The following is a 123,361-nucleotide window of genomic DNA, read 5'->3' as shown; positions in this document are numbered from 1 at the left end:
CGTTACCAAAGCGCCTGTGAGGCTTAATGAGACTAGCATCCCACTGGCTAGACATTGTACAAACACAGAACAAAAACAAAGACTTCCCACAGAGTGGTTATAATCCAAGTTAAGACAAAAAAAAAAAAAAAGGATGGGAAAGTAAAATGAGAGTGTCAATATTTGTCTAGCTGATTAGCAATGGTTCCAGCATACCATCCATTTAAATACTGTAAGTTTTTTCCTCTGTATGTATTATGAGAAGGGGAAATCGGAGGGTGAGATTTGGAGGCTGGATAAGGAGAGAGCTAAGGATCTATTTTCCTGACGAGCCCTGTGTGCCATCTAAACTCTTTCTGTTTGACCTTCTTTATTAGTCCCTCATTCAGGAAGGTGTTCAAGTTAAATAGTATCAGTCACTTGAGTTCTCTGGAGTCCAGCTCATGCCCCCTGACAGTGTTTTTGCTACTGTTTTGCCTTTTCTGCAAAACATGAGAGAATGGATAAAGGTGTGTTTGAAAACTTCATATAGAAACAAAACTAATGTCATGGGCTCCAAGTGAATAGTGATTAAAAGGTCCTGGATGACCTCTAAAGTAAAGACAAGGTATGTACATCTCATGAAACAGTTAAAGGGCATCAGTGAAGAAACTAAAGAAAGAGATGGCATAGTCAAAATAACGTTTAAGGATTTACCTTTGCAGTAGTATTTTGAATGAGTAAGAGCAGTGAAATAGCTTTGTCAAAACCTGAGAAGATAATGTTGCAGTCAAAAGGTGATACTGACAGCCTACATGAGATAGTTATGTGAATGAATGGGTAAAGATGTTTGTATCCTACAAGAAATTTAGTGATATTTAGAGGAGAGGAGAGGACATGGAAATTAGAGTTTTAAGATAATGACCCTGGTTTTGCCTATGTTGAATGACATGTTATGAAATTGAAAAATAAGGATGTTTCACATGTATGGCTGTATTAAGTTTAAAATAGGCTAGACCTCCAAAAGGTGATGTCAATAGGCATAATTACATTTTTTGCTTAGAAAGGTAGTGTCTAGACTGAAGAAGCAGCTCTGCAGCTTTTTCACATATAGATGCTAGATAAGATAGTATTTGTGGAATAAATCACTGACAGACGTATTGCAGAGGGAAAAGAGGAGAAGGAAATGGAGCCCAAACACTGGGAACCCTGCAGGAAACTAAGGAAAGTGGAGGTTCTTCCAAATGATCTGCTCAAAAAGATAATTAGGGATGCAATGGAAAACAAAGATGGTGACAGGAGTCAAATGAGGATGACAGGATATAAGGAAAAATGCACCATTGGCTTCGTTGAAGATGGACCACAAGACAGATGAGTATAAAATAACAGTTTTGAGGCTGGTTAAGAACATGTTCTTAGGGACTGTGATCAAAATAATTGGCTTCCTCAGAAAGAAGGGCAAGCACATGCCAGTTTGGTAGAATATGACAGAATTGCAGGAAGGAAACTCAGCTTAACCAATAAGAGAGAGGCAACAGTTAGAAAAGTACATCAGTTAATTATATATTTTGTTTTGTTTTTTAAAGCCATGAAATTATACTATATTTATATAGCATAGGAAAAGAAATTAGGAGACTGAGAGCTAAAGTGAAGATCAGGAGAGATAACTATGCATGAAATGAGATCAGCAGGCAGTCTGGTCTGCTACCAAAAGTAATCAGGTAAAAGCATAAGAAAAGACAAATGTCTGCGTTTGTGGGAGGGGTAGTAGAAAGGTCACTCTGTATATTCACCACTCTTTCTCTTAGAAAACCTTGATGTAGAATCACAGAATTACAGAAAAATTACAGAAAAATCCTAGAACTACAGAAAAATGCATGCTTGAAGGGACTTCCAAAGGTCTCTAGTCCAATTGCCTGCTAAAAGCTGGGGCAACTTCAAATTTTAAAAAGTTGCTAGGGCCTTATCAAGGTCCATACCTTGTAAAATGTAGTAAAGTCAGCAGGCAAGAACACGGTGCTCACAGGAAATAGTTATTTGAGATAAAACTGTTCTCGTTATAATAAAACTACTTTGGGTATTGTTGCAAAAGATTAGTAATGAAGTAAAAGAAATATGGCTTGCAATATTTTTTAAGTTCTGGATCATATATGCATATTTAATAATCTTATGTACACATTTAATAATTTTATTCCCCATTTACTTCTTAAGGTTTTATGGTATTTCAAAATTATACTGCATTTTTGAGTTTGCAAATTTTGTTATTATTTTGGAGGAACTAGTGGAAGGAGAACGATTAATGTATCTGCTCTAGGTACAGACTGTAAGAGACTGCTTTAAAACTTTGAAGATATATTATTTCCATCTGGAAAATAATTAGTAGCATGTTCATTCTACTTTGCTCCAAAAAATTTAAGCCTTTGCATGAAGGAATTAAAAACTGCTATTATGTTGTTCATCTGTTGCTCAGAACTAAGACATTTAGAATTATTTTGCTTCCAGTAACATCAAAGGAGAAACTCCTGTTGACCTCATCTGAAGCAGGTTCAGGCCTTACCTATATTAAATGCATGTACTAGAAATGCAATTTTTCCAATATATCTATTTCATAATTTTCTAGTTTTACTCTACTAGTAACATTGTACAATTGTAGACGTGACAAATTGCAGCTAGAAAGACTTCAATTTAGGAGTCATAACTGTATGCATTCTGTTAATATTTCATGACTGGGGTGATTTAACATTTGTACATTGATAGATTACATTCTTGCCAGGACTACAGAGGAACTGAGGACAAAAGACAGAATGAGAAGTAGCAGCTTTGTTATAAGGGATGATTCCAGGGAAACGGGCTTTTAGATTTGAAATCCAGTATAATTAAGAAGCTTTCGTCTCTTGCAGAAAATCCATACTGGTTTTCAGCTCTACCTCTTGAACACAAGCTATATATGCTGGTTTTGAAAAATAAGCCTGAATGTGTTCAATTTTGGAAAAAATACAGCTAAAACTATTCTTTGGCTAATTTAAAACCAAGCTTCCCATCGACGGCTACTGTGTATGTGTATAATGGAAGTAAACCTCTAGCAGACAGAAGTGATTTATATAAGTGGCTATCAACTGGGAAAAAATACTGGGTTGGTTTGTTGGGGTTTAATTTAACCTTTGGTAACTAATAACTTAAAAAGCTATACAGTGCATGCACACACACACACACACCTGTTTATTTCTTGCATTTGACCTTCCTTTTGCTTTGCAATCCATACTGTATAGTCAATTAGGTCACAGTTCTGCAAACATGGGAGCGAATTCACTTAAACATTTGCAGATTGCCTTTCAGGTTAAAGTTCACTTTTCAGAAAACATAATGGAACTTGCACTGGGGGCAGGCACTGTGCATACTTGTGTTTTGATATGGTACTCAACGTAATGAGGTTCTAATCCTGGTGAACCATCTGGACGCAGTTAAACTATGAAATAATTAATAATGGAATTCCATTAAGTGGCTTCTCTGTTCTCCTCTATTTATTGTTGAAGTTCCCAGCTCAGAAGACTGTTTCGTTAAAATCAAAGTCCTAAGAAATCTAACTTTTTGCATTACATGCAACAAAAGATCTTTTGCTATTGCAGTAAAATATGAATACTGATCAGATCTTCAATAACTGAAGCCTCAATATTTGGGGGGGGGGGGCGGAGGGTGGGTGACTATAACTCAGTAACTAGCTATATTTACAAGGACATAGATGGCCAAAATAGCATTTGTATGTTAACAGAAGATGACTTAACTGGATTAGGGTGAGTGCGTATTCTAGTGAACCTGAACAGAGGCTTACATCTACAAATTTGGGGATTTGAGCCTGATTACCCTGGTAATCCATCAGGTTTTATATTTATGCACACAAGTAAAAGCAACTCTGACTTTTTCTTAGCTCCCTCTGAAATTATTGAGTGGTATCAGATAAACATTTATAAAGATCAGAATAGTTTTCACTGTCCGAACAGAAAGACTAGTAACCAGAGTAAAAATTTGGGCTCATGTAACTTACTTTCTAAATGTATAAGCCAGTTTTGAGACTGATCTCACCAAATTACGTAAATCTACAGCATCCTCATTTATGCATTCCTTATTTAGTCATTTGTGTGATTTTCTTACACTTGTGTTTAATGAAATAGTTTTAGTTCTTCACTTCTTTTAATACCCCTCTTTTGAGTGCAGCATGGCATCCTGCCTCTCAGTAGAATTATATCAATGTGGTTAAGAGCCATATACACAGGACAACCCATATGTACATGCCAGATTCAGTGTAGGCACTGTAAAAACTTTTTGTTATCTTCATAGACTGAGGTAATTTTCATGTACATGAACATGAGATCCCCCTGTAAGTCAAGGTGGATCTTACAAAGATCCAGAAGATCTCTGTAGATAACAAAGATAACAAAATGTCCTTTTTCTTACCTGTAACAAAACATCCTCCTCTATTGTGTGGTAGAGGAAACTTCAGTCTCCGTATTCTGGATTATCATGTTCTACTAATCAAGATTAACTCTATATATGTATAATGGGATGCATTTGGATAAAAGTTTGAGTAACTACCTGTAGTCCATGGCTTTATGGTCCTAGAATATCCTGACCACTCAGTCTTTGGAAGAGTGAGAGGAGGGTGTTAAACTCTCAGAAGTGAATGCTTGCATGTTTTTCGCCCGCTTGCTTTTCAAACCTAGAAAATTAGCTGGGGCCTCAGTTAACTATATTTCCAAATGACTCCTTGTGAACAGTTTCTATTTCCAGAATCTCTGTATGGTTGCATAGTCCCACAAGCTTTCTTCCCCATGCTACATACTAAAGATTCTTAGTTGATTTCTGTATGACAGAAAATAATAAATCCTACGTGTAACTTAAATGCTGAGTTGTTGTACTTCATTGAACTTGTGAACTGCTACCATCATTTTTTATCTGCTCTGTAAATTGCAAAAAAAAGTGTTCTTTCCTTTTCTGTCTGTTTAGTGGAACTTCACCTTTTTCTCCTTTAAAAGGAAAAAACTTTTTCTTGGATCATGTCATCAGAGAACAAGACAGGTGATGTGTGTGAAGATGAAAAAGCAGTTCTCATATAAAAATTTATACGGAAGGAAGATACCCTTGTAACTGCGCTACAAAAAAAATGGTGCTGACTTAGAACATGCAGGATGTGGCCTGAGAGCTCAGGAAAACACTAACTTGGTGAAAGATTTTGCCTTGTCATAAATTAGTTATTCATTCACGTACTTTAGCCATTATCTTTATCATATGGGCGTTCTAATCCCAAGATCTTTCTATTCCTGCCTAAATGGGGTTGTCTGCTCCGCTCCCAGGGGTTATTTAATATGCTCCCAGACACAGCCCTGTCCTTTCTCTCTCTTGCAGCTTCACCTATATGTGAAATGCACCATGTAGGTACGTGGAAAAGGAATGCTTTTGAGATTTAAAGCTAAGACTAGCAAAATGTCAGAAACTGTCACAGCAGACATAACTAAGTAGTAAATTTAGTTCATAATAGCGGATAGCACAGGATCCCTCAAAGTCACATGTTGGAAGCTAAACTGCTGGGGGTAAGAATGCTCTGAAGAATACACAATCCAGAAAAAACTATTTGCTTGAAATCCAAGCTCTATTTAATGGGCTGTCTGGCATTAGGCTCATAAAAAGAGAAAGCCAAGTCATGTAGTGCGCTTCAGACTCAAATAGCATTGCAAAACAAACTACTACCAGAATTGCCCCTTGAGCAGTTTGTAGTTCAAGGGCTTAGCATGTCCCACTGCATAAGCTTGGCTTGAGCCAGAGGAGTGTTAGGCTGGGGTGGCTCTTACACAGGAGGTGGTGGGGTGCATTCCCCTTAGAACTTTCAAACTTGGAAGGAGTCCTATGTTTATTTCAAATATGAACTATGTCAAATGTAATGACAGGCAGAAATACATTCAACTAAGTTTCCAGTATAACTTCTTGCCAACTGCAATTCAGCTGCACAGAATTTATGCAAGTTAAAATGTAACAGCTGGAGTCAAAATACTGACAGGATGCAGTTTCTGTTAAGGTTTTGGTTTTCCTCATTGTCCCACACTTACCCGTCATTTTACTTGGATGCATCTCAAGTGAGTATTTTGAGTTGTGGGGTACGGGGAGTGTCCAACTTCATGTATGACGGATGGCTATCAGGGAAAAAGGCATCTGCTGGTATCCAGGAGCCTGAATCCAGTATTTAAATTTCTGTGTAATTTTTTTTTCCAAATGTAATAATTTATCCTTTCTTTTATGTACCGTGCATTTCTAACTGTATTACACTGAAGGAGACAAAAATCTACTCACCTGTTAAAAATATTTACACTGTGAATCGTCTTTCTATTCCTTCCTATTATTTTTCTCCATCTGAATTGTTGTAATTCAATTAATGCATATACATATTAGACATATTCCAAAATATTAATTCAAATACAGTATAGTGTTATAAATGAAGTATAACCACTACAACAAAACGGTTCCTACTCTTTACCCTTGGGATTTCTCCAGTACTGAAACACAAATTCATTCATAGTGTGCATGAATTCAAACTTCATGTTGGCAGATGTCAGTGGAATCATCAATCCTCATCATAAACTGCCTTATTATTTTATAATTGCATTTTTAAATAATTCCTGATGCTCTTAAACCCCTGATTTTTGTATGCAGTCAGAGCATCTGGCTCCACTGTGTTACAGGAAACAGCTTCACAGTTTGTTGGTCCTGTCACAGGCCTCCAGAACACTGCAGCTGGGATACCTCATACATCTGTTATTTTCCTTGAATATCCTGACATTCACATTTACACTCCACAGAAATTTAAAAATTCAGTATTAGAAATATTTGACTTACTATCAAAAGTAACATGACATTTCCGCTCCCTTGCAGTGAGGCTTAACTGTAACTTGGGTGGGCTTGACACAAGTAGGAAACCAGATGTGAATCCACTTCTTGTCTGAAACAGAGAGTAATATTTTAATCATTAAGATTTCTAATTATTTCTAAGCACACCAGACAATTTGCTATTTCAATGTATTATTTTTAATACAGAAAGGAGATTTTTTTTTCTATTTTAAAATGCTCTAAGAGTTTTAAAAGGAAAAGCTTTTACTACAGTATCAGATTTTCAGTAAAAGTACTCGTTTCAGTAGATAGGGTTGAGTCTAGAGTCACATACTGGGTGAAGAGCAGAGCTATAAACCAATGCTCTTTTTCAGTACTTTTAATGATTCTGCACTCCAGCTCTTCTTTACCATGTAAAAGAAGAACTGTTTCCTTGTACGTGACAAAAAAAGAAGCTCCAACATTCTTAGTACTTTGCTTTCAGTAAAACTGGTGCTGTTTCTTGCTTTCACATTTTTGTACTGTGTAGCTTCTATATTTAGGGTATCACAGAACATAATTTGGAATATTCTTCCCCAGAAATAGCTGCAGAATTAGCTGTCCATTAAAAACATTCCCTCAAGATCTTTTCCTATGCAAAAGCAGACTTATTACCACCATTGTTCATAACACCCACTTGTTCTGGCAGATGTCCTTCCACATGTTTGTCCCTTCAATCATCTTAAAAATGTCACACAATCTATACTTCCGCAGCAGCAGCAGTCTCTCAGGCCAACACCAAGCTTCTGGAAGACTTTTATGGGGACGCTGAGGAGATGGCAGGGTTTTCAGCAGCAGAAGCCAGTCCCCACACGCTGCAGGGAAACGCAGAGCGGTGGACAGGAGTCAAGCAGGCCGGCAGAAAGGCAGCGGCCTCGGTGCTTCCTCACCTCCCACCGAAGCCTGAGTTGTTATATTTTACCTGTCCAATTAAATGACAGAGACTGGCCAATTAGAAAATTTGATTTATTAAAGCAAGCGACAAGTAAGCAAAACAGCGCTGGGTAGCTGGGGAGTCTCCTGCTCCACCAACGGCGTGCAAATTCAAGCAAGCTGAGCAGCTCTTTTTATCTTCACCAAGGTCGCTTCTGACATCTTCAGGACGCCCCTCTGCTGCTTCTGTTACTGTGGTTTCTTGTCAGACAGGACGTTCCCACGTTTGGTGTAGCAAGATAACATTGTGGACGTGTCTCTTCTTGTTAAATAGGAAGGTTTTAAGACCACCACAATGGGTTCGTTCCTCTTGCTTAACTTGGTTGATCAGCAAATTACCTTTAGTTACTTATTACATTGACTGACTTTCTTAGCAGTGAGGTATGCGCGCTTCGTTTGGCCGGTGGGAGCTTTTGCCTGCCATCTCTTCATTCTCAGACCTGTGAGGCGAAGCTGGTTTCAGCTGCTGCACGTCCCCGGTAAGGGGCAGCGGCGGCGGCCAGGGGACGGCCCCACCGTACGCGACCCGGTGCCCCCTGAGGGCTCCGCGCCCGGCGGCGGCGCTGAGGTGCCGCGGGGCCCGGAAGGCGGGAAACGCGGGGCGGGGAGTCCCCGCCCGCTGCCCAGCCTTACCAGGCGGCCTCGCAAGGATTTAATTTTCGTGCCTTACCAGGCTTTGAAAACGGGGAGAGGCCAGGTTAAAACTTACACTGGGAACCGACTGGCACAAAGGTTTTGTGGAAACGAGCCCGGCCGGCGTGGCACGCAGTGCCACCATTCCACAGGCAGGCGCCTCAGGGCTGGGCTGTGAGGTGAGGGGCTGTGAGGTGAGGTGCGTCTCAGCCCCTAGGCTGCCACAGGCTCTTGCCGCGCAGCTTCAGTGTCCCCAACTGCACCACAAGAGCCCTGCTGAAATAGCAACGCCTGCCAAGGCAGATAGATATCCAAGAGTATTTTCAAAAGAGTAAAATACAAACACACATGGAAAGAGCTAGTGCTCAGGCCCACAGCATGGCAGGCTGCTCCGGGCCTGGCAGAAGGCCCAGAGCAGCCTTCCCAAAATTATCTTAGTGTAAAACATACACGGTGGCAAACATACCCTTTCAAAACAGGGTAGATGCTCTTTACTCGTTTAAAGTGCTTTTAGCAATGTTTTTCTGAAGTAATTTATTCTTCATGCTGCTCTCCCTGTTCTCAGATGCAGATTCTTTAAAGCTGTTTAGGTACCTAACTGCTATCTTAAATTAGTTCAGTGTTAGTGGGCATCTGTGTAAATTCTGGGGAATTGGACAGTGCCCTGGTTTTTAATCAGATCTTTAATGGATCTGCGTGCCTTAAATATTTCACCTCCTTAATTAGCAGGTAATATATTTTTAATCTTTCTTTTTCCAGGCTTTTCAGAAGGTGGCACCTGAGAGTTCACTGCAGAACCACTAAACCCTTGAAAAAAATGGCAGAAAGTGGTGGGCAGGAACAGCCAAGATGGGTAACAACAGTTATTATGAGTACAGCTCTGCAGGTACACCACCACTTACTAAGAGCAGCATCTGACTCGCTAAGAAACACTGAAAGAAGCATTTCTTATATTCTATACATGGAAATTTTTTATTCAATACCAATTAATATAGTTTTTTGAGGATAAAACAGTGATATTACTCTGAAGTTACTTCCACTATAGCACTGGTTCCTACCAATTAATATAGTTTTTTGAGGATAAAACAGTGATATTACTCTGAAGTTACTTCCACTATAGCACTGGTTCCTTTTTTTTTTTTTTGTGTGTGTGTGTGTGTGTGTCTTTTTTCCTAGCTGCTTCCATACCTATTTAGTATTCCTGCCACTTGCTGTTCTGGGTTATGTTGCTTTAGGATTGTCCTCCTGACTCATCATTTTTGTACTGCACTGATGCTGCTTTCTATTAGCACTATAAATAATTCCATCAGATTTCTTTTTTAATTTTCTGGATTTCTCCCTAAGCGCTTGATTTTCTACTATACAGTATCAACACTGGGGTAGACTATTACTAGTAAGTGTGCTGGTCAGTTTAAAATAGTGATTCTTACAGATATGGATTTATATCTCTTAATATCAGCAGCCTAGGCTGTTCCCCAGTAAAGTGAAAGGGTATGTCAAGGAGCTGGTAATTAGTTTCTGCAGCTGAGGCAAATTTCATGCCAGCTGGAGAGAATTTAGAGGCAAGAGGGCTTTGATTCACAAGCAAAAATATCTTATACTAGCTTGGCTGACAAGGTTATCACCCCATCTCTGCTGTATAAATGGGTGAATGGTATTGAAATAATTCCTGCATCACCTCAGTTTAAAGCCTATTTTTATTTGCATGCTTGTCTTGGCATGATGGCCTGTAAGCTGTTCCAGTTTGGGAACTGCTTCAAGAGCAACTTAATCCATAATATGGTGAGAGGTATTGGAGGGCAGTGATCTCATCAGCTCTACCAGCATAATTCATTCTTACTAATATGAGCCCCAGCTCTACTCAAAACTGCTGCTGTTAGTAAGGACTCTCAGTGAGCAACACCATGGAAACAGCTGAATACAAATCTTAAGATGGCTTTTCTTACAAAGGTAGTGCTTTGTATCAGTTTTGGTTATGAGTTTCTCTTCCCTGTACGGCTATTCTTTTCTCATAGCTGTTATTTTATATTTGTGCATTAAATAATTCACTGTCAGTAGTGGCTTTGAAGAAGAGAGTTTTTCCAAAATTGTAATTATACCTCATAAGCAGCTGTCATTGAGTGTTCCCTCTCCAGACCAATAAAACATAACATTTCTGGTTACTGTCTCCTTCAGGATTCACTTGCTAGCCTGACTTTATTTTGTACTCTTCCCTGTATAGGCAGGTTGGCTACATTTTAAATGTCTAGGTTAAAGAACACGTTATTAGCTAAAAAGGATTCCATGATTTAACCTTTAAAATATATTTGAGCAGCTTCTGTAGAACATACTGCAGAAATGCTTTTTGCAGGCTGAGAAATATATCCAAACCCGCTCCATTCTGTAGATGATTATATTGCATAGTGCAATGTTCTAGTTTTCCTGAGTGGATTGCATTCTGTCAAAAAGCTTTAAAGAAAATCATGTCCCATACAGATGTTCTGAACTATCTTCTAAATGAAATGCTGACATCTGTGAAAATAATGCAGTCTAATTAACTGGAATCATAGAAACACACTACCGTATGTTCCTCACTTCTGTAAATCCTCCTTTAGCACATCTTACAAAAATAGACTGTAAAATGTTTGCGCTTCTTTATGTATTATGCAAGAGTTTCCTGAGGCAAACTGAAATGGCTGCATACAAAATTGCCATTGTTTGATAACTTCCAATGCAAGTATTTCAAAATCTCATTAACTGAAAAAGTTTAATTAACATTTCAGTTTTTTATTGCAAGTGGAATAAAAAATATTTTTCTAAACAATGATGCTAAAGTTCTATCTGTAATCATTCAGACAATGCTTTAAATATTTCTAACTTGTTGGCTGAGATCATGTTTTAAAAATAACCCTTTAAAATTTATTTAGAATCATGAAATTTCTACAGTTCTACAGAGGCAACAACACAGAGTTCGGTATTCAGAATCAGTAGAAATCGGATCCGTGATTTTTTCCCTTTCTGGTACAGTACTTTGAAGTTTATGCTTTTAAACTCATAAACTCCCATGGGGTACAAGATTAGGCCCTGTTGTAGGCTACACTGAACTGAATAAAATCTGCCTTGTCAGAATGTCATGCAACAGTGGAAGGAGCTGTGCTGTGATTGTATGTAAATCAGAGGATTCAACAGAGAACTCTGGGGATGAAATGCGTTCATTGGTATTTACTTTATTTGGACATACTGTAGAACAGCTATACTAGATGTGGTGATCATCAGCTGAACTTAGTAAATTCTCATTATAACCGAGCAAACACATTGAGCACCATTAACATGTAAGACAGCCATCAGGATCTTTAGTATTCATGGCTGTAAACACAAGAGTGACCCAAGGCCCTTGGCTTTCATCTTCCAAGTTGAGTTTGCAGACCTGGTGGTAGCAAAGGAGTTAGGGAGAGGGTTCCTTGAGCAGCTTTGATCAGGAAATCACTGAAACTGCAAACATGAAAAATCTATCCTTCCTTTTTAGAGCAGAAAATGACTTAGACAGGTAGACAAGATCCTTTATCTTAAGTTTTCCTGAACTATAAGGACTAGGCCAAATCTCATGATTGCAATTCATTGTCAAGATATGTAAATTCATTCATGTGTTTTGTTCATCGCCTTTTAAACTAATGGTGGAATAAGAATTCTACTTCCTGGTTTGTGGTGAGAACTTAAATCACATTACTGCCATGATGTGTACATTCACATCAATTTCTTCAATAGGTGTTGCATTTATACTGTCAGACATTCAAGACTTGCTTATGACAGGAGAAGAACAGTTTTCCAAAAGAATTCAGAATTTCATAAACATTCATCGGAACAGTTTTTTGGTTTTGTCAGCTGCTCTTCACGGCCCAGAAGAATGGAATGTCATGTTTAGGATTCAGAGAAGGTATGATTTCAACATCAACCCAAACTTTTTATTGCTAGGAAGAAATGAAGTAGCAGTCCTAGATCCAGGAATATTATTTTAGGAATTATTTTCAGGAATATGAATTTTATTTTACTAATGCACTGGAAAATTATTTAAAGCATATGTTTATTAATGGCAAAGAATACCAAGTGAATCAGTCTGATATGTCATAGGTAACAAAAGACGACTTTCTGCAAAAGAGAGCAAATAACATCCCTTTCAATCACTTTAGGGCTATGTAATGTAATTCTTTTTAAAGTTGTCTCTTGAACTGGAAAACCAGGCAATTTTCTTAGCTCTTGTCAGCACTTTTCAGCCATTTTCAAAACAAAACAAGCAAGTTTCCTTCATGAGAAAAGGCTATATTGTAAAGTACAGATTATTTATCAGCTTTTAAAATGTTTACTTGGAACAGTGTGTATTATACAGAACTACAACAATTGAAATAATATTATTTTATAGCAAAAGTGTAACACCGGACATCAAAGCTGTTTGTTTAAAACATTATCTGTGATTTCCAATGAAGCCTGAAAACTTGCATGTTTTAGTACATACCTGCTGACAACAGTTATCAGATTGTGCTCCAAACATGCAGTCAGAAGCATTTTCTGGTAGATACAGTAGTCCTAACTGCAGTTATTTTCACTCTTGACATCAAAGAAGTGACTATTCTATAGAAGTCTTTGATCTTTACCTCCTTGAAACTAGCACCAGTTCCGTTAAATCCTGGGCACACTGCCAAATGCTGATGACTACCAGAGTGTATGGGATGAAATGTAGGAAATCTATTACCCATTTGTGAAAATTCCATAAATTTTCATGAGAGGTCTTAAAAGCTCTGCCACCATTCAGCAAGAACATGTTATTCAGCTGATGGCAATGCCAATTCTCTATCTCCTTTGTGTTTATGTGCAATGGATGTTGTGCATGTGTTCATCACTAACAAATGTGATGGTTTAAAACTATATTCCATTTGGCAAGTCATCAACTTTATTAAAATAAAAATAATAGTTTTGTCATTGCAGGCCATACCAAATTCATGTTGATGAGGCACAATTATATTTTAGATGCACGTGCTTTTTTACTACCTTGCAGCTTGGAGTTCTGCTGTAGTATGGAAATTACTGACTGAGCTTTTGCATTGGTGGGGTTGAAATCTGTGCCATATGCTTTCAAACTACAAGTCACTTGTTAGATCTGTCAGAAAACCAAAGCCCCTTGGTATTTTCAGGTCTTCCTATATTACTGTTTCTTTCTGCTTATCTATGGTTTTGTTTCAGTTGGGGGAGGATTTTTATTATTATTAACAAGAACATTATCGGATTGTTGTTCAACAACATGAACGCTTTATGTAGGGTTGTATATATCATGGGGGAAGCAGAATAAAAGCAACCTTTATCATCAGTGCTCAAATGAGCATGACACTAATATCCTCAGTAAATCTGTATGTTAATTTTCAAAACACCTTGGAGCAAAGACCAGCCCTGTGTTCTAATGGCCACTATTCTGCCCATTGATCAAATTGATGAAACACAAACTAAATTTAGACCTGCTGTAATTGGAAGCAAAATTATTGATAGAAATGGGGTTTTCATGGATCTAGGTAAGTACATGTAATTATTTCTTTGTTGCACTTCATTCATTCATGCTTTGCTTAGCACATTGCTAGTATTAGCAAAGTCACAGCTATTTATTTCCCTAATCCCTAAATGTAAATCAAACCACAGTTTCTCCATCAGATTTTAGTAAAACTCAACAGTGACCTGAGTACCTACTCTTAGGGAAGGCCACAGCCTATAACACCTATTTTTGCTAATTAGAACGGGCAGCCAAGTTTAGATCAGGTATCTGACCAGCATGGGCCTTAATGCGAATGAGTCCAAGTCATCAAACAGATTGAGGGCAAGAACAGGTGGTAGTCACAAGGGGTGGTCACAGGGGAGTATACAGTTGAGCAGCTGGGCACTTCATTTGGATTAATCTTTTATTATTTAAAATTCCTCATTTGTTGTTGTTAATCCCCATCATGTTTTAGCTCTACAACAGAAAATGGCAGCAATGCTAACTGTTGTCATTGTTACAAACACTTAAGAGAGAAGTCTTAAGGAGAGGCTCTGTACTTGCCTAAGCTTTCATGTCTCTCTCTTCCATGACTGCCTTAAATGACAACTGATACTAATATGTCTTCACATTCCATTCTCGAGAATGAATGCAAATGAGTAACATTATTTATAGAAAAAGAATGAATTTTAGGTTAAATTATTTGAATTAACAAGTCTTTGCATGAAATCTGTAGCAGAATATCCTGCTATCTTAATCGCATCCGACCTACAGATTGCTATATTTAGATAGTACACTAAAAGATTTAGTTCAAATTCCAAAGTATTTTTAGCACAGTGTTTTTAGATACTTTCCTGTGTTCTTCCAAAGCCATTAAAAAAACCCAAACATTTTTTACTGGCACTGAGAACAGACAGTCTTCAACAATATAGCAGAAGAGAGTTTAATTATCCAAATGTACACATGCTTAAGAAGTGTTGATTGATTGGCAAATAGCCCTAGGAAAAGAAATGAGCCCCTTCCAAATCCCAACTAAACAACTGGTACAGAAACGGGACAGATGGCTATACAAACAGCATGAACTCTCCAGTTGCCTTTAAAGATAAAAGCAATCTTCTATGTACTTGTGCTGAGGCACAGTAGGAAGTTGTTTATATCATGTGGGAGTTTTATGGCATAACAAGTTAAATGTTCATTCTAAAAGTACTCTTACCCTTCATTTATTTTGATGTGCAGATTCCTGGGCAGTAATCTACGTATAATACCAGCTCATAATACTGCTGAAACTGTTAAGCTAATGTTAACTATAGCTAAGGTAAGTCTAGTTGCGTATACTTTAAAATATTAGCTCTTCAGAAGCATATTAGCCAGGAAAAGCCAGGAACTATAAAATATTTGGTTTTACTTAATGGAACTTTTTGGGTCCTATTGACCGCAATCCATGTAATGCATTGAAATAGGGCTGTTACTCTGATTCTTTAGCAGAGACTTCATTGTTAAACTTAACTTCAAAAGATCTTAATAGCATCTATGAAGACAAATTAGATATTTAGGAGCTACTTTGGCTCTAATTTACCACTGTTAAGTCAGGATGGCTTCACTTCATTTACTAGTGCAGAACCAGCACAAGATCTAAATATGAGAGAACTTCAATGTAAATTAAAAATGCCAATCTGAAAGCTCTACTTGTGGATTTTTTAATGATGTGCACACTAGTATATTTCTACAAGTTGAGTGTATTTTATCTGTGTATCTACAACACATCTGGTATGCATCAACAAATTATTAATTAAATCTATTTACTGAACCTCGTTAAAGAACATTTTTCCATTAAAATTCTAACTTAGATACTAGCAGCCTGCCATGTACCAAAAATAAAAAGAGCAAGTCGAATGACATGTTAGGAATCAAATACGGATTTACATTTTAGCCATTCCTGAAGTGAGAATCTCAAAATAATAAGCATTAACCTATTCAGAGTATTCATCATTTTAAGAGTGTGTAAGCTATCCCTCACTTATTATATGGCAAAAGTTGTCACTTACTCCAATGTTGAACATTGTACTTGAACTTTTTATGGAATCTACTGATGTCTGGCCCAGTCTCTTAATACCTCATTAACCTAAAAGCTTCTAAGATTATTGCTGATCCTATAAATTTGAATTTGCTTTTCTGCTTCTTCAGAATGACACCAAACATCAACAGGACAGGCCCATAAGAAGTAATAATAGTACATATCACAAATCTGTTGCTTGCCATTGCATTATTTCTTACCCTTTGCAGTGCAAAGCCAGTTTAATGAGCTCACCTTTTGCCAGAGAATTCCTAACTGGTATAGGGCTTACAAAATGAACTTTTTTGCCGCAGGTTAACAGGCATGGCCAAGGGAGAAATACTCTAATCCTGAGCTACCATACCCAAGTCCTGTTGAAATACTATCCAGATAATCAAATGCAGTGCTGATGGGACTGGTTATTTTAAGACTGGTCATGCACCTAAAGGCATACATCAAATGACATCTGTGTACATCATTCCTAAATATCTACTTCAGAAAACATGATTCAAATTTTACTGCTGAATAATCTTACATTTCTACTATTTGAAAAATAGATGTTCTATTACCTAGAGTTGCTGTGTCCTACTCATAATATTTTTCTTTCTTCTAAGGTAACTTCCAAGCCACGAGCAGATGATATTCGTTACAAAATGGCAATGACAAAAGCCCAAATAATAGAAAACAGTCCTGTTTGGAAGATGCTTCAGGAGTACCAGTTGCATTGTAATTAATTTAGTATTTGGGGGTTTTATTCATAAATAGAGTGGCTACATTTTATATAAAATATGGAATGTTCTTAAAAAGACAGTTACATTTCAAAAGATTATACATACAAATTATGCATTTGGAATGAAAATGTATATCAAAAACTATATAGGTAAAATAGAATACATTATACCAAATGTGCATTTGAAGGAAAATAAAAAGTGGTTTAACCGCACTATAGAAAAGGGATCCTTATTTTTAACTTGCTTCTGAATTTATGAGTTCATTTGTTTACAATAATTTCCCAATATCCCAAATATTTAATGTATCTTAAAACTTTATCAATAAAGATAATGAAGATCAAAATGATTCCAAAATACAGGTTTCCCATGCACGAACAGGTATATGTATGAAATCTTAATACAGCATGTGGGGCTTTATGTTAATAAGTTTTAACATCTTATTTGGTTCAAAGTTGATTTGTTTTTCTTTAAACCTGGCTTCCTTTGCCATAGTGTTTCTACTATTATCTATCTATACCTTACAGTCCTGTTTGTAAATACAGAAGCTTGTTTGTCAACATTTAAAAGTGCTAACAAAAATACCTTGTGCTTAAACAGTGCTTTTTAGTTAATGGTTCTCCAGTAACTTCATAAAAATCTTTGTAACTCACAACAGCAGTCAGCAACTATTATCTAACAAATTTTGAAAATTAACAGAAAAAATAACACACAGCCATACCTCCTTGCCACAGCATAAGAACGAAAAAAACACCCAAAAAACCAAAACCCCAAACAATCCACCCTTGGTTTTAGTTTATAAACTTAAGGAAAAGCATCAAATTCTGAAGAGGAGTACTTTAGTAAATAGGCCATCTCTGTGAATCCCATACAACAACAGCAAAACAAAATAAAAAAATACCAGCAACAATACTTATAAAGAGCAGCATTTGCAATTCCTCTAGAGGCTACTCTAAATTGCTCTTCTTTAAAGGTTGGCAGCCTCCTTTCCAACTGAAGACTTATAGTCAAAATGATCTCGTAAGAAGTACGTTAATTTAAATACTCCAGCTGACCTAACTATTTTCATCCATTACAGCTTTTATTTTCACTTCAATGAGTTCTTCTACTCGAGCTAGAACACTTTCTATTAAATCAAACGTGAAGAGAGCTGAGTGTAAAACCTGAAATGACAAAAGGAGATTGTTATTTTTATTAGAAGAAATCTTTTTTTGTTTACCCACTATACATATACATTTGTCTCCAGATTAAAAAGAAAATTTCAGTACTTCTGAATAACTCTGAAAGAAATGCAAACTCACCTGAAGCTGCATTTCAGTAGTCATGGCAGGCATCTTTTCCCCACTAACAGTTAGAGAACAAACTGTGTTAGAACTGTGTGTCTCTGTAGAAGAAAATAACCAACAGAGATCAGGCTGCTGTTTCATGTAACTTTTATGTTATATATTTTTTTCATGCTATTAGTATTTCTAGACAGTAATTTTTAAAACCCACAAACCTAGGGATTGACCAAACACAGGACAGAAGGTGCTGAACCTTAAGGGGAAGACAGTGTGAGCTGGATGCTCTCTCTACACTTCCTGTAACATATGACTACATTACTAAACAGGCAATATCAGCAACTCAAAACCATTCTATATAGCTGAAATGCTCCTTAAAAAGAAAAAAAATTACTAAAGCTGGAAATTTTTTGATAAATATTTAACATTTCCACATCCAGAGAGACAGCAGGAGGTCCTTTAGCTTAATGAATCCAGACATTAAGAAAAGGCTGCAGGCTTCTCTGTTTCAAGCAGGTTCTTGCAGCAGGCAAAACTACAAGGGCAAGTCTGAAAAACTCACATTCAGACCGCACATTTGAAATTTGACGTAATGCATACAATGTTTACGTTTGGGAGAAAGACTAAACCATTTAATGTTACAAGTTGGATGTTCTCTCCCAAATCTCTTTAAGCTTTGTCTAAGGCTAGTGAAATGTAAGAGACTTAAAGAAAAAAGCTTCCTGCTTTTAAAGGATTCCCTTTAGAATGATAGGGAATTTTTCTGAAAGCAACCTGTGGCTGTCTCTGCCTCATACTTACACAGTTTACAACAACAGAAGATAAGACTAGAGGCAAAAAGCTGTACTGGCATTTTTGGTACCAGAAGCAAGTTCCTTGGTCTGTCTTAATTATACTGAAGGCCACAAAGGAACAGAGGATCTGACATACACAGAGGTTGCCTAAAGCAGCTACAGCTCTTATACCCTGTGGAATGTGTCTGCTTAACCCAGAGCAGAATTTGATCCTGTGTGTAAGATTAAAAAAATTTAAAAAAAAAATCCAGAAGGTACTCCCCTCAGGCCTTAAGAGAGCACCTATTTGCCATGCAAATTATTTCTTCTCGTGTTAACCTCTCACACCTAGTATCAAACTTAAGGGCTATATATTCAGAGAGATTTAGACGCTGCAATCAACCTTAAAATCCAAAGTATAAATGCAGATCAAGGTTTGAAGGTCTTCATGTGACATTTCTATCAAGTTTCCGTAAGGTTTACAAATGTGTAAGATAAACATGTTCAGATTTTTCTGACCAATTATGAAAATTATTAATGTCAAATACAGCAACTACTGAATTACCATTTGGGACATCCATACAGCACTCACCGATTCCTTGTTTCCAAAGGATTTCTGATGTTTCTAAATATGAACAAAGCTAAGAAAAAAAGAAAACAACTGACCTCTTCTATTTTCTTTCTTATTCTTTATTTCTGCTTCATAGTGGGCTTTTGACATATTGAGTCCTACATGCAGTGGTTTTAAAAAATTTTGCTCAATCTTCGGAAGTGCGGTCCATACACCAGTCTATTCAAACAGAACAGAGAAGGTCACAGATTAGTTTTAATAAAGCATATTGCAATCCTAAATTTTTGAGCATAAGTTTTTGGACTATCTTTTATAACAAACTTCTGTACTGTGAAGAAAAAAATAATTCAGATTCATGTATTTAAGCATGAGTAGCATCACAATGGATATTCAAGCTCCTCTCTCTCACATTATTTGCTGAAAATTGGAGGATGAAGCAGTCAAAAAAAATAATAAAAGGGGGGGCCAAACTTAGTACATAGACTGATACAGCAACAGAAATGCACATTTTCAACTTGTTCTTGTAAGCAAAGCTGAAATTATCTCAATACGTTGCAGAGGGTATCAGCCACATTCTCAGGCTAGAATCTCTACAGTGAGTAAAAAGCAGTTGTAGATTATTCTAAGATAATTCAGTAGCAAACCGCAACAAATATTTAAATTCACGCTCCTGAATTAACCTGTATCGCAATGCCAAATGAAAGCTCTGATGAACATCATGCTCCCCAAATATATAAGGGTCTTGTCTGTACTGTATTCAGTTTAAAAAGCACTCTGGGAGTGTTGCTGGATATGCTACTACCCCGTCCTTGGGCACAGCAGCTGGAGTGACCATGAACTTCTCCCCAGTCTGGCATGTGTAAGAGAAGGTTTTCAATAACGGCGCTCAGGAAGCAAGAGATACAAGGGAAAGACACTCAAAAAGCAAGGCTGTTCGAGGCTACGCAGCACGACGAAAGCCTCTCTGCCTCGGCACCTTGTAAGGCTGTAGCTACAAACTACTGTGGAAGGAAACAAATACAAAGCAGTCTTTGTATCTTTAGATATAGGAGCCATTTATATGATTCCTTTCTTCAGGCAGTATCCTCAAAGAGTGAGGATGATAAAAAGAATTCTCAGTGTTAAATAGTATTGTTGATTACAGTGGAAAATTCACCAAATTTTAATGCTAAATGGCACAAAGTTAACTGGTCAAATAAAACTGGTAATTACTTCCACCAGAATGGAGCTAAAAATGAAGAAATAACTTTCCAGAAAAATACTGATTTTAAACTTGATTAATGGAAGTGCTTGTTACACAGCAATCGAAACATCTGAACTGACATGAAAGGAGGCATTTTCTTTTTGCCCCACTTACACTGTATGAAGGGAGACAGGGATGAAGTCAGGAAGAACTGGCAGGGCTTAAATTGAAGGGAAAACTTCAGAAGAGGTGATGCTATTTTCTTCTCAAACTGTAGGTTCTTTAAGTCAGGTACTAGACAGCATTGTCACAGCAATTCTGTGCTACTACATTTAAGCTTTAGAGCTTGTACAGCGAAATTCTCTTTTTTCTTACAAAGCTATGCATTTACGTGAAACTGAGCAGACCCTAATGAGCATTTAAATAGTAATCACTCAAATCTGAGAAATGGATATAGTCTATCAATACTAATTACATAAACAGCAAATCAGAAATGCACCAACTGAAAGCCACTTTTGCTATTACTTTTCATTACAGTTTCAGTAATCAAAGCAAGCTATATTATTATTAATCAGGCACTTAGAAAACTTGCATTCATAGATCTCAAAGTGCTCTAGAGGTAGATCAGAATTTTTTTCTGTATTTTAGAAAACAGAAAACGATATGCTGAAATCCATTACTCCAAATAATAAAGTCAAGGAACTGAGGGAGAACAACAAAATACCTTAGGATACTTATCTGCTGGTTAGAATATTCATCTGACCATGACATTGCTTATTCAAGACAAGAAAGATTTTACTGTACTTTAAAACTGAAAAGCAATTTTTCTTTAAACTGTCACTAATTTAAACACTAATTAAATATTTTAATGCAAAAATCAAAGCATTTAGTACTAAGGAGACAGGTGATACTTGTTTGCTACATGATAAAGTGGATAAGAAGCTTTTATTTATATTTTTGTATTTTATTTATATTTATGAATTGCATAAACTAGAGGAATGGTGGAACACAATGATTTGAGAGTCAACAAAGTTGCATTTACTGTTAGAATAAGTAGCCATCTGGTAGTAGAATGTAATCAGACAACTAAACCACAAATAATTCCATTGGCTCTTCAATGCTGTAGCAACATAATCCAAGTCAGAGCACTTATAAATCAGCTGCTAGAATATGGAATCCATACATTGACCCAGTTGTGAAATTCAACCAAGTTTCCCCTTGAGTATCCAGGAACACATTTCCATCAACTGCAGGTGGGCACAGCTGACTGTACACAAAACCAGCACATCCATCATAATATACCACATTGAATAGCCATACAGCAGTTGAATTACAAATACAGTCTGCACTGATCTACCAGTAAAAAATGTTGCTGACTGCTTCAGACAAAGAGCTAAACTAAACAGAGAACAAATAGGTGGGAATTACAACTAAAGGTACAAAATCCTGCTTTAAAATCAGGTAGCATAATATATGGGTAAAATACATAAGAGGAGTTTCAATTTTTTAAATGGACTGCAAAGCTTAAATATGCAGAGTGTTTCTGAAATATCTACATTCAAACATCCTCACACAGGAGACATGAAGGTAAAGAGCTATAACTATAATAAATACATAGGTGAACTGCAGTGGTGCGAGTTTAGGCTGGCATGTTACCTTTGTGCGTAACACATTCTAGGCTGTTTCTGGTAAAGGAATGTAGCAGAAAACTGGATGGGTCTGGGCATTCCCTTTGTTACCTTCAGCAGATGGATCTCACAGAAAAGTTTTTTGATGCTAATACCTAGAGAAGCTTCTAACTGTACCTACCATGTACCTTCTACATGTACCTACTGTGTACCTGCACAGCTGCTGTAAATATAGAATATTGTTTTGCACAGCTAAGAACTATTTAAATAATGATTATTACATACTTTCTGAGAAATCTTAATACTAACAACTTCCAGCATATTGCACAAAAAGTATTTTGTCTAAAGATAAATAAAATGGATCTCTTGGACCGCAAAGGTTTGTATTATTATTACAAAGAAATCCACTCACAGGCTTGAGGAATACCAGCAAATAAATAAAAAAGGGTAATAAATACTTTTTCTCATGGGAATACTTGCTAGAAATGTGATTTTATGGTGTTATACTCCAAAGTTATGGACATGGACCACAGTTCATCAGGCAGAGAAAAAGGATTAGCTTGTTTATAGTAACAGTTAAGTATGAATGCAATCAAATTTCACCAAAGGAACACATCACATATATCCTAATGTAGTTATTAAAAGCATCACTTCTGGATTACTGATCATTGCAAAGAAAACCGCAAAAACCAAGTTTTTTAATCAAGGATAACAGTATTCACATGAAACCAGCTCTCAGCCGTCAGCTAATCAATCATTTTCAAATAATTTTCAAAGAAGTACTTACTTGATTATCACTTTCACAATCCTTAATGACCAAGTATCTCAGTAGATTTAGTGACGCCATAATCCTGTGAATTAAAAACGTACTATTTATCATTTCGAGTACAGACTTACATTACATGGATAATAGTTTGTTGTCCATTAGCCAGACATCCTAAAAATATCCATTTGTACAAAATGCAGCCACTCATCTGTTGAGCAATATAGCATAGACTAGAGCACCAGTGTGCAGTAATGTCCATGTTGCAACAGCTGACACTTCGCAAGTACAATTAAAACTGTGAGGACATTGGAGAAGGCTGGTGACTGTGAGGGACAGTTCTCTGAAGAGATAGAACCATATTACAGAATTTGTAATACGCATCACTGGTGATGCATCCATAGTTGATTTGAAACTAGTGTGAGTTTTCTTTATTAGTGTATTGCATTTTTATTTTTGAGTGCTTTTTAAAATATACTTTTTGCTTTTGTTTTACCATACTTTTTAGCGGAAACTGTTTATTGCTTTTTCCAGATAAACAGTAACAATTACAGATCATACATCTGGGTTATTAAGTAGTTATGTGTCCATCTGGACACTACCACCCTCTGATTTAAAAGCCCAACATTTACTCATATAGAGAAAGTCTTGTCCTACACATGAGATTTTCAAAGACATTTCAGTTATTTTTATATTACTTAATGCAAGTATTTGCTGTTCAGGTGGCTCTGTATTTCCACTCATGAGGTACTGGATTCCCAGCAGCAGTCTGGGAAACAGCCTCAAAAAGACTGTGTGCTGGAAGCTGTATCTGATAATTGTTATTCCACTGTATCACATACGACGACATACCACACGTCTTCTGTTCCTCCAATAGCTTCTGCAGAAAGCTGACAAACCACACATTCCTGAAGAAACAATGCTTTACCAATTAGTTCTGTAACTTGACACCTGAGGCCTTATATTCTCAGAGAATGGAGGAGGAATTCCTTCCCTACCGTTAAAATCAATGTGATATTGATTGAGCATTATGACAGAGTTAGCTCAAAGGATGGTTGAAATAAGCAATCGTTTCCATTTCTAGTTCCAGAAATTTAAAATATGATGACGTGGTCACCTCATTAATTAAATGACAGCATACCTCCCATTGTAGCACGGTAGTTTGAAGTCTTTTTAAACGAATAACTCACCTGTCTGAGTTTTGCAGAAGATCTGTCTCGGCACCTTCTGGAAGCAAAAGCACTAAATCTAGAAGGGAGACCAGGTGGTGTCCTGTAAACCAAGTGTTGCCACATGACTTCTGAAAAAACAATATAAAAAGTTCAGCTGAGTGCGAAAGCTAAATCTTAAAAGGTATCTTAAATAATTTAACAATAATTTTGGGAAAACAGAAAAGGGAAATAATAATAATAATAAAAAAAATCAAACACTGGAAGTAGTATTTTCTAATTACTACATGTGAAGTATAGAAACTAGCTTTTTCATAATCCTCTGTACTCTGTCCATGCCAAGCTGTTCCTTCCGATTTCATCAGAGCAGTCTCCAATTCTCCACCTCTTTAACATACCACCATCAATATAGTTAATACTTGTTTACATGAACTTAGAAAATTGTAGTAGGCACACTTTTTTGTTTTTATATTGAGGTATGGAATAATAAGCTATCTTTATCAGAGACTCTATTCATTTCATAATAATAGTGTCACAATTTTTTTTGTTTTTTAAAGATGATCAGGTGGTTTATGTTTTCTTTGTGCATGTCTAAATGCAGAAATGGAATGGAAGGAAAACTGAGATTAGACAGGATGATGAGAAGGGTAACTGTCTAAAGTCAGATCAGATGAGGGACCTGGAAACATTAAGACTAGCTGGGCACAAAAACTAAGATGAAATAAATGGATAGCAATGTGAAATTGTTATCGTTGTATCTATGGCAGAATTCTTTGCAACAAACCTAGAACATTCAAATCCATATGATGAAATTTTAAAATTATTTATCTTTTTGACAGCCAGGGAACTACACAGAAGAAAAGTTTTTCAGAGAATTCTGAAGCTGCATAGTCAAAAATTAATTAGTAATGAAATTTCAGAATATACTTTTACCTATTCAATTTTAGTGCAAGCCCCTTTTGGAACAGTTTTCATATTATCATCTTCACCCCTGCTGATTCAATATACAGGACAGACTACGATCTCATAAGTAGTAATTCACTGTTTTTTAATATAATTATGCTAGCATAAAACATGCATAGATTTACTATATTGTCCTATTTGACAAAAGACAGTATCTTTGAGAATCAAATGTGGTTTAGAAAAAGCCCTACGCAATTTTTAGGGCGGGGGGGATAATTGTGTAATTAATTTTTAATTAATTTTTCCAACTTCCTGGTATAAATGATTATAAAATGTGGGATTTAAATGGCTTTGATCTAGCTCAATGCTTTCTGATGAATTTAATGTTTATGAAGCACTTTAATATAATGCTGTCATCATAAAAACCAAGAAAAATCAAGAACTCTCTCTGGATTGTAGCACTTGAATTATACTCAAGAAATGAGGAACTGTGAGGATGAAACAAAATACCAAGTAGTTCCTCTGTAAGAAAGCAGCACATATATTTTCAAGCACAGAAAAGGTAATAGTAACTTCTTAAATAAATAGAGTAAGATTGTGCAATTTAAAAATACAATTGTAGAATTATAATGTAAAAATACATATGCAGAAAAAAGCCAAAATAGTATTTTTAATTACATACTTTCCCAGTTTTATGTATCTTTTCAAAAAGTATTTTTTTAATGCATCACTGAAAGCTTAAGCTGTACATATTTTCTCAATATAATGCCGACAGAATTTTGAGACAGCAACTTCCCTTTTAGTGGTAAGTCTCACCGTTAACGCTAAGTGAATCTGATCTTTTATATTTTTAATAATGTATCCTTCCACACCAGCATGGTTACTTGTCTTCAGTAAACACCTTCAGACAAAAAAAAAATAAAAAATATTATCTCTTCAAAGCTGCCTATACAGTTAGCTTAAAACTTAGTGAATAAGACCATAATGTCATTTAAGTAGGACTTCACCACAGAAAAGTAAGATGACTATGTAACCTTAAACACTAACTTATATAAGGCAGCAGATTTTGTGAGGCAATTAAAATTCATTATTTATTGGAAAATTAACGTAGTAACATTAATGTGGTTTAGCAGATAGAAACTTTCAGAAATCATTGTATCTATGCAATTAAGTTGTAGTAAGGCTGACATTACACAATCTACAGTAATTTGAATGCACACCTGAATAATGTGTATTTTCCTTCTGCGTCAAACTTGTCTATGAACAACTGCAAAATATTTAAACTCTTCTTTCTCTAAATTAAAAAAAAAATGTTATCAGATTAATTCTTTTCTCTATTAATTCTGTGTTCTAATAATTCTCTATTAATTAAATAAATTCAGCACTTCACTGATTCTGTAGGTCAGATTACATACCAGATGCTCTATGGGACAAAGTGTCATAACTTTCACCAAATCCTGCAGTTGGACAAAGAAAACATAATTTCTAATTATATACAGATTATTACATTATACCATCTAACTAAAATCTACCCAAGACATTATAAAAAACAAACAACAAAATCCCAAACAACCAACAAAATCCCAAAACCACACCTATGAGAAGACTCTCATCAGTGAAATTCACGTTAGCTTCAGTGGTTGAAATCCCAGGGCTGCTATGTAAGAATACTGTTCTCATACTTTTGGGTCCAAGTAAGAATGTAGTCAAGTAGCAGATTTGCAAGAGACAAAATCAAGCAAGCACCAGCTTTCAGCTAAGTTCACTGCCCACCTGCCTCAGTGGCCTGTACATGTGCTAAATATATTTTAATTATCACTGAAACTTCATGCTGTAGCAGGTAGAAAAGACAATAAATTCCTTACAAAAAAAAGACACTGAGATTTTCAATTTAATGACAGAAGTGTATGAAGGTTCAGTAGTATGTCCTCTCAAACACCTGTAAGACAGCTAGATATCATTTATATCAAGCTTTACAGACTTCTATACATTGCTTCTTATTACCTGAGGTACGTCAATAAAATCTCTGAATTCTAAATACTTATGGAGAAGGCTATTATCTTCCATTCTCAATAAAGAGTTCTCAAACAGATCCTGTAGGTGGGGAAAAAAACAGCTGCCAACATTTTGTTCATATATAAGACATTAATCTACACGCTTAACATTTCATGGCTAAAACCGCCTTCACTATAAATGCTCATTCTGATATCCAAAGTTCCTAGGAACTACAAATGTAAATGATAATGGTAATTTAAACATTTATGCATGTGTGTAAAGCTCAAAAAATATAAGCATTTGTAAAACTGAAGAATACCTAATTAAGCCTCAAAATATTTCTAAAACTATTATTTGAACTATCGTTTGTACCTTTCTTAGAAGGGGAAACTGAAGTTTTACCATTACTTAGATTAGAAAAAATAAACATTCTAACACTGAAAATTGTATTAAACTTACAAGTCCTTTAGATAACATAGATTCTTCTGTTCTAGGAAAAAAAAAAGAAACATTATCAAATTTAAGTTAAATGAAAAGACACTGTTGATATTTCAGAAGAAATATTAGAACAGAGATCAGAAAAAACTTGTCCCTCAAAAACTTTCATTCTATTTTCTAAATATAGTATCTTCATTATTGTTCTCAAAGATTTTTAAAATAAACTGGCTGATGAAAATTAGACTCCTCTCTTCAGGGTCAAAAATTACTTTTCCCCTCAGTATTTATAAATGCTCAAAAGCAGCAACTCATATCTCACAGGTATCGAGACACTGATTAACAAAGAAAATGAAAATTTTCCCAGATGATTCCATTTGCATAGTTCTACAAGCCTAAGAAAAACGTAGCAGATCCTAAACTGAAGAGACCAGAAAGTTTTGCTTAAACTTTACCAGGAAATGGCAAGCAGTCATAAAGGGAAACTTCCCTTCTACAGCAGTGCTAGAAACTGATTGCATACCACACTAGAATACATTCAAATAAGTACTAAGTGTCACAGAAGTAAATACACGCTCCAATTATTCTGCATGTGTTTAAAAGACCTTAATTTTTAATTTTCAGACTTTCTAAGTTCCTAAAAACGGTATCATAATACAAGCTGAAAACAATAAATAAATGTTTTAGACCTCTTAGTGAAAGAATTCATCGTGTTGTGGAACTTGCCCTTTTAACTCTCAGGTTTAGAAACTTCCTCTGAATTTTTCTGGTACTTGCAAAATATGATTTTATGAAATACTATAAAAGGTCACATCTACTATCTAGAGCTCCAAATACCATAAACCCTACCTTTTCAGTAGCACTTCAACATGCATCATGTTACACTGCAGAAGGTATGATGGACTAAAACAGAAAAATCAGGTTTACATTAAACTACATAAGCCATATACATTTGAACATAATATATTTGACTGGATTAGTCTTTTTTGAAACATTGATTAAAATAAAAATTAATAGTTTTTAAATAGACACAAAATAGTAAGTCAAATTGCTGTTAGTAACTCTTACATGGAAACTGTCTGTAAATACACAATTGAAAATTTAATACATGGTAGATTTTCAGCATGTGACTAATCCTACCAGTTTCTTCAAAAGGACAGCTCACCTAGAATTAAACTGTAATAAAGCAGTCTGCAGGACTGGAGTATATTCTTATGTATATAATATAAGCTACATAAAATATAAATCCATAAAGATTAACACAAAATACATACTAGTGAAATACACAGTTTTCATTCATATCTATTCACAAAAAGTTTTCTTCTGCTCAGAATGAATATTCAACATACAGACTTACAGTAAGTGAGGAAATCTAGTTCTTACCTAAATACCATTGGAAAGCAATCAATACCAAAATGCTGAACAAACATCAGATATGACAGACATGCCAAAGAATCTGCAGAATTCTTTTGCTCTATGTCCGCAAACTCCTGATTCTCCCAGTGTGGACTTTTGCCTTTACGATGTAAAAACAGTAACGGTATCAATTCTCTTACATTCCACAAAATGTCCTAAAAAAGACAGACAGGTTGCTTACAGTTTCCTTTAAAAGAACTGTTTACCAATTAAGTTTCAAAGCTTTAACTGTTTTTACAGTAAATTCTCTTACATACCGTAAGTATAAATTACTATAAATATTTGTTGAGTATTTATGATATATACACATACACAAAAAAGACCCTGCAGGAAAAATAACTACTGTCAGAAGAACGTTACTAAGATAGCAAAGTCAAGCACTCAAAAGTTAGCAAGAGACAAATAAAATCACGCTGCAAACCCCTAATTCAGCTCCCCTTTCCACAATGCCATGAATAATGATGGCTTCATGATGACATTGTACTACAGGACCCCTGTGTTTTTCAGATCACAGAATACTCAGAATTTTGTTTTCTGCTTGCTAATCAATATGCAACGCAGTGTTTATCTGCTAATGGCAAGCCCTGCTTTGAAGTTAGAATCACCCTGTATGGCCTTTCTTTCCAGTGATGCACAGCACAGTGACAGCTGAGTACTCCACTAATACCAGCGTGCTTTCGCATCCACCCCTCCAACCTTCACGTGGATTAGGAGGTAGTGTAACTCCTATTGTATGTATTATGAAGAAGCAGCAAGATCAAGGTTAACTCATTATTCCAGGGTTGTCCAAACTGAATATCCGGGATTTCACATTTTGGAAAATTAGGATTACAGGAGATGTCATATAGTCAAAGCATGACCTTACTGACCTTAGCTGCAGCTCTCATTACCCAATTCCACAAACAGCAGAAGTGGATTTCTTGAGAAAATGAAGAAAAGTTAATTCATAATTAGCATAAAAACCCACAGGTTCAGACTCTTGCCAACAGGAGAGGCAGGATAAAAAGGCATTTTTTCAGAGCACCCTTCAACTATCTTAACCATGAGACCACCTTCTGGTAAACTCTGCCTCCTTCACTGCACACCCTGAAAGTCCTACACTAGATGAAGTAAAGGTCTCAAAGAAAAAATTCTCTTTCATTGCACAGTCCCTGGCTGATCCACACAGCAGTTCCATCCTATGCTGACACATGCTATGGAAAAAAATGGATGTGATCCTGATAGAAAACCTAATTATTGTTGAAAAACAACCAAAAGTTTTGCTAACTGCTTAATGTGCTTCACTTTGCAGTCTTAACATTTGGATACAGAATTTTGTGTGCAAAAATGCTTAGTTTTTAAACACAAATTTGAGAAGAAACAGTTGTATTGCATGGCAACTTCCAGACTTCCTCTGCATCCACGCACATTTGCACATATATTTATGTGTGCTTTCCGCATCCCAGCTGGCTCCCAGTCTTCCTTTTGAAACACCATTTTCATGTGCCATTCCCTACCCCAAAATGACAGCCAGGCCCAGTCTCTCTGTTCTTCTAGGACTAATTCCTCCACTATATCATATAAAAAGCTGTCTTTTAGTTCACAGTTCCCAGCCATTTCAGCCATGTTTCTCTGATAGCTGGATTTCCTTAGTCCCTCAGCCAGCTTCACCCGCTCCTCTACCTTCTCTGTAACCTCCATTTCCCTCTCACATAGCTCCATATATTCTTTGACTTCTGTATTTCTGTATTTGACTTGTGAATTTTTCTCCTCTAACCAGGGATAACAAGGTAGAACAAATTCCAAAGCTCAAACTTGACTCTATTCTTTCATACAGTTGACATTAACAGGAGAAAAAAGTGTATCTGTAGTTAAGAAAACAACTTGCAGAAAAGCATTGTAATAGCCAGTTATCAAAACCAGAACTGTATTTTTGTTAACAGTAAAAATATTAAGAATCATTTAATAATCATTTAATGCTCAGTTCTCCTACACTTCTAAAAAGGTCAGCTTGTTTTGTAAGAGTTGAAGTCAAATAGCTGCAATCTACATACAAATGAACTGTTACTGTGTGTTCAGCGTTACCCAACTAGTGGCGCATTGGCCATCCTGAGGGAAGACTCCATTTAGTACTGAGAATATTTTCCACTCTTACATCTCATTACAAGAACTACCAGCGTGCTTCTGAACAAACTGTTAAGAAATAACCCAAAAAATAATGGTTATCAAGAAGGTTCCTTGACTTTATCAGCCCAACAAAAATAACTGTGTAAGCACGCATTTGAAAATTAGAGATAATCGGTATTTGCAAATATTTTACATTTGGTGTACTGGGTCTGGCTGGCATGGAGTTTCTTCACAGCTGTCTGTATGGCACTGTGTTTTAGATTTGTGATCGAAAATGTTGACAACACCCAAGTGTTTCAGCTATTGCTGAACAGTGCTTGCACAGCATCAAGACCTTCTGCTTCTTACTCCGCCCCTCAGCAAGCAGGCAGAAGGTAGGTGAGAAGCTGGGAGGGGACACAGCTGGGACAGCTGACCCAGACTGAGGAAAGAGATATTCCATACCATATAACATCATGTTCAGCAACAAATGGAGGGGGGACAACACAGGCAGAGCTGGTATTTTTCAGATTAACTGCTGTTCAGAGACTGGCTGGGCATCAATCTGCTGACAGGAGGTGGTGAGTGACTGCTATTGCATCACTTGGGTTTTTTTGTCCTTCACTTTTTCAATTGCCTTTTTCTCAGCCCACGATGTTTTTCTTGTTTTTCCCTTTTCAGATTCTCTTCCTCATTCTGCTGGGAGGGGGCCTAAGTGAGTGACTAGGCTGGGGTTTAACTGCCAGCTGGGGTCATGCCACTACATTTGACTACGTGCAGGAGACGACAGACTCTTTACCACATTCAAAACATGAACAAAGCACAGCTCCACTTGCCCTAACTTTATCACATCTAGTCCTATTACTGAAAACATACACATTCTGTGTTCCAACATATGCTTGGACCGTACCTGACTATCTCCTTGTAAGACTTGATTTTGCTGCAAATTTAAATAAAATTATCTATACCCACAAGAATCTTGCTTTAATAAAACATAGCTGTGATGTAAAACATTCAAAACCAGAGTAACTGCATTGGTAGCAGAGAATGGACATGTTCCCAATGAACTTCCAGCTACAGCAGCAGCAACAGTCAAGCATCAATTTATATTCTTTAATAATCAGCTGGTACTGCACTAAGCATATTAGAGATTTGTCTCTGTGCAACATCTGGATTAAAGGTAACGTGGATTTTACCTTGACATTAACACTGCAGCAAAGCCTATCCTTCAAATATTCTAATAAATTCATATAACATGAAGAAAAAGAAGTAGTTACAGCCAAGTAGCAGCTGCTGGTTCAGAGAACAGTCCCAAGTGGTTTATCAAAGGAGCAACAATGTGTCTGCAAGATTTGTAATATCCAGAGATGGGACCTGAAACTGTTTCAGACCTTTATCTACCTGCATTATCTTACAAGTAAGCCCAGTAAGTCATCCCACTAACCAATAACGGAAGCAAAATGAGCTCTAGAACTAATTATAGGTAATTCTGAACTAGACCACTGGTTTTGCAAACACTGTAATTAATTTTGACCGCGCTTACTATAATTTCAGTTGCAAAATGCCGCAAGGGGTGTTCTTCAATGCCTTCAAGTTGTTCAAGCTGAGCTGTCAATAATGGGTATTTCAGGCTTTTCATACAGCTGAAATAAAGAGGTGAAACTAAATCACCAATACAGTCACAAATACAGACTATAATAGTGTCATTGATAACCAAGAATGAAGTCTATACTCATATTAGGTGCTACCATTCATGATATTCCAAGGATATAAAAAACCCAAAACCAAAACCCCAACATCTGCTGTAAAAGCATTCTTTAGACTTCACTTCCAGAATTTGGTTATCCTCACTGTTGTAAATGCGAGAAGCAGAGGAATACCAAATCAGCTTCACAGCACAGATTAATATTTGTTCAACATTTCCCTGTACTAAAAAAACAAAAAAAAACCCCACAACAACATTATTTTTACCTTTCTTCTCTTACTTCATAAATATGTAAAGCATATTTAGGGTTTTTTTCCTTTTTCAAAATATCACATTAGTTAATATAAGTTGGCAGCATTATAAAACACTAGTAAGATGATTTATTTACTGCCTACGTAATAAATGCCTACTGTTCATTTTGTTAAGTTATAGGAATACATTACACAGACATAAAATGCTCACAATTTTAATAATTCTTCTTTCAGCTCCATGTCATTGTATTCCGATGACTCTTCCATGTTTTTAACAACTTCATTCACGAAAGGTTTTGCAAAGTGCACCACTGCATTACAACATTGACAGAGACCAAGTTTATCTTCTTGTATTTGTTGTTTTGTGTAAGGTACAGGTAAGGGAGTAAGCTGATTCATAATCATGGCCAAAGATAAACCCACTGAGTAGGCCTTCTTGTTCTGAAGTTTCAAAAGCACTGGGGAAAGAAGGAGGAAAAAAAGTCACCAGAAAATAAAAAAAGAGAGAGACTATTGAGATGTTCAGTTATTACTAAGTAGATGAAAAGGTGAAGAAAAACAGTATGAATATGTAAGAAAGCCTTTAGTTTCAGGGAAGGAGAGGGACTGATACCTGAAATCACATGAGCAAATCCAGCAAAACTAAACATCAACTAGTTTAATATGCTGTAGTTAAGATGACCTTATATTTGAGAAAGACAGATATTAAAGCAGTCATGCATTTCAACACATTCTTCCTTTCTCTGTAGCACCATGATGAGCACTGAAAAAAATAAATACATCTTTCTAGAAATAGCCTGAGTGAAATAATACTCGTTTACCTGACCTGGAAAACTCATTTATTGTTTGACTCCTGTGCTTGGCAAAACCAGAGACAACAGCCCAACCTTTCTGCTGATATTTGACTCTGCTTGAAGCAGCTCAGGACTGTTCTATATTCCATGGCAAAATCAACAGAGGGGTTCCCAAACTGAGGAAGCAGCCCAAGTGGCTCTCCACTTAAGCTGCACTCGGTGCAGGCTAACTGCAGATTCACTATCCAAAAAACCCACATGCTTCTAACTACCAAAATGCTTCACTTGTTAAATTAAAACATAATTCAATATCAAATCTCAGTGATTGCTATAATCAGACTTAAACTTGAAACACAACACTTTATTTCATCTCCCATACCAAAACAGAAACTACTACTTGTTACCTACTTAATGGGTGTCCAAACCCAACATTTTTAGTTTTTACATGTAAGCCAGAAGAATGCTTCCCTCTCACCAATCAAATATTTCAACCTGCTTCAATCTGCAATAAAAGCTTTTACACTATGAAAATATGAAAGTATATTTTATAAGTTAAATAATGAATATTTTCACAAATCCATGTAATTCTCTGTTTCTGTTAACAGTGTGAATGGTTTACACCTTTAAATATAAATGTCACAGGACAATATTATTGTAAATGATGAAAAATAGCTGAATATTGCTATTTCAACTGATGCTATGAATCCTATCTAAAATCTTTCTCTAACAGGCCAATATAAGTATGAAAGTTATACCCCATGTTATTTTGCAGAATATAACAGATTGTAAAGCCTGTCAGGACAGACATATCCTGAAACTATCCCAGCAAAGGCTAAACAAAATTGATAAATAAATGAGAAAATAGTTTAATTTAGAGATCACATTAAAAACTATATCTTACCTGTCTGCAAAGGCTGAAGCAGTAACATGACAGTCTGGCACACTTGTTCTCCAGATGTCTGTTCAATCTGCTCAAGTAAACCCAAAAAAAGCTCCTTCGGATTGCATAGCTGCAAAAGAGAAACAATGTATATTTTTTAATAACCACGGTCATAAGCTACAAATTCATCACAAGCAAGCTACAATACAGAAGTTCTTGAATGTCAGGAAAGCAGGTCTGAACATCCTAGATAATCTTTAAGAAAACAAATATGAAACAGTAAGTACTTCCCTACAAGTAATGTCTTCTGTAGTGTATACATTTTCATATAAGCTGAAAACATACAATAACAAATAGTGACACTAAACCGGATTTCTGTGGTCTATAAAAAGCCTCAGAGTACCTTAGCAAACTAATCCTTAGATGTAGAGAGAAAAGAAAAACTTCAGTGTGAAATTAACTCAAGCTATAGAGTTTGCTTTTAAATACATGAATGAAAGGGAACTAGTTTTCTACAGATTAAAACTTTTTTCCCCTACTACTCCATCAGAATTATCAGGTAATCATACTGTATCTGCAGTAGCCAAGAGATGTTATTGCTGTGGCTGCTCTGATTACAGCAGCTGGCTCTCAAAAACATCATCAGTTCTCTCTGCCTTTTTCTTCTGGGTAATGCTATGTCTCTGTTTTGCCCAATTACTATTTTCACAAGATTTGTAATAGGTTAATTACCTCTGAGAACACTAAGCCTACGTCTGCTTCAGATGAAACTGGTCTGTGCATTTAAAAGTTACAGGAAATGGACAGAAAAACCCAGAAGCAGTCATGCCTTGTTTTCTTTGGAAATCAGGGGGAAAATTAGGACCTCTCCCCTCCCTACAATTATTGTATTATAACCATGTATTTAAAAAACATACCTGTGCCAACTGATCTAGTATCTTCAGGCAGTGTTCTCGCTTATCATCTTCCTGTTTATACATGAAAATACATCTAACAAGAGGAGAGATGAGATTCCAACCCATATTCTTGATGATAACCTAAAACCCAGATTTTCAGAGAATAAACCAAAACTGGACATCTTCAAAATCCACAGAGATTGTATATATGAAGGTCAAAAAAGACAACATATCAATGTCCTGCTTGTAACCAACACCATAATAATGTCACTGAAATTTTAACAACTATTACCATGAAGTTCTATATTTGACATACATTGTATTCTCTACCATACCTATAAACAGTAGCATATTTTGTATAGTTTTCATCAGTGTATTAACTCTAACATTTCAATATATATTTCTAAGAATTTATATGACAATACACTTAAAACAGGACCAAGTAGGGGAGTTTTGCTGAAAGAAAGAATGCTTAGACAAATTATTTTTAACTTGAGGGGATCGAGATCTTCAGTTGTTACTCCAAACTCAAAAAATTCAAAACCAGACTGTGAATCCCATGTAACATTGCCAAAACATTCCATCCTTCACTTTCTTTCTGAACTTCCTATTTATCTGTGTATAATTTAGTATATTCTCCCAGCTCCCCTAAATGCCCACAGACATTAGCATCTCTTACATCAGTATCAGCTTAGTTGGCTCCTACACTTCTGGCCAACATTATAATATCCATCTGTGGCGGATATAATAGCAAGTAACTAACATTATTACATCCACTGTGGTGGATAAGACAGCAGCACCCACCAATTACTTGCTTGTTCTCCTCTCCCAGTGGGGTGGGGGAGAGGATCAGAAGAGCAGAACAGAGAATGATTCATGGATTGAGGTAAGGACAATTCAGTAAGTGAAGGACAAAGGAGAGCAGAGGGGTGGAAGAGGAGGGAATAATGCAAATCAACTCCCACCCAGCCATCTCCAAGCAACAGCTACTTTCGAATAGGTCCCCATGCCCATGTGTTTTTATTGCTAAGCATGACGTTTTATGGTATGGAATATCTCTTTCATCAGTTCAGGTCAGCTATTCCAGCTGTGTCCCCTCCCAACTTCCCTGCTTACTGAGGGAGCAGAGCGAGAAACAGAGAAGGCCTTAACACTGTACAAGCACTGATCAGCAATAGCTGAAACACTGGCGTGTCATCAACACTGTTTTGGTCACAAATCTAAACCGCAGCACCATACAGGCAGCCACGAAGAAAATCAGCTCCATGCCAGTCAGACCCAGCACACCATCTGAAATCCCATTCTGTTAAAGAGGGACATTGTCACCTTCTCTTAATTATGCTTTTGTCCTCTCTTTTCCTTTTGCTTAACTCACTGGAAAACAGTTATTAATGATTTTGTTAAGATTACCATGACTTGGTTTCTGTGACCTACCTAAGTTACACAAGAATGTGCACTTAACACAGAGCAACTTAATAACTATCCTTATGTACAGCCTTGCTCCACAGTGAAGTAGCTTTCCCTTGTTAATAAGCAGTTTTATCTATTTAATGGTGTCAGTGAACAACTTGTGTAGTGCAAACTTAAACTCACCTTATTTTTTTCATTTTGAATTATTTCTAATAACTGAGCTGCGTACCCATCTTCTAAACATTTCTGACCTGCTACTTGAAACAGATTAAAATCTTCTCCTTTGAAATCAATTTCTTCCAGAATTTGCTAGAAAGAAAATATGCCTGTTTAACTCCATAGTTACAAAAGGCAAATAAAAAATAAGAAAATCCAAGCTTTCATTTCAAAATTAAATGTAGCATCACTGTAGCTCATCTTTTTTTATATAGCTCTTTCACATATTAAAAAAGCTACCAAGAGCTAACACAGAAAACAAAGCAGTATTTGAATAGCACCTTCTAACTACAATACGTTGTTTGAAAGAACTATTTTCTAAAATAACCTGCTAAGGTTTTGTTCCTTCAGACAGGCACTTTTAAGTACAAGAACATCTACTTCTCCAAGAAGCAGAAGTTATCAAGCATCTTGAGATACGCACCACAGACAGGTCAGTGAAACAAGCGGTCCAATGAGAAGTTCTGCTAACAACTGTCTGGTGTCTTGGCATCATTTTACTTTTAATTATAATATATGAAGCAAAATGCACACTGTCTACACTCATGACTTCTATGGAAAAAAACCAAAACTACTTACACATCTTTGTATTATGGCTTGAAGTTCATCGACTGCCATTATAGTTTGACTTTGTTCTTCTGGCATTGAAAACTATTATAAATTAAAGAGTGCAGTATTAAGTAAAAACAGAGACTGAAAAGTAATCACATTATCAAAAAAAAAATGTCCGTAAAGGAATGAGAACAACCTAAACAGACAGATATTATGAAGAGTACATGATAAAAAAAAAACAGGAAGAATGCATTTTTAAGGTGTACACTGTATTAGTCTATTTCCCATATTTGTAGAAAATGGTATTACTGGCAGAAAAAAAACCCTGTATTCTATGTACAGGGAAGCAATTTTTCAAGTAGTATCAGGTTGATCTTAAGAAGTCAGGAGGCCTCAGGTTATACATAGGCACATACATTGAAAACCGCAGCTAATACAGAGCAAGTGTGGGCTCACTGCATACCAAGTGCAGATGCCCATGATATAAATTTTCTGCGACTATTCCCAGCGGAGGAGGTCCTGCTCAGCCAAGACCAGAACACTCTTAACCTGACGCCTGGGATGTGCACAGCTGACCCAACCACCACACCAGTTTATACCAACAGTCCAGTCACAACTACACTGGCAGTACTATTTATTTCTTTCTAGTGTCTAGGCTGGGCTACTTCAGTGGCCTTTTACCTCTAGATAATATCATTTTACAACTTTGCTGCTAAACACAATTAAGTTAAACATTTGACTAATGTTAAGTACATAAAAAGTTTTACATAGTCAGGACCACGAATTACAAATGAAACCAAGCTTGGTTATCCCATGTGATATTTCAGAGCAGCAGTCACAATCTTTATAACCATGTACCTAAATCTAGTTATATGGCCACAATGAGCGTCAGTTACCTCTGCAAATGGATAATTAGCTAACTGTTCATCACAACACCCAAGTTCCATACTTAGACATCTCAGTGTAATTTCCTCTTACATTAGATCTCAGCTACATCACACACCCAGATAACTAGGCTACCTGGATGTTTACAAAAAACAGGTAACTCGCAAAAGTTTAAAAAAAAAATCTATGTGAGAATTTTATTATTCAAAGCACAAACAAATCACCTTCTGCTCTCAACGGCCTATTTTAACATTTTCATGTCCCTGCAACCTCTCAGCACATCTGACCTGTCCTTTTAATTTGATTATCACATACCTTATTACCACACGTTGTGCTATTTGAGCTCTTTATTTTACAGGACGTTAGCAATCCTCCCAGAACAATTTAAATATACTACTGAATTCTAATATTCTTGCATTTGCAGCAGGCATTGACTTTACGATGTACTTACAGCCCTGCAACAAGCCCTGAGCGCTCACCGTGCTGATCCAGGGATTTACCAGCCAAGCTCACAGACGGTCTCAGGCCTTGATACTTAACCTGGTTTCTAAATAAATCTTTTCAGACGCTTCAGCGGCAAGCAGATAGCACCTGAACCGTAAGAAACTTTCTACTACTAACAGTCACCGAGCTCCCGCCCCTCTCACGAACCGCACCTCAGCCCCTTCGCTCGGCAGGATACGACCAGGCCGGCACACAGGTGCCGCCAACGCGCGCCTCGACCACTCGGCTGCGTTACGACACCCCACGGCCGCCCCCCTCACCTCAGCGGCGGCCGGCGGAGCCGCGCTGCAGCCCCTCCAGCGCCGCTCGGCTGCGCCCCACCGCGCCACAGGGCCGCGCCGCCGCCGCCCCCCGCTCCTAGCCCGGGCCACGTCCCGCCGGCGGCGGCGGCTCTGGCTCCGCCTCCCGGGTGAGAGGTCAGAGGGCGGGAGCGGGCAGCCGCCGGCATGGCGGGCAGGAAGCCGCCGGGCGGCGCGCAGGGGAGGCTCGGCCGGCGGCACGCAGGTAGGCTTCAGCCTGTGCGTGCCGGCCCTCCCGCCCGGCGCGTTGGGCTCTCCCTGTGCCCGTAGGCCGGCGCGGCGGACTCGCCCAACTCGCGGTACCGGGGGGGGGGAGCGGCGGGACGGCCGCCGTCGGCGGCGCGGGCACGCAGCCGCGATCTCGGTGGGCCGCGGCCGGGCTGGCTGCGTAGTCGGGGCTGGCGAGCGGCGGCTGCCGGCGGTGGGTCTGCCCAGGCGGGGCCCGGGCAGCGAGTGCCCCCACTGTCCCCTCAAGCCGGCGGCGGCTGCGCCCCTGGTTTCTGCAGCGCCGGCAGCCTCAGGGTCCGTTACTTTCCCTCCCTGTTGCCCTTGTCTGCAGGGGCCAGCTGCCCGGCCCCCCCCGTCGGTGGGCGGTAGGAGCGCTGGGGCAGCCCGCGGGGGCGGCGGCGGCGGTGGCGGCGGCGGGGGTGGCGGCGGCGGGCTGGGCCCTGGCCGGGGCAGGCCCCAGCGGTGGAGCTGAGGGAAGGGGCAGCGTGTGCCCGCGCTGGGTGCGGGGGTGAAGCCGGTGCAAAGCCAGGGTGAGTGCGGCGCGGCGCAGAATTGTTGCCGGAGTTACTTTTCCTTTAGCTTTCTGACCGTACAGAGCATGGTGGAGGAGGACATGGAGGGAGCTGGGCCTGTCTGTCCTCACACTTACAAAACGTGTGTCTGACTAGCTGCTGAATGTTGACTAGCTTACTGAAGTTGCGCTCTGCCACCAAAAGCAAGTTTCTAAGCAGATCTCTTGATTATGCTTACAGTTTAGTGGTTTTCATATTTTTCAGGTTCCAATATTTTCCCCTATTGAAGGAAGAAAGTACACTAATGTCTATATTTCTGCATTTGTATATTTTTATTTTTAGGGAATAAACTTTCAGCTGCTCTGAAGAATGAAGATGCTGCTCAAAGGTACAATTTCTGACGTAACAATATGTGGCATTCCTGTTGTTTGGCCTCACGTTGAAATCACATTCTCTGCCTTGTGTGGTTTTTTGCCTTCTCTAGCAACATCATACAGACTTGTCCGGCGTGATGCTATGTAACTTCTAACAGCGTGCACATATGTGCATTGTTTAGTACGCGGACAGTTTACAAATCTAACCTCCATAGTTGTATTTCCTTAGCTGTAGTGCTTGCTTTTTGCCATCTTAACTTCTTTGCATACCTGCCATTTTTCTTTATTCGCTTGAAAAACCAAACTTGAGAGGAAAAAACACTTTCTGCCATGGATGATTACCTGAATATTCATTTGATTCTGTAGTAGAGCCAGACTTCCAGGTGTATAGCATAGATCTCGGTTGGTTAAGACAGCAGAATGACTGTGCATTGACAACCTGTGGGAAGCACTGCTAAATGGAGATCGGAGACATCTGGATGGTTGCTCTTTGGGTGTTTGCTGACCATAGAATAAGTGGCAAGACTCAGGAAAACTACTGTAGTGGGATGTGTTTGGTTTATTGCTTCCTTTGTACCCTCACACTCATCTTGTCCCAGTCCTTTTCTTCAGGCTCTTCGTGTCTCACCCAGCTCCCATTCTCCTGGCAACAATCCGTAAATTGTTTGTCGCAGGCCCTTTGTCCAGCCGCTTCTGGGTTTCCCGCTCTTGCAAGTGGAGTTGCATAACCTTGTGTAGAAGTATTGCAATGCAATAAAAGTCAATACTTTTCCTGACTGGAGTGGAAATAATGCAAACCAAAGTTGGCAACTAGCTGTAATAAGCAATAGCCAATAATTTGGTTATTACAGAATTACTAGTCCAATTACTTGTTGCCTGATTTGGCCAGCACGGTGCAATGCAGAAAAATGTAAGCTACTACATTTCAGAAAAAGAAATAAAGGTATTATTGGAGAATTGTTTATGGAAATCTGCATTCTGTGTCATTCAGTGTCTATGCTGTTACAGGAAGGCAGCTCTGGCAGCTGCTATGAGAAAGAAGATTGAATCTGAGAAAAAAGCATTGTATATTGTTGAACAACTCCTGGAAGAGAATATTACTGAAGAGTTTCTTCTGAATTCTGTAAGTGTTTCAAGTTTTATACTGTTTTATATGTTAGTGTTCAATTTTTTTTTAAATACTCGGAGCAATTTGCTGCAGTTTAAAGGAGACAAACCATTTATTCCCTCTCTCGTCAGCTCTGATGATGATTGTGTTATTTTCAAGGATTCTGCTGTGAAAACATGCCCTAGTTTTGCAGGACTATACATTTATGAATCCTTACTTTATTACCACAGCCTTTGTTTATGTCTCTGTGGTTCTGGACTGATTGATGAAGTATAAAAATTTAGGTCTATATCATGTCATCTGTGAATTTAGATGAAGTCTCTCTAATGCACCACAGTTTATCTGGCAGCATGGTTTTGCTGGAATGGTATGACAATTAGTCCTGTAAATAGCCTGGTAAATAGGCTTACAAAACATGTAATTAGAGGAAAATTATGAAAATAGGTGCCACACTAGAGGCAAAATTACAAAGCTTTTGTATATGTAAAAAGAAGTGCATATGTCTGTCTTCTTTCCCGGTTTACCCTTTTATCTTAAACATTTATTTTCTTGTGAGATATTTTTAGTACAAAAAATGACAGATTTTCCGGTATTGGTTGTTGAACTATTTTCTTGTAATTTTAGGGAAAATTCATTACTCCATCTCACTATAAAGACATTGTTGATGAACGGTCTATCATCAAGCTATGTGGATATCCTCTATGTCAAAATAAACTGGAAAATGTAAGTAGCTTTTTATTAATGCTCTTATAAGAATCTTTTCACAATGTTTATTGCCTTGCATTTGCTTTATAATTTTACACTTAAAATATTAAACATAGATCAAAATACTGTCAAGTAATGGGCCAGGCATCATATAATTCCGTTTCAGTGTAATCCTTCTGCAATAAAAGGTAAACTTTGATCAGTTGACAGCATTACTGTATGACAGAATCAGTTAGCATCTACTTTGACAGTAATAAAGATGAACGAAGTATGGCTTCATGGCCTTCCTTTGTGCATACAGAAACTTTCTAATCTTGTTCCTTCTTCAGTGTAATGGCATATCTCTGTAAGAAGGATTGACGTGAAAAAATAATGTAATGCAGGGATATTACTATGTGAATGCATATACATCTGCCCTAAAAATATACATTGCCTGTGTCAAAATCATAGTCACACTTACTTAGGTATGGTATGTCAGAGCGTAAGCAGAACTCACAGTTCAGTTACATAACCTGTGATGTAATACCAGTTGTGATACACCTGATTATGTGGAAAAAAAAGTACTCGAGTACAAAAAGTTTTACTGTTTTGGACTTCATATGTCCCCACAGAAGTTCACTTTGAAACTGTATTATATTTTATGTAATTTCCTCTCTAGGTTTGTCTGAGTAGTGGTGGGCTCTCTGACAGTATAGTGTCACGTGCATATAAGTAGATATGGATTAAAGAAGGACCTGTGTGTAACAGCCCAATATTTATACATAAGTAAAATTTCTGCCATGTCAGCTCTGTTGTTTTATGTTTAGCACTGACTTTCTTGTTGATCCAAAGTTGTGTTCTATTGAGTGTGAAACGTAAGTGATTAAAGATTAAATTGCCATTCTTAAATCTGAGAAGGTACAATGTCAAAAGAATTGAGAGAAAAGATGGTTGTGTAGTATGCAGTTTGGCTAAAACAGAGCATAGTACACATACTAAAATACATTAATTAAGAATTAATTTTCTCTAAAGTCATGATGGAAGTGACAGTCATGCTGACGAAAGCATATTGTTTTAGGTGCCAAAACAGAAGTACAGAATTTCAACAAAAACGAACAGAGTTTATGATATCACTGAAAGAAAGGTATGGTAACAAGTCTGTTTCTAAAATGTATCTAATACTGACTCAACCAGAAATACATTTTGTAGCAGCATTCATATAGTGGCTTGATTCAGAGCCAATATGTTTGATTCTTAGGAAATTTTTACAAACTGTTAGAATATAAAGGTTTTCATTCATTTCAGTTTCTAGATGCTTTCTTCAGAAAGACAAACCCCTACCTATTTTCTTTTGTGATTTTTAAACATAATATGGAAAGTTTTACTTGGGTAGCATTTGAATGTGGTACAGCTGATCTGTTAAAGACATTTGTGAAGGAGTGTTGTCTGTTTTGTTCCAGTATAGCAGTGAGCTTTAGTAGGGTCAAAGTGCACATCCTTTTCTTTAACTGAAGTTTGCCCTGGTGTAATACAAGTTACATATTATGTATTCCTTAGTGTGTCTGCCTCTAGGGTTCTTCTTTGAGGACTTCTCAAATCTCTTCACAAAGTCTTTCTTTCTTGAAGCATATTCATGTGTGTGGCTGCGTAAAAGTCTTGCTTGCCTGCTCACAGGATATGCAATCATCTACAGTTGATGCTAAATTGTAGGATGAATGTTTCTAGTTTTGGAACAAATTTCTTCAGTGTTGCTAGTATATATTCCTTGCCTTTGGTTTCAAGTCTGGGATACACAAAATTCTGAGAACTGCTTTCTCAAGCTACCAGGCAAGACTCCAAGAAGTAGGATGTTTTGTCTTGTTCCCTAATGCAAGTGTGCAAGTTAGTTTTTCAAAGATGCTGTAAAATCTTAGGTTTTGTTCTGTGTACTGCAAAACATGCAAGTTCTTTTGCTATCCAAAATTTTCATTATTAAACACCTGCATTTTATTGCATGTCTTTTAAACTATGTGACCATCTTGTTGGGTTAGGGATTGCTCTTTGAACAGTTTCATGGGGTTTTTTTTTTCAAATTATTATTATGTTATATAGAATCCAACAGTGGCTTGCTTCTCAGTATGTAATAAAAGCCCAAAAAGCATAGAAGTGGGGAAAAAAGAAACTAAAGTGGCTTGTGGGGAGTGGGATGACCTATTTAACAGGTTTGGTTTCTCAGATGAATTAAAAACCTGGTCATGGGCTTAAAAAGAAATGTGAATTAGTACTTAATTTTACAGGCATAAAGAACAATGACTTTTGTACCTTTCTTTGAGTGTTAAAGTTGTCTTTAGTCATATTTTCTTGCTTTCTCTCTTGTTCACAGTGCTTTTGCAGCAACTTCTGCTATAGAGCATCTAAATATTTTGAAGCTCAAATTTCCAAAAGTCCGGTATGGATGAGAGAAGAAGAAAAGTAAGTATAATCTAATACATTTGTTGCTCCTTTTGAGAGTATTATTTTCTCTGTGCGAGCTGCAATGCTAATTAATTAGCTGCAGTGCATCAAAATGATTCAGCTGAAGCAGAGGTAACTCATGTTAACATGTTAGCTTAGCATGGTGTTTGTTTTAAAAGTATTGTTGCCATATTGATCACAATAATTGACACGACAGTACTACTCATACTTAGTGGGCATGACCATATCAATTTAGAGGGCAGACTGATCATAAATAAGTCAACTTGTATTAACTTTAAAATGTACTTATTAGGATTGGATTTTTACAAACCATATAAAGTACAGGATATATTCCTCTTACTCTGTTACAAGAGATTTTCTAATTTGAGCACAGCAGTTGGCATTGCTCAAGGTTAGGCTGTGAGTGCTTGACCTGAAAGCAGGCTGTAACATGAAGAGGTTCTTTATCCTGTCTAAATTTCAGATTACCCATTTCCTGTTGTTACTGCAATACACATTCTGGAACACTGTGATGCAGCCCATGTTCCTACCTTAGGAAACATGGGCTTGCAAATAATTAATAGAGCCAATGGGTGTCACTGTTTAACAAAAAATACTTGCCTGGAGAACATTCAGCTGAATTTATTCAGCTTTCGTTCTCCAAGATGCTACTTTTCATGGTCTCCTGGTTTTCAGCAAAAGAAACTAGCTGAAATTATATGCGTGAGCTCATTTTCACAGTTCAGATCAGTCGTACAAAATACCTGATGAGTGAGAGAAGAGATTTAGAGCAGCCAGATCTGATCTGAGGGATTCTTAGCTGGTAAAACGTCTCTTCATAAAATGTTTAAGTAAGTTTACCAGTATTTCTGTGCTATTGTTTTGTCATCTTTAAAGTATTTCTAAAATTTCCCTTTATTCTTAATGTCAAAAGTCTGTAGTTCTGATACACTTGACATAGTTTATTATTTATGCTGTGTTGTGGGGAGGAGGCAGTATTTTCAAAAAACAAACAAAACCCCATAGTCCATGGTTAGGTGTATCTGTTTGCACAGTCACGTACATATGCACACACTGATAATCGTATATACATCTGAAATTCTTTTGACAAAAACCACTACAACCTCCAAGTAAAACTGAAGAAGAGTTATATGGTGTTAATAATGTTATTCATTGTATATTATCCCCCTTAGTTTCCAAACTCAGTTCATTCATATGAAAGGTGCAGCTTTCATCTTTTTAAATCTGGGGGGGGGGTTTATGTACTGTCTGAGAGGTGTTAGTGTATTGACTTGCATTCACTGCACGCCTAAAAGGTTTTCTTTCATTCATAGGACAGGTGGGTGAGGATTTCAGCATTTAGTGCTGGATAAAATGAATAGCATTGTGGTGATGCCTCGTAGCTGAATTGAAGCAGATTAACTGAAAATAGAGCTTTGGAAAGACACCTATCAGCACTTACTTAGTAATATTTCTCAGAGTTTCTGGAAACCTTTTGAACTCAGTTTTCTTAAAGCAGTATAACTTGATACCCTAATTTTTAACAAAGTAGTATTTTTAAAAAAGTAAAGATATCCTGAATATTCATATTTTTTGCATTAATACGGAGCATTTTCATATAAATGGTCCAGGTTTGTTACTGCAATAGGAACTTTATGAGCTATGAGGGTCTTGGTATGTTTACTTGGTTGAAGAGGAGACCAAAGACTGATCTGAAAGCAGCCTACAAGTATTTGAAAAAACGTTACAAAGATTACAGAGCCAAACTATTCTTGCTTGACAGCAGAAAACTTAATAAGGTATGGTGGCCATAAAGTATCACATGGATGGTTCCAGTTGGACATTGCGGGGGAAAAATTGCACTGAGGTTATGGCTGAATGAAACAGGATAGTCAGCAATGTTTTGAAATCTCCATTTTTGGAGGTTTTCAAGATTTAAACTTAATGAATTTGTGGCTGACCTAAACTAGTGCTAATGACAATTGCATTACAAGCAGGAAGGTCAGACTAGGGACTTCCAGAGGTCCTTTCTGACTAACATTTGTGTGACTTGCTGATTCTGTTAAATGTTGTTCAGTGTAACAGCATCATTCTGCAGGCAGATGATTCCTGTTCTGTCAACATGTATGTATAAACCTGTTCTTGCTAACCCTGCTTTGAACAGAGGGTGTTGGACTAGAAGATCCCCAGGTGTCCCTTCCAGCATCAACTATGTATTGTATGTATTAACGTGTATTTCAAGAGCATTGATTGAGCAGGAAAATCTTGATTCTGTGTCATCTTTTTGCAGACCACCAGACATAGAGCTGCTGAAGGAGGGACAGAGGTACACCGAACAATAATTTTTTTTGTTATATGCACTTACAGTTAGAAATATTAGTATCATATCAGGTGAAAGGGGAATCTTTGATTTCCTGTGTTACAGAAAAAACCTTATTAGAACCTACTCAAAGGTTTTTTTCCTTTGTGATCCTAAACCAGAATATTTGATCTGCACGATTTAGTGTACAGCTGCTGTTGGCCCATATATCTTAATTTGAGCCTGTTGAAATCTGAAACAAATACACTGTTTGTACATTGCATATTTTATAACAGCTATTCTTTATAAAGAAAATGGTACCAATTATGTGTGATGAAAGCTTCTGTATTTCTTAATCAAAAATCTGTATATCAACTGAAATGAAATCATGCTACTCTGTCATCTCTCTGCACCTTGCTGTGTATTGCAACTTTTTGTTTGTTTTCTTTTGCAACACCTGGCCATTAGGTGGCAAACTTAACATTTGCTGAAAACAGCTCTGCCATCCCCCTGATTTTTAGCATGCTATATTCCTTTTATGTTTTAGGATGACTATTTTCATTTTAAAATGGCACTATTTGTCATGCTAAGTCTTATATTATTCTGTTGTCTTTAATAAATACCTTGCTTACTATTCTTTTCTAATGGCCAATAAGCAACTGAGAACTCACTCCTTGGAATAGTGTCTGTACCTGTTATCTTGATTGCAGAACAGCTCTCTGAGTTCAAGAAGACTTGAAAGAGCAGCTATGATTCTTAAAGCAAAAAAAGTACACTTCTCCTACAAGGGAAAAATGCTTTCTTTATCTTCCTTACATGAGAATGAAAAGCTTATGTAATGTTTCAGGGAACACCCATTTTTTATTTCATAGATGGCTTGTGTTTTGTTATAGTGGACAGTCTGGAGAAGAGGTGACACTACGTGATGAAGTAATTAAAGCATCTGACATTGAAAATCCTAGGATATCTTCAAATCCATGTGAATCTGGTTCTCATGATGCAGCCAGTGACAGTAGTAGTGATACTGAACAAGAATTTGTTTCTTCTGTCGTACGAGGAAGTCAGTCAAGTTCAGCCAGTCTTGCACAGCAATTGCACAGAAACAGCATCCTCAAAAAGAAGCAGGCTCAGAAAGTCTGTTCCAGCCCTAAAACAGAAGAGTCAGATGTGGTAGAAGCCACTGAACTACTGTCTAATTGTAAATTAGATGCTCAAGAAGAAATAGGTGCTTGCTCTGTTCATGATAAAATAACTGCAATGCCTTCAAAAACTACTACTCTGGGGAAATCAAGTGCTTCAGAAAACTGTGAAGATATTTGTGGTTCACAGATAGTTTTTCTAGGTGTGAGCAAAAGAGGGGCAGAACATCTTAAAAGAACACTCGCTAACTCAGAAGACTGTAAAAAACCTGAGGTGAGGCATCCAGTTAATTCCAAAGGAAGTTTATTAGACGTGCTTAAGCAAACACTTAAGGAATGGAGAACTGAGGAAACTTTAAAATTTCTCTATGGCCCAAACTATACTTCTTTGTGTTCATCAGAGAGCATTTCAACTGCCAACCAGGAGAACGAAGAACTTGATGAGGATGACTTAGATACAGCTGATGATCTTAACACTGTTGCTGTAGGGGAGTCTGAAAACAGTTTGAACTGTTCTTTACCTTTCACAGGCCCAGGTGGAATAGTTAAGCCTGTGCCTAGTTACGAGAAGTTAAAAGAAGAAACAGAGTTTCTAGAACTCCGAGTAAAAGAGTTCTATAAAGGAAAGTACATCTTGGCTGAAGAGGCAGTAACACATGCACAGGCAGAGGAGCATCCAAGCAAAGAAAGAGTAAGTGTCCAGTGGAATAGTGTCAAGGCTGTATAAAGCCTGCCTTCAAACAACGATTGCAAGCTCTTTGTTTCTGTCATCCTAAGTAGATAAGTATCTAGCCCGGGGAAGGGGAAAAGTACGTTAGCTGTACACTGTATGTTGGGTCAGATTAAGCAAACTTTTCTGTCCGTTAAGAAATTACTGGTTGGGGTTTTTTTCTATTCAGAGATAAAGAGTTTTCTTATGTTTAAACATTTATTGGTAAGCTGTGACTATTTTGATGCGTTGACTTTAATTCAAGACTAGGTTACAGCTGTTAAAAGTTTTTTATCTAATGCAGGATGATCAACAGGAAGATTTCACCTTCCCACTTGTTGATTCAAATGCACAAATGCAGATTAGAAAGCGAATTGTCCTTGACAAACTGAGAAAAGTGTAAGTATCCTTTACTTTGGTATATGTCAGGTTGAGGTTGGTGCACAATCATCATCATTTTAAGTAACAAACACACTATGCAAGGACATTCTGGCTTTTTCTTGGTGGCTTTAGTCATCATTTAAACTCATTACTGCCCTAAAGAACTTATTTATTTCTGAGACAGTCATCTGTGATATAGTTGCAGGTGTCAGTTTGCAGAGCCTGGTGAGGTAGATGTTAGAATCTCACCACTAAGTTGTTGTCTAGAAGAAACCTGTCCCTTCTTAGGTGTCAATCTCACGTAGATTCCAAGGATGACTACTGTATGGTAAAGCAGTTTGCTTATTCAGATGTTTCTACAAGTTTATTAGTCATTTGCAGCTTCTAGCAAAATTTCTGTTGAACTTAAAAATCTGGTATTCCATGAGTAGAGGATAAGAAAGACAGAATGTTTTGGGGTTTTTTTCCTTAGTTTCTTCAAAGGCTTTATTTTTTACTATCCACTTCTTTAGTTGATCATTTCAAATGTCATGAGATGATTCAGTAGTCCTGTCCCACTCAAGTAAGAGAGACAGTTTTCATTTTGGTAAAGCCATGATTTCTTGGTGTGTTCAGATGAAGTGGGAATATGAATATGCCCAGCATCATAGGAGTCCTGTGTTCAGTTCCCTAAAATATGTAGAGATGTAAACGAGAACAAAAGTCTTGATTCTTCCAGCAATATTGATGCACCATGCGCATATGTGCATATAAATGTAAATAACTGGATATTCAAATGCAAGACATTATTAACTATTAAACAAGTAAATAGAGGCAAAATTTTCATCCTAAATGTGAAAAGCAATGCATATTATTTCCAGCATTTGGGGATACTGACTACTAGTTAAGCAGTGTGAGCGGTTTGTTGTGGGCTGTGTCAATTTTTACACACAGTCAAGTAGGGAGGCAGTAGCTCTTTTTCTTTCTTTCGAAATTTTCTCAGTAGCCTGCTATCATCGTGATTCCAACTATCAGGTGTACAGTGGAATGTTATTTCTGTTGCATCTATGTTGAGTCTGAGATTAGCAGATACATTCTCTTTGCAAACCTCATTTAGACATGTAGTTTCCTTTTGTATTGTTACTTTTGAACCAAGTAAATAGAAATATTCAAAACATTGATGGGGCCTGGAATTCTAATCCTCATAATGTTAAACACTTTAATTTTTTTGTAAGAATGTCTTGTCAGAACTGAAATTCTGTGAAGTTAATAAGAGTATGCATGTAAAACCATAATTTCTTCTCCACGTTCATAGTGAACTAGAGCTTATTTATAAGAAGAAGCTGTTTTAAAGTGAAGGTGTTGCCCAAACACCACTCAGAGGAACCTGAATTGTAAACTACTGGCCTGATCTGCTGCATAGAAGTTGATCTCTTTTTATTAATTTTCATGAGCTTTGGTGGAAGTACTACTTGAAGAAATGAGGAAGAGAGGAAAATGTATATTGACCATTGTCTTTTGCCTTCTAGATTACCTACAGTTTTGGGCCCTCTTCAGATTTCCCCAGCTGATGTTTACACAGAGCTAAAAAATCTTGTCAAAACTTTCCGGTGAGTATTGATCTTTATTTAGATAATCTTCTTGATTGATTAATTAAACATGTTGTTGAATGATTTGTGATTTGGGCACAGAGAGGGCCCCATTGCAGATTTGCCCTTTTCTAGCTGTGTGTTAAATGTAGGTAATGTCACATTCCCTGTGGACTAACAAGTCAACCCTTTCCCTGCTCCTGACAGTGGCTAGGTCACCAGGAGTATTTGTAGATTTTTAAAAACTAGGCCAGTGGTCTCTGGAGGATGATGGTGAGTCTTTTAAAGGTTCTGCTACCTCGTCACCTCCTATTAGGCATGAGTTTCTGAGATCTGTCACTTTCTTTTGCTCTGGCTCACTACAGCCAGGCTAAATGGGTTTAATGTGATTAATAATTGTTACCACTAACTTCTAGAGCCAGGAAGAAGGTCCAGCTTGACCTATCGTATTCCTGATTTCAAGGGGAAGTAGACCTACCAGACATGCTGTCACCACAGATGAAGCTTCTGCTTCAGTCAGAAGCCCTAAAGACGGTATTTGGAGACACTAGGATAAAGAAGGGAAAACAGAATGTTGGTAACTTCTCCAAACATTTTTAGGTTTTCTTTGGGACAGAACTCTCATAACTTGGACCTCGATCATGTTCTGCATCTTGAAGTATTGTCAGGAAAGATAGCAACAACAGTTGCTAACTCTGTGGATGTTGTCACTCTTGAAACTTCTCCCCACATCCCCAGCCTGCACGAAGTTACACGGAAATTTTCCAAAACTCATTCATGGGGTGTTTGCCACAGGGCATCTAGGCTTTGGTGAATAGAAACCCAGCTCTGCCTGCCTTATTCCTTATGATTTATCTGATGTCTGGAAGGATGCCACTAAAACACAGGTCTTTATATGCAGGATTTCTTACTATGGAAGATCCTCTTTTCTGTTTTGGTGACTCTGCCTGATCTCTTTTATTAGAAAGAATTGTTAATGTTTGAACTTGATTCTGCAATTGCAGTCTTTTAAGTTGTGAGGAACCTTTTATTTTAACACCACCACTGAAACCAGGGAAGATATTTTTGGTTGTGTTTAGGCAGCATGAATATACTGCATATATACACTTATTATTGGAATAAGATCTTTAAGAGACAAAACTTAAAACAGTTTTGTTGCTCTGCAGTCTAAATGCTTACTAGTAGCTTTGGCTTATGGATGTATAGAACTGGAAAAACTACATTTGGTCTCTTTCAATCTATTTCTATATGGTTGATTATGTAATAAATCCTAGAGGTTTTCAAAAGCAGAACTTCTATTTTAAATAATTTTTGCTATTAAAAACAATGTGGCCTGAATATGAAGTTCTAGAAAAGGAACCTTGAAGCCAAAATGGACTTCTGAAAACACATAGTATGTGTGTATACATATATGTATATAAAATCTGTGGATTTACAGAATGGAACCAAATTGATTAATTTGGAGTTTGATCCCAATACCTGGCTCATGTAGCAGTAATTCATCATATTTTAACAGTCTCCCCTGAACTGTTTCTGATCCCTGAGGTAACACTTCTGAGTTTGTTTTTAAGTCTCTTCTGTTAGGAAGTAAGGTGAAGGTAGTTGTAGCAGGTTCATGGGGCTGTCTTACTGTGAAGACTCTTGATAAATTCCTTAGAAATTCAGCATTTTGGGCAGGAAATGGTTGATTACATTTGTAGGCACTACACAGGAATTTGTAAGTGCCTTTGAGATATATATATATATATATATATATGTAGAAATCAACATAAGTGGAGTTTTATTGTCACTGATAGTAAAATAATACAAAAATACAGGAAATAGGGAAGTAATACAAACCTTTAGGCCCTTTCTTCCATATCAGAGATGAAAGAAGGAGGGTCTGTTGATACACAAAAGCTAGCTCATGGATGTTAAGATGAAAGCATAGGTTTGAACTTCCAGTTCTGTATGTAGGTTTAAATTTACTTAATATGAGTGGTCTGTCTGATTTTAGGTTGAATGCTTTGACAGGGGGACCTGGGATAAAGTTTAAACAGTATTTATGTTTGCAGGGTATAGAAATTTAAAAGTTACTTTCTTTTTAGTGTGATTAAAATGCTTAATGATTATGTAGGGAGCACCGACAAATGCTAGTGCTCTTTCCTGCTTTTTGTACTGGAAATATTTCAGGCTGAAGAACTTGCCAAAGAGGGTAGGAGATAAAAAACATGGCTGTAGCAGAGCTTAGCTGAAGAAGGGTAAAAGAGCATGTGGAGAACTAAGCAACAACGATTTTCAGCTCCATTGGTTTTTAAAGGAACACTTGCAGTTCAGCCTCCTTTGGGCAGCATTTTATTCAATCACCACTGCTGGGAAACACACTAGAGGGATCTCAAGAGACATTTTAGAATGGTTAGAGCTCTTCCCAAACAAAGTCCCTCAGTGCCTGTAAGCTTTTGTTACGAAAACTGAGATGTCAAATAATTCTCCAGAGTGTGTAAGAGCACTTTGTTAAAAGATCAAGAGAAAATTAGCTATTTATATATAAATTGAGGCTAAACGATTATGTTTGTGAAAGTCTGGTGGGGTTTTTTTAAGCACAATATTTCATATTGAAAATAGAATTTCATCTCTATCTTACGGTTGCAAGTATTTTAATTCCTTTTATGGAGCTCGTCATTGACATTGAGCTCTCTCAATGAGTATGATACAGTTGTTTCCTAAAGATGTGTTCAAGACTTTTTATTACAGCTTTGTCTTACCTTGTTTCCAAGACAATCTTCTAGCTTTTAAGTATGTATCATGAGTGTATGTGATCTAGTGTATATGCTCACTAATAGGCTTTTACCTATTACCCTTACTAAGTGGAATTTTAAGTTCTGGCTTTCAAGTCAATTAGCAATACTTTGTGATAGACAATGTTCTGTATGGAAATGTGAAAGTACCAGAACATTAATCATCTTTTCTCAAGTAAATGGGCTTCTCTTGAAGAGAGCCTGAAGTTAGAATAGTAGCTTATTTGGGCTGGTTGTCATCAAACTAAATTATACTACAGTATGTAAATATGTTGCTCTCTTTTGGGGCATAGTGGAGCTGTCTTTTATGGTTAAATTGGTCTAGTTGAAGCTTGAAGAAAAACAGTCTGTGCTTTAGTATTTGCCTGTGCTGACCTGGATTAGTTAAACTTCGCTCATCTTGGTGCAAATACTGGAAAAATCGTAGATAGCTGAGGTCCCCTAAAGTCACAACTTTGTCCTAATCACATGAAGTCAGCTTGCTGCCTTACAGAATAGGCAAACAGCCAAACTAACAGGTCAGATTCTTGAAGTCAAATAAGCCTACACCTGAGAATCCGGATGTGTGAACACAGAGGCTGCTTCATTTGCAAACATGCTGATGACTTCACTTTGCAGCAAAGATAAATTGTAAATTGGAAGAAAGACAATCTTGTCCATTTGGGGCACATTTTTTTTCTTTTTCTCCCAGTGTAAGAACATGGACATACTGGGTAAAACAAAGACAGCAAGTATGGACCTGTTCAGCCGAATGTTTTTTCACGAGATGTACATTTGGTACCAATAACTTGATGCTACTAGCTATTAGTCAAATTCATAGCAACATGTTAAAAATTGAGCTCATAGATTCACAGATGACAAGTATTTTCTCATTGTAAGGATAACCAAACTTTAGAAGGAAATAACACTCAAGACTATAATTTATAAATAGGTATAAAGAAAAATATACTTTAAAAAGATGGTTTTATGTTAAGCAGTTACATTTTCTTGCATTTTATTCATAATACGTGATGCTGGGGGCCTGTTAGGGGATAACAATTCACCATAATGAACCTGGTGTCCATCTGCCATGCCCCGTTGGACAGTGTTCCTGTTACCAAATTGTTTCCTAGAAATCCCGGGAAATGCAATCCTGCTGAGGAAAGGGTGGTGAGCTCCTGCATTGCTGAGTTTCTTTCCTATAATTTCAAGTTCATTGTGGCCCCTGTCCCACGTTCTTGTACAGACACTTAGGGTTGTGCTTAGATCTGCTGCCACAGCAGGTGCCGTTTAAAAATCAGGCCAGCATTTGCTAGTGGCGTTCTGGTAGCAAAACTTGCAGCTGATGGTAGTTAAATGGAAAGACATCTAAAAGAAAAGAAGTAGAATCAACTGTGTATGCTCTTTCTCTGTGGTTTTTGGGTTTACTTTTTTTATTTACTAGTTACCTTAACCTTGGACTCCCCTGTATTTCTACAACTCCTGTATCAGACTTCACTTTCTTTGCAGGCTGGGCACTGCAAATTGGGAGGTCATTTGGGATGGAATTTTTATGCATCTTACTCTTTACTCCTCTATCCTCTCAGCTTCTGCCACTTGGATCCCTTTGCTCAGTCTGAGCTCCTTCACAGAGTATTAAAACTACTGCATGGGTCCTGCTGCCTACTGGATGGTAGAAGCAGTCAAGTCCAGCTGCAGTGTGTCTTGTTGGGGTGAACCACAACACCCACAGACTAGCAGCTAAGCAACCCACACAACTGTTTGGGATCATCCCAACTTTCTTGGCTTACGTATCCTGCCCTGCAGAGGCCAAGAGGGTAGAGATATTCTGTTTTGAAAAGTTGTGTATTATTTGCTTTCTTTGGGTAGGTGAGGGAGCATTTAGCCAAGCTCCTTAACAGAAAAAAATTTAGTGCAAAACTGAACTAATGTACACAAAGTTTTGTACAGTTTTAACATTTCCACATTATGTGTTTCTGACAGAAATCCAGTGACCTCTGTTTCATGGATTTGGCTAGAGGCAAGACAAAGAATTAATGAACCATTTTTACAGAGGACTTGCACTTCCCTGTTTTCTGAAAGCTTGCTCTTCAGAGGCCTTGGTGTTGACACACAGCTTGTTCTGGAAAGTGATTGCCCTTCCACTGCTCCTTATTATTTAAGGCTTCACACCTGTAGGTTGCTAGCTTTAGTCTGATCTGCCTGAAATGTTTGGTTTTTTTCCAGCTGCACAAGTGTTTTAGGACAGGTGTTGTACTGAAAGGTTACTCATTGTGGAAGCCTGACTGTTCATCCAGTCCAGTGACAGTAGTACATCAGCAGATCCATATTGCCATATCCTGCTGGTTATCTGTGTCTTTTGACTACCTCCTTCATAACTAGCATATTGATGGCAATGACTAGTGTTCAGACCTTGCCAATCAATACTAACATTGAATAAGAGTTAATTGACACAAATAACTGCATCTCTCAGTTTGCGTACAAGAATGACACCTTCCTGTGCTCTAATCAATAGTAACTCCTTGTAGAGCATTGAAATAAAGCTGCTTTCTCTATTTGACAGAGTTTTCCCAGGTGGCTTGGAGCTGTCTCTTCCATTGTGTCTCATCATAGCCGATTAACTGGAATGTTACATATGAATTGCCTGTCAAGATGATTCCGTCAGGCATTTCTTGGTAGTGTTTATCACTGTCACCAGTATTGAGTCAGGATGTTCAGCCTTTGTTTTGTCTCTTTTTCTATAGCCAGAAAATGTAAGTTTACCAGGTACAAGCTTTGTTGCCAACTAACGCCATCAGCTATTTCAAATAGTAATTGGTGAACATGATTCTTTTAATAAGAAAAATAATGTGTTTCCGAGAACTATCGGTTCTAGTTTGATGTGACAATTCCTATACACGTAGTACAAAACACCGCACATGTAGTACAAAACATGGCTTTTCCTGTCATTACTTAACAAAACTCGGGCTGTTGAGAGACTACTTGAGTAATCATTGCTTCAAAATCTTACTTTTGTTCAAAGACTTGGAGATTTGAGGAGAAAAATAGAATAATACTGCTTTGATCATTACTATCCTTGATAAAAATTAATTTTATTAATATCTTCCTAAATTAGGGAAACACAGAATGATCCTATAAAACATGTTATTCATAGCTGCATTTTTAATGACCATTTTGAGTATAATTTGGGGGGATTAATTAACAGAATTTGAATTTTAACAATGACAAGTACAAATACTTTTATTTTTCCACCTTTTTAACACATTTATAGGGGGTAACTATATACTTGCCCAAAGAAACAAACAAACAAAAAATCTTACTGGGGAAGAAAACCCTGGGTTTGAATTTGTTGCCAGGTATTTAATTTTATGCAGCCACCCATCTTCACCAATGCTTGTAGAAGTGAGTATGAATGATAGGGTAGCTTCATTCTGGATCTGGATTTAAACAAGGCTGCATAGAAGGGAAGCTGAGAGCAAGGACACAAACATAAGGAGGTGCTTGACCCAGGATGGTGTGCTCTGTCTGAATAAAATTAACGCTGCTAGCCTTTTTGGGTACCCACAGAACCACAGCTTCAGTTGTAGCTGTGACTTTTCCATGAAACTGCTTGTCTTGAACACCATGGGCCATGCCTAAATTCAGCCATAGCAATTAACACATGAATTGTTTTAAGTCAGATTAACATTTAACTTAAAGCAGATCTGTCTTACGACAAATTTAAGCCAAACAGATCAGCAGGTATAAAAATGCAGCAGCACTTTTGTTGAGCACCCATGTGGTTCTTTATTTGCTCCTCATTTTCTTGCTCTTATATGCGCACTGGCTCCCATTGCGTAAGTTAGAATTCTGGGTTTCCCTTTTAAAAACAAGAATCATCAGAAGATTGTGTCTGGTACCTTATAAAATCCAGTCAGTTTCTGCAACATTAGCTTTTACAGCAAATCTGGATCTGAAGCCAACAGGGAGGAAACTAAGTGTAAGAAGGTCTGTCTTTTCAGAAACACATGTGCAATTCCTGAGAATTTCCCAGTGGTATGAGTGAGAGCAGAGCCCTCACAGTAGCCAGGACTATTTGTGACCTAATAATTAGCTTCTTCCCCATCCCACTTTGATGTAGAAAAAAAAGACACATTGGGAATTCTGGGACTCCTCAATTACAGGGTAAGATTAGAGAGAAGTCTGGAAGCTGGTGAATTACTCAGTACAGCTGTCATTGCTACATTGTAATTCAGTGTATTGAGTCTTTTATGGTAGCCTTAAATCAAAATTCAGCAGTTAAAATCTGTTTACTTTCACTCTGAGATGTTCTAATTATTTTTTTTAAACTATTTTTCAGGTTAACAAACAGAAATATTATTCACAAAATGCCTGAATGGACTCTAATTGCTATTGTCTTGTTATCTGTGTAAGTACCCTTTAATGTCAAATATTCTCATGCACAACTGTCTAAACTAGCCTATCAAGACAATATTTAAATCGGAGAGAAAAGGCGGGAAAGATTGCTTTAACTGGGGAATCAAACAGAAATATTATTTTCATGCAAATAAACTAAATTCTCTTGACAAAACAGGATTGTCCCACTTGCAACAACATGTTAATAATGGACAAACTTAATGTTATGTTAAAAAAAGTTAAGCTTTAGGGAGTTTTAAAGAGGGCTGCTGGGGTGAAGGAGGAGTATACTTCACTTTCTTCCATTTGCAGCTGACAGACACTCTTCCCCTTTCTGACAGCAAGACAAAATTATGTGCATTGTATTATTTGGATTTGGCATAACTGTTACAGTTCTCATTTCTCATTTGACTTCTAATTTCTTAAAAATTTCACTTTCACGATTAAAGTTTAATTATTTCCATAAAGATAGGGTGTGCTTCTAAACATGTTTGCTTGAATAGTCTAGCAAACTTCTTTGAGAGGGGAAAGCCTTTTTAGCAACTCCCAAATTTCTGAAAGGAATACTGCGACAGAGTATTTTATTTTTTACGAGGATTAGCTTTATTGCTTAAGATTATGATACCTACAGTCCTCCTTAGCTTTGTTCTACTTACTGTAGAATTACTTTCTTTCCAAGGGTTTTTCTAAAGGAAAGTCTGATTTTATTATAGTGTCTTGCAGTAAACCTCTACACAGAGGTGTAGTCATACGCATCAAGTAACTCCCTTAATTTATATTTTCCAAATTCATGTACATTTCTGAAGTTAAAGATGCAAACTTTGCAGTGTGTAAACCAGACAGTTCTCTCACAAATTCATATTAAACATTTAACATTAGTTCACCTTTTAAGAAATCACTGGTGGTTTCACACAGTGTCAGGCCCTGCCTTTCAGCAGGGTTAAACCATCAAGCAATCTTTGTACGTCTTTCAGCTTGAATTACAAGATTGCAAAAATCTTATTCCAGAGACTGTTTATTACCACACTGCTGCTGCTGCTTTTGGGTTTCCTGGGTCACTGGAGCCTGTAGGACAGAGAGGTACTTACAGACATTCACAGGTCAGGAAGTGTTGTGGGCCAGCCTCATAGCATCCCCAGTACTGCACTTACTTTTCTTGATATTACTTCAGTCTGACACATTGTTCTGGCTTTACTGTCCCAAGGAAGACTATACCAGCAGGCATTAGAGTAGGCTTCAGCGAGCCTTACATCTGTGTCACCCAGCCAGATACCGCTCAAATGATTCATTAAATCAGAACACAGAAAGTAACTTTACTTGAATGCCTTGGCATAAATTTTTTATAAACTATAAGAACAAATCTTTTGTCATTTTTACTATATATTCTTATGGTTGAATTGGTAATTTGTGAAACAGATCTTATGAATTTTTCAAGTAGTTTCTGTACATTTAAGGAAATGGTGACTCTTGTTCAGAAATTAAAATATGTTGCTGGTCTCTCTGCATATGATGAGCTCTAAGTGTTTACATAATGATTGATTGTTTTACAGTTGCTTTAAAATGTTATACAAGTAGCAGGCAGACTTGGTAGCAATTAGTATAAGCAGAACATAGTCCCTTTTTACTTTTGCTTTCTAAGGGTCCACCCGTAAACAAATGAATTATATTTGACCCTAAAATACAGTAGATTTTATTTCTAATATTATTCTAGTGAAATCATGAATAAAACTCCTGTTGACCTCAGCTTATTGTAAGGTTCTTGCAAGCTCATGATCTTCAGATTTTGAACAACTTCTCTTAGCTGCCTCTTAAGAGAGGATGTGGAAGAATGTAGATGGAGTAGAATGAGTATTAAGATTGCTCAAAGATGATGAGTGTTGCATCATTTCTGGAAAGATTAAACCAGAACATTTAATTATTTCGGAATTCTAATCAAACTTGAATGTTTAGTGGAAGCCAGAAGTGTGTAGGGAAAGGGTGCTGAGGCCCTGGGCAACCCCTTGCAGACAGGTTCTCAGATTGTGGCCCTTTCTCATCTCCAGCAGTCTGCTAAGTAACATGTCGTATCTTATTAATATTGCTTATTAAAAAAATTGCACTCTATTAAGTCTTCTCTGGCTTCCCCTTAGATATACTGAGAGATGATGCATGTTGCAGAATGTGTAATGTCATTTAGATTGCAGAGTTGTATGGGACCAGAGTCGGAGTGGCTGGTTCCTAGCTTCTGTCACTGAAGGAGGAGGACATTTCCAGAATACGTATTCACAGGCGTTGACCTGGTCTCAGACACAGGACAGCCATTTTACTCCTAACACTAAACATTGAAGTAGCCTAAAGCAACACTCTGGAAGAGGATAGTAATTCCTTCCTCTTTCCAGGAGGATGAAGGAGTGTATTACAGGTACCCTGGGGTGCAGGCAGTGTGAGAACAGAGAGTACAGAAGACAGGGTGAGCATGGGATTTCAGGGTGTATCTCAAAAGAAACTACTAAGACCACGAGTATATTTTGGTTTTTGCTTTGTTAGGAAGGGGACAGGGTTGTTTTGTTTAAAGTAGCAACTGTTGGACTTCGCTTGCACACCCATTTCATGCATTGATACTGTTGTGCGCTGCTTCCTTCTCATGTATGGCTAGCCTGTACTGAGGACTCAAACAGTGCACTTAACTTCACAGTGCACTTTCAGAGTGCCCCAGCCCTTTTTGTGTATGCTACTGGGCAGAACAACTATTACCATTACTGTTGTATTGAATTCAAGTGTCATCACTGCTTAATGCTTTGTGTTAAGTTACTATAAAGCTATCCTCTCTTCATTGGAGTGTGCATATTAACTCTTTGTGGGATGTAGCATGTTGCATAGTCATTAACATCTAAGTTTGGTGCTTAAATTAGACCTAGGCTCCCTTTATAGTCTAATGGTACTTGAAAAGCTATTAAAAGTACTTATGTGCCCTTAAGTCTACTGACTATTAAAGAAACTGAGCTTCTAATTACTTGCTCTGAAACAAAGCACCTGAAACTAGACAGTGTGACTGTATTTCTTGAAGTATAAAATGCTGGTGATTACAACAGTGGAGCATTTCCTGTTCCTAGTGAACAGCTGGATTTATTCAATCAAATTATCGTATAAAATATGAACAGCCAGTCTCAGCCTTTATTGAAAATCTAGCCTGAGGCACTCCTGTATGACCAGCACATTCAGCAATGGTGTATCAACCTTCTTAGAGTACACTTTGACAGCCAGAGAATTATGTTCAAATAATTGCATTCATGCCTATCATGGGGTGGGTGACTCTTTAAAGTGATCTGTAGATCAAATTTCTTATTTATTTGTCATTTGTAATAATTTTGGCAGTGCTACATTTCTGTCTTCCTGTTCCAATGTTTAGTATGTTAAGCAGACTTTTTTGTTACAGTAATAGCTACTTCATAATGTACTGTAAACTAGAATACAGAAGTTGTATCTTTTTACCCCAAAGAACTTTGCAAGATACCAAATGAAGCAGATAAATAGATACAAATACAGTAGTTCAAGAAAGGATGGAGAAAGCAGTGGGAAGATGGGTTGCTACACAAGCATGGGCACTTGCTGTTTTTAGTGTATACCCCTGGTACAGTCTAATGGAAAGCTTTCAAGATATTTTCAGGAAATGTCTGCTTTCATCTTACTTATCTGAGCTGGCTGGTTCCAGTGAACTGTGGTCAGCTTCATCTACAAAGCCTATGCAAGAGGTTCCCCTGCTAAAAGCTTTGAAGCATTTCAAAATGTTCTGGGATTAGTTTATAAGCATTTGGCTGCAGTATTTAAAAAAACTCAAAATGACCATGATCACTAAACAAAAGCCATCATTATATGTGTGCAGCCACTTTAGATAAATGTGTCATGTGGAGATGGACTCTAGAGGTTTACTCTCTTGGAGATAACGAACTGGAGAATCTTGGGTTCAAGTATGTGTTTTTACCTCTTTGCACACGAGAGCACATCTATTGCTCAACACTGACATCTCTAAAATACTTTTAAGAGGAATTGAGATGTTTGTGATATCACTGCTGTGTTCTTGTCTGAAAGTGTCTGAATGAAATGTACAAATAAAAATTGGACAGTCAGCTGGGTGATCTTTTATTTAGCAAATCTGATGATAGAAGATTGGTTCCAGGGTTCAGCTGGATCATCTATCATTAAGCTAAAAATATAACTATTTCCCATTTTGAAACAGTTTGCAGGACCAAAAATCAAAAAATTCTTTCTTTTATAGAAGTGTTTGAATGTGGTCATAGTGTTGTCTCTAACTCTACAGATAGAGGCCAAGTGTAGATTATTTTGTGAAATAGAGAAAAGGCAAGTTTTTCTTAACACGTTAAAAAATGAAGAAGTATATTCTTCCCTTTTTCTCTCTTAATTTTAGGTTGTCATTTGGTGAGTGTGAGCTCAAATAGGTTTTCTGTTAAGCAGTTCTTACTTATCAGCACTTTCTAAGCAAACTCAAATCTGCTTATTTTGCATATGGTGGCGGAGATCAGTATAACTTTACTTCCTCTTAGCATGTTCCAGTATTACTTAAGAAACATATAGAATGGTGTTTTGAGGGATTTGCAGTGCTCTTAATTGGGACATTAATCAGTGCCAACTTTAAAATTCATTAAATATCTTCATAATTCATAAGGGAGAAAATAAAAGGAGAAACCTTAGCAGTTTCAAAGAAGGCGTTTCTCCTTATACAAAAAAGCCCCACTGTTGCTGTCGTGCTGTTAGGCAGGAAAGTGACACCATGGATTGCATTGCAGCATACACAGCTGCAGCCTTTTTCCATTCTAGTATTTCTCATGGGTAGCCTTCTGAATGGGAGATTTGGATGCGCTGTGTAACTTTCATGCGTGCCCAGCACAAACTCTATGAGGTGAGTCCAGGATAATTAGTTCTCCTTTGCAGTTTTGGTCCTTGACATCATCGGCAGGAGTGGAGCCTTAGCACACATGGTCTCCTGGGCTTCTGTTGTATGGAGTCAGGGGGGTTGGCTCAGAAAGCTGTCTTCTCTGCATCTGCCAGTTTTGCTGTCCAGTGCAAGGGAAGAGCAAGGTCATGGCTTTCTGCCAAGTGTCTTGGAAATCCCTCTAAGAGATAGAAATCTGCATGCTCCCAGCAGCTGTATGTGTGGGCATTCAGACTGAAGTCATGCCCAACTGTGCAGAGCTGATGTGCAAAGCGCATCACCAGTTACAAATTGTCCTTCATGGTGGTGTTCTTCTGACTAATCTTTTGTTAGAATCTAGAAATACTTTAATGCTGAACAACGTTTTGGATCTTCTGCTTTAGCTGCCTTTGGGAACTTTATATTCCAAATGTACTTGTGAGTTAAGAATCTGGTAGTAGGGAAAAGTACTTTGCCACTTCATTTTTGCCTTTTGTGTGAGTAAGCAGGAGATTTTTGTTGCATCTTCTGTTTCAGCCCTCTGAAACATAGCATACTAGATTTTGGAAGACAGTTTTGTCATGTTGACTCTTTGGGGAGCTAACTCAGTCAGTGGAGTTCACGTCCTATTGAACTCTATGCCACAACTACGATCAAGCTGATGGAAAAACTGCCCAGCCCTATTAGAGAGAGAACTGTTTAAAATTTATGGCTCTGGAAAAGGTGTATATATTTAGAAGATTTATTTTGTAATGTCATGTTATTCTTCCTTCAGTAATTGCTGCATACAGCTTTGCTTATTGGAAGTCATGTCATAGTTCAGAGTAAGTTACACAGTAATATAGACAGTTCTGAACTAATGCTGCAAGACCTGCTTAGTCCATGCTGTTAACAGCTGCCCTAACTTAGTTTTAAACTAAATGTATTTTAACTTCATCTGCTGAGCAAACGGAACTGTGAATTTTGCAACTGAATCCTGACACTGTGGCCCTATGAAAATATACTTGCTTCCTTATTAATAATTAATCTTAATACATTCAATGCAAACATTTTTTTTTATCGTGAAACGTTGCCCATCTGTTAAAAGAAAAACATGACTTTGACATACATTTGCATCTTTTATTTTCAGAGTTTTAACTTTATCTTAGTAAACTTTCTGAAGAACGGCCTGTGTTCATAGGGACATGACACATAGGCAGTGGGAAACTACACTGTAAGATGAAAATCAGTGTTGATTTGGCTTGTAGTTTCTGAACTAAAAAAAAAAAAGTAGACACACACACCACTGGAAAGGTTACTACAGCTTCCTAGCACGTGATCCCCAGGTATTTTGTACCAGCAGAATTGTTAGCATGGGTTCTGGATTAATTTGTTTGGTTCTATGCAGAGTCGTAACAGTACCTCTGCCAGGGTAAGTGGTGTGTCCTGGTCGTCTTTGGCACTGAAGTAAATGGTGCACAAAGCAGAAGTGTAGTATTCCTCAACTCTTCTGGAACCACTATAACAGAAAAACTTGGATTGTAGAAAATCCCTGAAAGAGCAGTATCTTTTGAAGATGTAGTCATTCCTCTCCTTATGGTGCTTGATGCAGATTACAGAATGTAAAGCCTTGTAATGCTAAACAGTAAGACAGGCAGTCTAGAGAGACAATACTTCATTTTGGAGATTCTATTTCCCTTTGTCATATTGCTGTTGAAAGTTGTCAGACCTAACGCGGCAGATAGTATTTTTGCTGTGAAGTGTATAATTATTTTTTTTAAGGAGGAAGAATCCCAAAAGTGACTAAAAACATGAAGATCTTAAAAATCTTGCTTTATGAATGAATTATGTATTAAAAACCAAAGTCAATTGAATAACTGAGCTAAGTTATAATTTGCTTGGATCGTAACAGTGGTCCACAGACCTGCTGAAAGACCCATGCATCAAAGATCTATGTCGGTTAGGGGGGAAATAGACATGCATTTTAGTAGCTTTCATATTGATAATGTTATGTTGGAGAATGTTGTTTTTTCTGGAATATTCTACAGGGACCAGGGATAAACTACAAATTACTCAGAGGCATGAAAAATTTGGACAGGAGAGGATTACAACTGATTAATTCAGAAAGGAGGTAAATTATCTATTATGTGATAATTGATAGTGGGCAGTACACTGATGAAGTGGAGACTTTTTTGTGTTCTAATACCATAGGAATTGTTGGACTACATCTTAGTTTGTTACTTCTTGAGATATAAAAAAACTTTGACACCCAGTGGTCTCATCCAGTCTGGCAATTAACTTCTGATCGTGATGTAAGGTGTTAACAGTGAAGGCAAAAAATGTACAGTATTTTCTGAATCCTTTTTTATTTATGAAAACAAAAAATACAGGCTCTTTGGGTATTTGGGTATAAGAAAGGAAGGAAGCACATGTCACTGATAAGAAGATGATGTATAAAGTGTGTCGCTAGGCAGTGGGCTACGATGAAGCATCAGAATTTACAGACAATCTGAGCTAGTGGATTTAGCATCAGGGTGCAGGTGGCTGTTCTAACATGAAGTGTATAATTAAAATAAATACTTGGGGTAAGATGGCAAACATCAGTTAACCAGAATGTTGTATAAATAAACATGAAATAACCATGTATTCATAAAGTTTTGCATGGCATAGTACAAAGAAAGTAAAACAATCATGTCCATAAAAGTGCATGTTCTTCTTTTCCCATTCCTTTCCAAAAATTAAAGCGTGCTTTAATTGGCTGGTAGCAAACATAGTTCACCAGTATATGGGAGCTCAGTCCAGAACCTGCGAAGTGTATATGTATAATTACATGCTATTAGGTGTAAAACCAGCATCAGTGCAAAAACTGTACAGATGCTTGATTGTTTAGAGGCTTGGGGTCTCACTAAGTTTAATTTCATTTTGATGTATACCACATTTACACCCTCTATTCCACAGAAGTGTATATATCGCTATCTACTCTACCCTCTCTGTCCATCTCTCTTTACCCATCTGATCGTTTTAAGAAGACACGGAATAGATCTAACACATTTATCATAAAACTCAGTACTTCTGAGATTAGGTATTCAGTTTTTTAAAAGGTTAAAGAAGAGATGAGAATCATATGGCGCTTCATATTTGTTTCAAACCTCATCACACTCTGCTTCTTTTAGGTATACCTTAATGTCAGTGTACTTTCACAAATCAGTGTTAATAGTGTTCTTCTGTTACAGAGATGGTAAAATTGAGATTAAGGGTAGGAAAGTGATTTACTGGAGATCATCAAGTTAGTAATAGATCTGGAAATAAAAGAGTTAAGCAGGAAAAGTGTTTGGGGGTTTGTTTTGTGTTTTGGTTGGTGGTTTTTTTTTTTTAAACCTACTGTGAGCTACATATGTCTGGGAAAAGGTGCTTAAGAATTCTTAGCTTTTGAGGACTTCTAAGAACCTCATTTTGAGAGGTCCAAAACTGCACTGGCATTTTTTTTCAAAACTGGGAAAGGCAAGCAGAAAAATATTGAGGTCCTTATATTTAACCTCAGAAATAAAAAATTTGGACACAGAGGAAGCAAGTCTCTTTACTCAGCTGCATTATTCCAGGTGTTTGATCTGTGTATTGGACTGAAAGGCACATAATCAAGTTACAGTGTTAGAAGGTTGTGAAACTAAACTATGATCAAATTTATGATCATTGTTTCCATAGTGACTGAGTACAGGTGAGTACATTTTGTAAAGTCAAGTATTGACAAATTATTTACCTAAGCATATTGCATTGTAGCTGTTTTAACTGTAAGACAGTATATTTTATTCAATCCTTATTGAAATTGTTGGTTTTGCATATCGCTGAGATAATGAATTGATAGGAATAGATTACCAGTATATGGCAGCAAAAAAGTCCAGCAATTGCGAAAATTATGTATATGAAGCAACATTTAATTCATAAAATGTACCAGGTTTGCATATAAAGGCATCTTTTAGATATTAAATTGCCCCACTTTAGGTGCACAATAATTTATACAACAGTGTATATTTTACTAAGTATTTAAAAGGTTCAGGCTTTCAAAAGCTTACATCCTAGCTTTTTTTAACCTTATAGAGACTTACACCTGTGCTTAATTTCATGTAGCTAAGTAGCCCAAAGATTTCAATGGTGTAGATTCCCGAATTTGAGAGGTGTCACAGGAAGACCTTGTGGAACATAAAAAATAATGAGTAGAAGATGAGAAGGATTTAAAGATCAATGTAAAAATAAATTTTAATTTTTTAAAATTTTGACTAAGTTGAGAAAGAGGGGGAAATAGGAACAAATGGTAGGACTGAGCAGTACCTTTGATTTGTCAGCTGGTTAGCAGGAAACAGACTTCAAATAAATTGAGGCTCTTTAAACAAGGCCTGTCCTTTAGATGTGTACCTAAGAAACTTAGATGTTTTAGAGAGAAACAGCTGATAGCAATTTCTTCTGGGTTTATATTGTGAACTTTTTTTTGCCTTGGCTTTATGCAGATAAGTAAGCTAAATTGAAGCCTTTTGGAGCAAATGTAAGTGCTTTAAATGGCACACACATACAATTTCTGATGCTTCATGTCTGTGAACTAATGTTGTAGTAACAACTTGGAATATGGTAATATAGAGGTGGGTACCATACTCCATTTGTTTCTTAAAAAATCATCCTGCAGCCATATCTATTTATACAAAAAGGTGAAATACAGTCTCTGATCCAGCTAAACTTTGTATGAAGAGTACTCCCGATAAGAAACTGTAGATGTTGAGCTATTCTTGGTGCTTCCTTAGCCTTCTTGTCTGACTAAAGGTTTTTCTAATCCACTGTTAAAGAAATCTGGAAACTGTTTTGCATATGATTGCCCAAGTAATTATTTTTTGCCAGACCTGTATGATATTTGCGTTGATGGCAGTCATGGTAGTAATTTTTAAATAACCAAGCATTTGAAAATAGAGTTCTTAAATATCATTTTAAGAGGGGGCAAATAGGACCATTACGTATCATTACTGTAATGTTAAAGTAGTCACAGGTCCCTGAATTTGTTGCTGCATTGTAACATCAGGGTTTTTCCAGAGTGTTGGCTGACTTCTTTCTCATTAGACAGACCAAGCCTATGTTAAAAACAGTGATCCCCAAGTACTTCATGAAGCCAACTGCTTAGCATTACAGGATCAGCATAACACAAGCAAACGCTTGCAGGGAATGTGCTGTCATTTTCCACCTGCTGAATGTTCTGAAATATGTAGTTCCTTTCCTGGACAGTTCCCTGAAGGGAACTGACTTTATTTTATAGAATCATTGAACTATTTAGGTTGGAAAAGACCTCTGAGGTCATCAGATCCGACCATTAGAACCTAGCACTGCCAAGTCCTGCTAAACCATGTCCCAAAGTGCCACATCTATGTGTATTTTAAATACCTCCAGGGGGTGTGTGGGGGTGTGTATATATATATATATATTTATATCAACCACTTCCCTGGGCAGCCTGTTCCAATGCTTGACCAGCCTTTCAGTGAAGAATTTTTCCAATATCCAATCTAAACCTTCCCAGGTGCAACTTGAGGCCATTTCCTCTTATCCTATCACCTGTTACTTAGGAGACAGACACCCACTTCACTGCAGCCTCCTCTCAGGTAGTTGTAGAGAGCAGCAATAAGGTCTCCCCTGAGCCTCCTTTTCTCCAGGCTTAACAACCCCATTTCCCTCAGACGTTCCTTGCAAGACTTGCTCTCTAGACCCTTCACCAGCTTTATTGCCCTTCCTTGGATGTTCTCCAGCACCTCAATATCTGTCTCATAGTCAGGGACCCAAAACTGAACACAGGACTCGAGGTGCAGCCTCACCAGTTCCAAGTACAGGGGGACAATCGCTGCCCTAGTCCCACTGGCCACACTGTATCTAATACAAGCCAGGATGCTGTTGGCCTTCTTGGCCACCTGAACACACTGCTGGCTGTCAACCTGCACACCCACACACATATGTGTGCATATATAAGGTCAGGAAACTTGCTGAGAAGGAGCATTACAGGAGCAATACTGTATGAGAAGAAACAGTGTTACTTGCATTGCAAGGGTTAAAATAATTGCACAAAGCAATAGACTTGTAAATTTTCTCTCAGCTGAATAAAAATTGTTGCTATCATGTTTATGTGCTACTGGTTGCTCACAGGGAACTGAAATATGGGAATAACGAGAAATGCAATTTTCTAGTTACTTGCTGAGAAGAATTGTATTCTGTATCATTTTACCACAACATAATTATGAGTTACAGAAATTGAGTTTCAGATGTTTGTCTAATTTTTGAGGCATTATTAATTTAATTTTTTCAGTTATTTGTATATACAGTGTACATTCTAAGGTATGTTTTCTTCAAGTACAGTGTACAGCACTGACACAGGTAACACTAAATGGCTATACTGAATTGTTACACCATTTGATGAAATGTCTCACGATAGTTTCTTTGAAGACATGTATTTTAACACGTATTTTGGGTGTGCCTTTGCATTCCACTTTTACTTTGCCTGTAAAATTAATTGCTGACCTAAACAGAATTTTTTATATGTAAGAAAGTGTTTTATTTGTCCTTCATTAAAAGTCAAAGGTCATCTATCTTAAGAGAAGTTAATATTTTGAGGACAGTCTGAATTTACTCAAGTTTTTTCCTTTTCTGTGTCTTGTATCAGTGCAACATAATTATAAAATCTTTTCATTGCAGGGTCTTTGAAGTTATTCACCTGGCTGTTATAAATAACAGCTGGCAGCTGATGGAGTGATCTTTAACTTTCAGGGGGGAGGAAAAAATGGCATAAACAATAGTTTGTTCGTTAGGTTAAAAAAAATAAAAAGACCCAGTATATTTGTATTTTATTAAATCCATTTTAAACAGTTTCAGTACCTGATAAGGCAGCTATAAGCCTGTTGCCTCAATACATCTCCCCTGCATAGTACAGTTAAAACACAGGGAGCACCTTGCAAAAAATTTCCTTCTACAGCCTAACAGAAAAACAGAAACTGAACTCTTTTATATGGTATGTTAGAGTAGAACCAGCAAAGTACTTTGCAAATGTTCAATCAGCGTCCAAAGCCTGTGTGAGGAGAGCATGATATGACACGAGGGAACTCTGCTGTGCAGCCTGGTCCCAAGGGCATGACCCAACTCTCTAACCAGTTGTATAAAGAGTAGTGTTTGGGCTGGTACAGCTTTAGATGTGCCTTGGATTGTTTTCTGAATTGCCAGTTGCCTGTTTGACTACAAATAACTGATTGGTTAATAGTAAGAACTTTTACCAAATGGTTCGATAAACCTTTGTTATTGTAGGTATGCTTTCCTCTTACTGCTAGTTGTATCCACATGGCTGCACCATAAGTGAAATTTTGGCCCTTTTAAAAGGGAGCGGAAGTTCACTTAGGTTTGGACACAAACTATATGAAAAGTGTGTGAGGAAGGTGAACTTTAAAAGAAGAAAAATATGTTTTCTGTAAGTATATACATAAACATCTATCAAAGAGAAAAATTGTTTGACCAGATTTGTGGAAGCTGCGTAGGAAAAAATTAAGATAGTAGAAATGAGTAACAGAGTTAACTTTTGAATGAACCTTAAGTTTTGCCCTATACTGGATTATGTAGGAATTCCAGTTGTTGATTTTACATCGGTGTTTGTAGCATTGATTGAAATGTAGTGGACAAAAATTTTAAACTATGAATAATTTAGTTTCTGTTGCCATCAGAGGATTAAAGTGTCTGTGCTGGATTCTGTGGACAAGTCAGTACACAATAATGAAAGGAAGTTAAATAATAAATAAAACATAAGTTGCACTTTAGCTACAAAATTCTTGTCTTTGTGATGAGAATAGGATCTTCAGGCTATATTTAAAACTAGACCAGAAGTAGCTTTTTTTTTTCCTTAGTAAGAAAATTGCCTCTTTATTTCTGTCAGTTGTTATCATTCAACGCTGTGGCCTTTAGGGTGGTTTATCTTGCATTAAGAAAATAGAATATAGGAATATATTTGGGGAGATCAAAGAAAACTGCCCCTGAATACCGACTTCCCTCTTTGACTGATAGGATATGCTAACAAAGGGCCCCAAATTACAGGTTGCTTTAACTTCAGAGTTGCAAATGATACTGATCACAATTACTTTTTTTTCAACACTAGTATTGTTTAATTTAAAAGACTTAATTCCAGAGATATATTTAAATATTTCTGCATCTTGTAAGTTAGATGCTTCTAGTTCAAGATTGTCTGTCAAATATTAATGTGTTCTAATGGAAAATGTTCACTCTAGAGACAGTCTTTCACTTTTAGGGTATTGGTATTTTTTTTAAGTGTTGAGCTTTTTAAATCATGCTCAGACTAAAGTTATAAGAAACAAGTGGGGTATTTTTAACCAAAGCTGTGAGCATAACAGCTAAATTGCATAAGTTGCAGCTGTAATGTTTTCTAATTTCTGAGTGTATGTTAAAACAGCGTGATTTTGTAACCACTTAATTATACCAAAGGTTATAATTTTTTTTTAAGTTCCCTGGTGTTGCATCTTTAACTTACAGCTACTCTCACATTGGGCTTCAGATCAGCTTTCTGTCTGATACTAACTTTTGCCTGATGAATGTGTTATACTTCAAGGTCTGTGGAAATCCCTGATGTGATTTAAGATCCTTTACTAACAAAATTGCTGTCCCTAGTGTACTGTATCCAGTGATACACTGGTAAGTGAGGGACTTTACCTCAAATTATGCAAGCAGTAAATATACTGTGAAGAATGTTCAGAATTACAGAGATGCTTTGACTTGTTCTGTTAAAATGAGCACCTTTCAGCAGGGGTTCATGAAACAGATAAACGCAGCACGTGTTTCAGTTCACCCCATGAACTGAATGAAGCACTATTATTAAGTGATTGATAGGCTGGCAACACTTCAGTTATACGTACAGACAGATGGTCTATGGGCTGTAATGCACACCTATTTCAATGAGTTTTATTGCTGATCTGTAACACTTGTTGAACTGACTCAATCTAGCCATTTGTCTTAAACAAAACAATTACTTCTGTTTAATCAGTTGTGTTGGAGACTTGATAGGAACATAAAATGGAATCTAAGACTGTATTCTATAAAACTGCTATATTAAAAGAATGGTATTTCTGACTAATCAGCATTTTTATTGCATTGCTAAGCCCATCAAATCTGTAACATAAAAGTAGTGCAAATATATTAGAAGTTTAAAAAAAAACAAAAACCAGCAAACAAAACCAACACAGAACCACAACACCCCAGTCCTTGTGTGTTGATGCAGTAGAACACATTATAATGGCATGGTTGTCCCCATCCATTCATTTAACATGACTTTGTGTATTTCTAGAGGATTTCTAACACTAAATGAGATGAACTGTTACTGAGAGTGATCTGCAGTACCATACTGATAATTACTTTTTATGAATCTGCTCAAAAGTGTCTTTAAATCTCTGGATGAGGTTTTGTGCTCTCCTACTTACAATGCAAGGAGTAGGAAATTTACTGTGGACAGCTGCCAAAGGAGTCTTGGGCAGCTGGTGAAATTGAAGTACCTTGTATTACTGAAACAACTTTAGGGGCTTCTGTCTTAAGTAATGACATCCTCTTTGGTACCGTCCTATAACCTGCCTTTGGTCCAAGAAGTGGTACAACATGCTCAGCTTGGCTGTCAACCACTCTAGTGCAGAAGGGTTTGTTCTGGGCTTCCCAGGAGAGCACCTTTTCACCAGTCTTCCACAGGGTCAGTTTGAAAAACAATACTTTTCCTACCACTTGCCAGCAGACATTGCTGCATACAGCTTGTTTCGATCCATGCAGTACCATTCCAATCCTTTATACCTTGCAGAAGCAATCAGAGATTATTTCCCTCATGATTCCAACTCAAAATTGTAGGCACAGAGCTGGAAAGAAGAGTATGTTAGTAGTCTTTCTAAATCTCAAAAGCAGTTGATATTTTGTAATACTGTCCCAGATGTTCACCAAAAAACATATGAAGTATGTGGAGGGGGGAAAGCTGGAAATCTTGTGGTTTTATGGCCTTGTAACTTAATTCTTCTAAGTACCAATTCATTATTCATAAAGATGGGCTGTCCTACATTCATGACTTTGTTTTTCCCAATCTGGAATTGACTTGTTAGTAGTCTTGCAAGTGTGCATTTTGAAGGGAAATTTGACAGACTTCCAAATTAATTTCCATTATCTGTGACCCACGCAATGGTGGTATTCCCTGCTTTTGAATTAACGGCTTAGACTTCGGTAAGCTGCTCTGTTTTCAGAGCCATTTGATCACACACACAAAAAGAGCACTGGATCACTAACCAGTCCTTGCCAAATCCCAGCAACACGCTTCAGTGTAGAGTTTCCTTTAAAATATTTTTCATTTGTGGCTGAATATTGACAATGCCCTGGAAGATTGCTAGTGTAAAGGATTTTTCTATTCAGATAGGGTTCTGTTTAATACTTTATTGTAGTAGTTGACAGGTAATGATGAAAAACTCCAGAGTGTGTCTCCTGCATGCTTATGTTGCTTTATGTTTTTTAGCATTGTTTCTCCTAAACTAGTCCTTGTTAACAATGTGACATGACTTTATGTCATATCAATGGAGCAAATAAGCTTGAGCATAGTGCTAGCGGCACATTGCTGGAATGACTGCTTGATCTCAGGGAACCTTTAATAGCTATGTTAAATCACCCCAAACTGGTGTTAGAGGCTTGTAAGCGCTCTTACTCTTTTAAGTGTACCTAGTGCATGTTACCAAGACCTTCAGGTAAAGTGCTTGGTGGGATGAGAGGACTAGATTGCTCATAACCATGGTCCAATTTTTGACTGTCCACAGACAGTAAAAAATGCATTGGAATTCCTTGCAGGTAGAGACCCTTGGCAAGAGTCTATTGATGGCGCCTTGATCAGAGGCTTGTTGGCACGCTCCCTGTAGCACACATGCAGTAGTCTGTGGTTTTGGAGTCATAGAATCATTTAGGTTGGAAAAGACCTTTGAGATCATCACATCCAACTGTTAACCCAGGACTGTGCTTTTTAAACATCTCCAGGGATGGTGATTCCACCACCTCCCTGGGCAACCTGATCCAATGCTTGATCACCCTTTCAGCGAAGAAATCTTTCCTAATATTCAATCTGAACCTCCCCTGGTGTAACTTTGGGGCCATTGCAGAGAGAAATAAGGTCCCCCAAGTCCCTTTTGGGGAAGGAAAAAAAATTAAGAAGTACTGCCAGCTCTTGCTTCATTTCCATGTTCTGAAATTAGTGTTCAAGAAACTTTTGTCATCATTAGTGTAACTTTGTCACTCTGATAGAAAAATAGTTATCAATCGTGTTGGTTATAATGAACTTTGAAAATTAAGTCTTAAATGCCGAAAACAAAAGGTAGAAAGAAACTGAGAGACTTAAAAAGAAAGAAACTTTTATGTTGTAATGATTATGTTAAGAGACTTACTCACAGTGCTCAAATGCCTATAACTGGCAAAAATGTTTATTTCCTATTTTCCAAAGCTTTGTATGGAAGGACAGGTGGTGCTTGCCTGTTTGGTCATTCTGCTTTATAATTCTGTTCTTGCTCAGGTTCCAAATAAGGTAAGGGACTGAAATAATTGTGTTCAGATCCATGGCTTCTGCCACAATCACTTGGTTTTACTTTTTTAAGCTTCTGCCATTAGGAAAAGTTAGGAAGACAGGCTATACTTACCTTTTTCTAGGAGGAGCTTATTATTATTTTTATTGAGAACAAGCATATAGCTTTTCTTCATAAGTATACAAGTGCTTTGCATGATACTTTGTAAATTTATGTGCACTCATTCTCAACACTTTCTGAGTAATTTTAAGTGAGCAATTTTGTGTAACGGAAAGGAACAATCTTTTAAGTGGCTATGTTCTTAACCCTATTTTCAGACATCTGTCTCTGCCTGGCTGATATCACAGTGGTGGCTTTGAAAATTTAACTTTTTTCAAAGGGGATCACCTTAACTAAAAATCCAGAAGGGTATTCCTGAGGTCCAGTGTCTGAGGGGAGGATGGTGCTGTACAATGAGGGCTTTTTTTAGAAGGGATTATTCACACCTTTGGTAGGAAGTGCCAGTCAGTGCTTTAAACTACATAAAGATATCACTCCACCATCATATTTTCTGAATGTATTCAGCTGTCTTGATTAAGGTCTGCATAGATCTAAGAAAGAGTTGTGCGCATTACCATATCAATTAATTAAATTTACTCTATATAATGTGACTGACTTCTAAAAATATTTTAATTTAGATTAAACTCCTAAGTATACTTGTGAAATGTTTTTGTAAGGCAAGTAGCTCATAGAAAGCAAGGGTCTTGAGATGAAGCACTGAAACTATGTAAATGTTTTGCGGTAGCCAGATGTCATTTAATAGCTTAATAATAATAGCTTTGTCTTCACATGAATTTCTTTTTTTTTTTTTTTCTTGAACATGTAACATATGTGGAATAGCCAGCAAATACAAATTTTATCAATCAGATATGGTTTGACATTTTTAACACTTTTTAAACTTTACAAAGACCTGTTTACCATATGGTATAAGTGGGTGTGCAGGAAACGACACTGCTTCATGAAGTCTGATACATACTGTACTACTTTTCCATGAACTGAGCGTGAATGTTTCCTTTTAACGGGTGTGCTGAAGGCAAGCCTTTGAAGCATGGGTGTGTAACTTAGGCAGTAACATTTATGTTTGTGTACTTCTGGAGGTGATTGTTTTAAAATCACTTAATCCTTTAGCTTGTTTTATTTTTATTTGGCGTCATTCACAAAAAGTTCATTCCACATCCATGTGGCAGCATGTGAAAGAAGTAACAGAAAAGCATTATATTTTTCTTTCTTTTTCTTTTCTATTGCATTGTTGCAGTAGCCAGTTATTGTGGTCCCAAGTATCCTATTTCCTGTTTATATTCTACATCTTTTGAAGATGCTGCAGTTTCGAGGCAGTTCCATCATCCTTAAACTGAAATCCTGTATATTGTTAAATTGAATTAGTCATGATAGTTTCCTCAGAGAGAGGGTCATGGCAGCTTTCAGTGTCTTGAAATTGATTTCAAATACTGCTCTGGCTTATTTGCATACAATTATGGTTTTATTCAGTTAGCATTTCATGCAAGGATGAGAGCACTGCCCTTAATGCTCTGTTGGGCAGTATGTTGACTATACATTGGACCAGTACATAGAGCATGGAACTTAGCACTCGGTGCAAACTAGCAGCTTGTGCTTGCTCCTTTTGTAGACAGAAGCTTCTGCTTCTGTTCCAACAGCCACTTAAAAGTAGAAAAGTATTTGACGATAACTGCTTTTCAAATGACAAGTTAAAGCATTATTTAAATGCCAAAACGACAGAGTTTTCCAAGATCAAAATGTTTGCACATACATTCGTGTTTAACATGTTGTTTCATCTAGATGCGACTTTTAACTAATTACTAGAAACTTACATATGCCTCTCTGAAGTTACTTTTTTATTTAGTCTCCGTCTTATCAGATAATTAGTAGCTTAATCAGCTTTTAAACAATGGTCAGGTAAGGGAAAAAAAATTATCCACAGTTAAAATGTCTGGTTTTTTTAACTTTGTTTCTCGGTATTTAATGCCTGGCAGTTTCTCTGGCAGTAGCAATACCTTTTTCTTTCTGAGTGTGGGCTATAACAGCCACTCTTTAAACAGAGTGTGTTAAACAGGGTCTGATAGTTAGGACATGTTTGTAATTCATGGAACTTTCTAATATCACAGACTGCAGTTCAAAAAAAATCTATATAAATAAATATATTATTATATATATACACAAATATATAAAATATGCATATATTAAAAAAATAGACTGCTTAGTATGTGAGCCTCATGGTATAAAGGTTTCCGTTTTAGAATATTACTTAAAACTGCACAGGTTTTCTGCTCTTTTTGAAAAATAACATCCTTATTAACATCCTCTTAAGCCCAAGGCAGGGTGAAGAAAATTCAGCTAAAAATGCATGTAAATCTACAAAATTGCCAAGAATGTTTTGCAATGTTACAGCCACCTCGCAGCAGAGAAAGTCATGGCTGTTTATGCCACCAGTCTTTCTTCATACATAACCTACTTAATCCTGAGAAGGGCGAATGGAAGACTAGTAATACGACATCTCCAGGTCTTTCTCCCGCTGTCCTTGTCACCAGACTAACATTCTGAAATGGTCACTCAGGCACTTCCTCTGCTCCCCTGCTGATAAAGCATCATAAGACAAAAACCATCCTGCAGATTGCCAACCCTTGGCAGGGGCACTCTTTTACTAGTTTAAACAGTAACTGCTGTACTTCTCCCCAGGAAAGAAATAACTCAGTCCTGTCTGTCATGAAGGACATTACAAACCTAACGGCTTCAGTCCAGAAATCACAAATCCAACTGTGAATACTTTTCTTTTGTGGGAGAGTTTATGTAGCAGAGTTTGTGTATACATCTGTTTCTTTCCACACTGTGGCCTTACTTTGAGCATCTCTTAAAAGTCCTTCTTGCCAGGTGTTAGTGTTTGGTTGTTGAAATACTTAGTTAAATGTGTATGTACTGAAATGGAATCCAAAAAGAAATGGGAAATCATTCAACACATTAAAAGTCTATTTATTAATCAAAATCAAAAAAATTTATTTACTCTATTTACTATGTCTTGTAAGTTCCTTTGCGTTGTCACTGTTTTTGCTTAATTAAAAACAATCCTCTTTTATATGCAGCTTTCTTCAAGCAGAGATGGTTTTAATGCCAATGACTGCAGGGATATCGATCTCAGTTGTTACTCACATAAAGGCTTTCTGAGCTGGAAAGTTTTTAAGAAGCTGTAGACTACCTTAAGTTCCTTATTAAAGAACATAATTTCACAAATACACTCTAAAATAACTCTTTCCTATATAGTGTCAATGGCATTATTTTATCTAAATACAGTATTCAAGATGAATTAGCTATTGCTGGGATATGAGCTCTTGTTAAATGATCTTGTCAGTAACATTTGGTGTTGAAGTTACTTAACATTCGGCATAAGCTTTAATACTTGTTTTTGTTCTTTTTTTGTTGTTCTTTTTTTTTTTCTCCTTAATATTTGTCCTTAGGAAGTAGATCCAGCTATTACTACCTTTGCCATACTTTGCAGAGAACAGGAAAGGACTTTAGGATAAAGATAGATTTGGATAAAATTAAAGCACAAATGAAAATGGACAGCTCACCTTTTCACCTCATCTCCATACAGATATATGTATGTAGATGATCTGCTTGGTGATGGCTCCTTCCAAACTGATGAATAAGTTTTAGCAGCAGCAATATGCATGTTTGGTTGTGGATCCTTTGAAGATTATGCCTTCCCTTGCTGTTCTTGTTGATTCTGGAACTAAATGTGTGCTTTACGGTTTCCGTGATCTGAGATGACGAATAACACTCTCTTTAGGGATGCGCACCAATGCCGTCTTAATTTCCATTGTCTGTTCTTATGTATGTACTTTACTCTCCTAGCTGGCAACTACTTTCAACTTCCATTCATTGTAACTTTTAAATCAGTGGAAACTTGATGAACTCCATCTGCTTAGCAGTTCAGAAAATCAGGCCCAAATGGAAGATTTTCTTTAAAGTGTTTTTGCTGAATAGCAAATTTTGAAAGGCCAAATATTGTTTGAATTTTAAAGCTAAACTTCATGAGCTGAATTCAGAAATAGTTTCCTCCATCTCACACCTCCTGCTTGGATTCTGTTACTTTTCTTAAGGACTGTAAGACTGCAGGCACTTTAAGACTTTAAGCACTTAATTTTGTTACCAAAACAGAAGGTAGTTTCACTATAGCAAATCTTTGCTGTAGTATTAGCTTTAAAACTGAAGTTTAGCATCCCATATGAAAACTTCTCAAGATTAAGTTAGCTTTGTTTTAGTTTTGTCCAGCTTTCTTAAAGCTTATTTTTTAAATGGTTCAGGATGTAAGAAATGTAATTTAAACTGCTTTAAGGTAGACTGTCAAAACTAAGAAATGAAACTGCTCCGATTACTCACACAATTCCTCCTCAGATTCAGAATTTAATTGAGGTCACGTGCATCAAGTAAAATTAATAATAATCCATAATGCCTCTATAAGAGCCTTCTAAGCGTTTAGAGAAGTCTTGGCTTAAAGCAAAATGCATTTGCTATTTTGACATACTCTGTGTTTTGTGGCGTATGGAGCAGGGAGACAACTGCCCGAGTAAGTGACCTTCTTGAATGTCTTTATGAAGTTTGACAGTGTGTGACTTACCAGTTCAGTACAACTTCTGTCAAAGAGCCCTGTTAATAATTTGTAGTTAAAACATTCTTGGTTACTTTAGGGTAAAAAGCTCTTTTATATTTTACTTATACAAAGAACTATACAGCTTTTACAGTATGAATGTTTAGGAAGTTTTTGGTAAAGAAGAAAATAATGACTGATATATTTCCCTTTTTTATGTGTAATTATATAACACTTTGCACTTTGTTTTGAATTTTGTTTGTCTACATTATATAGCATCAATATACAACTGATTGGAGGCATACAAACTACTAGCTCATTTTTTTCTAATTAGATTTTTTTGTTTGTTTCACTACATATTAATAAAAATTTGTATTTTGGTACAGTTATTTGGTATTATATATAGTACATACAGTCTTACATACTGTAATGATACAAATGTGATGTTATAAACTGCCTTTCTTCAATCTCACAAGCTTTGCTTTTTTACATCTGACACTGCAAAGTCACTTTTCTGTATTAAATGTTTGTTTTTGGGGTGGTTTTTTTGCCAGATTGTCACAAATTACTCCACTTGTCAAGAATACTAAGACAAGCCCGATGTACACACAGTTCCTAACTACATTGCTGGAAGAACTGCATTTCACAAATGAAGATCTGGAAAGTTTAACAAGAATATTTAGGAAGGACTGCCTACTTGAACAGTCAGTCAATTTTAAGCTATTTTGCATGTCATAAAACTAATCCAGTTAGCAACGGTTTTAATTTTCAACATTTTGTAAGTAGGCATAGTAACTACAGATCATATCAGCCAGAGTAGAAAATGTGTAAAGTACATCTTAAAGAAATACATATATTATGGAAATGAGTGTCATCATTTTGTCACTTACAGTAAATGCCAGCTGCTTACTTATCACTTTAATCTTTTGAGATTATATAGTTGGTTTATGTATAGTAGGTTTACTGCAATTTTGGGAGGAATTTTTACTCAAGTTCTACTATGATTTATATTAAAAAAAAAAATCCCGTGTGGGTACAATGGCTAATTCTCAATGGGGTTTTTTTATTATTAAAATGAAATCGTTATGTCCAGTTTTTCTGACACAAAATTGAGCTAAAAGTCATGTATTTTTTGCATAATACTAAGATTGCATTTTGCATTCCTGGGTAGGCTGAAAAATTTAAGAGCAAATACCTTATTTATGCTGATCATATTCAACCAATTTGATTAATATAGTATTATGGTAGTTAAGTAATTGGTGTATTAATATTACTGATCTCAATCCTTTGTTCCCTACAGAATAAGGTGATCATCTTAACACCTGCTATCTGCAATAGTGGCACATAGAACAAAAGAACACCTTCAATCACTGGAACCTTTTTTAAATGAAAAATGAAATTTAGTATTAGTTGTACTCGCACTTCTGCTTTTTCCTTTTCTTCCTACGAATAAGAATTTTGAAGTCTTGTGGAGAAGATAATTATAACAGCAGTTGTTCAAGGTATGCATGAAGATGAGTTAAAATATGAATAATCTGAAAACCATCTAAAAGCTGTAGAAATGAATTTGGATTGGTTTGTTTTTTTCTTGCTTTGGAAATGTTCAGCCAAAATTTGTCTACAGGAACTGGGTGAAGAATGGGGGGGCAAAAAGCGTATTAGCCTGTAGTGTTAAGAACACTGCTGCTGACATTTTTCTAGTTGACCCTATGCATGGAGCGATAGTCTTTTAAGAATGATGGTGACAGTAGACAAAAATTTCTGATATATAGCCTGTTTATCTTGTGGGGTGGTCTTTGAATTTGTGTAAAAGTTATTTGTAGACAGCCTCTAACTGTTAGTAATTTGGACTTTAAAATATATTTTGATAACTAAAACCAATTTTTGACTCTCAGTAGTCATTTAAGAGTTGTGTGTGTTAGACTGTTTAGACTTGCTTCTGTCACTAATTGACTATAAAATGCAATTTAAAACTAATTTACTAGTAATTCTTAATGATTCCATAAAATGGTTTATTGCATAGTTCTCAGTTCATAGGACACTGTCCTTGAGAAGAAAGTTGTAACTGACAGTGCTTAGTCTGCAGCAAATGTCAGCCCTAGTTAAGGCTGAAGCAAGAGTTTATGCCTCTGTTTTATTTCTATAATTGGACAGCAAAAGGAAACTCTGCACTTAATTAGTTCATTGCTGTGTAGTTCCTTCATGATAATCAGGATAAGCATGTTGATTGCCCCTGACACACAGAGGCCCATGCAGCTTTTCCCTGGAAAACTCATTGTGCAGTCGGGTTTCTTTAGGTGAAGCTTGACTTTTCCTAACTTACCTTGTAATAGGAAGTTATGTTCAGTATAACTTGTAAAAGCAACAATTTAGAATGAGGAAAACCTTTAATGCAGAGTTAAAGCTATGCATTTTTCTAAGTATGCAATAGGAAAAAAATACTGGTTGTGATCAGAGCATGTCTGATGTCAAATTCATAAGAATGTGTGATGTAATCTGGATAGAAGGTAGATTGGTTTTGTACCATGATGGAAAACTTTATACTTGATACATATGCAAAGAAGGTCAAGACCTCGCCAAAAGATAAGCTTATAGAAGACTGAGTAATAGGTATGATACTCTAAGCAAAACTTAAACCTTGAATTTATATCTATCTGCTTCTGATTTTGGAAGTTACATATATTTCTATTTTTAGTTAGTACTTTACTGTAGATTCTGAGCAAGTCATCGTTCTGTTCCATGTGCGCTTACCTTGGGACATAAAGATTACAACTACCCCATGACAATGCTGCTGTGCTGAGTACACCTAGAAGGCATTAAAATGTACATCATACCAGGAATATGACTGTTTAATCAGGTTTGATGGCTCTCATTTGGAAACTTTTTACACTTCCTGTCAGTTTAGTGGTGTGATTTTTTTTGTTATTTATTTTTAGGCTTGGTCTTCAGAACTTACTGTGTAGGAAATGTGTGATCTGGTAATAAGAGTGAATAGATCACAGGCCCAAGGGCCTCTTTATCAGGGTTCACTGTGGCAGTTTTGACTGTCTGCCATAGCAGCTAAAAAAAGTAAGCTTCCAGGATTTTTGCATCTCCTCCTTGGCTGCTGTGTAGTGAGCTCACTCATTCTTTTTCTTGCCCTAAAATAACAGAATAACCTTTCTCCTTCCATGTCCTTCTGCACCGCTCCAGAAGAAAGACTTCTGTAGCATGCTGGAAATGCCCTGAAAGGATGTTTTTCACTTGCCTTTAATGATTTCATCACCCTTAGACTTGAGTAAAACGTGTAAATAAATGCAGAAAGTATACATATACTTGTTATTTTCAAGTAGGATAAAGGCTGTAGACTCATCTGAAGAGGATCCATGAGCCTTGATTAGCTGTACAAAGAGCACAACTCAAGCACCAAAAATTTAGTTCATTTATGTAGTTTCTTTACAAGCATGTTTTGTCACAGCTTAACTGCTTAGAAGTGTTCAAATCTAGACCTCCTTTATGAGCTTAACGCTCATTTCTGCCACAGCTATCTGTCCTTTAACAGACTACTCTTTTTCAGCTCAGTTCCACCCCCACTTCTCATTTTGGTTGTGTTTGCAGGCAGATTGTTTCCTTGTGGCCGCCTGCTGTGCTTACTGTTTTTCCTCCCTGTGTTAGCTGAGCAGATGAGAACAGCTGACACTTCAGTGTCGGGTTTGAGCCTTATCTTGGATGTGCTAAATTTTAGTGACTGACTTGTGAGCTGCAGGCGTGTAGGGACATGGCGGATCTGAGGCTTAGGGTAGATGGGATGTTAGCCTCTGTTTCTAAACAACTCTAGGAACGGGGCGTGAGTTTGGTAAAGCCATCAGCTGCTTATATCATAAGGACCATAAAGTCATAGAAGTCCATTGCTGTTACATTGTAAAGCATCCAAGCCTGTCTGGCAGTGGACCTCTAGCAGGGCAAGTATGGTATGATGTGTTTCTTACAATAGCAGGGGGGCAGCCAGACTTCTGTGGTGATTATTTTTTTTTCTCCTGATTTGTATAATGGACATAGTAAAGAATAGAAGAACAGTTCAGTTTAAAGCTTAAAGCAAAGTTTGCTTCATGCTGTTGCAGCTTCTTAGCCTCAAAGGAGGAATGTGTGACATACCTGCATAGTGCAGATAGGGATTTCTTACAGAGTTTTCTATAGATGTAATGAGGTAATCTCAGGAAGAGAACAGTGTTAGTAAGACCACATAGAGAACGTCAGATTGTTCAGTTATTCAGGGCAGCCTTTGTGCTGACCAAAGAGCATGGATAAAAAGCTTTTGTGCCTTATTTTAACATCAAAGTTCAATTCACGGTCCTGTAAATACTGTCAGTGTAAGTACTGCACTCTGTAATCCTGAATTTCCTAACGCAGAGTCCTTCACTGTTGCTGCTCGATTCCTTGTGACCATTGACAAAGGTTGCTGATTTTTCTTTTGGAGGACAGAACAGTATTCAGAGTGGTTCACTTTATAGTCAGTCACTATTTCAGGAGAGTAGGCAAGTCACAATGTAACCTGTAAATTATCAGGTATTCAAAGAGATTATCGTGCATCTTAGTAAAGTTTGCAAATCATGTTATGCTTACAAATAGTAATGCAAAATTCTATGTTAAAAGAAACAGAAAATGGCTGATCTACTTCATTGAAGACCATCAAAACAAAAAGTGCCTTAATACATCTAGAGCAGCATAACTGATATGGCTGTGCTGCTGTCTAATGCAGGACTGGAAAGTTACATCTGCCCCATCTTTCAAGACCGATGCAGGGAGCAACTAAGAGCATGGTACATACATGAGATACATCTGGGGCCTCAGAGGCAGTATTCACACAACACATAGAAGATTCACCTGTATTTTCACTCTTCAGTCTCAGTGAGTAGTTGAAAAGTGAGGCATCTGTTGTGGTTTTATGGTGCAGACTAACAGTTCTGTGAATCTTTTTGTTGAATCTGCATGTCCTACCCTTCTCTCCATAGTCTGAGAGAGTCTGGACTGTACAAAATGCAAGAGGGGATGAGCAGCTCAGCTGGATGTTAAGTCTCAGCTAACCTTTAACTGGTGGAGAGAAAAGGGCTAACGCATCAGAGAGAAGAAAAAGGAAGAAAGAAGGGGAAAGCGGTATTCACACCTTCTAAATTTAGGCATCCAACCTTAGGTACTAGCCTGTCTCCATTTGCTTCACAGAGAAATGATGCTATTAAATTTTGGTTCCCCATATCATACCTTTGTGCAGTGTATGAAGTGGGGGGTGTTAATGCCTCTGCCCCTATTCCCTGGTGGCAGAAAGAAAGCAGAAAAAGTCAGCTGAGAACTTTGACCATAGTAGACTGGCTCTCCCTGGAGTAATTTAGTAATAGTGTGGCACAAATCTGAATGGGGACTAGCTCCTGCAAGCAATCTGATCGTATTGTTCAGTTATTTTCATGGCTACTACTTCCCACAGATTTTTTTTCTTAACCTGTAAGAGTTAAACCCGAAAGATTTAAAGTGAGTGGCAGTCTTTAGGAAAAAAAAATGCTAGTGTGTTGAAAGTATGTCCAGGAGGTTACGCTCTAGTTGTACAATTTGCCTCTCAGCTTTTCATACTTACTGTTTATTTCTGCAAACACTTACAAACACCCAGTACTGGGGGTGGGGTTTAGCTTGATCTCAGTGGAGTAGCAGGTAATGCTGAACTGTCATTTCCAATGAGCATTAAATATTGAAAACACGGAATCAGCCTCTCTTTGGCAAGTCTTAAGTTTCCATAAGCAGCAGGTGGTATACAAGGCAGGGCTAGGCACCTATAAAGACCTCTGTTTCTCAGCTGCGTATCTGTACCACCTGACAGCTAGTTGTCCTCTAGAGTCAGAGGAAGTAGGCGTGCCTTCCATTAGCAAAGACAGAAAGTAATATTGCTTAGAGACTTTTCCTCTTGTGAGCTTTCCTTTTTGTGACTCTTCATCTTAGAACGTTTTCTCTGCAGACAGTGCTTTGAGAGGTGGGCTGCCTGAAAGACACAGTAGAACATGAACTGTGGCATTTGTGGTGCTAAACAGGATTTGGTGAGGTGGGGGGAGAGAGCTGGAAACTTACGTCTTCAAGTAGCTCTCATTTGAGCACTCTCATTTCAAAAAGCAAGTGAAAGCATATGTTGCCTCAGTGGCTGATCTGGACAGGTATGAGAAACGTTAGTCAGTCCCCCTTGGTTTCTTGCAGCTCTAGAGCAAGGAGCAAGGCAACCTGGAGTTTTAAAAAAAACAGCCAGGACTAGCCAAAAAGAGTAATAATTAGCAAGAAGAAAGATGAGAAACAAGCACAACCCTTTTATTAAACTGTTCATGCCCTGGGAAATGGGCGATTCTGTGAGATACGTTTGGGCATCCTCCTCAAAATAGTCTTGTCAGTACAGCATCACATTTGAGGCAGCATTAAAAGTAGTGGCAGGGCTGGAAAGACCAGGAACAAAGGCCACCAACTTTCTGACCAGTGTTTTGGGGATCTGTGAGCCAGGTTTATCTTCCCAGTGACTTTGCTACCATAGTTGAATGTGCAGACTGAAGTCCTAGACTTAAGAAGGTGTGTCAATCAGAATAACGCAGTAAGTGTGGCCCAGATGTCTACCTGTTTGTTGGTTTTACTGTGCTAGCCTGCAGTTACCCCAAGACAACAGCTCCCTACAGAGTCCCTTCTCCCAGAACAGACTAGAGCTGACACATCGGTGATCATAAGGCAGTCACATCTCGCCACTATGAAAGCTTCCCCCTTAGAAGTCAGTCCCCAGAATGCTTTGGTAGCCTACACATAAAGGCAGTCTTTAGTACATTTTTGCGTGCTATGGTTGCCTGCAGGAGCTGCATGCAAAGATCAGAGAACAAAGCCAGTGGGGTTATTGGCTGGTACATCATTGCAAGCCACATTGAATCAATGCCATTTCTGGCACTTTTTTAGCCTCTTAAATTTCATGGGATATGTAACTGAATGGAACACATTGTGGGGCAGCAGCAGCTTCCTGGACAGCCCTACAATTTGGTTAGAAGTAGTCATCACTACAGGGAGTTTGAAGGACTTTGGGTACAGCTTTATTAAGCTGTAAACACTCAGATCAGGATTTACATCATAAATCTTGCCTTTTGGTTCTACTAAAATGGGAGTGTCTACAAATCAGGTTAATATAATTTAACAGTGCAGTAAACTAACAAAAAAGATCATAATTGGTAGTGTTATCTAAGAAGCCAGAACAACCCTGCATACAGCTGCCAGCTAAGATCTGACTCATCTAAGGTATTTTATAGCAACCATATGTTAGGCATGTCTATCTTGCCTATTATGCAAAAAAAAAAAAAAAAAAAAAACAACCAAAAACATTTCAAAAACACTTCCTAATCAGGATTTGTCACTGAGCAGGATTTTCCCTAAACATCCCAGTAGTGCAAGTGCTACCTACAGTCAGGAGGAAGCTTTTTGTAGACAATTCCAACTTTTTAATGTAACAAATAGAAGAAATGGCTATAAATCTGGCTAGTACCAATTCAGCAAGGCTGGCTGTAGTTCAAAGTATAGGAATGTTACTTTAGCATTTGATGGGCATCACTCTGGATTCCTAACATCACTTAGAAGTTCTGTGTTAGACGGTAACTTCAGAATACCTGTGCTTGTTGTGATAAAAAACTTGGGTGTTTCAAATTAGGTAGAATAATCATTACATTTTAATAAAGGCAGGCACTGTTGTAAACCCCACTGGCTATTGATTTTTTGAGCAAGTTTTACATCCAGTTCACTTTCACACAGAAGCCTGCCAAAGCCTACAGCCCTCTGCAGTCTGACTTTAGTCCTTCTTGCACAAAGACTGGTTAAATGTTCATCAGCCTTAACTGTCCCTAGGCTTTTGCTGCAGTATCCCAGTAAGAAGTAAGAAAGATGGGGGATGAAGCCGCAGCCCTGACACTGCCTTCTATTCCCCAAAGGGCAGTATTTTTACTGCTTAAAGCTCTGATGACAAAGCTCCTGTTGATGCAAATGAGAGCAAATGGTTGTCCTGGTAATTACATACCTTGTTTAGGAGTCACAATCTCATTTTTTTGAAGAGAAGCCCTTCACTTAAAAGCTTTTTTGAATACATTCTTTTTTTCTGAACAGTGGGCTCTCAAAAAAAAAAAAAAGGAGATTTTTTGCTGCTTAAGATCCTTGGCTTACTGTAAAATTTCACAACTAGAAATGTAGTTAAAAGTATTTCTTCCTTATTAAGATAATTTCTTTGGAAGGCCTTTGAAAACTTGGAAAATGAGTGATTTTAGAGATACTACATTAGCCCTCAACAGCTCTGGGTCAAACACGTGTCATCTCTGCTAACTATTCATTTCTAAGATCCTCCCAAGCTCTACCTTTTTGTACACTGAACATCTGATGCTTCTTGTTTTTCTTCTATAACCACAGATGTGCCCTCTTCAAAAAACTCACGATCTCAAAATACTAAACTGACAAGCTGAGTGTCAAACCACACACCCCAAGCAGCAAGCAGTGCTGAAGAAAAACAGAATCACACTTGAAAAAAACCCAGAAGAAATCACACAAATTGTTTCCTATGAATTAATCTGAAATGTTTTCAACTCATTGCAGGCATTGTTTCTTAAGAATGCAAATGCCATTTGATGCTTTTAGGTTTTACGTTTACTGTATAAATGGAGTCTGCTCTTGGAAAGATTACTTTGAACAACACTTTACGTTTTCTTGTTGAGTTTTATCTCTCTTTGAGCTAAACCGGAGCCTTGCTGTGGGACCAAGATGGGTCTCCTTGTTTGCCACAAAGCAGCACGGGTGCTCCTGTGCTAGTTGAGTTACAAGCTAAGGTAAGTGAGTGAGGCCTCTTCACTAGGAACGTGTGGTTCTGAGCCTCCCTGGTTCAGAGCCCCCATGTGTTGCTCACCGAGAGTGCACCGGAGAGCTGGCCAGGAGCAGAGCAAAGCTCCCATCAGCAGCAGGCAGATCCACAGCTACCGGTTTGCTGTAGCAGGTCCCCATGTCACAGAGGGCTGTTTGGGCATAGGGGAGTCAAGTGATTTGTCCAGGTCTTCGTGGACGGGCTACAGCAGAACCCATGGCTCTTTCCGCTGTAGTGCCTATGTGCAAGCCATCGCTCCTCCCATCGCAGGGACTGATGTGGGACAAGATCTGGTTGACAACACTCTCTCTAGTACTAAGGTGCCAAATATTTATAACTTGCCTTAGCAGTAATGCCATGACTTACCTAAAAGGCTTCATGATACTGTCCCGCAAAGAATGGCACGTAGAAGTAGTAGAAGGGTCATTTTCATGCTGAAAAAATATGTAAGACCAGCTAGCTTGTTTCTTAATCAAACTGTCAAGCACAGAATCATCAGGGTTGGAAGGCACTTCTGGAGATCATCTAGTCCAGCCTGCTTCTAAAGCAGGTTCTTCTAGAGCAGGTTGCATAGAATTGCATCCAGGCAGGTTTTAAATGTCACCTTATCTCTGCAGTTCAAAATTTGTCATAGCATTAAAAGAAAAAAAAAAAAAAAGGTTAAAATTTAAAAGCATAGCTACAAATATGTATTTAGCTGCCTTGAAGGCTCTCTGGCAATATGCATCTGTAAGATAACACTGTTGTACAGGTTTCACTGAAGAAACATCCTTTTTTTAATCTGGTGATTCAAAGGCAAAACATTGACCTCTGGTTTTGGTACTAGACTGCTGGCTGATCTTCTGTAAAGATCTGTGTAAGAGTAATGCTGGGTTCTGGGTTATGTTGTTTATATTTTAAGGGTTTGAGTCAAAAACTGGATTTATTTTTCCCTAGTTCATCTCTACCTCGCAACCTTGAATACAAGGGAGATGATACCTGAAGCAAAGCTGATAAAGTTACCAGTACTAAGAAGCATGTGTGCTGAGGGTGGGGAGAGGGAGGCACAGCAGCGTAGATATGTATCTTCACATCCTTATTTCCTTTACAAACGGAGGAAGGAAGTTCCCTGCAGGTTAGCCTAAGAGTATCCGCTCTTACAGTCTGAGAGCTAGCTAAGTACAATTTCCAAGAGCCACAGGCTTTTAAAAATAATGAACTTAATATTTCACATGTTTTCCTATACCTAGTGGTACTGAAAACCTTTTACTAAAAATTCGTAACTGGGTATTACAGCCATAAGAATTATAGACACCTCAGCTTGTTTCATATCTCTGCTCTGTTCCTGTCTCTTCCCTCTTCCAAATCTTTCCTATACTTCCTGTCCTAGGGCCTGGCCATTCCTTTCTACTTTACCTCTTCACTAATTCCACCAGCTGGCACTCATCATCCTGCCTGCTCTGTGTCTACCCCTGTAAAGATCCTACCGAACAGTCAGTTTCCATAGCAGGAGACCCCTGGGCTTCTCGCCCCTCATGCCAGCTCCCTGCACCCTGCATGGAGAAGAGGAAGGGATGGCACTGCCTGGCGAGGGCCACCTCACGCCTCCCATCCACACACCAAGCTCCTGCAGGGCTTATTTTTTCAGCACAGGATGGGAAATGGGCCATCTCTCCCCTCCCTTCTTGAAAGGGGCTCGCTCACACATGTTGGTTTGGTGCCCATTTACACAGGCGGCCTCTCCAAGGCTGGAGGGACACTAGCCCGAGGCCATACAACTGTTACCAGACAGACAGATACTCATATAATGATTCTTACAACAGCATCTATAGATTATTATGAAACTTGTCTCTAAAACAGATATGAATCACCCAACAGCTACAGCAGTGCTCCTGTGCAGAGATGATTAAGAATTTTTATGCAACTTCTTTAATCAGAAGAGGCCTACTTGGTTGAAAATGAAACCTCTGCAGGAAAAGGTTGGTTTTGATTAATTTCTCAACTTGAAAAAGTGTCTAAATTGTCAGTGTGTTTCACTTCAACATTTCTAAACACACAGAAAAGGGAGAGGGGGGGGAAAGGCAAGTTTAAAAGTCACTTTTTATTTTAAGAAATTTAAAATTTTTCATTGTAAGAAATCTAAATTATATCGAATGGTATCCAGCCATTTTAACACATTTTACAACATTATTTTTTTGTTTGCAAAAATTTACATTTTCATGTCTTCCCAAATTGTTTGTTGTAGATTGGACTGTGTGAACACTTTAATGTATTTTTCTTTAGTAGAAGTACAGTATTTTTAAAACTAATTGGATGAGGAGCTGTAACAGCTTTGTTCAAAATTTCTTGCTATACAGGAATCCCTGAATCATAGCCCTTGTATCTCTATAGGCTGTTACCTATCAAAAGCCATTATCTTTCATAATGCAACCTCAGGGAAGATTTTATTGCTGAAAGAGATATTCCTACTTTTAACTAATTGTTGTAAGAAATTGTCTAGTTTCAGAGCCTTCACCAAGATCACAAATTCAGCACTGAAGATGGATCAAACTGATCAGTCACAGATCACAGAAGCAGAACACAGGTTCATGCTTATTTTTAGTTGCTGATTTTTTGGACTGAGCTAATGATCTTCTCAACACACATTTATATGTATTGAGGTGGGATCTTTACCATTTGAGGACTCTTTCAAGAGGATTATTAATTAGCAGTTTCATCATCAATTTCAAAGTGTTTTCCAAAGATAGGTAATTCCTTTTCAGAGAAAAGGAAAGTGAAAGGGGAGTGAGAGTGACTCAACTAGGCACGTGGACCATGTCAGATGCAGAGCCAGAAATACACTCTGAGCTCCTGGTACCCACACTCATAGCCTGGGGACTAACATGGCTTTCACCAAAAGTGATAGCAGGCACCTTCACCATTTTGCAAAGGAACATCATTTTTTTGGTAGAAGATGTGTTTGAAATTAAAAACGTATTTGCTTTCTTCTTTGTGATACATGCTATAATACCTTCCTTACTCTTTTGCCTAACTCTACCCAAAGCTGAAAGAAAAATAAAAGTTCATTGGGCATATTTTTCTCCATCAGTTGCTTTGCCTTGATGCTGATACTATAACTTGGCTCCACACCAAACAAACATTACAGCTGAATTGGGTCAGATTTTCTTAAGTATTTACCACTAGATTTGGGTCATATCTGTGGATATACCCACTGCAACCTTTAGACTCAATTTTGAACATGGTTAAGTATGTTAAGGCCTGGCACTTTAAAAAGAGACTAAAAGCAGGCCATTTGCTCTGGCCTCAGTTGTGAATGCTGAGGTCTTTGAGGAATCTGGGCCACTTTGTCTGTCTTCTTGTCTATTTATAACCTTCCTGCCCATTGAAGAAGACAAGATGAGGCTACAGATGTAAGGGAGAGCCAAGGGTTGGGACAGAGCTACACAGGAGATGTTTGGAGAGTACAGGACAGGAGCACTGTGGGGACAGAGAGTTTGAGATCCTGTGGCTCTCCACTGCTTATTGCATCCACCTGACTAAACTCACTGGCTTAGCCCAGGGGCTTTAAACGGACCTCAGGAAGAAGATAACATGGCCACTTTGGTACAGTGGACTATTCTAGTCTATGTGAGAAAGAAACGAGGAGGATGTTGTCCTTTCCTACAACACTGTGGATGAACTAGACCAACTAACATTATTTTTTAGGAATCTTGCAAAACTGGAGTACATTTGAAAGCAGCAATGACCTTCAGTACGTTTCCAGTAGGTAAAAGATGAAAAAGGGTATGAGAGACAGTCCAAGGAAGCCTAAGCCCAGTGGTCCAACAGTTGTTCTGGGTTAATTTGGGGCCAAGAAGGAAGAAATAGATGCATGGGAGTTAGCCGTGGGTGGAAACTGTGCTTACAAACCAGTAAGATTGCAAGTCTTGAGTTTCTTCTACCAGGCGTACTTATTAAAAATAAACCTTTCTATTAGAAAAAAACCAGGAGGGACACACATTAAGTATATTGAAAACCAGCTTGCTAATGGATCTCAGAGCAGAATCCGGTAGTAAATGGGGCTGACTATAAGCAAAGATTGTAAGTATTGGTTCTTGGTGAAAATGCTTCTCGGGGGGGGTTGTCTTGGGGGGGGGTCATTGGGGTTTTATTTTTTTTAAATCCAGACCATCGGTGTGGAGGCATTTTTCATTTGGTGCGTTGCATCAGCACAACAGGCAAGGTACATGTAGTGTGTGACAGCAGACCAATAGCTTTTGCTGAACTTGTCAGCTTAGAGCCCCTGACTAGCACTTGTCTACTCGAGAGAGGGATAAGGAAGTGCCAGCACCAGGTGCTGTATGGAAACTTCAGCAGCATGAGCACAAGAGGAGAGAAACAGCAGCAGAGGTTTAGGGAAGAGGAGGAAGATGACAGAGGTTTGGTAGATAAGGAGGAAGCTGCAAAGTGAGGAGAAACGGGTGCAGGGAAGAAGCCATGATGTTAGGAATCTGTAACACTAGAATTGTCAGACAACGTTAGAGCATGTGGAGCTGCAGGGTCATAGGGAGGGTAGGTCTGTGCTACAGCATGATCTGAATCGCGCAGTCACAAAATGTGCTTTAACACAACCAGATGCAAGAAGACCCACCTGGGAGAAAAGAAGGCAAGCTGCTGTGGGAGGATGAGAATCTGCCTCTGAAAGCAACAACAGATACTAGGGTATGAAACCAGCCTGCAAAACTAAATGCTCAGCACAAAAGCATAATTGCATTTTTAGCATCTGCATCTATGTATCAATGTTACGTACTACTTAGTACAGATGTTTCTTTAAGTACAGTTGTAATTATAAATAGGAGAACCACCACAAAATCAGCACAAGCGTCACAGATCTGTGAAACCATTGCAGAGCCAAATCATGTTGCAGATGGTGAAACACGGTGTTGTGTGGGAGTTAACTATTTCCACATTAACGTTATTCAATCACAGTGGCCCATTTTCACATAGCTTGCTGAACTTCAGAAACTTTGCACAAAGGTTAAGGTTTGACATTTTGAGACAGAATAGCTTAGTCCTCGATCCTCTGTGAGAGCTACAATAAATAATCAATAATAGAAGAGAAACACAGATCCTTACTTCATCCCTTTCCAGGATGGAAGCACTGAAAACATGCTTTTTTGACACAAATGCTTATTCTGAGGTCTTCATTACCAGGATTTCCAGTAAAATAGCCATAGGCAAGAAAGCACTTAATCTGACTGTTAGATTAGGCTTCCTGAAACCACATGTAGGTGCAATTGTGAGCACAGGCATAAGAAAATGATCTCGTACTTGTAATGGACTAACAGAATGATATTTCTGTCAATATGTGAGGTTGTGATGAGGTCCTACATAAACAGCAGTCATTTAGTGTGTTAGGATTTATTTTTTAAATGGTATGACTTCTGTGTTAGTTTATGCAAAACATGCCTCTAAGAATGAAACGGATGAAGACAGAGCATAAAGCTTTGTTCACCAAAGCATAATTCATGACTGCACTCAGAAATCACGTCTCTCTTTAGATTTAGGTACTAGTTCAGAGATGCTTGCCTTAGAAAGCAGTATTCTTTCTGAAATACTCAGTTCTACAGATCTCTTATTATGTGTTTAGCTAATGTATTGATACTGCACATCTCTTCTTTCTGCAGTACATGGCAGATAACAGCACATCTTCAGTGTTACTGCCATCACAGTAATACCGTATCTGTAGGTGTTTGCACCAATTCTTTATTACAACTTTCCAGTTCTAACAGGACTGGTGCAGTAATTCGCTCCTAACACCTAAAATAGACATGCTTCAACTGGACAATTTTCCCACCAACAGATAGGCATCATCCATCATAATATCCTTAGGGGTGAGCTGTTGTCTTCTGAAATGGCTTACACCCCATTTCACTGTAAGTTTTTTTGTCCTTGCTTAATGCTCACAAATGGGTGTCATGTGTTTGGCTGTTAGGAACATTCTCAGTTTTCACAGCTGGGGTCACAGAGCACACGTTGCCTGTGGTGGTGACACAGTCACTCTGACAGAGCAGAAGTCCAACCTAAGCATAACAAACCATGCAGCCCCTCCGACCCCAGAGTCAGACCAGGCTCTGCATCACACCAGCCGCTACGAAGCCTCTATGGTTTGGTGCTGCTCATTTGCAGCAGGACTGCTAGTGAAGCTTTCCACTGCATGCATGAAGGAAGCGGTACCCTGCAGTTTCCTGCCTTTCCTATTTACATACCTGTCAACTTTTGCAGCCAACAAGACAGGGATCATACAGAAACCCACCTTCTTCATTACCCAATCTTGAGTCCTCCAAAGCAGGGCAGCCCAGACTGTATCCTCTGGACAAAGAGCAGCCTGTTGGTCCTGTAGTCAGAGTTCATACAGTGACGGGTCTGTGCAAGCTGCACTGAGAATGCTGACATTGCCACAGCACCTGCCTTTGCGTTTATTAAAGTGTTGGCTAATTTTTGATGGGGGGGAAAAACCCCAAAAGCCATTAGTAGAAAAACTGTTGTGAGGCAGCAAGGCTCCTTTTACAGCCTTGATCCCGATGTCCCGGAGCAACGAACGAGCAGCAGAGGTACTCTTACCCATCACCAATATTGCAGCAGTCAAAAGACCTCTGGTCTGTGTGCCGGTGTCAAGTCAGTAGCTGTAACGAGTGGCACAGTGACTCCTGGGTACATAGCTGAGAGCGTTGCATTAGGAGAGGACTGCAGCAAACCCAGCAGTGTCATCCAGACACCACTCACAGGCATGCAGGCACAAGCTTGAACTAGAGGCAGTTGGCAGGGTCATTAAGAAAAGTCCATACTTCCTAGTCTCCCCAGGTATAGGTCCCATTTCCCTGTCACACATCTTGGGGTAAAGGAACAAAGTGCCCATCACAGAACAGCGGCTTCAGACGGATGAACTCTTTCAGGTGCATTTCCCCACCTCAGGACAAAGCAGTTCTGCAGGGACCCTCCAAACAGGAGTATGGAGAGAAGGGAAGACATCCCACCCAACATGCCACGAGAGGGAACTGCAGCTTCATAAAGAGAAGGGCACAGAGCCAGAGTGACATTTCCCCAAGACCTCGTTCTCAGAGATTGCTGAACCACAGTGACTGCCTGTAACCCAAGCAAACAGCAAGATAAAAGTTCAAGCACTGACCTAAGAGAGTTCAACCTATTTTGTAAGTCTCACAGTTACAGGCAAATGAGAACAGAGACCATAACACCATTAGGCAACTTTTAAAACACACAGTGTTTCCTATAGTCCTAACGCACAGCAATCACCAGGAATAACTTTTCTTAGCATGTGATGACTGCTAAGTCACTCGCAAGAAAAAGAACCACAGCACTGAACAAATGAATGCAACAAAGAGATCAAAAAAAGGCATCTGAAATAAATACCTGCTACAAAAGAGGAGAGGACTTGTCAAACCCTGCTGTGTACGTTCTGCTAATTGGACTGACCTGCACCCCAAACCACAGAGCATTTAGGCGGTGTAGTCCCACTGCAGGGGGGCTTCTGTCAAACAGTAACGGTCAGTTACTGGCCAGGAATGGGTTCATCCTTCACCCTGGTTTCAGAGGATTAAGCTGTTCTGTGATAGCATTGGATATACCACTTCCAGTTTAATGCAGTGGATTTCAGGCTGACCACAATCTGGCGTGCAGCAACTGAGCGTCAGTTCTTTCTCCAGGAAGGTTTAAGAGTAGCCTTTAGTGTTATGTTAGTTCCCAGCCCTGAGGAAGAGTAGAGTGAAAAACAGATGCCACAATAAGCACAAACCCAAAATGTGCTGAGCCATGCAGAATTGCAGCAGAAGTACTGGAGAAAACAGTAACGCCCACTGACCTGGCATATACAATAATCAGCAGTGACCAGGAAACAACTGTTTTGCTGAGTTTAACCTGCAGAAACACCCCACCAGCACCAGTAAGACTCTTGCTATATGAGTTAGATGCAGTCCATGTATTATTGACAGGGTTATGGAGCTACAAACAGGTTCAGTTTAGAGCACAGACCACTCTGATTTACCCTAAACAGGACAGATTAGATGTAGGTCATCCTTCAGTCAGGTTCTTGCTCTTTGATTTCAGTTAAAGTAAGACAAATCTGTCACATGTGAGTCAGCTCCTAAATGCTCTTGGGGCAATGGGAGTTTGGCTATATACACAGCTATGTAAACACCGATAAAGAAACTAAAGATCTGACCTTTGTTTACTTAAGCGAGTCTCAGTTGACCAAAAGGCAAGTCAGATTTTAATACCATTTCTAGGATTGATTGAGCTCTGAATTAGACCAACTTCCACAACTCAACTGCAAGTACAGAACGTCTGTCAGCAGGAAGCCTATACAGAGACTGCAGCAGCACCAGAAACCCACAAGTCACACAAAATAAAGTTTGGTGCAAAAATCTGGAACAGGAACACAACCAGCAGGGCAGAAAGCACTGATTTATTCACCACCTTTGCTCCAGCAAGGAGCCCTCTGCTGCAAACATCTCCGCCACATCTAGCTGCTCCAGGGGGAATGCCCAGTGGGTCAGAGAAGGTGCAAGAGCAGTGCCAGAGCACAAGCAGTGCTAGTCCCCCAGTAGCACCAGTGATGAGTCAGGCCCTGTCTGCACGAGCACACAGGGCCAGTCATCCAGGGGATCATCTGAAACTATCGCTAGCACCAGCACTGCGGGACCAGTGGTGTCACGGATGCCCTGTCACAAAGCTCTGTGTCCCTTTGCTCACACGTAAGTCTGAGACCAGTCCTCAACGAGCGCACTTTTCCTTTTAGCCAGAACTTCATGACCGTCTGTAATACCTTAGGCAAATATTGACTCTGATCCAACAGACTGAAAGTAGTTGGTTTGCACCAGATGTGGTATATATACATGTATCTTTGAAACATTAGCTAAAGGAGTGATTTGGGAAAATAAAAATTCTAGGTGGATGTGTTTACTTTGCGAGGTTGTTCGCATTGTGCTCAGATCCCAGAAGTGGGCACGAAGGTTTTAACCACAGGAAGAAAGCCAGCTGTAAGTGCCGCGATGCACAGTAAAACGGTGTGCACACACGTGCATTCCTGCATCTGCAGCTCACCCACATGATAGTCGAAGGGCTGAAGATCACTGGTGAGTACGTTAACGAGTCCATACATTCCTGCCCTGAAGAGACTCAAAAAGGTCTGTCAGGTGAAGAAGAAATGACTGAGCTTATCGCTTCAGGACGCATCCTCCAAAGTACTTGGCATCTAATGCTGGGCCTGCTTTTTGCAAGAACCTGAGCACCGTTTCCCTGGCTCCCAGCTGAGGGCAGCTTTTGGAAATGCTGACCTTGTTCCAAGGGAAGGGAAGGTGACTGCCCCCACCTCTCCGATTTCTCTGGCCCCAGCTAATTAGAAAGACTTCTAGTAAAAAGCACATGTCTAAGCAGAGAAACAGCTTTTGTCATAAGGTTGAAAGCAACAGAGAGGTAGTTTGAGCAGTTCAAGTTGCTTCAGTTTTCAATTCTTAGGTCCCAACCCAAGTGTCAATTCCCTGCGTGTGTCTGCTCTCTCCTACTACAAATCATGAGTCGGGTGTGGCTTTGGCAGTTGCAGAGCTTGCATTATGGGAACTGGGGGAGGGAGGGAAAGCAACATGGGAAGCAGAGCAGAAACACTTCAGCACCACTCGAGTCACCTATGGGTGTTCCCTCTGTCCAATCATTTCATTTTGGGAGTTGATAAGCATTCCTATTAGGGGCCTTTCAGAAGGAACAGAAGTGTGAAAAGAGATTCTTTTTGATATTTACCAAATAAGCACAGAGAAAAAAAACATAGAATTATGTTCAGTATATTCACAGGAAGAATCCTAGTGAAATACTTGTTTTCTGGATAACTCGGGACCAAACTCGATGGGTAGAAGTTTGTACAGAACAGAATTTTATTCTTCATTGGGACTGTTGGACTGTAAATTCATAGCAATGCTCTTCGACTACCTCTCCCAAAAAAATCCTCTTTTAGTCTGCAACACATCCCAGGCAGCACTTGAGAAATGTATACAAGAGTAACAGTTCGCTGAGTCTTTTTCCACAAGTGAATCTCTTCATCAGATACACAACAACACCTGACACCTGGGGCTCTCGTGCCTTCTGAACAGTCAACAGATATTGCTCAGAGCAACAAAAATGAGCAAGCCACATGCTGATCCACACATATCTCCCTCTAATGGATTGCCTCACAACCCCACTGGAAATTCAGGGGTGTCGGAGCTTTCCTGATCATGGAGGACCACCACAGCAGCCAACCCATCCCTCCAAACAGCTTACCTAGAGGCTCACTCTGAACCCCTGCAGGAAACTAACGCTGAAAACTTTACTCGGACACTAAGCTTGCATTGAAATAATCTGGTAACACTGGGGAGCTGCAGGAACATCACACCCCCCAAAAAGGGAGTTACAGATTGGTTTCAACATGATCCATTAAACCAGCACTAGAAAAGAGATTGAAACTTTGGCCATATGTTTCCTTGAAAATATTCCCTTGTGCCATAAGTTCACTACCAGAGGCCAAGACACTTCACAGTAACATACCGTGAGTTCAGGAACTAAGGTTATTTTAGAGAACCCCCTAGAAGCACATTTTTCTGTACTCATGGTACAGTAGTTAAGTTCAGGCCACAGTGTCACAGCAGCACGCAGAGCCTCCTAACGCAGCTGTAAATCCACAAAGGCCACTTTGAGGTTTCCCCCTGCCAAGGAAACTCTAGATACGTTGCAGCCAATATGCCTCATACCTGGAGGTTTCTGATCCCCACCAGCAATGCTATGCACATCACCCTCCCCAGCTAATTACTGATGGCCCAGCATGCTCTTAGCTCTGTGTGTGTGAATGAGTTGAGCCTGAGGTTTTCCTTCCTCAGGACTGTGGTGTGTATTTGAGTACTCCATCCTCCAAGCCATATTCAGGTCATATTCCCCCTTCAAGGTGTTTGAGGCATTCCTGTGGAGTGATCGTATTGCTTCAGCACCACCTGACAGATCCTTAGCCTGACCTTTCTGGCTACAGCTGCCCCGGATGTGCCAGAGGCACTTGCGGCACACACATTTTCTCTCAAGTATTGTGGTGGAGTTTCCCCTACTTCTTTGTCAACCACTGTTACAACATACAACCAAGCACCACCATTAGCAAGATGTGCAATTAACGCTATTTGAAATTTCTCTCTCAAGTTTATAGGACTCTGAGTCGCTATAGCAGTCTGGGTATGTGTGGACAGGTGGAGTTAACACGGCTTTCTCACACTCATGGCATCTTCCCTACTCCCCCTGTTCCTCTCCCTGGCCCAGCCTTTAAACAAAGGGGCATTTTAGTTTGGTTTTGTCCTACAGAAGTGAATTTCAGTCCTCAGGGCATCATATAAATCTGTTAAGTCAGATTCTCAGTCACATGAAAACAGTTTTGTTTGGAGCTAACAGTAAAAAATATCTTTGAAAAGCACTTTTACTGCCGACTGAGGAATTAGGCCCATTTCCCACTTGTTTAAGTTGACGAAATACTTTGTTATGCTGTGAAGAACATGAAACCTCCCAGAAGCATAGTTGGAGCAGCTGTGATCTCAATGCCATCAGAGATTATGCCATGTCCCCTGGCTACTGTGAGCGATGCTGGAGGGGTACTGCAGCTCCTTTAGTCCATATCCCTGATTTCAGTCACCACCCTTTATTCTCAATAAACATAAGAGCACCCCTTTGGAGTAAGGGACTGAAATAACAGGAAACAGAGCACCCAAAACACAAGGCCAGATGTGTGGCAGGCCAGGAGCAGGGCTGTGCGGTTGCAGGCCTGTCCCTGCTACACACTGGCCTGGCTGGGAGCCCACATGTGGGAGCCAGCTTTTAGCAAGGGCATCTGCCACCAGCTCTCACATAGACATGACCCCCCTCTCTCTCCCAGCGGAGGGCGAGGGGGTCAGGGAAAACACACGGCACTGAATCACCCCACAGCAGCAACAAACAGGCACAGCAATATTTGCAGCCCAGCTAGGAGGAAGAAGCTGCTTTTTGGGTAGGAAGCAAGGCCTGATATTGGTTGGCTTCTACAGCATTCAGGGGGTAAAAAAGTGCCAGGAAACGAGATGGGGTTTGTTGTTGGAGGTTTTTTTATCTTTTATCCCCCTCTGCAAAACAAAGCCCACCAGACCTCCAGCACTACCAGGCCACTCTGGCCAAGAGGCAGTAGTACCACATTGGAGACCTGATTCACCCACCAGTACTTGTGTCCTCAGGGAGCTTTGCTGATTATTGGCTGAACTCCCACCACGCAGCTAACCAGGCGAGGGACTGGGCAGGGAGCAGTAACATTTACTGAGAAGACACTCACTGCCATCAGCCACAGGCATCCTTGCTGTAACACAAGCTACACATCTAGTCATGCTGCTTAATTGCAGCATTTCCCCTGATTTGGATGAACAGTGGCGGAACCCAACCCAGCTAGTGCAGTTGTCCTTTTGTGTTACTATTTACTGTATGGGATCTTTAGGATCCAATACACTTGCTGGTTTGAGAACCATGTCTCCCTATGCCTGCATTTTGCAGAAAGCTCTTTGGTTCTCCAGCCACTACTGAGATCTAAAACAGCAGCAAAGAGGATGAGGTCCTTAATCTTGCCAGAGCATCAGTACAAAGGCTGTGGCAGCCCTCTCCATCATACAGAGGCCCGCAGAAAAAATTGCTCAAACATGAGATTTCAGCAACTGAACATGCAGAGGAACAAAACGGACATCCAAATGGCAAGTGGAAAGAGCCACAGTTAAAACCAAACCACAGCAGTCTCAAAAGAGAGAAGTAACAGTCAAACATCTCCCCTCTGAAATTATTTCATGCCTAGCAGATTGAGGCACTTCACACTTTGGCAAGCATGTGCTCCTCCATGGCTCCACGTCTGACTGGAGTCCCACTATGAGCAGTGTGAAAGGTTTCAGACAGAGGCATTTAGAATTTAGGGAACAGTAAGAGGACAGAACTCACTCCACTTGCATAAAACCCCTTCCTCCCATAAATGCAACCGTTCTTTTCCATTCCTGCAAGGGTCTGTGACGCAACCTGAGCTGGGGAAACTGGGACGGAAGCGCCTGCTGGAGCATCGCCCCCCTCACTCGGGATGAACGAAGAGGTGGCAAACGGCTTCACCACCTCAACTGGCCACAGAAATCAGTCCAGAGATTGCCAAATCCGTGTAGGAAACAATGGCAGCAAGCCCCACTGGAGCCAGGCCTGGCTTGACAAGCGGGCAGGAAGGGAGTGAGGCTACCCAGCTCCCAGGGCAGCAGAGCTCACAAACAAAACACCTCAGCCACGGTGGAAACATCACACAGGAAGGAGACTCTTCTCGATTGCCATTAATGTTAATTTAAGCTACTGAAAACAGAAATAATTCCAAAACTGACTGACAGCAGATACAGAGAATACACAGCAGGGCTCAGCAAAGGTCAGGCCCCTGCAGCACAAAGCCTGGCACAAGCACACAGGAAGAGCCAGCTCTTTGCTCTCAGAGCTCGAGGTGCCAGCGCCCTGACTAACACCCGCTATTACTCAGTGTGAGCAAGAGCATCCTGGTCCAGCAGGGCCAAGCTACCTGACTGCCAGGTTTGCAATAGAAGGCATGTCTACACACGCAACCATCGGTCCTGCAGCAGCCCAAAGAGTTACACAGCTGTGTAAAAAAGAACAAGACCATTTTTCACCTAGTCCCTTTGTGGGAGCTGGTCTCACCCTCCCACCTGCCTATCCATGTTGCTGTGTTTCAGAGAGGCAAAAGGCAACAGCAGAGACAAAGCTGACTGTGAAACTGGGGATGTAGCAGGTTTAACAGGTAACATAAGATCCCTTGGCTTAAATCAGGGTAAATTAATCGCTAGAAGTGGCCACTGCAAGCAATTTAGACCAAATAAATGTCTAATCTCTTCTGGCTGATCACTTAACACAATACAATTAGTTTGTTGTGGCTCTTCACTGCAATATTTAAACTTTCCTATACGAAACACTGAAAACATTTACTTTGCCTCTCATCAGATGAGTGCACTCTTTCAAACTCTGGGAGTTCGGCTTCCTGCCTCTTGCACTGATATCTCTTTTTCCCCTTTGAACTCACCCTCTGAGTCTATCGGTGGGTTTTGGGCATGTATTATGCATAGGAAAAAGGAAGAAAAAATGTAAAACATAAATAGTATATCATACCGAACTGTCACCTCAAAGGATTAGAATTTCCCTTTAATGCCAGCTGGCTACGTTACAGTAACTAAATCAATGAAATATATTGGCCATTTTAAACACATGCTGTGCCTTGATCCTGCCAGTGCCCTTAGCTGACCAGCCACCACCGTCCTGCACACCAAGGAGAGAGCTGGCAGCCAGCAGCTGAGGTGACTTCTGGGCTGCTGGAGTGGAGAAGTCCCGCATTGCCGCAGCAACTGCTGCCAGTACCTTGGCAAGCTGGGCCTGGGTGAGCTGGGGGTGGATGTGCACATGCACAGTAGTATCCAGCTGGCTGGGAGATCACATGCGTCAGAAAGTTGGCTGGATGGTATCAAAAGAAAGAAATAATTTCATTATCTGTCACATTATTTTGTTTCTAGATTTGTCTTATTCAGTATTCTTTTGTCATGTCATCTCTACTACAAAAAAAAAAAACACAAAAAAACCCAAAAAAAACCCCACACACCAGACGAGAACAAGTACACGGAACAAGCACACAAAAGCACAAAAGTAGTTTGCTTGCATCTTATTTAAAAGATTTATCACATGCTCCAAGTTAATCCATTAGGCAATATTACTATAACAAGGTGTGGCCAGCATTTTTATAATGTATGAAACATTTTATTCCAGATTTATGCGTTCCCTCTATTTATAGTCCATATATTTGTAAATTACAGACTCGTGCGATAAAGACTTGGGAAAGTCTTTGAGTCTTGTGTGTTGGGTTGTTGGGTTTTTTTCTTCCCCCAGTAGGAAGTCAAAGACACAACTAGATACCCATACCCAATACATACTCAGACATGGCTGCCACTTGAGATGTGCAAATATTTTTTCAAATCTGCTTCCATCACTTTACATGCATTATAATGTATTAGAGATGTTTACATGCCTTAAATCTATCTAGACTGCTTTATTACTCAGAGGAAAAATACTAGAAACTACCACTACCCCACTGACAATTAAAAAAAAAACCAAACCAAACAACAAACAGATTACCCTTGGCATTCTCAGAAGCCACCTCCACTGCAGGTGAAAACAGACAGACAGGATGTGGCTTGGCAATGGAATGAGGTCTAGGATTCAGCAGGGAAAATCTCTGGAATTTTAACTCTGAGCAGGCATCTTATAAAGTCCTTGCTAGGGAAGCACTTCATTGACTTACATGCATATTTCAGTGCTTTTCTGAATCAGAATCCCCTCAAAGGGCTGTATGCTGAGCTGTATTTCACTATTAAGTTTAGAGTAAGACATGATGAAGGCAAAATCCTTTCCTGATGTGAACTGGGGTTACGCTGGAGATGAATTCGACACAACTGACCTGTTTGGGTTTTTTCTCTTAAGGAAGGAAAACACAGAGACTTGAGGAGCACTCCCTTGCCAACATGCAACAGCAGCACAGCTTGCAAATACAGTTGCACGAGTCTCGCAATCTTTCACCCAAAGCTTATTCTAGAAACCTCTTCCTCCCTCCTCCCCATCAACTGCAACAAGTTTTGCTTGAGGAAGGAGCAAGACCCAGAAGAGCTGCTCTCTCCCTTGTGTTGCAATATCCAATCTGAGTGTTACTATCAGCTTTTGGAAACTGACTGTATAGAAAGCACAGATGATGTTTGCATATTTTAATTTTAAATATCTCTGCTTGGCATAAGGATGGAACCTAATAAGTTGCTTTGTTTTTGCCTCATGAATTAATTCAGCCTGCTAACTGATTTGGATAAAGCATTTTGATTCCGACTAATAAATTTGGGGTTTGGGCAGGCAAGACAACTTTTGGAAGCAAAGTTACAAGTTTGTTAGCTTGCCAGGAAAAGTACTTTTCTAATATCTATAAGAAAGACTTTTTCTTTTTATAACCCACTTGTTCCACCCATGTCTTTTAAATCAATCAGATAAATTCACCTTGTTTTTCAAAGCCCTGAATCCTGATAGCTCTGCACACTTGATAGGTAATCTAATCATCGTTGGTGTGGATGAACACAAGCTCAAATTAGCTTCTGAAAGGCTTAGTCGTCCTGTAGATAGCTCTGCCTTTCCACTTTCATGCAGGAACTGAGCTTCACCAACTGGTTAGCTAGAGGTGTCATTAAAAATTTACAGAATGAAACAAAGGTGTGCTCCAGTGTCTCTCCTTACCCTTTCTACTGTTACTCTGGCAGACAAAAGGTATGGAACCTGCTTCATGAATAATGAGTCATGTAATATGCATAATGCATTTTTAATGGTATGCAATAATAACATTGAGAGAGATATTTCCAATCTTCAGACTTGCACCACAGCCTCTCAGTAGCCTGTTCTGATTCTCCCTAGATAGATGCTCTTTTCCTCCTCTTCAGTTCGATTTCCCCACCTTAAAGCCACGACTTTTTCCCCAGAGGTAGCCATGTTTATCCCAAACCACCAGCTGAGCTGGCACTGGATGCAAGCAGGGCTGGCAAGGTGGGGAGCACCCTCCCCTGCAGCCACGCACAGCCCTTGCAAAGGGGTTCAGGTCCTCAGCAACAGTTCACCAGTACCCTGAGGCGTACCAGTAAGCTGTAAGATACTCCAGTGGAAAACGCAACTTAGACCAGTAAAAACAACCTTCCTAGTTTCTTGCCTTGGAGAACAGCCTTGCCACCACAGCGTGTGGGTGCTGCAGAGCCCTCTGCCCCCACCGGTAGCTGCCAGCCCCAATCAGCGGGTCACACTGGGCCCAAACCACACCAGTGTCCTGTGGGGAAGTGAGACGCTCTGGGGTGCAGGCACGGGTAACTGAGCCGGCTGGAGTAAGGCCAGCTGGCCTGCCAGGAGGGAGGGAGGCTGTGCTGGCAGGGACAGGCCCTCCTGATGGCCGAAGGGCTGGGGTCAGCTGCTGTGCCCCGGTCACCCCACACCTGGTACCCCGGGGTGGCCTGGTACCCCCTGCCAGCACTTGCTCCGGCCACAACTGCAGTTCCCTGTAAAATAAATACCGCGCGTGGCCCCGGGGCCGCCCCGAGCCTACCTGTGCCACAGGCCGAGCTGATCCTCAGAGCTTCCCCTGCTCTGGGCAGGGCCCAGGGCACCACCAGGCCTTCCCCGTTACCTCTTAGTCCCCTACACTCACTTGTGCATTGATTAATCCGGCATAATGGGCCTAACGAGGCCTTTAGAGCACCTGGCACCTCCTGTGGTGCCTGTGCTGCAGCCTCTGTCCCTAACAACTGTGATTGTTTCTGTTCAACAAAAGCCAGGACCGTAGAGCTGTGGCATGGGCCCTGCCTGAATGGGGGCACGGCACAGCCTGCCAGGGCAGCCTGGTGAGGATGGAGCTGTGTCTGACCTTCTCAGAGGTGGCAGACAGCAGCGTGGAGGGACCTGGGTGGCACCATGGCAGGTTGCCATGGTCCTGGGGTGGGCAGGGTGCCCCAAGGGCTGGGCCAGCCCAGCAGGGCACAGGGAGCCCCTGCTTGCTGGTTTTATCCATAATGAAACCACAAAGCTGGAAATGAGTATATACCCACGTAGGCACACCAGGTTATGCATACATCTAAAAGCCCAGGCTGCCATGCTGTGTTCCACTGGGGAAAGAACAAGGGACCCCTCCGTCATCCTCCTGCTTCTCTTTTGTATGGGCTGCAACTGCCAGCTGGAGCAAGCCCTGCTGGAAAGGCAGGCAGGCAATGCTGTGAGTCCCAACAGGCTTAAGTATAAATGATGCACCTGCTGCTCAGGTGTCCCTGCAAACTCACAGGCACAGACATTTAATCTCGTAGGAGGACGTTCAAGTTCCTCCCCAGCTAAGCAGGGACTTCTGGCAGTCTACAGTTCCAAAGCAGACACTTAAAACTGCTGTCTCCCTTCCAAACCCTTTTACAGCAATAGTCTTAAGCACAGCACACCCCAGCCTTCAAAAGTGTGAAAACAGTGGGAGTTAGACAAATAAATATGGCAGTGGTGTTCTTCAATCACCTTCGTGCACCCTTGTGCAAATTCTGCTGTGCCTGCATTCCCTCCTCACATGCCATATCCCCAACCATTACTGTGGTGTAGCATTGTTATGGCTGACATTCACAAATGTGCTGAAGTTATGTATTAAATGAAAAGCACTCTGGACCATCCTCAATACTTTATTAACTTAAAACATTATTCCAATAAATATGTACCAATAAACATAAGACACTCCATAAAATCTAAATAAGGACATTTACAAATCTGTCAACAAAGTAAAAACAGCATTTTTTTAACTGAGGTACATGCAGGGTCATTTAAGGCAAATTCAGTCAATTATAATCTTTCATGATTCCTGCCCACCTCAGCTGAGTTTCCCTTTAAAAATTAAAAAAAAACCAACAAAAAAACAACAAAAACAAATATACAAATTATGCTATTGAGTAGCTATTTTCCAGTTACTACAACAAGCCCAGAGTGCCAGTAATGGTCTGGACAGGAAGGCCATGCCTCCCTGGTGCTCCTGCCCTCTGCAGCCAGGACCACTTGTTGGATGGGTTTCTAGGTATAAGGCATAAATCTGTGCTTTGGCTTTTCCACTTTTCACAAGCTTCCTTCTCCCTGGTTGATATAGCAAGAAGTAACCCCCCCATGCCTCAAACACCCACGCACACAGCCAGGCCTTGTGCAGAGATGGCTCCGGGAGGATAACAAGGGCCTCTCTATAACTGTTAATGCAGCTCCCTATGTGCACCAGAACAAGCGAGAGCAGGATCAGGCCCAAGCTGGTACTTTTGTCTAAAAACCAGCAAGATGTCAAACTGCACAGTTCAGTCCTGACCCTCCAGGTTTTCCCAAGAGGAAACCAAAAGTGAAGCCATTCAGCACCGACACTCAACCAAGGCGAGCACTCCCTACACCACATGCTGACAGCTGTCTGCCATTGCCATGTAAACACTGTTATGCCCATGTTTCCCTGCAAGGTGATTCAAGCGACTGACAACTTCAGGGGGTTCATCTTGGCCAAGGGAGAAATATTTTCCAGCTTACAGATTATTAGGTAGCTTATCTGTCTTTGGAGTATCAGGCTTCATATCTAAAAGGCTTACTGTCCAGTGTTATTTCAGAAACAGAGAGGGAAAGAGAAAGAGAGAAACCCCAGCCTTCGATTTCCTCTTTCACAGTCATTCAATGCATGGCCCTGTCCTCTTCTTTCCTCCTTGAGCTCCTGGTCAGAAAGGTAATGCCAGGGTCTGCGGTCAGGACAGGGCTTGGGTCCAGTGGGGAAGCCAAGGGAATCTGTTCTCCTAGTGTTGTAGGTATGTTCCGTATTGCAGCTGGGACTCATTTCAGGCCATGCTGTGTCTCCCGGTGTCTCCGTAAATCCACCTTTCGCTGGAAGCCTTTGCCACAGAGGTCACAGCCAAAGGGCTTGAAGCCTGTGTGCTTCCGACTGTGGGTGATGAGGTTGGAGCTCTGACTAAAGGCTTTTCCACACACCTGGCACTTGTGAGGCTTCTCACCTGCAAGCAGAAGGCAGGAGAGAGGGTGTGAAAGAGGCAACACGCTGCTTACGCAGGACCAGAGCAAACAGAAAAGGCACACTGGCCCTTAGAGCTGATCCAAGGGATCCCTGTGCCACTACCGAAGAAGTCATTCTTATAAAAAACACACAACTGGGGGCCCCAAAGCACTGACAGAGCCTGCACGGCAGCTGAGCGGGCCTGAACTTGGCTGCACCTCCATCGGCCCAGTATAGTCCTGGGAGCAGCCCGAAGCACTGAGTGCTCTCAGGACACTGTAACTGGTAAATCACTTGGCTGCATGGGCTCTGTGCATTTTAAAACTGACTTTGTGTCCTAGAAACAAGAGGAACTCTTGGAAAGACCCGCAAGTCGTGCTGAATGCCTGACACCTATTATAGCATCAGCATGGGGGCAGGTGGAATAGATAGGTGGAGGTTGTTAAGCCAGACCCAGCGAGCCGGGGTGTCTCCCCAGGGAGGTATGAAGGCCCTTAAGTGAACCCTAAAAGGCAGGGTTCATCCAGAGATCTGCCCTTCTCCCCATTCCCCACACAGAAATGCTAGCAGTCACCTCAAGCCAGCCTGCAAGTTCTCCTGCAGGCAAATAACATAAATGGGAATAAATCCAGCCTCCAGAACTTCTCCTACAGAGGGGTCAGTGGCAAAACTCCACTGGCCTCCATGGGAGCAGGATCTCAGTGCATTTTCATAGTGTTTATTATCAAGTAACAGACAAAAGGGAACCCAACCACAAAACCAAGCTTGATTTTCAGAGTGGCTTCGCACCTGCAGAGCCCACTGACTTCAGCTGGAGCAACAAACTCTTTGCATGTTTGAAGATCAGATTCTTAGAAACATAAAATAATACAAAATGTGTTGGAGTCTCAGTTCACAAATGTATGCTGCATATGAAAGGGATCTCTGATTCAGTTAAGGACCTGTTTTTTTATTAGCAATTTAAAAGCTCAGGAACAGTTTCTGTTCTCACAACAAAATAATGGTTTTGACTGATTCAGAATTTGGCTGAAATTCTACTTAATCAAGCCTCATTTGAAAAAGTGACTATGGAAATACTTTCTGTGTTTCTTCCTAAATAGTTCACTTTCATCCAGCAAACATCTGGTGGAAAAATCTTTACAAGTAACATTTATTGTTCGCTGCTTGTCATCTACAAAAGTCCCAACCAAGCAGCGCTACATATAAGGCCATCTTTCTATATATTTGCCATTTTTAGGCTTCACCCTTGATATCTGCTAGTGGTCACTATCAGGAAACAGGATTTTGGTCATCTGAATCTCAGGCTTGCAGCTGTTATTTCATGTCTCCAAATGCTTCTGTATCTCACACGTCGTCATTTCCCTCTACTTGAAGTGAATGGTGCAAGACTGAAAGGCAAGATTTTCTTTTAAAGGTTTCTGACAAACCTGCCTTCTCACTGAATGATATTTCCTTTGGTGATTCACCTGCACTTTATTAGTCTCCACGTTTATTACTAACAGTGAAACTTGAGAACTCTGCACCTCTCCTTCCATTCTCTATCAAACTGCAGACATTTCTCTGAAAGTCCGGGTGGAAGTGCAGGCAATCTCTAAACAAATATTTAGACTAAGAGTTGGACCCTAGGCCCTTCAGTTTAGTGTTTGATCTAGAGGAGGAGACTCCTGTTGTTTCTACTGTAAATTGATAGATCCTGAAAAAAAAAAAAAAAGCTGCAATCAAATTCACCTGTCATTTTCCAGGGACCTCCACTGTAAATCAAGGCTCCATGAATATAATACTCTACAAATCATCTTATACAAAAGCCCTTTGAATAAACATTGGTGGATGCTATTAAGGGAGCACCGATTGGATTGTGAGGATTTGGGTTATTTTGCAGCTGCTGTTCATGAAACCACATTCAAATCACTTTCCTTTGCACAAGTAGAGCTCAGACAGCATGAGGAACAGCAGCAAGGCAGTGAGAGGCATGGGAGATGCCTGTAGTGTCCCAGCTGAGAAGGAATGGACTGCTGCAGAGGGACCTCTTCTGAGACCTGCCCTCACAGTTGGGGCTGCACAACAGCAGCTGCAGGGCTGACCTGTGTGAATGAAGGTGTGTTTCTTCATATCAGATTTCTGGTGGAACCGCTTCCCACAGTACTGGCACGGATAAGGCCGGGTGTCCGAGTGGATGAGCAGGTGGGTGGACAGAGTAGAAGATCTCTTAAAACTCTTGCCACAAATCTTACAATCAAAGCTGCGTTCCTGCAGAGAAGAGCCCAAACACACACACGTTACACCACACCAATGATCCCACCAGAACATCAGTGTTGCCCCTTCTGCCTTAGCAAACACTTCCACTTCTCCAGAGGGCTGGCTGGCCTGCAGAGACACTAACACTGGCATGATAGCACTACATGGTAAAAAAATAATGCATCCTCTCCCAGTGCTGTGCACCACTCCTCACAAAAATTCAATTGATCAGCTGTTCCTGCTATCAGGAATGGCTAAGTGGGAGGCAGCCCTGACCAACCAGCCAGAGTCCGCCTGCACATTTCAGCAGGGGCCCAGGACACGATCACTCCACTGGGAAGCCCAACAGCTGCAGCACTGTTCAGAGGCCAGCTCTCCACTGTACACAGGAAAGTGGGTGCTGAAATCTGCTTGGCTGTCCTGGGAAATCTCTGTGGCAGGCTGACTTCTGCTGGCAAGGTAACAACTAACTGCTTATGTGTAGTTCCATTAAAATTCAAATGAAAGGTACCTAGAGCACCAGGCGAAAACAGCTTTTTGGCTTACTACTTTAACATATCAAAAAAATGTATTAATACCTTGCTATCTCTCCTCTCCACCACTTTCTTCCACCATAAATCATCTCTTCTTTCCATCCCTTAACTACCATCACACCTTCGTCTTCCTCTATGCTTTCATACAATCACCTTTGTTTATTTGGCTTTTAATGTGCCCTCCCTGAAATGTCCCCTCCATGGACACCATATGCAGTGCTGCTCTTTTCACCATTATTTAATGGGTGATGAGCTATTTGCCCTCATTGTGTGCTCTGTCTGCTGTTGCACACTTCATGAAATTGTAAATAAAACAGCAAAAAAACATTGCTGTAATTCTATCCTCCAAAAGCCAATCTGAAGAAGGAAGATTTGCCAAGTCAAGTGGGTGGGTGAAGGGGAAATATGGCACAATATCAGCAGGTGGAAAATGTTACAAGTCCTCCTACCAAAATTAACTACCATATTCTTTTGGTGTGTGACTCAGAGTGTGTCGAGACGGGTGAAGTCTGTGCTCTATACCTGACTGGTCGTTGAGATGTTCCTGCACAGACACAATGACTACAAACAAGGGAAGATTCACTTCTCGGGGGGAGGGGAGGAGAAAGAATGAGGAGAGCTGCATCGAAAGAAAGCACAGTGGGTTGCTTTAGCTGTTAAAAAAAGTCCACAGGCACATTACAATTTCCAGCTCCAGGAGTGAAAATTTATTATCCGTTACTTCTGGAGTGCCAAAAGTGCCCATTGCTTAATACAGACGCACACAAGGTCTGGGGAATGGAAACAAAGCCTGTGCTTTTTAATTTGTTCATTTGCTCCTTTGCTCACTAGCTGCTCACCCTTTCCTCTACCTGCCACTGTAATCCTCACCCACAGCTGCCCACTGCAGCCCTACCACATTCTCTTCCTCTGCTCCGTTTAGGTGCCCACCTACTGCCCTGTGACTGCCTTCATGGGCTCCCCAGCGCCAGCTGAAGCAAGCAGCTGGCCCTGGCCCTCATCAGACCTTCATCCTGGCAGCCCGCCCCGCTCTCACCTGCGAGTGCACAGCCTTGTGCTGCTCCAGGCTGACTGCATGGCCGAAGGTCTTGCCACACATGTCACAGGCAAAGGGCCTCGTGCCACTGTGTGAGCGGCGCACATGTACCTCAAGGCCATGAGGCGTGGAGAAGACCTGAGTGGAGAGAGCACACTGGGTCAGGCTTGCCCGGGAGAAGGGGCTGGAGAAGAGTCATAACCAGTGTGGGAGAAAGGGATCCTTACCTTGCTGCACTTGACACACTTGTAAGAGCCAGTGCTGATGAGCAATGGGCGACACAAGAGGTCCGACTCCACTTTGATGCCACCTGGCCCCTTCTCTTGCTGCAGCCCAGGCTGCGTCTCAGCAAAGAGTCCAGGCACTGCTGCTGGCGGCCGCTCAAACAGCCCTGGGCCCGGGGAGCCGAAGTCACCATAAAGTCCGAGGGAAGAGCTACACTCGGCACCGTAGAGGGCAGGCTCAGATCCTCGCTCGCAGAAGAGCCCCAGGGCTGAGGTTCGCTCCAGCGTCGGGCAGGGCCTGTAGCTTTGCACAAGGTGCCTCAGTTCGGAGCCACCCAGGCTGTTCCACGTGTACGGTTTGAAGGGCACCGAGAAGGGGGATGCTTCATCTAGGGATGGACACACAGATCGCTCCGAGGCTGTGGAAACACAAGGGCATCAGAATTAGTGTGCTTCAGAATCCAGCTGCTATCGTGGGGCAGAATCATCGCAGCACTCGGACTTGTGCCCAGAGCCAGACCCCTACGCTGCACATTAAGGCTGCCCTTTCATCTCCAATGGGAGGACATTTTGTATTGCACTGGAGTCTGTGCGTCCAGTACTACCTACTCACCTGCTGTCCCCACCAAAATACTTAAAGCATCCACCAATTTTATCTGTCTCCATCTCTGGGAGCCCAGGTGTGCACACGTTGATCTGACTGTTGAGATACTAAACAACTCAATCTGCAACTTCCTTTGGTTTTATCTGCAGCTCCTCAGAAAAGTATATCTATGGTGTCCCAAGATGGGCATCAAAGCTGACAGTCCACATGTTTAAGATCTGATGTAGATCCCACACACACATATAGCAAATACAACATTACAGAGGTGCCAGAAGGAGCAAGCGTGCTGAGATTTACCTGTTCAACAAAACTGAAAACTACTTGTTTCACAATTAAATGACCAAATCTAGGCTCTCAACTTCATGCCACAGCTGTTCATAACTATACTACAGCATAATTAAAATAAAAACCAGCTTCTGAGAGGCTTGAATGTCATGCATTGCTTTTTCAGAAAAAAATAAACTAAAATTTGTCCTCATCTGAAATAAAATCGTGATTGTTTCAGATTTCTCTGAGTTTCTCAAAGTATAGAAACTGTGTCCACCCAAAATAAAGAGCTTCACAAAACCATCGGTATAGACAGCATTAAAAACTGAAGACACAAAAAGATTTTCTTAGCAGTCATAATCAAAGCAATCTTCCACCAGAACAAGCTCAGATGGCTTCAGATGCCTCTAATAGGCTCACCTTTGGCAATGGCATCTGACCAAGGCAGTGAGCACCACAGGATGAATCACACTTGGGGGCCATAGCAGAGCCTGACGCAATGGCAGGAACACAGCCTTTGAGATCAGTGCCTAAAGGCACCAATGCTCAGGGAGCCTCGCATAGAGGAAAGCAAAGTTAGGCAGGGAACATGAGGTACCAGACCCCAACTGTGTCTGCCAGAGATGCTGATTAATGCCCAAGGTGCTCTGCTTTCACTCATCACAATAGGCAGCAGCACTGGGAGAGTCAAACATCTCCACTGGATAATTGTTTTAGTGAACCAAGGAAAAGATAAATCAATTAATTGCTGAATTCACAAAGATACAGGCAACTCTTACCACTTGGGCTTCCATAACAACCTCCCTTACCCAAAAACTTGTTCATCCACAATTTCTATCTTGCCTTTTTTCATTCCTGTCAACTTCACAGCTCCCATGGCTTTCTCAACCATTGGCAAACCAGGATAACTAGGGGTGAGCTAGGGAAGATGTGTTAGGCCGTCTATTTGGATAGGCAGGTGGTCACTGAGGGTTACAGAAGGGAAATGAAGACGAGGTGAAAACTGAGCTATGAATGACTTGACTGTATCTTATCTTTTACAAAAATCCAGATGTTAATAGTCTCAAATTCTTCCATTGAAATCAGCGTCTTTTGGTTGGAAGTATATGTGCACATACCAACTGGGACGTTTGAACAGAGCTATGAAATCACATTAGCTGACATGATGATGAGCATGATTTTTCCTGTTCTGCACTGACTGCAAAAGTTGTGGTCAGCGTCACATCATCTATCTTGTGTCTTTGCAACCAGTTTCAGCATTGCCATCTCTCACGATTTTATCACAAGATTCAAAACTATCTTAAAGCCCCAGCTTTTGAAACTGCATGATTTCATCAGGCTCTCAGCTTTCCTTTTGTTTGCTTGTTCTTGTTTTAACTTTATTTCACTCTTAAAGACAACTTGCAGCCCAGACTGTAAAGAAAAGCATCAAAATGTAAACCCTCAATATTTCAACACTAGAACTGAATATCCATAAGGTATTACTTACAATCTTGATTTCCAAGCCAGTCTGTTGAGTGAGAGCAGAGGGAAGGCTGACCTGATTTTTGAGCCCTTGGAATTGGCAACATGGGACACAGTAAACATTGCACCACGGATCAGTTTGCGTGCAATGTTCCTTCCATCACCTCACATGCTTTGGAGACCTCTCAAGCACAAGCACAGGGGAGCCACTCACGCTATACTTTTCAGGGGCAAGCTCAAGCCATCCAAGCCCTGTACCCAGTGTCAAGGCAACCTGCAAACCCTGCTCTGCCACACTGCTGGACACTTCTGTGTCTGCCTCTCCTCTGCTACACAGCACCTAGGCCCCCAAGGGGTGCACAGGGAGGGAGAGACAGATTCTCCCTACTCTTCCTAGCAATTCTGTGCATTCTTTGTATAGACCACTTCTGTGAGAAAAGACATCAATGCCCTTTTTTGAAGGCAAGGTAAACTCAGCCTGAAATCGCTGGGAACAAATTGATATGCATAGCAAAGAAAGATTCAGGTGTCCTCCTCCGCAGACCACAGAACACCATGCTCTCTGCACAACACCATTATACCCAGTAAAAGCCTCCCCCAAGACCGCAGCATGATCAGGCTCATCAGGAGATACTAATATACTGTTGCACTGAGCTACCAGGCACCTTCTGTATATGCAAACGCATGTGATTACAGACACACGTAGAAAGTGAGGTTAAATAACAGTGATTTGCACTGATGGAGTCAACAACGTATTAGAGTGTTAACAGGTATTGTGTCTGTGCGCACCCGCCTAGATCAGCAGCACAGCACTCAAAGACAAATCTGAAATCTGGCTTTCACTGTGTATTGAAGTGCAACCTGCACCTACGTTCACTTCTAGGGATAAGGGGGTGACAGTACTACTCACTGCACCTGCCCTGAGCATGATTTAGAACCATCATTTCTTATCTGACCTGCCTGTCAAAGAATAGAAACTGTGCCCCACCCAGACAAAGACAATCATAAAAATCCAGTCTCTCACCAGTGCATCTTGCAGAGGTGATCTAGGCACGAATTCCAGCTTCACACTGAATCTGAAGCAGCTTCAAGGCAGAGGGGTTGGGGGGCAGCTGTGGGAGGAAGCCCGACTATCTAAGCCTGCTGCCACTGCCTTCATCATTAACGTTAACAGCATCTCTCTCAGTGCACTGAGGTTCATTTAATAAAGCTCTTTCCTTACAGTACTTGTTACCTTCCCTTACCAGAGGAGTCCCTTACCTTCCTGTTCTTCCTGTGAATGGAATCAGAAAGTCCCAGGACTGCCCTCCCCTACCTCCACCAAAAAAATCTTGATCTGGGGATGTCACCCTCATTTTGCAAAGACACCTTCCCTGGGTAGCTGGGTGGTTGGCTGGGAGCTAATGAACCCCACAGTGGGGGAAGAAACGAGTGGGGAGAGGGAAAAAGCAGAGCAACCCTGGTAAATACCTGCTCCATTTTACATCTGTCTAATTTTAGACACCTCATGAAAACGGCCTGTTTCCAATGCACAAATTGTAATTGTTTGGGGAAGGAAGAGGAGGACAAATTTGTTAGATCAAAAATTATGCACTTGGTACACTTTGTGCAGAAATATTAGGAAAAGAAAGACTGCTGCATTTGGTCAGGTCTGTCATTTGTAGACTGAAACTGTCCCGTGGCCGGCTTTGATGATACTGGGCAGCATTTTGAATATCCCCTCAAAGGGCTTTAGGGCTCTTAAAATAGAGGGAGGCTTTCAAAATGCAAACCCTGTTCATCACAATCAGCCGTTGATATGCAAGGACGTTGTAAAAGACGAAGTGGGAAAGTGGTGGGGAAACCGGACTAAGCATTCGTTTGCTGGCGTCTGCTGTCGGTAAAGCTGAGACAATTTTTCCTTCGCTAAGACAGAAATTGTTCTTTTTTCCAGCTGTCACTTTTTAACCGAGGCAATAAAAAGTGGGGGTTATATAAAAATAATTTTGTTATAAAATAACACCATTGTTTTTTTAAACGAGATAAGTATTCGCGCCAGGCTGGGGACAGCATCTCCCACTGCTCCAACCACATCAAAGGCAGGACGAGGGAGCTAGAGACAGGCGCTGCAGCCATAAGTGTGAGTTTCCTGGATTTGGGGTATTTAAATCTGACCGTCATTATTTTCTGCTGTTTTTTCACGAATGCGTTTTTAGAAAAGAAAAAAAAAACAAACAACAACAAAAAAAAACAGATAGAGAGAAGAGGGGGAGGGAGGGAGGGAGGGATCTTTTTTATAGGCAAGAAGCAAGAAATAACCTGAAAAGGAGTTAGGGAAAACGTCTAGCATATAGTACGAAATACAAAGTGAACGCTGTTTACTACGGGTATACAGATCGCCTAGTAGAAATTTTTACTGTCTTAAAACACATCTGACTCGGGGTAGCAGGACCCAGTGTAGGAAAATGCCGGGACCTTTAAAACATAACCGGCTTGCGTCTAGAAATTAATCAGAAACCAAAAAATCAACGCCCGACGGCACCACAGCTTTCCTACAGCCTGTCAGCCGCCGCTTCCCCACCACCGGCAGACAGGCTGGAAAAGCAACCCGAGAAAGATAACCCGAAAACGAGTGGAAGTGCGTGGGAAAAGGCAAATCTGTCCCTTCCACTTGTTTCGGCCTGCGGCACGCAGCCGTGAGCCGCTGCCCCGCCGCACCGACCCGGGCCCGGCGCCGCTCGCCCCGGTCCTACCTGGCGAGACGGAGGGCGAGGGAGGTCTCCAGAAATCCTCGAACTCGGACACCCTGTCACAGACGCTGCCCTCGCAGCTGGGCGCTGACTCGGAGGTGCCATCGGCAGCCTCGGTCAGGTGGGATTCCGGGGAGAAGCGCCCCTGGGAAGGCTCCGGATCGGGCAGGACGGTGCGGCACAGCCCCGCGTCCTCGGGGATCTTGCTGTCTGCGGGACAAAGGGGGCGAGGGGGCTCCTCAGTGCGGGCCCGGCCACCTCCCGCGGCGGCCCCGCTCCCGCCGAGGTTTGCCGCCGGGGTCCCTCCAGCCCTGCATCAGCCCCGCCAGCCTCCCGCGGCGGCTGCGGTGCCGGGGGCTGCAGGGCCACCGGCCGGTGCTGGCGCCGCCGGTAGCGGGCTGACGCGGGGCGGGCGGGCGAGGCTGCGGCCGGGGGGCTCCTACCTGCACAGATCTGGGCTAGCACCGTCTCCAGCCGCAGGCTGTAGTCCTCGTCGGCGGAGCGGGGCTGGTGGTAGCTGTGCGCTTTCTTGCTCTTTACTAGGAAGGACCTCGGCATGGTGGGGTGCTGCCACGGCCGGCGCGGCCGCGCTCCCTCTCCAAGCGCCGGGCACGGCGGCGGCTGCGAGCGTCACCCCCGAGTCTCCCGCGGGGCGGCGGCGGAGAGGCGACCTGCGGGGAGGCGCCGAGCCCGCCGGTGAGGGCCGGGGGCGCCGGCCGGGAGGGGCCGCTCGCCGGGGGCGGCGCGCCAGGTGGCGGCGTGCAGGTGGCTCAGGCCACCGCCCCCGGCCCCGCTCGCCTCGCCCCCCCCTTCCCAGAGCGCAGCTACTGAGCCTCCCGCCGGCCCCGGCCAGCGCTGTCGTCCCCCCCCCCCCCGGTGCCGCCCCGGCCACGCTCGACGGCCGCTGCCGGATTGCGGGGAACAGGCAACAGCAGCGACCGGGCACCGTCCGTCGGACGAGGGGGGCTGAGCGAGCTGCGGAGGCGGGGGCGGGAGGGGAGGGGACCGGTCATGTGCAGCCCCGTCCCTCCGGGGCAGCGTGGCCGCGCTCGGCGGGGTGGGCGCACCGCGCCTCCATGTTTGCGTCCGCGCCGGCAGCCGCCGCAAAAGCGGCGCCAGCAAAAGGCACCCCCGAAGCGGCTTATCAGTGCCCGCCACCCAGAGCGGGCCGGAGGGCGCAGGGCTGCTGCCGGGACGGGTGGGAGAGTCGTTACAAACCCGGCAGCCTAACCCGACGCCTGAGAGGCTGTTGCTGTCGGAGGGACTGATTCACCCCTCCAGCGCGAACAACGATAACGCGAAAACGAACAAAACGGAATCTGCTGCGGTCCGCAGCTGCAAGGTGCCGCGGCGCCAACAGCTGCGGGCACCGAAAGCCGGGGCGGGGAGAGAAACGAGGTGGGAAACCTTCAGGGGGCCCTGGGGGACAGGGACCGGGCTAACCAGAGCTGCCCCCCGCCTGCTCCTTGAGGAAGGCGGGAGACGTTCACTGGGACCCGTCTAGCACCGGCCCGCCCCTGCGGTTACGCTGCACACTTTGCAGAAAGCGAGCTTAAGCTGCGTTTGGTTCTTTTGGGGGACTTCGGGAGGCTGCTGATGCTTTTCTTTCTTTCTTCCCCTTCCACCCGCACACACCCCCCCGTCAGTGGCCTCAGGTTTGCGGACGGGAGAAGGAGGTAAGGGGCGCGGGAGCTGCCCCGCAGGTGGCGACCCGGGCTGCGCGGCGAAGCACCGGCCCGTCCGCGCCCGGCGGGGGGCAGGGCCGCGAGGCGCCGCCCCCGGGCACAGCGCCGGGCGAGCGGGTGGGAGCGTTGCTGCCCGGGCCCACCTGCGCCTCGGTTCATCCTTGAGCGGGGCCCGGCAGCGAGTGGGGCACCGAGTGGGGGGCGAGAATCAAAGCGGCCCGGTACCGCGCCGCCCTCCCCGACAGCAACCGCCGCCGCAGCCGTTGGGGAGCTCCGGGCGCCGGCGCCGCTTCTGCCGCGTGTTTTCGCCCCGGCGCGGTGCTTTTCCCTCCAAAAGCCACGCCGCGGAGGCGCCGCCGGCCTCCGCCGCCCAAGGCCGCCTGCGAGGCCGGGGCCGTGCCCGTGGGAAGGCGAGTCCCGCAGCCCACCTGGCCGCAGCCGGCACCCGCCCCCTCCCACCCCCCCCACCCCCCGCTGGCACGCGGGCCGCGCGCGAGGCCGGCGTCTCCCCGAGCCGCCACCACTGAGGCAGAGCCGGAGCGGCGCGGGGGGCGGCGGGGAGGGGAGGAGGGGGGAGGGGAGGGGAGGGGAGGTGAGGAGGGCTGAGGAGAGGAGAAGGGTCGCTGCCACCCCGGCCCGCCCGCAGCTGCCCACGCGAGGCGAGCAAGGCAAAAGCGCTTACCCATTTGGAGGGGTGAAGGAAGCTGGGCTGCAGCCGGGGTTTGCGCCGCAGCCTGCTAGTTTGGGTGATTTTAAATTTAGCCTCCCTTTAAGGAGCAATGGTGCTTGAGTTGGCTGCTTTTTTTTTTTCTTTTTTTTTTTTTTCTGTCTCTCTCAACTCCTTCAGAGCTCGGCCCCCTAAACCACAAATTCCACTTCCTGAGCGTTAGGAGCTTCTGCAAAAAAAAAAAAAAAAAAAAAAAAAAAGTGCCTCACAAATCAGCACTGTTCCCCCTCCTTTCTTTCTCGTTTTTCCTTAAATGAAAATGTCTTACCGTATTCCACCTCACAGGGCTCGCTGAAGTGACATCAAAGTGTCATTCTGGACTCAGGCGTTTCATTTCTCTCGGGGTTCTGCTCTAGAAATTACACGCATCTATCTGAACTATTCTTGGATCCCCTTCAACTTCCGCAACGAGAACAAGTCACAGATTCAAAACACAGATTGACTCAAGGCGGGCAGCGGCTGAGGGCAGGGGACGGAGGAGCCGGCGCCCGCCCTGCGCCCGGCCCGGCAGCGGGGGGACGCGCCTCCGCCGCCATCCAGCCCTGCGGGCCGGTACAATCGGGGCTAAGGCAGGGCCCTGGGCGTCGGAGACCTCCCCTAGACTAGAAATAACTTGTTGTGGAAAACTTTTGGGATAAATACGCCCAACGGCGCTGAAAATACCTTAAGACCCAAGCCTAGAGGTTTGCTCATTTCCCTTCGGATTTAGGTAATGGTTAAATATGGAAAGGGTAGGCGAGATCCCCCACCGCCACCCCTCCCCGGCGCACGGTGGGTACTGTAGCTTAAGGGCGATTCAAACACGAAGGCGAAAGAGGAGCGGAGCCAGGCGAGAGGGGAGCGATTGCCTCCTCCGCCTGCGTGCCGGTGCTCGGGCCGCTGGCTCGGGAAGGGTCCGTGGGGCAGGCACCGGCGGCGGGCACGGTGGCGGGGGTCCACGGCAGGCAGCGCCTCACACCGCCCGCGCCTGCGGAGACCCCCGAAGAAAAAAAGGCTCGCCTTGCTTTACACAGACACCCCGACCCCAAAACACAGTTTTCTGGGTCTAGCTTCGGATTCCCAGGATGCAGCCAGGAAATCCGACACAGTTCTTCCGTGTCTTTCTGAGGTGATTGTGGGCTTCGCTCTCAGACATCTCGGGCCATCAGCAACGTCGTTTCGGTGACTATAGGGCCGCCCGAAGTACGGCTCCGCAGTGGGCGAATCGAGGTTTAACACCATCTCCCGTTCAGAAATGACCGAGACTGAAGTCGGACAAGGCAGGAGCAAACTTCAGCCTCTCTCACGCCCGGGGAGCATGCTGGCTTTGCCAACAGGTGCTTTTCTTCACCACTACCCCACCCCCGAAGTATTCACAGAAAAATTAGTCACTGTGTGCCTGTGAGCCCGTGTGGAACGTAGGATTAACCTGACTTCCCAAAATCTAACTAAGCAAGCAAACACCACCACGAGAAAAACCGTCCAACCTTTTGCGTGATGCTTTAGTAGTGACACAAAAGGAAGCTGAAGAACACGACTGACACATCGACCTTAACACCTTCATTACTGCCGGAAAGTTCCTGGTGCTGGGCACAGCAGTTTTACTTACGGCATCCGTGTACCGCGGTCTCCTTGCTGCGCCTTTGGTTGATTACTCTGAAAATCATTCGCTCCGTCAGCTTCAAAAATAAATGCTGGATTCAGTAGAAATAACCAGATTGGAACAACTCGGTGTAATTTCGTGTATGCGTCTTCGTTGACTCACTGTTTATGACTTTTTGCAAAACAGCCTTTCTCGTTTGCCTCTGAAATGGGATGAGAAACTAATAGCCTTTCGATTACCTTGCCAAACAGCGCTTTGACTGTAATGAAAGCAGCAGAAAACATGACTGTAAATCACTATTAGCTCTCGTAAGCCATCCTGACCCGGTTGTAATAAAATACATATCCATCTTTATGCATCTATGGTCAAAATGTATGCGCAGGTGCTTCGGCGTGGTTTGAAGCCCGGCGGTGCCGTGCGGCAGGTGCTCGCTGCCTGCCGGGAGCCGAGTGCGCTGCCGGGCCCCAGCGGCCCCGCTCGGGGCTCTCCGGCTGGAGCCACCGCGCCAAGCCCCCCGTACTGAGCCCACCTGCACCTCCTCACCTACTGCTTCCCAAACTGCTTAAAAGCCTTCCGCAAGGATAAGGAAATCAAACGAGTGGATCGGGTTAATGCTTAATTCAGCATGTAAGGGTGGATGCTGCACGGGCAGCGGCAACAGACCCCCGGCCCCTGGGGCGTCAGCTTTCTCAGATAACTAGAAGAGAAAGCGCACGAGAACGGGTTTGTTTTGCGATTTGCAAAACCTATTCGTGCCTGGAACGCGCCCCCGCCTTCCCGGGATTTCCTCGGGACGGACCGTTAGCATTACGCCGCCGGTGAGGACGGAAGGAAGCGGAACACGGGCGCTGTCCACCGTGCCGTGCCGAGGACGAGCCGAGGCTCCCGCAGGAGCCGTGTACCGGCTCGGCCCTGTCCCCCGTAGGTGGGCGGCAGGCTCCGCGCTGGCGCAGCCGGGTCCGGAGCTCCCCCCCACGCCGCTCCGCCAGAGCCGGGCGCGGGACCCCGCCGGGCGCGAGCGGGCGCTGCGGCGCCACGTGCCCGCGGGCGGCAGCGCGAGGCCGGGCGAGGCGGGAAGCGGCTCCTCCTCCCGCAGCCCCGCTGAGGAGAGCCGCCCGGGGAGGCCCAGCCGCGCACCCCGCCGGGAGCGGCCGGCCGACCGGAGCCTTTCTCATCTCGTGGGCTTCCAGCCCTTTTTGCCTGGAACTCGCCCCTCACGCGTTTTATCTTGCAACCCAGCAGCTGGGTTGCTATCTCTATGGAACAACGGACTGAAAGAACAGTGCTGCAGCTGCTGCTATCGGTAGGCAGGGCCTGAAGGCAATTTCCACTCCTTAGCCTCCAACCGTCGTTGTCCCAGGGCTCTTTCCACCCCCGAGAGGAGCTTGCTATCTTTAATAACAGCACGCTGAACAAAAGTGTTGGGGCTAAGCTCTTATTCTTGGTTTATGATGTGACCTATGTGCCACAGTTCAGTAACCTTAAAGATGATCTTGTGTATGCAGTGGTCATCATGTGACACTGCAAGAGCTGTGTGACAATACCAAATATTATGTATACCAGTATGAAAAAGCCAAAACCCAGTGGTTCATGAGTTGGTGGAGAGATGTAATTCACGTGAAGTGTAGATGATAGGGACTGGGGCTGGGTTTTAACAGAGCTCCTCTAATGCCTCCCCCAAAGGGAGTGTGATATTCAAAGTTAAATACAAAAACTTGGCAAAATACAGTTTAATGCAATGGTAAATACATGATCATTACCCCTTAGAGACAAAAGAGCAGAAGAAATAAATAAAAGAAGGGGTTTACACTCAGGTGGGATTACATTATAGTGGTGCTTAAGACTGAAGAGGTACTCAGTGTAATTTACTGCACTGTTCACAGCAGCTGCCTGATGTCACCATTAGAGCTTAAGAAGACATCAGATAAGGCACCAAAGGTGATGGAATGCAGATGAGATCTTCATCTTCAGAAGCGATGAGACGCATTGTAACAGGAGGAAGGATTTGAAGAACAGGATTTGACAGGTTAGCTGCTTGGTATATAGGGGAGGAGAAGCAATTTCTTGTCTGTCAAAGTCAGGACTGGGAGAAGGCAGCGAAGAGGGTGATTCTGTGGGGAACTTATAACATACACACTTTAAAGTGATAAAACCTGAGATCACAGTTATCCAGAACACTTTCACTATAAGAAGCTGCTAGAACTTGTAGCACTGTGCATTCGGTTGGGAAGTCTTGATATTTTTGTAACTTTTTTGTAATTGTTTAATTAACATATCCTACTTATTGTTTATTTTTCCCCCAGCATCTTGTCCCTACCTTGTTTATGTTTCTCCTTGTGGCATAAGCATATGCTGTAACTATGTAAGACATTAATTAGTGATTTAGATAGCATTTTTTTTTTTTTTTGATCGCTGGGGACACCAAAGTAACTTCTGCTGCTGCCAGAACAGATTAGAAAAGTAATGATCACTGTGAGCATGGACTGGGGAGGGAAAATGATAGTAGGCTGTGGTGTTAAAGGCTGGGATAGAAAGAGCATTTCAGCTTTGGGAAGGAATGGACCCAGAACTTACCTCCATTATGAACAGAAAAAAGTGGGATCAATGCATTACAGAATGTAGACTATGCAAAATGGTCTCTGGAATTTTGGTTCTCATAGTGGGACATAGAAATTTCAGTCACACAACAGTATACAATTCTATGAGTATGCCACATTGCTTTTGTTTTTTGTAATTGTGAAATA

At 40.5% G+C, this 123,361-nt stretch overlaps 4 protein-coding genes and 2 long non-coding RNA genes across 16 annotated transcripts; 3 read left to right on the top strand and 3 right to left on the bottom strand.

Moving 5' to 3' along the window:
* Nucleotides 1-8,148: 8,148 nt before the first annotated feature.
* On the top strand, nt 8,149-16,717 carry C12H1orf146 (chromosome 12 C1orf146 homolog). Its single transcript, XM_055725153.1, has 6 exons — nt 8,149-8,282; nt 9,196-9,322; nt 11,343-11,437; nt 12,167-12,349; nt 15,167-15,245; nt 16,598-16,717. Exons 2-6 carry the CDS (start codon nt 9,254-9,256, stop codon nt 16,715-16,717), a joined length of 546 nt encoding a protein of 181 aa, XP_055581128.1. The 5' UTR covers nt 8,149-8,282; nt 9,196-9,253.
* GLMN (glomulin, FKBP associated protein) lies at nt 12,478-39,400 on the bottom strand. Of its 3 annotated transcripts, none has more exons than XM_055725150.1 (19): nt 39,266-39,400; nt 37,644-37,715; nt 37,032-37,157; nt 35,460-35,579; nt 34,564-34,672; nt 33,080-33,326; nt 32,456-32,555; nt 28,795-28,982; nt 28,261-28,314; nt 27,436-27,466; nt 26,986-27,075; nt 26,397-26,438; nt 26,202-26,275; nt 25,798-25,882; nt 24,100-24,209; nt 22,934-22,997; nt 19,431-19,554; nt 18,013-18,095; nt 12,478-17,874 (listed from the first exon to the last, which is right to left on the bottom strand). In XM_055725150.1, the coding sequence occupies exons 2-19, from the start codon at nt 37,707-37,709 to the stop codon at nt 17,767-17,769; spliced, it is 1,821 nt and encodes a 606-aa protein (XP_055581125.1). In that variant the 5' UTR covers nt 37,710-37,715; nt 39,266-39,400; the 3' UTR covers nt 12,478-17,766. The 3 variants fall into 3 exon arrangements, with proteins under 3 accessions (XP_055581125.1, XP_027670193.1, XP_055581126.1); XM_027814392.2 differs by lacking the exon at nt 39,266-39,400 and adding an exon at nt 38,981-39,123; XM_055725151.1 differs by lacking the exon at nt 26,986-27,075.
* Nucleotides 39,342-90,942, top strand: RPAP2 (RNA polymerase II associated protein 2). Of its 9 annotated transcripts, none has more exons than XR_008734790.1 (15): nt 39,412-39,509; nt 40,387-40,432; nt 41,427-41,541; nt 42,151-42,249; nt 43,289-43,354; nt 44,573-44,661; nt 46,934-46,969; nt 47,836-48,772; nt 49,095-49,189; nt 50,680-50,760; nt 57,835-57,903; nt 79,569-79,718; nt 80,315-80,516; nt 89,729-89,847; nt 90,369-90,942. XR_008734790.1 is itself a non-coding variant. In XM_055725148.1 (13 exons), exons 1-13 carry the CDS (start codon nt 39,452-39,454, stop codon nt 80,322-80,324), a joined length of 1,851 nt encoding a protein of 616 aa, XP_055581123.1. In that variant the 5' UTR covers nt 39,412-39,451; the 3' UTR covers nt 80,325-80,991. The 9 variants fall into 9 exon arrangements, 3 of the variants coding, with proteins under 3 accessions (XP_055581122.1, XP_055581123.1, XP_055581124.1); XR_008734789.1 differs by adding an exon at nt 88,826-89,003 and having other exon boundaries at nt 89,729-90,942; XR_008734788.1 differs by having other exon boundaries at nt 89,729-90,942.
* LOC129737220 (uncharacterized) lies at nt 63,905-79,556 on the bottom strand. The gene is made up of 2 exons (XR_008734794.1): nt 77,996-79,556; nt 63,905-64,297 (listed from the first exon to the last, which is right to left on the bottom strand). It is a non-coding gene; the product is annotated as an uncharacterized LOC129737220 (long non-coding RNA).
* Nucleotides 90,943-106,172: 15,230 nt separating the features above from the next.
* Nucleotides 106,173-117,421, bottom strand: GFI1 (growth factor independent 1 transcriptional repressor). Its single transcript, XM_055725152.1, has 6 exons — nt 117,067-117,421; nt 116,627-116,833; nt 111,563-111,978; nt 111,336-111,473; nt 109,613-109,778; nt 106,173-107,532 (listed from the first exon to the last, which is right to left on the bottom strand). Exons 1-6 carry the CDS (start codon nt 117,179-117,181, stop codon nt 107,354-107,356), a joined length of 1,221 nt encoding a protein of 406 aa, XP_055581127.1. The 5' UTR covers nt 117,182-117,421; the 3' UTR covers nt 106,173-107,353.
* A 780-nt stretch (nt 117,422-118,201) lies between these two features.
* On the top strand, nt 118,202-120,967 carry LOC129737221 (uncharacterized). Its single transcript, XR_008734795.1, has 2 exons — nt 118,202-118,299; nt 119,321-120,967. It is a non-coding gene; the product is annotated as an uncharacterized LOC129737221 (long non-coding RNA).
* Nucleotides 120,968-123,361: the final 2,394 nt, after the last annotated feature.

The sequence above is a fragment of the Falco cherrug genome, chromosome 12 (assembly GCF_023634085.1).
Source record: "Falco cherrug isolate bFalChe1 chromosome 12, bFalChe1.pri, whole genome shotgun sequence".
In the NCBI taxonomy this organism is placed as follows: domain Eukaryota; kingdom Metazoa; phylum Chordata; class Aves; order Falconiformes; family Falconidae; genus Falco; species Falco cherrug.
The sequence above is the reverse complement of the archived record's forward strand: the minus strand, read 5'-3'. Positions and strand labels throughout refer to the sequence as shown.

Excerpts from the sequence above, each read along its gene's own strand:
- C12H1orf146 (XM_055725153.1), top strand. The coding sequence starts at position 9,254 with ATGGCAGAAAGTGGTGGGCAGGAACAGCCAAGATGGGTAACAACAGTT. Across the intron at positions 9,323-11,342 it reads TTATGAGTACAGCTCTGCAG|AATCATGAAATTTCTACAGT; the intron begins GTACACCACCAC and ends AAATTTATTTAG. Across the intron at positions 12,350-15,166 it reads ATGTTTAGGATTCAGAGAAG|ATTCCTGGGCAGTAATCTAC; the intron begins GTATGATTTCAA and ends TTTGATGTGCAG.
- GLMN (XM_055725150.1), bottom strand. The coding sequence starts at position 37,709 with ATGCCAGAAGAACAAAGTCAAACTATAATGGCAGTCGATGAACTTCAA. Across the intron at positions 26,439-26,985 it reads ATTTTATTGACGTACCTCAG|GATTTGGTGAAAGTTATGAC; the intron begins GTAATAAGAAGC and ends GTCCAACTGCAG. Across the intron at positions 22,998-24,099 it reads CTTCTGCAAAACTCAGACAG|GATTATGGCGTCACTAAATC; the intron begins GTGAGTTATTCG and ends TTTAATTCACAG.
- GFI1 (XM_055725152.1), bottom strand. The coding sequence starts at position 117,181 with ATGCCGAGGTCCTTCCTAGTAAAGAGCAAGAAAGCGCACAGCTACCAC. Across the intron at positions 116,834-117,066 it reads GCTAGCCCAGATCTGTGCAG|ACAGCAAGATCCCCGAGGAC; the intron begins GTAGGAGCCCCC and ends TTTGTCCCGCAG. Across the intron at positions 111,979-116,626 it reads CTCGCCCTCCGTCTCGCCAG|CCTCGGAGCGATCTGTGTGT; the intron begins GTAGGACCGGGG and ends GTGTTTCCACAG.
- RPAP2 (XM_055725147.1), top strand. The coding sequence starts at position 39,452 with ATGGCGGGCAGGAAGCCGCCGGGCGGCGCGCAGGGGAGGCTCGGCCGG. Across the intron at positions 49,190-50,679 it reads CTTGACAAACTGAGAAAAGT|ATTACCTACAGTTTTGGGCC; the intron begins GTAAGTATCCTT and ends TTTGCCTTCTAG. Across the intron at positions 57,904-79,568 it reads GCTATTGTCTTGTTATCTGT|ATTGTCACAAATTACTCCAC; the intron begins GTAAGTACCCTT and ends TTTTTTTGCCAG.